This window comes from Hyalella azteca, unplaced genomic scaffold (genome assembly GCF_000764305.2).
Source record: "Hyalella azteca isolate HAZT.00-mixed unplaced genomic scaffold, Hazt_2.0.2 contig9520, whole genome shotgun sequence".
In the NCBI taxonomy this organism is placed as follows: domain Eukaryota; kingdom Metazoa; phylum Arthropoda; class Malacostraca; order Amphipoda; family Hyalellidae; genus Hyalella; species Hyalella azteca.
The window spans coordinates 1-116,273 of record NW_025939589.1 but is presented as its reverse complement, the minus strand read 5'-3'; the positions used below and the strand labels follow the sequence as shown (position 1 = coordinate 116,273).

General features: G+C 38.3%; 1 protein-coding gene across 1 annotated transcript; it reads right to left on the bottom strand.

Annotated features, from left to right (window-relative positions):
- Positions 1–7,223: 7,223 nt before the first annotated feature.
- On the bottom strand, positions 7,224–109,740 carry LOC108667447 (5-hydroxytryptamine receptor 1). The gene is made up of 3 exons (XM_018154471.2): positions 109,431–109,740; positions 15,521–16,854; positions 7,224–7,691 (listed from the first exon to the last, which is right to left on the bottom strand). The coding sequence occupies exons 2-3, from the start codon at positions 16,196–16,198 to the stop codon at positions 7,326–7,328; spliced, it is 1,044 nt and encodes a 347-aa protein (XP_018009960.2). The 5' UTR covers positions 16,199–16,854; positions 109,431–109,740; the 3' UTR covers positions 7,224–7,325.
- Positions 109,741–116,273: the final 6,533 nt, after the last annotated feature.

Genomic DNA, 116,273 nt, shown 5'->3' with positions numbered 1-116,273 from the left:
GTGGTAAGAACTATTACTAAGTGGCTGGAATAAGTGGCAATGAAGTAGCTTTCATATTCTTTCTAGAGGCCGTTTTGAACTTTTATAAAATGAACATTTGATAAATATTGTTTATAAAGATTTCTTTTATTAGATCTGTATGCATAGATTATTATTTTCGTTAATTACAAAGTAGTGGCACTCGCTTGTAAGCTATAAACAAGACGCATCCAATAAAGAAAATAACATGGATGTAAATGCAATGCTTTTTGCGTACGGCCGTTTTGAACTTTTTATGAAAATTACCATCTTATATAAATAAAAATATTAGAAAAATCAAATTAATAGCTTATTATTCGCGTTAAACTGGACAAGAATATGTCTATAGACGCGTGATGGTATCTTCAATGCGACTAATAATAATTACTGGCAATTAAAAAGCCTTGGGCTACAGTGTCATGCAATTTTTTCTGCATATTCTCCCTTTTTCAATAAATTTTACTTATTTGGTTCCCCTGAACAATTAACATTTACAAATACGGCAGCCTGAAAATATATTTCCTCCTATGATTTTCAAGCTACGCAGCAGTGAGAGAGATATTCGATTAGTAAAGACATTATCTTGCTACTCTGGATGCCCTTCAATTTCCTCTGATTTGTTGCTACAAGGTGTGGATTATATCCAGAAATAATATGCGTTTAAATATTACTTTTTAAAGCACACACTTCTGAAGAAGCCGGTGTCACCAATGTTACACATGCAAAATGGATTCCTTATTTCATTTTTTTACTATTCTAAATTAATTTTTCAATGTAATTGATTCATGCATTTTTTTTAACTTTACGCAAGCGTGCAAAATTTCCAATCGATTGGACAGGTAGAAGTGTGTTAAATATCGATTATAAGATTTGTGGCAGACAGACAAACAAACAAGAAGTGAAGTTGAATAGAAGTGTGGTTAAAACTACGGGGGGAGGGGGAAAAATGGAAAAATTTCATATGAGAAAGTAAAATACCAAATCGGAAAAAGAGCTTCTATATAGAGTCGATAGATATTCTTTTTGCAAATTGAATGATTTGTCTCTCGATATTGTAGCACGAAAATTGGAAGAGATCGATTCATATTGGACCGTCTTTTTTCCATTTTCTATGCATTTCACGTTTTATTTCACTTAAAAAAATCATATGGGAGAATAATGTTTTTATTCTAGTGAATTACATATGAGCACGAAGTTTCAGAAAGATCGGTCATTTAATATTGGGATAATTTTGAGGGGAGACCCGCCCCTAAAAAATTCAGTGATCTGCACTGAACATCATGTAATTTTTGAACATTTAACTGCACAATAAACTGAGAAAAGTTTAAGCCTAAAACTTTTCATCTAATTTCTTGATTAAATACCTTCCTACTTGCCGTGTAAATTCGAGCTATATGTTCTTCCTGAAGCACCCGAATATAATTTCAATGACGACAAACAGAAATAAGGCACATAAAACTGATCGCCTCATATACAGTAAGATAAGTCTAAGTTTAAGTCAAACTAGAAATCTTGAGACGACTTTAAAATTGAATTGCAAAGGTTTCTCAATTTGAGCTTAGTGCTCGATTAAAGTGCCACTACTTAAGAATTTTTAAAAATATTTATCTATAATAAGTCAGTCAAGGCACTCCGTTGCTAATGGAATAATTTCAGACGGTCCCTTCGAGGTGGCATTCAATACCTCCATGCACTGAGAACGAATGAAAAATGTTTATTTTCATATGGTAATTGATTGCGGCTGGTTTCTAGGCAATGCAGCAGCCACCTACGAATGATTACAGAAGGTACGATAGTCCACAAAGAGACCATTCAAGTAACTATGAATGTTACACGTTACATTCCCGTGTTACGTTACACACTACATCCAATGACTGTTATTGCAAGCATTTTATTTTCCCCTTTTGTCGTCAAAAATGCTTCCCTTTTTTGCCGTTTTCTATCCGTTTCACGTTTTCTTTTAATATTTTGGAACGAATACATATGAGCAAAATCATTTTCTATCACACTTTTACATATGTGTGTTAAATTTCAAAAAGATCCCTCGTTAAATAATTTTTTTTTACCCAGACGTTCCTATTAAAAAGTTCATCTGCGCAAGGTATCGAATAAAATCTTGGAATGTTTCACATTTCGTTCGCTCTTATTCCATGAATACAGTAAATCAAAAGCTTCCTAATCAACGTGTTATTAGCGTCTGGAAGTATTTTTTGACGCGTAATGACAAGCATTGTTTACCAGATGACTTCATTAGCTAGCGAAAGTTCCTCATCGTCATTTCTTTGTGCGAATATCAATGGTAACTTGTCTAAAATAACTATTTGATGATGAAGCCAAAGCCTGTCACATATTTTTAACGAACAGATATTTACACTCAAATCTGGCTCAGCTCTAAATGGATCTGATCAAGAGATTAAAATTACCAATAAATACAAAGTGTGGTAATGTTGGACAAGGTTCATATGTTGATGTATCTAAAAGTTCACCCATAATCATGCAAATAACTGGAGCTAGAATACTTCAACCATTTCCGGATGTGATTGATTACGTTCATTCGACCGTAATAAGAAATGTGATCGATTGGTCTTTATAGTTGATCATCCATAACAGAATTAGATGTAGCCCCTGAACCCTCACAAGATAATTTTTGTCCATGCAGCATTCCCACGAAAACGTAAAATGTCTCCCGAATGTCACTCTGTCTCCGGACAAATGCGCTACTTGAATATTGTTTTTATCTTTCTGTCTTTAGGCTCAACCGTGATAGGATTTAAAAAATAAAATTAACTAATATTCTGAGGCCACACGGTATACTTAATATTGGTAATAGCTATGAAACATGACACGGTTAAACAGAACTAAATGGAATGCATGTACATGGATTAACAAAAGATCATAATTTAGTCTGGCCTACTTGAATTGAAAGACCCTGGTCAGCAAAACGTTATGGCTAATGTCTAGCAGAATTAAATTTAAGGACGTTCCTAGGGTAAGATGGTAAGACAATGAATGATCAGGCTGCCTAGGTCGCAACGAGCTGCTTCCCAAGGCAGCTTGCTACGTTGACTTCTTCTCTACCCTGGTGAGAATAAGTCAAGTCTCTACGTTGACTTCTACGTCAGAAGTCTCAACGTTGACTTCTTCTCTACCCAGCTGAGGCGGCTGAAACCAAACACGCAGCATTTAAAAAGACAAAAAGCTGGTCCGCTGCCACGCTACGGTTGAACTTTACATGAAGGTTTTAGAGAGATTCAGTCGTGAATGCTTCATTTAAGTTAACAAACGGAAAGTGAGAATGCAATTAATTTTCTAGCCGGGAATAAAGAGAACGCGAAAGTAATCAGGAAGCTATTTGCCGCTTCATTTAGCGCCTCATCTTAGATGTTATATACGCAGTTCTAGGCCATTAAATGTAATAAGAGAAAACAGAAACTTTAAAATACTTAGAAACCTAGCTAAATTGGTTAGTTTGAACTAAATTGTGATATACGTTGAGAGCTTACTTCCAACATTGATCTTGCTCGAGCTTCACTGAAGAATGAATGTCGGTAAAGGTTTCGTGATGTCGTAACGAAAAGTGAAACTTATTTTATAACAGCAACTTTTGGAAGTATAGATCAAACGGAATCATTACGTGCTGTGCAAATAAATTGCAAATCATCCCAAGCATCATAAGGAAAGATGAGACAAAACGTGTGTATACTAATAACTACGGTGTTCTTGTCGCTTTTTGCAGGCCGGGTGATTCACGCAAACTACCCGATTCGAAAGCTCAATAAAAAATAACTAGCAAGATATCACTACAATATAAAATTTTTTGATAAAGGCATTACCCAAAATTTTGTATCACCTTGTTTTAAAAATGAAATCGGGCAAATGACTGCCCCATTGTGAATGCGTTCAGTTCGTTGATTTTTGAAGTTCCGTTCTACTCGCTGATGCATATTGACCGTATTGACCTCATCTCCTTGAGAGGTGAACTTAGTTGGCCGGCCCGATCCCTCGATTTGGCTCCTTGTGATTTTTATAGGGTTATCTTAAATCAGTTGTTTACAATGACTGTGCAAGGACCCCAATTCATTTGAAGACCAACATACGCCAAGCCATCGCCATAATACCAGTCAGTGTGCTCCAGCGAGTTGAAAGGAACTTCAAAAATCGACCAACAGAATGCATTGCCTATGGGGTTCGTCATTTGTCCGATATCATTTTTAAGATTAAATTATAAAAAAATTAAGGTAGTGTCTACTTCGATAAAATTTTTGATTATAATATATCAGTACTAGTTTTTTCTCATTGAGCTTTCAAATTATGAAATTTCCGAGACGCATCCTCACTGGCTCACGTGGCGCGGTTATTCAAATAGGATTGCTCCGATATGCAAATCGTAGGTGTCGGATGCGATAATAAATCTTTTGCTGTCCCTAAATAAAAAAAAGGGTATTGTTCCACGCAAATTTTGTCAAATCCAAAAAACTTTATATGAATGAAGTGATAAAAAAACAAGTTTTACAATTTGTAAAACAATAACAAATTAAACTAGTTTCTCTGATACAAACTGCGACAATGAAAAGCGAAGTGTGTAGTTAAAATATAACTATCGATTTGGTATACTCGTGAAGACTTTGACTGTTTTCCAAATGCTAATTTTTTGTTTAATAAAATTTTAATGTACGTTATCGATGGTGAAGAGAATGCTGTATCTAGATTAATATCACACTTTATTATCAATTATAAATTTCATCTTAAATAATTGCTGTCGCATGCCTTTCAAGAATTCATTACACAAGGAATCTGTCACGATATGAGACGCGAGTTCAACGCTTCTTGCCATATTAAAAAAATACACCACAATAGAACAAAAAAGGTGCGTGATGTGATCATCGTCGAGCTCGTTGGGAAAATTGCTTTATCGTCCATAAATTCACAATTCACTTCTGATTCTGACCAGTATTGTCAAGCTGAGGTCAAAACCGTTGGCTCTGCTATTCTTGCCACGACAGCAGAAAAGTTGAAAGGAGTGCAATGTTGCGGAAGCCTTAGCGTGAGTCAGGGGCGGATGTTGCCAAACATTAGGGATCAATTGATCGATCAGACGGGCGCATCATGAAAGCCGGGATTGAACTTGATGCGAGAGCGGCCGTGGGTCGGACAAGGAGACGGCTGATGGTGATCCGTAATGTTCGTAACGATGGTTCCTCGATACTGAGAGTAGTTCGTCCGAATCAAGGACTTGCGAGTGTTGTGCTAAGTTTGTCCCGAAAAAAAAAACTGTTGTTGACTCACAATTCAATATCGAAATTTAAAACTTCTTCTTCGACGGTGATTAATTCAGAACGATTAAAATTAATTATTCAGATTCAGTAAAGCCATTCTAGAAGAAATACAAGAACCTATGAAATATAGTTAACATTTAATTGCGATCATCTAATCACGGACATTATTATTTATGAGAATGCAACTCGTGTGTTATATCTAGGCTCCTCAAAAACATATGTTTTAGGTAAAAAATTATAATTTCACTTTCGGGTTTAATTAATATAAGACGGTTTATTCTTAAAGAATAAACCGTTATTTTTTAGATCATAGAACGAAAGGTAAGGCACGACAAAATCATAATACCAACGACGACTTTTAAACTTTTTCGTTCACTTCAGCAAGTTTTGAAACGCCAACTTGGGCGACTTTTAACAAGCCCCTCACGCCCTTTTTAAAAATCAAAAGGAGTTCCCGATGAAAGCAAAAGAATAGGGACTCTGGTGCGAGAAAGTAAGCTAATGGCGAGAAGGAATCTACTTCAATTCCTGCTTTACATGGTCCATCACCTCAACGTCACTTTGCGGTGCTTCATTGAACACAAAAAGTTGTCACTAAAATTATAGCGTCGCAGACCTCGTCGAGAAGACTACCGTGAACGTGTCGATTATAGCAATCAAATGCAGCTCTAGGCAACAAAGAGAAAAACATCGTTATTATAGATAGTTCTGTCGTAAATAGTTTTTTTCGTTTTTCCTATGTCCCGAGCATTCATTAAATTTTTCTCCTCGTTGATTTTTTTGTCAAACGGCAGTTTTTGTCAGTTTCTTACGATGTCATCATTCCTTACACTGTATATTGTCAGCGGAAGAGGAAAGCCGTACTCGGTCATTTTCATCATGAAGCATCGCGCTTCAGTCGTGTTATAAGAACGTTTCCGTTCCCGGCCCTTTTTCTGCGCATCGTCACACCCGCCTTCGGGGATCTTCGAAGCAATAACAGAAGCCCCTGAAGTCTCTTTCCATCAGGAGGCTTAGAAATTCCTGCATACTAGACCACAGATTCTTGCTGGCAATAGGCACGTCTCCGCTGCCAGTAAGGACATATTTCATCAGCATTGGTTCTCATCGAGATGGCATTCCTTCGAGTGTACCAGAATAATTTTCCGGTGACAACAGTATGATAAGTTTGTAGTGCCGTGATGCATGGAAATCTTGGCTTTTCAAGAAGATTGATTAACGGCTAAGCTTCATTTATTAATTACATTGAATTAGAAGCCAGTATCATTGTGTAAACGAGTTTTAACTATCGTAAAATATAGTATTAGACGCTCCCGAGTTGCATTAAAATAAGTTTCTACTCGTGATTACAAAAGTACAAAAATTTACGCAGGAATTTACCAGCCAATTTGTTAAAAGGATAATTCAATAAAGATAACTGTCCACGCAGTAAAGGATATAGTTTATAAGTTATCTCTGCGCATAATCATTACAAGTTATCCCGGCGCATCAATAAAATTTGCCAATTTAGTAAGCGTAAACGTTTAAAAAAATATTGTCTAACGATTTTGAGCCCAATAATATCTAACGGTAGCTTCATAACATATTTTATCATTAAAACTTCATTCGAGAAAGCTCCATTTGAGCCCCACGGACCGGTGGAGCATTAGTCATAGAAGGAGTTTTTTGTGCCAGATTCAATTTCAGTTGCCAAGTTATCGTCCAGAATTCGAAGTTTCTGCTCGTAAACCTGAGTCGTAAGACTTCAATGACGGATTGGCACGGAATTCACTCAAAACCTGATGACGAATTAGTAATTTAAGTCCCGATAACCGTTGGTTCAGACCACACCGACGTAAAAAAGAATTGGTTGAACGTGATAATGAAATAATCGAGTTACATTACATATTACATGTTGTAACTAACTAAACTAATAAAATGATACATGAATAAGCCGACGATTTAAACCTTTAATATTGAATTTGTCGAAAACGGAACTCTCACTTTCGAACTATGAGGTCGGGCTACCAACTGCACTAGTTAGAATACAAGCTATTTCATCCAAATGGATAAGTAATGTAGAGGGCTTGCATTTGAAAAGCATTGAGCACATTGGTATGCAATGGTCGCAGGCGCGTTATTTGCTGACCTGTGAGAGGCTGCAGATGCAATGGAATGACTTGAGTCTTCAAGCAGGACTGCTATAGAGTCCACGCAAGTCTCCTTGACGTTGGAGGAAGATGCAGCGCCAGGATATGGACCAGGACCCTGTGTTTGGCTGCATTCTTCGATTTGCTTAAGGTGCGCCCGGGCTCTTCGCTCCTCGGTGACGATCCTTCTGGCGGCTCTGAAGATTTTGTAGTAAACCGTGACCATCACGCTCAGGGGCAGGTAGAATGACGCGAACGTTGCGTATATCTGCCGAGTAGAGAGAGAGAGAGATCGAGGTGTGAATCTAACTGTTCGCTGCAAACAAACGAAATGTGCAAGTAAAATGTTTCTGCAGTATTGCAACAACATCTCCATCACTTACGGGAGATATGGAATCCAAACGGTCATGAATAAATGTCGGAAAGGAAAGACGGAGATACAACGTATGATAAAGATTCGACCAATAGTGTCAGGTTGGGATTAAAGAAAATACGATTATCATTCTCAGGGGCGATGCACAATCTTCATGTTCGGCCACTGTTGTTAAAATTTTGAGTTCAATGTCACTCAATCGTTTTTAGAGCAGAAATACCAGTGTATATCTGGTTTGAGCAATGCAGTAATAACATAGAAATATATTGAAAATTCCCTTCAACAAGCCTATGAGTAAGAGCATTAGATTAATATATGCAAACAATGTTAAAGAATATCATTGTATTCTATCGAATCTCACGAACCGAAAAATCTTCATTTTATGTGAACTTCAGTATTAATAAGAAAAGTAAGAAGAATCCTCAAAATTTAGTAATAATTTCATGCAACATAAAGTCATCTAGAACACAACCTCTCTGGTCAGGGACTAATCTGGGAGATAAATTCCGATAGATCATCGCATTGCAAGAAAAATCCCCCGTGAAAAACTCCTAATCTCAACTCCTGCCAAGTACATCAACAACCGGAAGATGTGAATCACTAATTAGCAGAAAACGATCACTAATTAGCAGTAGCGAAAACCCAAAGACTTTGAGTATCAATTATGGATTTTTAATTCATCATTCGAAGAATTCCTGAGGATGTTTTAGGTGCTCCAGAGCTGCGTAGTATGTCAGAGTGGCTAATGACGCCGCCGCTCCGTCTTTTAATGAGCACAACAGCAATAAATGCACATAAGAAGTCAGTTTTAAACCTTTTGACTATTCAATTTAATTTATTTATGCTTGCAATCATTCACTACTCTCTTAAAAACGACTTTGTGAATATTTCCAGTTATTTAACAGAAATAAGACAAGAAATACCAGCTGCACGATTGATGGCTATCACAGGTAAATCATATCACAGCATATTAAGGCACACTGGTAACATATTGTATATCAATTTTGAATACACATCATATTTGCGAAATATTCAAATCTCCGTCAGCATATAACAAAATTCCGCTCCGCTAGAATTTTTGTCTAGCAAGATCTGGCAGCAAATATCAAACAAAATTACCCAAACCAACGTCGATTACCAAACGTAAGCTAATTATATACAACGGCTGATCACGCCACTTCAGCCAGCCCGAGCAGGGTCGCACTTGTGCCATTTCTACCAATGGCACTTTTGTTAATCATGAAATTTTGCAAACCTGAAGAGTAACATAATTGTGGAAATTAATTCAATTGTGGTCGCGCTAATCCGCAACGGTCTTTTCAGTCATTCAAAGCTTGTTAGTCATTCTGAGAAAGGTATAACATAGTTAAGAATAGTAATGATGCAGGAGTTCCTAAAATCGTGTTACGAATACTGTTAATGAACCCAATCAACGTCAAAAGAACCACAGCAGAGTAGGCGCGTTCATTTAAAAAAAATCTTAATTTGAGAGAACACTTAGCAGAAAGCAGAAAAAACTCCTTATAGAAGACAACGCAGCGTTTGCTTTGCGTATCCATCATTCGTAAGACATGATCACTGGGAGAGTAGATGAGTAGATGTGGCCCATTCATCAGACAATGTAATCGCCATCATAACGCATTCTCAGCGAAGTAGACACGGGCTTGCATGCATCCAACACCAATTTAAATTACGAGCCCAGCTTCAAGGCAGCGAGTTTCACCATAGAAGCAGGATTGCATTCCGGGATCTGAACACTCAACACATCTTCAAGACAAGCATGCATCCTCTCATCCGGTATTTCATCATCATGGTCGCACACTTAGACAGTTTATTTTTCATTAGAAAATGTAGGACTGCTGCAGTTCAAACGAAACAAATCCCATTCATCGACTCAAATTACGAAAAAATGTGATCAATTAGGATGGCAAAAGCATACACATTCACCAAAGCTACAGTGTATAGAGTTGAAAACATCAACTAGATGAAGATGAACACGACAATGAAGGGTAACATAAAAGAATAGATAAGAGATTGCTGTAAGATATTTAATTGCAGAGCAGACCCAATACTACGAGACGAACATCCGCTGACAAACGACTTCCGCCTGACATCACCAATGCACCCGCCTGCACCTCATACACAATTACTGTAATGCCAACCTAAATTCAAACACTAATTGAACATTTATCTTTTTTTATCCATGAGCACAAGAGCAAAGAAGGTATACAGGCATCTTCACAAATTTGCATATAGGACAACACAGACACACGTGTATTAGCTCGAAACACCTGAGCTTTATAAAACGAACACTGATGGCCATGCCAAGGCTTCTATTAGCATTTCATGAACACACACTCAGAATATTCGAGTCCTCTGTACAATGCTACTAGTGTAAACACAGCTAATATTCTATAATCACTTCACTCAATAATACGAATTTTCAAATTAGCAAAACAAGACTATATAATACATAGATAACCTCCTATTCCTGAATAACATCAACGTACACGCACATCGCCTGATTTAAGTTAGACTTAAGAGCATCAGTTTTTTTCATTCGAAACGTGGCTACAGACGACTTTATTTTATAAATTTTTCAATATTAACTATCCTCTCGAAACAAACGCTAAGAGACAGCAACTCCAAGCTCGCAGCACACAACGCTATGAATAAAAATCGTCCTCATCAAAATTAGCACCTGAATAGGATTATTCAATTTTGCTGTTCGGATACTGTAAAATTGCAGATATCAAGAGACTCTGTTTCATGATATTAGGATTAATAATTGCTAGCGTGTTTTTCTCGAGCGATCAACTCTAACAGACGAATGAAAAATTACACATCGTTGCTGGGATATCTGCAGACAAGACATCTATAAGAGTGCGTCGCCAGATCTTCTACGAGAAAAAATACAGCCTCAAACATGTCTGGTTCTGGTGTTTGCAGAGCTGGGCAGCGCTACTTTGAAATGAAGCGGCCGCTACCGCTATATGCCCTAAATGTAGCGGGATCTAGCGCTACCGCTACAATTGCTTAAATGTAGCGCCGCTACGGCTACCGCTACTGAAAATGTATATAACGGCCGCTACATGTAGCGCGCTATACTGCCCACCCCTGGGCGTTTGTTATATACCTGAAGCCGGAGTAGGGTGAAGAAGCAACTCTAAATTACTTTCCAGCTTCGGAAGTTAAATGGAGTGGCTAACGCCGTTTAAATATTTTCAAGTCTGCGTAGGTGGCAGACCTGCGACAGACTCCGTTTAATTAGTCATAAACACTTTACGTTCTGTGCTTCACGTATGCTCACGACACTGGCGTGACGCTTCGACTTAGCAAACGATCATTGGCAACCATGTCTGGTTGCCAATCTGGTCATCCTGCAATGATTTACTAGATTTCCACTTATCTTTCACAAGGTTACTTATTATTATAAAATATCTGTCATCAGCGCTTTTTCCCTACAGATCTGCCTAGATGTATCCCTAAGTCACACTTTCACAAAAACCGGACACATGTGCCACATACAACATTATCAAAATCCTTCTGTGCCAAGATCAAGAGGTACATTTTATTTTTTGAAACAGAATTGTTGTTCCCACGCCTTAGCAATCACAAGATGAAAAAAAGTATAAAAAAAACTCAATTTGCTGCGCCGACCTCGATTATCTTAACCACTCGGCCACCACGAGCTAATGTAATAAATACAGATCGGAGCGAGATTTTAGTCTTATGCACTATCTTGGAAACCCGCCACCCATTCAACTAAATAGCAATCACCACAATATTACTACTACCAAACTATAAATGAGCAGCACACACACTCAATCCGGCCAACACTACTAAGCCCATCGCCACTCGGCTGCACTAATGGAATACTCTCATTTCGCAGCCTCCTGCAAACATCACAACATCACATCCGCCCTTCAGCTGTTGTCTCAGCTGACGTCGCGGACGGACTCGAGGCGCAGCGTGGGCACCCTCTCGAGACTGGCCGCGGAGCCGCAGCAAGTTATTTTCATGGCGCATGCAGTTACTTCCAGTAATTCGAGATTTCATGGCCACATCGCATGTTAAGTTGTAACTTGTAGGATCTAATTAAAACATTTCGCATGCTTATTCATGATTTGTAATGAGATAGGAAGATGAAGAATATTAACCAACGTGTCGAGTCCGATTAGTCAGTATAGTAATAGGTACTTGATAACAGCGTAGCAGCGTGCGCCATTATATTGCTTTGCTATGGGTTTTCTTGTCAAGTTCTGGGTAACAAATGATGGCACCTGCAGATGTATGATTCTGAGATTGTTCAACTGTAATATGTTCTGCGTTCTTCTGTAATTTACACTGCATTATTGTTCTGCTACAATATGGTTTTCAAAGGGTGTAAATATATTCAGTATAAGTACAGGATTTGGTTTGCTTCTTTCAAGAAATTTTATCTTGTTATTAAAGCCTATTACCTATTCCACCGCTCCTGTGCTCAGTTATTCTAGTGATCGAATTCACTCATATTAATATTTGTAGCATTTAGTGTTTTCGCTCCTGTCGTTCATCATTTCATCATTGGTCCGTCGCATTTCCACGAACGTTAAGTTTGTATAAAATAACCTCTGATAAAATTCGTTGACGAATGAAATGTTGGATGTCGAACATCAGAGGGAGGCAGTTGAACAGCTCAGGACATCTCCACCACTACAGTATATGGAAATTCGCAAACAAAATTCCCCTGGTGATACAGGAACTTCTGCTTAGATAATTTCGAACACCTGGAATTAAACAAATAAGTGAAAGGCTTACTCGCGTAAAATATTTTGATCTTATGGATATTTCTGAGACAACAAAAAATGCAGATATATAATCACTTGACGTGAAATTTGTTAAATCAGTAAACTATGTTGGACGAAAACTTATGTGCGAACATCGCAAACTCTGTGAATGTGTTGTGAACAATACTGGAATGCGTATGGAATTAGGTTTATAAAATAAAAAGTTCTATGATGAACATTTTTACGTTCTCTAGTGAACAAGTGAATATGAAGCGGGTATTACTTTAGATTAAGTGCATCCAAAAAAAGAGTATTTTGTTTAATTATATGTTTTTTTGGGGTGTAGATAAAGAATCTGAAATCCGTTTTTGGCGGTCGGCATCGGAAAACCGATTTTTATATATGCCGATTTATATATATTTTCTTAGATAAAATGTAAGTTAAATCTTGGCCCCAATATCCGTGGATTTATAGCGTTTTTAACTTAGCCTCGGTGACCCATTCTTGCAACCACGACGTTGCAACCACGGTTAGGTTAGGTTAGGTTTTTTCGCCGATTTTGCCGATTTTTACCCCGATTTTTTTTGACGAATTAGATCCTCGGGAAAAAAATCCGTTTTCCGATGCCGACCGCCAAAAACGAATTTCAGATTCTTTATCTACACTCCAAAAAACATATAATTAAAAAAAACACCCTTTCTTTTGAATGCACTTAATCTAAAGTATTACCATGAAGCGTTCGTCGAAGGTGTCGAGACGACCTGACTTGATGCCATAACCTTACTGGGATACTTTCCTTACCCCAGTTTGCTCAGATGATTTATATCATCTGTAAACAATTCTACGAATCGAAAATTCGACATTACACTACCTCACTACCTTCACTATTCGTCATTACACTTCCACAGAAGGTGGTGACAGGAACTTAATTTGACAGGAATGAGCCTTACCATCAAATGTAATTTCATTCTTGTCAATCGGTAAACAATTCATTTAATAAATTATCTTTATAAAGTTTCATCATAACCGTGACTTAGCATGTACTATCATCACAGAACTTGAAGCTGAATATCGCAAGATCCAAAATTCCTTGAAGTTAAAAATTAATGTAAATTCAACGGTACAATAAACCGAATCAAAGTAGTGACTCATAGTGCCAGGGAAGAAAATATATGCAGAAAACAATTTATGACAGCATTTGATTTGACGACGGATTAATTTCCATAAGTAAATGTGAAAATTATTATGAATAGGTACGGCTGATTCCGTTTGCATTTTGATTGGTCAATTTGACTATAAATTGTGGCATGTAGTAAAATTATTCCCAGTTAAGCATTCCACGCCTAAAAAATCTAATCCGCAAGAACGACACAGCTACGTTCACCATTTCCTTAGTGTTTACTTGCCTACGGCCTCATCGCGCGCGGCGAAATTATCCCAGCTCGTTATAACAAATACCTCCACCCAACAAATAGGATTGCTTCACAATTATGGCACGGAAGAGTTCTCGTGCCTTCCATGAACGTTCCCCTAAGCCTAAATAGTGGGATCAAAAACGGGACCGCTGGCCGCTTAATAAATCTGAAAATCGCAGCTTATCAGTGTAAATAGTTTTAGAAAGATCACGCCGAGAAAAATGTTTAGCTTGACAAAGGAATATGACAACAATGGCGTTCTTGGAGATGATTTACCTCAACTGGCAATATCGAGAAGATTTCGGAGCACATTGGAGGCGGAAAGTGCATGTTATTATCATCAACGCCGAGAAGGCAAAACCCGGCTGATGGGATTATCCTGAGCGAACGTTGAATATTAATGCGAAACAGAGCTCCCGTAAAATTAAAATGCCTATGGAAGAGAATTGGTCGTCGGGGGTAGACGAGGCAGAGTCGACCGAGTGCTCTTGACTGATTGCGAGTGCTGAGTGAGTGCTGTGGATTCCCAGAGATTAAAACTCTCCTCGGGTCGATCAACCTAAATTAAGCAATTACCTTATTGAGAAGGATCCTTGCGATTTGCATGAGTGCGACCTCGTCCATAAAAATCTATAGTATATTTCCATCTAACTGCGTGCACAAATTTTCAGATAAACATCCTGCATATTAACAGGTTGCGTCCTATGTTCGGTGAATCAATGCAATAAGATCTTTTTCGTACACTGTTTAATTTTAAATAACGTAAAATCCTATAAAGAGGGTAGCGCAAGCAGTAAACGCTCGGTATAATGGTCGCATGCTGCAATTATTGAGTGCAATGACGTTTAAATAGTAAGTTTAATAGGGACGTTGAACACAAAATAGCTAAGTTTGAGGGCAATTGTTGGCAACAAAGTCTGTCTAAAGATAAAATCATCCTTTATTGTCACGTCGGACTATGCCTGTTGATAAACAACCGCATTTTGTTGGTGACAAATAGGATTGAGCATAAAATTTTGCTCAGGAGGAGGAGTCAGTGTAATGTCACCTGAGAACTGTATTTCTTCCGCCAACCTGCAATGATTAGAGCTGTAACGCATGATTTAAATACGTATGAATCTTGTGGCAGAGCACTTTTAACTTCAGTGATCATAATATCTAATACTTTATAAAACATGGTGATCTGATTGAATATCAAATAGAATGCGAAATAAAACCACTTTAAGTGAAGTCTTGTAGCAGAGAAAAATACAGCAGCAACCATCAGAGGGAAGTTAGTATTCGAAACGATAAGAAGTCCAGCATCAAGAGGCCGGGTTATAACTTTCGGAAAAAGCGGGTTATAACACGTGGAAATTTTTCTGAAAATTCGAAAAATGCCCCCTTGTCAACTAAGAGAGTACAGAAACACGACTGACGAATTGATTATCGTGAGCGATGTCAAAATTCTAACCAATTTGTGTTTCCAAAACATTGGAGTTGACTGATGAATAGAAAAAAATCAGAGCCTCGTTTTTATATGTCTAACTACTTTACTCACCTGGTAGTAAAAGTTTTGGCAGACGTCGCAGCGCGTGCCGTCAATGCCGTGCTCGTTGCCGAGGATTAGCACAGGTGGGACGCTCACGAAACCGGCGCCTATCCAGACGATGGCGATGTAAGCGAACATGCGACGCGGTGTCCTCTTCACCCCATACTCCAGAGGCTTCGTGATGGCCAGATATCGGTCGACGCTAATCATGCACAGGTTGAGGATACTTGCCGTGCACGAGAGCACATCAAAAGACACCCAGATGTCACAAATTAGAGGTCCGAACGCCCAACCTCCCCATAGTTCGTTCAAGAGAGCCACTGGCATCACGAGAATAGCGACGCATAGATCAGAGAGTGCAAGCGACACGAGTAGGTAGTTGTACGGGCGACGTAACTTTTTCACCATACACACGGCCACACAAACTAAAATGTTGCCGATAACAGTGCCCGCAATGATGAGCAAAAGAATAAGCACTACTATCACAGAAGGGAAATCGTAAATGACCACAGTGTTGTCGCTGCGCAAACTCTCGTAAGTCTTATTCTCAGAGACAACTTGGTCCACGGAATGTTGATAAGAGATCATAGAAGACGATATAGGATTAGGTAATTCCAAGAGAAAGCGAGAATTAATGTGTAATTCATTGATAAGTTTGCTGGGCGTGTACGAAGCGATGTTCGCCATGCTATTAGGGCTTCAAAAATAATTGGAACTTTCGAGGCAAGCTAATTGCCTCATAAGTTAGGTGCTTTCCCTCCTGCGATAATTCCATTTGCGGGATAGAAATGAAAATGGTACCAATGAAGTAACTTTTTCGAGCAAATAATAGACTCTTCAAAGGTGAAATCGACTTTTAACGCATGGATTATGATAATGAGATAATATTTCATTCATCAAGTCATCGGAAAGTTTATAGCGCTTCAAAAACGAGACCTTCGCCAGCGCAACAAAACTGCTCGATAGTAACTTTTTCGTTCTCCATTCTATAAAATGCATATTTGACCTTTTGGAGTTCCGAAGATTTCTTGAAGCGAGTGAACAATTTTCTGACGTGAATTTAATACATAATTTAGACAACATTCAGCTCTTCTAAGCCCTTACAATTTTAATCGCGTTCTGAGTATCACAACCAGTTTGCCGGTAAACAGCCTTACCGAACTATCAAAAAGATTGAAATTTCACCGGAGTGTTCTTCGTTGCAATTATTTCGAGTGGAAGTCATCGAAAGATTCGTGCGTCGTCGCCGTCATCTGGAGACGAATCTTGCTGACGTTCAAGGAGGCTCACGGTGCTTCCAGTTTCAGTCCCTCATCGTCACGTTGGCATTCTTGCCGCTAGTCCTGCACAACAGAAGGAGATGATCTAAATTATAACTCGTCGAGGTAAGGAACTAATAGTTTGGCTACTTAATATTCAAAACACAAATGGCGTACCCTTGTGCAACAATTTCCTTGTGAAAAAAATAAATAAAGTCATATATAAGTTTAGTACGGAACAGCCTCCGTGTATTTTCAGTTTGATTTTCCGCATTAACGAAGCGAATGCAAATTTTAACGAGAAACTCGCGCCTGTGTGACAGCAAATCGAAAGCTAGCAATGCTTGGCGCGAAAAATCGAGGGGAATTTTTTCATTCCAATTAAAATTGGATTGAGCCAGCTGGCGAGACCACGACATTAAAATTTCGTCTTCACAAAATGTGGCTATAAAATGCAAAAATTTATTTAATATAGCAATATTTATTTGCTTCATTAAAGGATTTCATATAAAATGTTTTGGTGTATGATCGACATAGAATTTTTGGAGAGATGGCCCTCAATAAACCTAAAAGTTCATTATATATGAGGGCTTCTGACACCAGAGTTGATTAAAGTCAAATTTGGATGTTTTCGCTCGCTAAATATTCTTTATTTTATTATTTATTTGGATCTCTCACCAGCCACCACTCGTGCTACAACCGCAGCAACTGCTACCTCCTACATCGCCCGACAATTTTAATGTCCTGCTCATTTGTTTTGCTCAGGCCCATTCAGTGGAGCTCAGTTGTCTGAGTCAGACGCAGAAAATCCAAACCTTACAAACGAGACACGGCGAACGCAGTAACCTTGTCGAATGTTAAAAAATTGTTCATAGAGGTTCGGAGCTCATGATATTTAATTATGAAGCTACGTGCACGGCTATAGTCTAGAGGTTAATGAAAGATTTATGGTTCAGATTAAGATATTTTTAATTTAAAAAACGTCTCGCAAATGGAACTATACCTCTCGCCGCAGCCTGACCGTTGCTTCCACTTGAAATACTGTCACGAAAAATTTAATGTATGAAACAAAAAATAAATGAATATATGTTTGGCGGATTGATTTTTTAAATTTTCTCTCATGATAAAGACATGACGATAAAATCTTGAATCCATAATATTTATCATGGTGATGACAACTTTTTAGTTGAATATAAGCAAAATTTCCCATGCGGAGTACGCCATGTTGAGAATAAATCTTTAGATAAGTGTGACTGAACTCGACTGGAATTTCAATGCTAAATTTCAATTCATTTTTCATTAAAAACTGTAGACTTCATAACATGATCTGAGACAAGATGAGATTCTCTTCTTGGCTCCTTGGTACAAGATCAAAGATGGAGCTGGTCTCATGGACTCCATAAGTCGGAGATGTTCAGGTGCTGCCTCACCAAACAAATGAACATCGCCTGCAGAACTGAGGTGCTCGTGCTGTCGGCTACGTCGGTGAATTATGTCAGCTCTGATTAAATCACGAGCTTTTGAGCCGCAGTTGCAGTTAGGCTTGAGAATTCCTCTGCACCTTGCGAATTGAATTATGCAAAACTGCACGGAACGTGGGTTTGGTACATACAACTGAGGTAAATAAAATGTTAAGCAACGTATCAAGTTGTGTTGATTAGCGCTTTGCAATGTCAAAATATTCAATGTCAACGTGAGAACTCAAGAGAGATGAAAACAATATCTGCAACATATTCGACCCAAAAAATTATTCGCAATCAAAGCATTCATGCTTAAAAAACAACGTAGTCATGTTTATTATACATACATGGTCTAGAGTTCATGTTACATTTGGTACTGAGTTCAGACTGCATTCCAACGATATGACAAGGAAATTACAGTGACCACGATAGCGATCATTGCTCTAGATTACGTTCATTAATCTGCTTAATGTTGATTGATCCTGATGATGTTGGTTAATTCTGATAATTTGAGCGATCCTGATAACGTTGCCCGCCTGTCTGAGATCACGCTATAGGGCTTACGCACGCCATTGAACATGCATGAGATAGTTATGCTCTGAGGATGTCATTATAATTATTATTATTGTAAGCTTACGCAAGATCGTTCACTCCGTGACCTTTGGCAAATGAAGAAAATCAGTCATGAATACATTTGATTTCATCTCCTGCAAAGATTAATTAATAATTCAGGCATTAAAATTTACAAAATGAGAGCTCTTGTTGTATCAAAAATTATGTAAAGGATACATGAAAATTAATTCGGATCCAACTTAACTGCTTGAGGGTCAGTATGAAAGAAGCAATCTACTTTCCTATCAATACATCAATACAACACACCGATTGCAACTACGAGAACAGTAAGCCTAAATTCTGCCCAGCAAATTCAACGATAGAGGAAAAATTGTGCTAAAAAAACCATAGGAAATTCTGATGTCACGCAGCGCAGTGGCAAGCGCAGCTCATCAATTAAATAGTCTCTTCAGTAATGGCTGATCGCTGGAATTACGTCAATAATTTGAGAGCTAAAAGCTATTCAGAATTAATTGAACTTCGTTAGCAGGAGGCTTCTAAGCCAATTTTGATGTTTGCGGAGGCAAGGCGGAAACGTTGCTAATTGCATTTAGTTTATCATTAAATTCAATACTTTTCCTCGCTTAAGCCGGATTTTTAAGTTAAACTTTGAGGTTGTTATACACCTTCGGAAAATATTATTGTTGAAATGTTTTTTATTAATACATCGCGCTACATAATTCTTGCGACGAGGCACGAATGAGTCTATAAATAACATGAAACCTCATCATGAGGTAAAAAATGTCGATAAAAAATTCTTGATATAAAAATTAGAACATAAGGAATAAATAATTCCCCTAACTGTGATGGATTTCGTTGAACGCTCTCTTTGACACGAGAGCAGCGACAGTCTGCTCGTACAGACGCTTCTCTGGCGCGGCATAATGCATTTCAGATCCTAATTGACATTTTAATTGAATCAAAACACGGCGCCCTCTGTACAGACATGACTGCAGCTGCTTCCGTCATGCCATGGCATGAAAACCGACGTCGACGCCGCTTCAAAATTAAGCAGCAAATATACACGATGGAAGTTGATGTATAACAACGCTTCATAAGTTTTATATGAAGATACATTACATACATACATACATTTTGTATAGTGATTCATACGGGACCTTATACTGAATTTTTTTAGTACGAGAAGATCCGATTACTAACAAAAACGCAGAAAAGTCCGAACAAATTTGTATTGTATGATTTTCAGCTGTAATTTAAAGCAACAAAACAAGAGAAGGATATTACAAAATATCTTCGATTTATGCTCGTAGAATTCAATATCAAAATGATTTTCATCAATTTTCGTTTGAGCACGACGTGAATTCATTATTCATTCTATTAATTGATACTGCAGGCTGTGTTGTTGCGAGAGCCTCGTTGAAATGGAATAAAATACTAAGCGTCACAGATTCTTTTTGGTGGATTAAATTACGACACAGGCATTGAAGCTATTATTCTGTGAGTAATATTTTTCAGTTTAGCCTCTGTTGTGAATCCCTATCAATATAAAATATATAAATAACAATAATTTGACATCAAAGGGTTACAAATCCCATACAAACAAATCATTAACAGGAAAAAAAAACAAAGCAAAACCTGACTGATTTGGTTTTTGTTGTTCTTGCGAGAACTATTAATTTACTCAGTTTAAAAAGGTCAGAATAATTTTTTCTAAGATTGTAGTCAACATGACGTATTCCAGCAAGCTTCTGATCTTCACACACAAATCCTGTAGTACTTACCTCATCTGTTTTCATGAAACATAAAAAATTTGTTTCAATGTGCGTGCCGATACCGTACGTCAATTATTAATGAATGAATTTTCGGCTTCATGTGATGTGGCGTTAACAAACTACGTTCAAAACAGTTCAATGCTACTGCACTGATCTTATCGTGTGAGTCTATTTTAAGCTTTTTATAGAAAAGTTATCATTCGCATCGCTTATCAAGATTAAAATTGCAGAAAATAGTTTTGCCTCTCAACTTGTTTTGTCCCGTGAGTTAGTGCGTTTAACTTTAAATTAGTTCGTTGCGGACTAGATCGGAGCATGTCTGTTCCATTTCAGCCTTACAAATTACAGCTTTACACATTGAAGCTTTACACATTCTGTCTNATTAACCTGCTAGCGAAAGGTGCTTCGATCAAACGATTGCATTATGCTTGCAAAGAAGTAATCAAACAAATGCACAAAAAGCCTAGCAAAGGCGGTCTGATTTAGTTACTACAATTTAGTTAGTTACAATTCAACCTCCACTTACCAAACGAACATCCCCATGTCGATACAACTCAACTTAAGGTAGTTGAATCGTTTGACCTAATCAAGACGTAATCCAGAGATTTCTAAAGATTTTATCAGTAATCTTTGAAATTTCTCACTCATCTTTGTGAATGGCTCGCCCACTCATATAATCAGGCGTTGAAGAGCGGGACAAAGATTTGGTCAAAATCCTACACAAGCGTTGCCGGTCCCCCTCTATGCCTGGTAGGAGGTCGTCACTGGACAAAATTGCTCACCAAATTTTTCCCGCCGTTATATTTGCTGGTTTTATTTTCTGCCCAGCATGTACCGCGGTCTGAAGCCCACTGGTGATTACCGGGACTGGGCGAGAAATGCATTGCCAGCTTTTTCAACTGGTATTGTTGTTGGAAAAATCCACGCATTTCGCTGTGGCTGCTGGGTTACATCAGATTATTCCTGGGAAAAACAGCTTCTCTGTATCCTCATATAATACAACAAATATTCTCTTCTACGATAGCGTGAAGGCAACGAATTATGTGACTGGTTACTATAAAATATTCAAGTATTACAGTCTGACCTTTCGGTCCGTTCTATATTAGAACCTAAAGGACGTGAAGGTCTGACCTTCACGCCCAAATAAGATCCAATTATGCGAGTCTTATCAACATGGATAGAACTTCAAGACCCAAACGATCTATGCCGATTCAAAGAGGAAATCTGCGATCAATAAAAGTTCTTGAACAATAAATAATTTTGTCAACGGCAAATAGTTAAAAAATGAACTCTGCGTGAACATAAGAATCGACACAATTCAATCGAAATTGTCAATGCAGGGAAACTGATAACGAAGGAATAATGGAGGGAAAAACTAGTTCTCATTAATGCCCTGTCCTATGGCATGTCCGTCGACTGGGTCATATACTATTGTTGTAGAAGGTCTGGCTGATTACTAATCCGATTCAACAGCTTTTTCAATGTTTTTTTATGTAATGCGTTTTAAATAGGACGTAAATGTGCAGGATAGTTTAAGAAGCGATCGTCACTTATTTGGGTACGGTCGTGCGGACTATAGAGTTATTGTGATATTTGACAGCGGAGAAAATGTAGGCGCATTATATTCTCGTACGTAGGTGATAGGGACATGTTCATTTAAATTAATAGATTAATTTGTGATAGGTAGTCATACCTGTTTCTGAATATTATTTTTTTGGCTTGGGTATGAGATTGTTATTTTGGTTTTTATTTTCTTTCTTAATTTTCAGTAAAGCTCATTTCTTAATTTAACGGCCGAAGACCATGGATACTCATGATAAAATTCAATATACCAGCAGACTTACATTAATGCCATTTCATGTTTTTATAACCAGTTTTATCTAGACCGGAGAAGTCTCTTATTCATGGGACAGTTCATGCGAACCTGGCGATCCCAACGTTCTGTGACGATATAGTGCAAGAGACGAAGAGAAACAACCGTCAGGCAAATCTAGGACCACCGAAGCACTTGGTTGATGGTTCCTCGATACTCTCGGCCTCTTACAATGCAGCTGAAAATTATTTGAAATCAAGCATTAATTTTCGTTCATTATTATCGATGAAAACTGTCGGACAGTAAAGCGCCACCCTCGCCGAAAACTGTGCATGAGCACTGATATAAATATCCCTTCGCACGACATACCCGAGTGAGCTTTACCAGCACTTATTTTGATTTGTCGTTAGCTAAGAAGAGAGTTATGTCACTCGTACGAAACACTTTTTTCCGATATTTTTCTTTCGTATTTGTTTGTGATATTCTATTTGCAAGTAATATGCCTACACTAGACAAAATATATTAAATAACCATGGTTGCAAGCATTATTCCTTTTCATATACTCTGAACAGTATTATGATAATTCTTGATTAAAAAGTTTTCAGTGATGTGGCGCATTCACATTTCGATGCTATTGGTTGAATGTCTAATTTCCACAATACTCCGTTTTTTACCATGAGTGAGAATAAATCAAAATTTTCGAAACCGTAAACAATGCATGAGAACAGAAGTCGCAGTTAAAAATGGAGCTCATTTTCAAACGGTAAAGCGATCGCAATAGCCGGTAAGGCAGCTAAAAGTTTCCTCACATCTCTTCGTGGCGTAGCAATATTTCCTTGCCGGCCAATAATTGGGCCGCATAAAAGCAAGTCTCTCTCACGCTGCTCAGATTGCTGGCTTCCATTAAGTAAATTAGATCCGGTCGAGCCGCGCAAAAACACGGCTTCTGCGTCGAAGATTCTTGAGGTAATGGCATGGAGAATTGGTTCCTAACAATTGACCAGTTCAGAGGGAAATTCTCTTCCCTTAAAATTGTTCTCGCTGAAAATCGGGGAGGCAAGGATTACAGATGCGAATGTATCTGATGATTTTCTTCTAGCCTTCAAATGTTTTTTCCTGCCCGTTCCAACATTCAAGTTTTTTTTCCTGACCGCTGAAACCGTTTTCACATTTTCATCAAACCAACTATTAAAACAATAACAAACGCTGATGCATTTCGATAGCATGGTTAATTTTTTTCTGTATACAATGAAACGAATACTTCATTTTATTTTATTACCATGGGAGTTAGAAGAAAATTTATGCATGTGAGGAACATCTTATCGCGTCGGAAGGCATTACAAAACATTCAATACCGCAGGAGATTCAAGATATCGGCAAGAGACTGGCAAAAAAAATGAACTCTTGGCATAAGTTCACGGTCCCCTTGGAGACAAGTTGGGAAAAATTCCAAGATTACCGAGAAATCACCATCTGAAACGAATGCCCGAAGTTTGGTTGACTTTTGACAGTGGTCGAGATAGCGACGAAGTTTCGGTTTGAGCTGAAAACCCAAGAGCCGATAAAAAACGATGCTCCTAAAGTTCAAGAGTCAGCCAATGAGGCACTTCATGATTGCAAATGGAACTGAGGACATAGCGTAACTCAGGGATAATTGGTGGTCCAAAGCTAACAAGTGAGCAGCTGCACTTTCAGCAATTTCATGAAAAATGAATGTTCAAATTCCCTATATTAATATGATGAATGACACTGGAAACCGAAATAATTCTTCTGTTAATATTTGTGTCAGATAATTATTCACATGTAAGGTACTCAAATCTCTGTTTTAATTTTTTTTTCACTGGATCGATTCTAGCCAGTGAATGAAAAGGCAAGATTCAAAAATTTATTCTAAAATGCTTCCGATGATTTCTGAATAAACTTTGCTATGATTGCACTGATCGAGTCCGTTCCTATCCGCGGTTTAAAATGTTTACTAATTTGATGAATGTTTTTTTTCAACAATTTTATAAGAAATTCTTGCCCACCACAGAGTCAATAATCGATACTAATTACGCCAGCTTGGAACAGCAGGAATCAAAAAAGAAGCCCATGGCTGGGAAATATGTGGCTATTTCGAAAATAAAATCTAATTTCAGACACAGCCTAAAATATCTTCTGTGACGTTACACGTCCCGCATGACACGAGGAAACGACTCGAGTAATTAGGAAGGTAATGCTTAAATGCACTCGTGAGGTGGTAATGCTTTAATGCACTCGTGAGGTGGTAATGCTTTAATGCACTCGTGAGGTGGTAATGCTTTAATGCACTCGTGAGGTGGTAATGCTTTAATGCACTCGTGAGGTGGTAATGCTTTAATGCACTCGTGAAGACTTAACGCTTTAATGCACTCGTGGGGACGACTGAGAGGGACAGCGGCCCAACTCATTACATTTTTTTGCCGCCGTAATCAAAGGGCCCTGACATGCAAGATCGAACAAGTCCTAATGGCTTGCGGTTAAAGGCACACTGAGCTTCGAACTATTGCCTCGAAAGTAACGAATTTCCGAAATTTCGTCAAGTTGCTTTTCCAGATTTTGAACTCAGCATGAATTTACGGGTATAAAAATGCCGTCATCATGCTCAAGTCCGCGATCTGATTTATTTACTTGAATTTGTGAACTTTTCTATTATAAAGTTGATAAGTTGCCTCCACTGATATCTAATTCAATCCCTGATTCTTAGACAAACCAGGAAATTATGAAGTTTGTCGATTCAAAACAATTATTAGCTTTATTTACTTTTGAAAACAGAAGTTGGGTTTGAATCATCAATAATGAATAGAAGAGTTAATTGAACATCAAATATGTAAATAAAAACTTACAATTCTTTAAAATCCATTTTATATAAATCATTCATCGGCAAACTTTTTCAACCGTCAACCCTCATTGGATATTTGCATTTACCATAAATGGAACACCCAATTATAAATACATAGGTGAAAAAATATTTTAGTATTACTGAAGTTTGGAAACCGCAAATAAGGAAAAATGTTGTAAACCAAGCCAAGGTCGCACTCTATGCATAACTATATATATATTTAGAGAAAGAACCGATCTTTCATGATATAAGATAAGAATAAAACAATAGCGCCTTTCTCCACAAATGAGAAAATGCAGTAAAAAGAGACTATTAGATTAAAAGAATATTTTCCTTGATTCCCATTATGATCTCTACAAATTCATCACCCCCTAGTATTTTGTCCTTACCGTTTTAGGGTTGGTATATCGATTACATTATGTCCCTTACATTTAAAAACATCAACGAATTTTTATTCACTTTCCATCATTATTGCCTTACAATTATAACATAAGTGAGAGCCGGCGTCAACGCTCCGTAAATAATTCCTAAGTATCGAGGCTGTTTCGAGAGCAGGGGCCAAGTCATTTAAGACTAGCAATCAGTCATCCCTACAAGTGACTAATTAATTACCAAATTCAGATAATGGTAATTATGTCAATTGCCATCATTTTCGGAATTTTGGGTACAAATTGGCATTTGGTAGCATTTGTTGGAGTATATTAAAACCTTAAGAATGATAATTTGCAATTAAGTCACTAAATTCGTTCGAAACAATTTCATGTGTCCCCTGATACCAGGAGCCACTTAGAACTTGAATTGTTGTCCCTAGGTCGCGATGGCCGTAGATTCAAGATACGAGTTCTAATATCTGCCACGGCACGTAGTGCGGCAATTTTTACCGATCCTCAGCAACGTGAGATGTGAAATGACGACACAGATTTACGCAGAAATCCTCGTGAGTCCAGGCAAGTTGAGCAGTAAACTAGAGGCTTTGGAGTGCGCTTGCAACATCAACAACGATTGCGCGGATGCAACTAGGGAAGCTGCGGCGTTCACACTGAACCTTTAATGGGACGGCACCGCGCCTAAAAGTTTGAGCCTGTAAGCACACACGTTATGGGGGCGGTCATTCGTATGCATTTTCTTGGTGAGTGTTCAGGAGGAAAACTCGATATGATTATGAATTATGCCTGTGAAACAGTACTCATTTTTAATTTTTCAGTGGTTGAGAAATTGCGATTGTTGATGTTCACTATTATAACTACAGTTTGCGGCCAAGACGGAAGTTGCGTTGCGGTCATATAGCGTGGACGTATCGTAAGTTTGGTCGGTGCCCCGCTCCGACCGCGGGGGGATGTGGAACGAACGTGCCTGTGCATACGACGACCTGCAGCTGCGTACTACTGCCCCATGCCAACGAGTGTAGAACGGCGTTCAGTGATGTGAGGAACAGTTTGTGCTGAGCAGCCTGTCCTCGCGTTGCTTTTGTTTTTGAACGAGCTTAATGCGTGCGTGATTAATAGAAAATGATGACTTAAATCTCCTATTGGAAGCTTATGGTGAAAATTTAGAAATGGAAACTACCCTTGTAACACTGTGAAGAAATCTAGCAGTGCACGAGTAATTATTATATTATAATGTGTATAATCTATAATTGTAATGTACACGATAACATTCCTTCACTGTATACAGAGAAAGAACTACCCATGCTTTCGAAATAAATCAGCATTTGTTATTGTTCTAATAGTTGGTTTGATGAAATGTGAAAACACGATTATAATGGGTTTTATGATGGGTGTTAATTTTTTGAGAGTACCAACGTCACGAGCAAAGAAATTCCTTCTCTTAACTACTATCTCTTTTTCCTTAAATCGACTCGCCTCATAAGAGCCCGCGTTTGCCATATATATAAAATCAAATGAAATAGTCTCGTATTAAAATATAAACAACTTGAGCGAATGTCAATAGGTTAAAGGCATACCAACAAGCGGCATATTGGCGAGTAAAATATGCAGTCAAGACATGGCTGGTCTTGACAGCTGTCATGGCCGCCAAATCATCGTTGCTGGGCATCTTGTCACTGCCGTTGGCCCCGTGCTGTGTGGTGTGGTGATCTTTCAATTTCACTATTAATAAAAACTGTTATCAAAGGTATAAAGAAGCCGGGTAGATTTTGTAAATATAAATGAGTTTTCCAGTAGCCTTATAGGTGAAGGCTCAGTATTTGAATACAAATTATATACGCTATTAATCAGTTAATTACTCGACACGATATAGTGATGATAGCTTAAAAATTGAATGCGCTATTGGCCTGAAAAATGATCGACAATGGTTTTGAAAATGAGATGTCGTGAGCCGACCACACGTCGTCATGAGTCACGCTCGTATATGAGCGTCGTCTCGCAAGCCAGCTGAGTTCGAGCTTTCGTTTATAGTCATGCATGGCCCCGTTAAGACAGGGTCATAGGAACAATTATAGCAGCTCATAACTCTCGCCGCGGCGATTAACCTGCCAATTCCGCATTAATCCCCACAATTGGTGTCTGCAGATCGCTTTACCTGACTCATAGCAGCAGAAGCCCTGAGCGCTGCATCCTCCACTGACCTTCAAATTATTGCCTATGATGCGAATATGGCGGCCGTTGTGTGGCTGCTGAGTGAGAATGTTCTGATAAACGTGTTGTGTACCCATGATGTTATAAATCGGGATTTATCGTGAATCTGCCATATTTCAGTCAATTAAGGATAAAATTTAACAATTATTCATGTTCAACAGTACGCAGTTTCATAGCATTGGTGTTGGAAAACAATGAGCTATTATGAATAAACAGGGGAGAATAGCGTCGATTTCTCGCAGAAATTAACCGCAAAGCGAGATTAATTAATGTTAATAAGATTACTTTTTTGCTGAATTAATTAAAAACATCAGTTTTTTTGCCAAACGAAAACCAATAACTTAGTTGAGAATCAGTCCATCAAGTCATAGGACAGCAGCTAGTTTTGTTCATATGTCTTTACTCTCAAAGCATTCAAAGAAAAGAGTATTACCTCTCGATATGATTTATTTATAAACGGATTTATTTTACGATATAATGTTAGAGCAGGTGAGTATAAAAATTTGAATCGTATCGAAATTGAATTCAGAATGCGTAAATTTTATTCCAAGTCCTTTGAAATAACATAACACACTAGGAAAATAACCAGAGGATTAAAAATAAATATTAATTCTGAATCAGATGTAAAGCAGTGAAGGCAGATAAATAAATTCCAAAATCACAAAGTGCAAACGTGCGGTGCAGTCTTTTGTATGCAAAACTCAACGTAGGCTTCAGAGAATTCAAATCAAGTTAGGTGATCACCGATGCACGGAAGAGATTCCGTGTCGAGCAATAACTGGCGGGCTGGAAATGACAGCGAGACACGGACTGTATATGTGATGGGAATTCGGCGACACAAGCATCAGAAATAGAGAGGGAGTTTTTTCTAGCTTGAAATATATCTAACACGATTAAATTAATTCTGAAGATATATGTGAGAATACTCGAATCGAACATGCTTCGGTAAAGATAGAAATTGTATTTAATTTTGAAGGGAATTCATTTCGGCGCTTAGCGTAATTTCCATTGTCGGAAATAAATTTTTGAAGCGTGCGTGATTCGCACGCTGTTATTCCACGCACGCTTTTATTCCACCTCTTCCCTAAATTCACTTTTTAAGTTCAGTGAATTTATTTGGGAGTGACCAGCAATTATATAACATAAATTGGAGTTGGGCCTTAAAAAATTATTATCAAGTGTAAACCAGTAAATTGCTAAATTGCCAATTACGTAAAGTATGCAAAAGGGGCAATGGCAATTACGCTTTTTGGATACTTACGCTCGTCTGAAAACGTTCTTTAACGAACCAATTACGCAACTGACTAGCGGCAACTGAAGCCGGATGAGCGAAACAATCACATACGGTTGTTGTAAGAATCGCGTATGTTGCGCTGACTACTGAATTTTAGTTGCCTTCTGTAACAGGATTGTGCGAAAGCTTCCGACTAAGTCAAGGTGTGATGAGGGGGTTCCACTGATGCGGTGGTCAAGGTGTGATGCGGGGGTTCCACTGATGCGGGGTCAAGGTGTGATGCGGGGGTTACACACAAGGTTCTTCTATGGATTTCACTGTATTTCCTAAGTTAAGATTTATTTTCGCCGGAAGGTGAGATCGAGTGACATTGATAAATTTTCTAGAGAGGTTTTATTTTTTTAGTGAGATAAGATGGGATCACAATCAGTATTGAAATTTTAGGAATGATAATTTGCCTCGATTCGCCAGATATTTAAACTGAAATTTGAACAAAAATTTGATAGCGGGATGAGTTACTTACGAAGTGAAGTATTTTGTCTTACGCGCGTTGGACTGTTTACACGGATTAAGGCACATCTATAAGATGCAATTGTTGATACTACTATAATTCATAAATGCACAAGCTTTTCTCAAACAGAACCACGAGATGTTAACGTATTCTCTCTGTGAATCGCGGCACATCAGTTGTCGGATTTGCAGGAGTGAATATGGCAGCGTAAAATCCTTTCCTGTCTCTCCCTCCAGATGCGCGATTTATCTCGTAAAGTCGACATGCCGCAAAGTGAAGTCGAAGTGTGCAGCCTAGAAGCTGCACTTTGCACACTTGTTACACTTCAAAATACAAGTAAAAATTCAAATAATTCGAAACAAACAGTCAAGCTAAACATTCCACGGGCAGATGTGTATCATCTATACGCTGAATGATACAACACATCTTGACATTAAACGATATCATTCTACGTTTTCACACAATCATCTCCAGAGATATTGAAGACGGACGACCGGCGCTTGTGAGGCTCGCATGAGAGGCTGCGGCGCAGGGCCGCGTGATCAAACTGAAGCGCTCGAGTGCAAGTTGGCGATGCTCGGCAGAGCGACTGCGACTAAATTGAATTAATTTCAAAGTTTCAGTGGATCTTGGCCGAAAAATAGTGTTGAAAAATAATGCAAAAAGGAATGAAGAAAAGTTACTAGGGAAGCACTATAGACAGTGCCGGAGCACATAAAGTTGTGAAGACAAGCAAGCGTTTTATAAATAGTTAACTTAAAAGATGCCCTACTTCTGAAGTCACTTTATCGTTGTTTTCATTCTTGTTGCCTAATTTTTGAGTGCTCAAAATAATTGGAATTTTTATTTGAAATTGATCATGATTGCATGAAGGGCTGTAAGATTTGCTCAGTGTAATCGTGATCTTCAAAACTTCTTCATGCTTTAGAGCCTATTATTAAACAGTAATCAACAAATTTTAGCTACTGTTGTTCACGTTATATTGCAATTTGCAGAACGAGAAAACTTAAATTGTCTTCTGAAGACTTTCTGCGTGGTACTCAATTCACTTCTATTTAGTTTGCACTTTTTATCTCCAAATACCCCCTGTGTTCTGAAGTTATGGCAGACGATGCGAGTCGAAAAGATTGTTATCTTCGTTACGGCAGCGTCGACCAACAAAGGCGGGAAAAACATATTTTGCACATCGAAGCTCTTCGAACTCTTCTCATTTGCATGGGATGCTAAGACAATATGGAGAAACATACTGCCCGAATTGCTTTCCCGAATAAAAAAAAGTCACAAATGAGTTATGATTATATTAAAGAGATCACTAAATGAATTCACATTATTAGAAAATCTTGGCATGAGATGGAAGTATTAATAGAGTTTCAAGAAAAACGCACAATAGGAATAGAAAGATAAGAAAAATTATATAGTTTGAATACGAAGAGAATTCATCAATAATATGAGCAACAATAATATTTCCGATGGAATTTTGCCAGAGTTGCGAAGGTGATATTAAAAAAATTGTCCCACTTAATTGAAAATAACAGCAAAAAGTGCGACTTTGGAATGTTGGGTAAACTCATCAAGTTTGGCATAGAATTCAACTTATAATGAACTAAGCACACTTTTCTTCTACGTACTGATTCCTGAGAAAATGGAAATCCAATCCACTAAAGGTTCTTCGTTCAATTCTTGTACAGGCCTCGTTGCATTACCTTTTATTCCACCTTGTTCATCTCGAGGCGATTAAATTTGAGACAAAGAGATTATTATTTTCACGGTGGCCGTGTCGACAAATAAAGCTGGCACCAAAATATTTTCCAAGGCCTATAAGTCATCGAATTCATCCAATTTGTTATGCCTCTAAGACAAAGGGGAGTCACGTGCTGCATGCATTACGTTCACGATTAGAAAGTCATGAATGCTTTGTATGCAAATTAAGCCTACTGGGAAACTCAACCCCAGTTCAGAAAAGAAGGATTGCCACAGACCTAAGCAGGCTGCTATGGGAGCATCAATTCAATTACTGAGCGAGAAAATTTCACACTCAATGCGAAAGATAAGGGGCTTAATTTGTTATAGTAATATAAGTAAGACATCGCTTGCCGTCGATTTCAAAGCTCATTGGCTTACTCGACTTACTTATAATATTTATTGTTAAACTTTCGTGGGGTGCTTCTGTTTGAAATGATGTTGAATATTTTTAGCTATTAAATTAAATTAAATTAAGTTAAATTATTTTGGATATTAAGCGATATTAAATATTTTCTCAATTTTAAGTTCGCAAAACAATTATAAACCCACTGGCTGTTCAGCTTAGGAGAAGAGCTTTGCTGGACTTTAGGAAAAGGACAGGAGATGAACTGCATCGAAACATCCTGCAATTTGTCATGCAAGCGGAAAAGAAAATGTTTTAATGAAATCAACGTTTTTGGGGGCAGCTTGCTTGGCTGCAGTAAAGGTTACAACCAAAAATGTTACGACGATTATATTGTACACACATTATGTATACGTACAGGACCTCATCTAAAACAAACGCGTTTTAGTTGAATCTTGGTACTCGCACCTGAACATTTCGGTAATTCATTGATAGCGTCAGTTCCTAAGCTAAATTCAATGAACGTTAGGAGTTGGAAGAAATATGAAACTACTTGGGAACGCGTCAACCGCACTTCCTGACTTTGTACAGCTGAGACGCTCGCAAATGAAGAGCGACAATGCCGACGCCTGCAAAATGAGCTCATGGAAGCCATGCCGACTTCCAACGTCACGGAGAAGACAGACATTATCTTCCCCTCATCTACATAATAATGCTACTACTTTATCCTCAAACTCAGTTTTATTAAAAATTATTGAAGCAAAAAAAAATGAAGGAGGCGGATTCAGGCTTGATAGTGAATGTATATCGTTAGCATCTTGGGAAATCCAGCTGAATGAAAAAATAAACTGAATAAATTCAATCAGTAAATGTAACGTGAGAAATAATTACTGGTAAAGCATTCACTGGACCTCAATATTCGATTTGCATTCAACATGATCGACTCGATATAACACCCGCTGGTAGCACCGTGATGCTCGCGAGGGGAACGCAGTCAGACATCCCAGGCAGCGACCGTAGATCAGGTGAATCGGAACCTGACGCCAATAAAGCGTCCAGATTGACTCAGGAATGCTGCAAAGCTGAGCGGATTTTGTCGATGTTGCGTTGATGACTCGAAGTTTATTCCCCTTAGGCACTGCGCTGGTCGATGCCTGCTCTATAAAATTGTGATTGGTGTCTGCAAATTGACATTGGGCTGATGAGGTCAGATAATTACAATCAGAACATCTAGTAGAGAATATTGCAACGGGTTAGCAACATGAAAAATTGTCCGTCATTAAATAGCGGGAATTCAAAGATATTTGCGATCATAAGAAAAACTTATTACATGAAAGACCTCATCTAACAAACCTATCCATTTTTAATGTGAGATTACAGACCGCAATGCACATGCGTCTGAAAGTGTAATGCAGATGCCGATAGTGGAGAGTGCACAAGGCTTAATTGCGGGAAACAATGCCTAATTTTGAATAAAATTTCCATTCCAAATGGTCAATAAAAGCTTTGTTCCCACCACAATAACCGAATGATACTTTGGGCAAAGATCTCTGAAACTCGGAGATTCTTAACAACAAATTTTTAACCTTTGAGTGAAGGGAAGTCCAGCTCTGATTTATACTCTCAGTCGCAGAAATAAACAGATGAATTTCCTGCACGTGATTGTTCTACTAAATATCCAATAAAAATTTACTATTGTCCGCGATGAATGACAACATGGAGAGTGGAGACGTTGTGTGTTGAACGACGACTAATGAGGCGGCAACATTCAAATGGATGGCAGGATGCTTGCAAACGAGTATTTTGTTTTACAAAATTTAGAAATAAAATATCGGCCAAGCGACGATGAATTTCTTTTGGGCACAAACTTCTGCTTTTCCGAAAAAGCTGGAATGCGTCAAGCTTGGGGAAAAAATTACAATTCAAATGAATATTAAGTTTAAATTCAGTTTGTTGTTATTTGATATTATTATTTCGATTAGACCTTCCTCTTTAGAGTAACTAGATAAATTTATTTGTCAGTTTGGTTTGGCTGTAGTGGCTGAAATGGCACGTACTGGTTCTCGATCCGGCAATCACGAGTTAACAAAATGAAGAATAACAACACCTGGACAGATTTAACACGGCCCATATTATAAAAATCCGTCACAGACCTAATTCTAAATACAGAAATTGAGCGGTTTTGTCGTTAATAGCCCGAATAACACTGAGCTAATAATCAGACGCTACCCCTACAGAAAAAAAAAGAACTGCCTAACTTAAGTTTCCCCAAACTGGTACTTCACCGGGGCTTGGGACGGAGGCACCGGACACAGAGGGCTGGTCGACGTCGCCGTCACTTGCTCCGCGTCATAGCCGTAATATCCGCGCTTAATTAGCTGGATGTCTCACGGCCGGTCTGATTGCAGAATTTATGACAACCGTACTTCGGAATAGTGGCGTTGTCTTTATTTACGATGGTGTAACTCCAAGCTTGTTGCTGCGCTACGACTGCTGAAGATGAAGGTGACCGTACTGCTGCTTCTGATGATGGGACGTCTCATCGTTGGTGTTCTCAATGGATGCTGCGGTTCTATTGCAGGCTCTCGACTTTCGGTGGAGTCAATCCCGGGTTCGTACCCCTCCAGGTTGATTAACTCGAGTTACCTAATATTCGGTGACTGTGGTCGCTTCGTAATCTTCGTTCAAGCGTATCTAGGTTTTCGTGGTAATCTTCGGAATCCTGTAGATATCCGTTGATTGGTATGACATTCGTAAACGACCGTAATCCACGCACATGCACGTTGCGGCCGTATTTGCACCAACACTACTGTCGTTGCACTTCAACACGACTGGTGACCACCTACTTGGTCACGACGTCATCTATAGACTGCCTGACTCTAGAGTCTAGACTGACTCCTGAACCTGAAGCACGCCCAACTACTTATATACCCCGCAACCCGCAACGTAACGTCGCTTTGATTTTACCCTGAACAATACAGAGTTTTTCCCCCATGAACAGTAACACCACTTCGCCCTCTATCTTGCTATTCGCATTCTTCCCCAAATCACACTCAAATTAACCTGCGTAATTCCTACTCTAATCAAGGAATTGTCCATGCAAGAGATAAATTTTGTGCCGAATTTGTTTTGCGGCTCAGGAGTTACTTTAGTAGCTCAGGTAAGACGTACGGCCGAGCATGAAGGTTACGAGCTCAGCCGAGGCCTCCGTTTTGCTCCTTCATTGCAATTGACGGCGGCATCAGGGCATCACCCACCCACGCTTGCCCCCATGGCTCTACCGCCGCTGCTGCTGCTGGTTGCATGTCTTCTGTATTGATCTTTGCACAGTATTGCTACAGCCAACCAGCCCGCCACGCCAAGCTCGCACTACGCTCCTCGCTCTATTATCTCAGCCTCCTATGTTCCGAAATTTGGTCTGCCTCACTCAAAAAACCATCCCAGCTAAGCAGGGTGAGCCTCAATAATGTCATGCAGAAGCTTAGCCAGCAAGCGACTGTTTGAGCCGGCGTGGCGGTTAGACGACTATCGGAATTTCAAAGCGCGGGAACTCCAGAAGATTTCTCCATGCCGCTGACTGCCCCAAGTCGCGAGCGCCTAAAGTTAGCCTAATTCAGACGATCTCCTCCGCTGTGAGTCCGACGACTTTGTAACTGTTGGCAATTATCGAGACGCCACGGAGTCACCGGCACGCCGGCCTTCAATACGTCTTATACCTTCGCTGAATGTTGGGCGAGGCTTTGATAAACAGGCCGCGGGCGGCCAAGCATTCAGGACCGAGCTATTATACCTTATTCTAGCGAACTATAAGTGCTCCTGAGACATTCTTGTGGTGGGCTCAATCGGTGAAAACTTTTAGCAGGCATTGAGTGCGAGAAAACTTTGAGCAGGCATCATGCATCCAGTAACAGAACTGTGAAATATTAACTGTTGACAGAACTCAATGGCTCATGAGATGAAAAAAAATACATGGCGATAGAGATCATGGAACTGCATAGCGCTAGAGATGATAGAACTGCTTGGCTCTAGAGATGATAGTACTGAATGGCTCTAGAGATGATAGAACTGCATGGCTCTAGAGATGATAGGACTGCATGGCTCTAGAGATGATAGGACTACATGGCTCTAGAGATGATAGTACTGCATGGCTCTAGAGATGATAGAACTGCATGGCTCTAGAGATGATAATTGACGATCTCCTCCGCTGAGAGTCCAACGACTTTGTAACTGTGGGCAATTATCGAGACATGGCGGAGTCACCGGTGCACCGACCTTCAATACGTCTTATCCCTTCGCTGAATGTTTAGCGAGGCTTTGATAAACAGACCGCGGCCGGCCCGGCATTCAGGATCAAACTATTATAGTTTATTCTCAATCGGTGAAAAATTTTGACAGGCATTGGGTGTGAGAAAACTTTGTGCAGGCATCTTGCATCCAGTAACAGAACTGCGTAATATTAACTGCTGACAGAACTACATGGCGATAGAGATTATGGAACTGGATGGCGCTAGAGATGATAGGACTGCATGGCTCTAGAGATGATAGGACTGCACGGCTCTAGAGATGATAGGACTGCATGGCTCTAGAGATGATAGGACTGCACGGCTCTATAGAGATGATAGAACTGCACGACTCTAGAGATTTCAGGACTGCATGGTTCTAGAGATGATAGGACTACATGGCTCTAGAGATGATAGGACTGCATGGCTCTAGAGATGATAGACTGCATGATTCTAGAGATGATAGGACTACATGACTCTAGAGATGATAGGACTGCACGGCTCTAGAGATGATAGGATTGCACGGCTCTAGAGATGATAGAACTGCATGGCTCCAGAGATGATAGGACTGCATGGTTCTAGAGATGATAGGACTACATGGCTCTAGAGATGATAGGACTGCACGGCTCTAGAGATGATAGACTGCATGGCTCCAGAGATGATAGGCTGCATGGCTCTAGAGATGATAGACTGCACGGCTCTAGAGATGACAGAACTGCACGGCTCTATATAGAATTACTAAACTGCACGTCACTGGAAAAGTCAATCTAAATCCGCAGTTGGGATTATTTGTTCATGCCTGAAGCGTCGAAAGGCACATGACAGAAATAAATATTAATAGATTATTGTCGGTTCGCCATAAGTTGCATTCTGACTTTTCCAGAAGTAAGTATGACGTTAAACAAACGGGAAAGTCTATCGTTAAGAACAACGACGATTGATATTAAAAATCCCTGTTTAGAAGTTCCAAGTATCAATTTAATATGGCGTCCATTAGGCTGCAAATCTAATTCATAATGTACATGGTTGAGCCTGTTATTTGGGGACAGTAATTAATAAGCTTAAAGCAATCTCCTGGGCGTGTGGCTCGTCATGGCTCTAGAGATGATAGGACTGCATGGCTCTAGAGATGATAATACTGAATGACTCTAGAGATGATAGTACTGCATGGCTCTAGAGATGATAGAACTGCATGGCTCTAGAGATGATAGTACTGCATGGCTCTAGAGATGATAATACTAAATGGCTCTAGAAATGATAGAACTCCATGGCTTTAGAGATGATAGAACTGCATGGTTCCAGAGATGATAGGACTGCATGGCTTTCGATATGACAGAACTGCACGGCTCTATATAGATATGACAGAACTGTACGGCTCTATATAGATGTAACAGAACTGCACGGCTCTATATAGATATGACAGAACTGCACGGCTCTATATAGATATGACAGAACTGCACGGCTCTATGACAGAACTGCACGGCACTGGAAAAGTCAATATAAATGCGCAAGTTGGGATTATTTGTTCATGCCTAAAGCGCCGAAAGGCACATGACAGAAAATAAATATTAATAGATGATTATTGTCGGTTCGCCGTCAGTTGCATTCTTACTTTCCCAGAATAACGTATGATGTTTAAAGTTAAACCAATGGGAAAACCAATGGGGTTAAACCAACGACGATTGATAATAAAAATCCCTGTTTAGAAGTTCCCTGTATCATTCTAATATGGTGTCCATAAGGCTGCAAATCTAATTCATAATGTACATGGTTGAGCCTGTTATTTGGGGACAGTAATTAATAAGCTTAAAGCAATCTCCTGGGCGTGTGGCTCGAGAGCTTCCATTACGAGCGCCGCTCGCTAAGTCAACAGAGCGCCAGGCTGGGCGTCGCAGAAGCAATGGCTTCTGTCGTCGTCAACTTTGAAGATAAATCATTGGTCGCCACCAACGATATTCCCGTGGTTTATAAAAGGTTACGCGCGGAGACTGATACGGACAAGTCAGTTTTTGAGACCAGGAAATAATATAAAAAATTTAACTCAGGGATCCCTAGACGGCCCATCAGAATTAATTTATTCCGTATTGAAGTTATCTTCTAAAATTTGTATTTAAGTTTAACTTGGCAAAGAAAAGCACTTTCAGGCAATTACACGCGCATCAAAAATGCAAAGAATGCATAGGGAAATATACTAATAACTGCGTATCGACGCTGCAGTAGGTGTGGTTAGAGAAGAAACCATGAAGATATTCGCAAGAAGTTCAGGAATATGACGAGAAGGTGTGGTAAAGAATAGATGCCATACGCAATCTTGACTACATTAAGTCGTCACGTGCAGTTCGGTGTGAAGCGATACACAAGCTTGCATACCTTAAACTTTGTTAGGGAGTTTCAGCTTCAAATCCAAACCGTTATAATTCCGCGAATACCAACCTCATGATAGGATATTAAGAATAATTTAAGAATTTTGGTTTAATCTATAAGATTTTCAAATAATTAAAGCTAATTCAGTCTTCGAAATGCCGAACAGAAATTATTTTAGGAATGCACTAAAGCTGGGATTTCAAATGCATGCAGTCGAGCCGTGATACCTGCACGCAAGTGACATATTCGACACACGCAGTTGCTCTCTGCAGCATCGACTATTTCTACATGCCCTACAAAATCAGCGAGTGAAATCATGCAGAGATGGATTATTTTCTCAGCACTCATCAAGATGAATTCCATACTGGGATCATTCAGAATGGATTGTCTTGGGTCAATCTACTTTCTTTCGTTAAACAATGCTTAGACAACTAATTTTCATTGCGTTATAACCATGCACGAGTGATTTCTAATCACCCAATATGAGGTGGGCTCGAGTCAAGACCACACAAGTACTAAATCACCTGAAATGTTCTTCGGTGTCCAATAAGTTCGAGCTCTGAACACTGTTCGGTCCATAATTGAGCAAGATGTTTGCGTTCTCTATGATTGAGAAAGTTTCTGTAATGAAGAGCCAATTCTCGGCGGCAGTTTAATTACGTGATCACAAACACATTGCATGCTTCGTCCCGAGAGCCTCTATTTCGACGTGATCACTAACACCTGGCATGCTTCGTCTCACCGCCCTCAATACTGACGTGATCACTAACACCTGACATGCTTCGTCCCACCGTCCTAAATACTGACGTGATCACTAACACCTGACATGCTTCGTCTCGCCGCCCTCAGCACTGCAGTAAGGGGGTTGTTGGTACGGAATTCGGCTCAAAATATTCACGCGGCTTCGCGCTCCGGACAACTCGCCGCATTTTATGACAGCGCGAAATGGGGAGAATCTGAGCATTTATTGGTGATGCTGAAGCGATAAGACTTGGAAAAGTGTAATTAAGACTCGTTCCAATTAGTGAGGCGTGCGGGAATTGAGAGCCAATCAAGCAGTGGAATTTTTAAGATTGCTTTTTACAATATTTTCTTTTATCGTTTTGTACTATTCTTCAGAGTGACACATAGTTACGTATATTTAAAATATATTACTTTTGCTCTTGATGGCGACGGGAAGATGAGATACTTAACATAATATTTACCCGGCATGGTCGACTTCTATGCAAAGCAGGAAACATTAAACAATGAGATTTTGCAAGTCATGGTGGCCTTTGATGCAGTAAAAGACACACAAAACACTGCCATTATTACTGTTCTAGATGGCCTTCGATGCAGTGAATGACACAAAACACTGCCATTATTGCAGTTCAAGATGGCGTTGATGCAGTAATTAAAAGACACATAAAACGCTGCCATTATTGCAGTTCAAGATGGCGTTGATGCCGTAATTAAAAGACACATAAAACACTGCCATTATTGCAGTTCAAGATGGCCTTTGATACAGTGAACGGCACATGAAACACTGCCATTATTGCCGCTCAAGATGGCCTTTGATACAGTGAAAGACACATAAAACACTGCCATTATTGCAGTTCAAGATAGCCTTTAATGCAGTAAAAGGCACATGAAACACTGCCATTATTGCAGTTCAAGATGGCCTTTGATGCAGTGAAAGACACATGAAACACTGCCATTATTGCAGTTCAAAATGGCCTTTAATGCAGTAAAAGACGCATGAAACACTGCCATTATTGCAGTTCAAGATGGCCTTTGATGCAGTGAAAGACACATTAAGCACTACAATTATTGCAAGTCAGCATCATTTTGAGGCATTAAGAGACACATGAAACGATGAGGTTTTTGCAAGTCATGGTAGCCTTCGATGCAATGGTGAAATGAACGCAATGTCAGAGCGTAATTTGGGCTTGAATGAACTGTTCTGTGAAATGAAAGGTGAGTTTATTATTACCATTCGAATAAATTGTGGAGTAAATTTATGTTTTCAATGTTGAGCTATATGTTTTTAGTGTTAATAATTTAAGGTAACATAAAGATGATGGAAGTAACATCATCCCTACAAAGGCTCAGCCGATGTTGGCTGCACTTCTCAGTAAAGAGCCTAAGGTAAGAAGCATGTCGCTCCGGCACGCAATCACCAGCTTGTCTTCTCGCAATCCGCGTGTATCCGGAGTCTAGGCAAGTCTGGAATTGCTAAGCCTTCAGAAGAACCCGGAATTTCGCTGAGCCTCGTCCAAGAAGCCGCAAACGGATCCATTCATGAGCAATCGAACGTCGGTTCCATTTGGATAATATCTATGAAGAGCTCATGGTTACGGAATGGAAAGTTACTCAGACGACGCAACGTAACACTGAGTTGCAGGAGCTCACAAGAGAGAACTGTGTTCGTCATGCCCAGCGGTTTTGAGTGGTTGATAATTTTGTTCGAGAGACTAGTTTTTAATCAGAAAGTAGTTATGAGGATGTAGGAAAGTGAAGCTACCTGCAAAACTTTTTCCGGTCTTTCCGATGCGCCATTTCCCGGCTACACCTCAAGCAAAGTTATTTTCACAATAATAATAATGGACGTGATTCCTAAGATGATTGCTACTTAAAAGAAACAAGAAGTAGGAATAATACAGAATAATGGTTAAAAAATAACAGGATGAAACAGTACAATGCTAGCAGATTGTGGAAGCATTTCATTTCACGTATCTTTATTTTAATGTTTTCTCAAGTACGTATATTTATTGAAGTGTGTATAACATATGAGCGAGCTATTAAAATTATATGAAAATGTAAGTGTTAATAAAATGTAATTATGTGGATGCAGATTTGTGAAGCTAATAGAGAATTTCGCAGCATTCGTTGCACAAGAGGGTAGCGGATAGAGTTTTATCAGCCCTGCAGAAAGAATTAAACGGAAACTTTTTTACCATAAGCGTTTCAGTGCTCAAACTCATAACGAGTTCTTGATCCCTCCTCACCTTAGCCTAATATTGGTCTATTTTATACCTGAACGCATAACATATGAGCTTCTGCGAAGAAAAAGAATTGAGACCGCAATGCGCAGCCCAATATCCGACAAAACCTCGACGTGGGATGCAGTTTATAATTTTTTTAGCGAAGGGAGCCAAACTATAATAAATTGCCTAGATCCAACTGTTGACTGAAGATAACAGTTAATATAGGGTACGCTAGATCAAAATTAGCAATATAATGAAAGGATGCATGATTGATGCAAACTTGTTTCAATGATAAATTTGCCAATCGAGTCCGTGGCCCAGTATATGTTAGCAAGATGTACAATTAACTGCGCAACATACCACATAACTTCGTGGTGGAGTTGACATAATTAATCCATCATGAAGTCCGTATAGCCGCAAGCATATTTAGGGTAAGCGATTGTCTGTCCGTAGATATTCAGCCATGGTGTGTCGTATCTCAGCCATAATCTTATTATCTAACCATAAAGCTAACCCGAATTAAAGCAAAAATTCCATATAACCTGCAAAACGCCTGTGAAATGAAAGTTTGCCTTCCTAATCTACTATAACTAAAAGAAAAGTTTGACTTATTATATCACGGCCTTCACCACCAACGAGTTCTCTAGCGACCGTTAGTAATTACGTGAAACATCTACCAATATTGATGACATCTATATACACTTGTTGACAATTAGTGGCAGTGTGGCAAACAGTAAGCCGTGCCTGCTCTAACCATCCGAAGTGAATTTACTCGGCTCAAGCATGGCAGGCAGAGATCGTGTCATATTTACTGTGCTCCAAGGGCTTGGTAAACAATATACTTGGAACATTGGCCGAGGCCTTTGAGCCAAGTTTGATGTTTGATCACGATATGCTTGGAACATACTAGTGAAAGTAATGGAAAAATTTTAATTGTTAAAAAATAGCCGAATATAATCTTGTTTTTATTTTTTTATGAGATGATAGGCAATGGAGAATAACAAAATTCAAGACGAAGCGCTCCTTTTACTTGCAAAGTAAATTGGAGCCAATGACGAAGTTCAAACTTATTTCGAGAAAGTTCGACCGGAATCGTCGAGTGGAAAAGACCCAACACTTTACAGAAGTTACCGTCAAGACAATCCCTAGCGGCGCGAGCCGGAAGAAATTCCCCAATTCGAGACTTGGAATACGAAAGGAAAAGCAGACATATAAAAATGAAAAATTTTTCATCCGGAAACTTGATAGGCACAGAATTCTTTGGACGCCAGCCGCCGGCAGGCGTGTGACGGAGAGTCAGAAGCTCTCTAGAGCGAACGTTTGGCAAGAAAAATCGCCTCATAAAGGCGTAACTTTGTTATGGCATGTATTAAATATATCCGAGCCTCGTTTTAGGAGATATTGTTGAGGGAGTTTAACGGATAAAAAAAGCATACCTTGGGAGCCATGAGAGGCTCAAGCTTCTTCGAAGAGCGCTGAGAAACTTCACGCTAACGGCCAAGTAATTTTCCAAGGCGAACTTCTATGGGATTTCGATGGGACACCGGAGGCAAATGATATTCCCAGTATACCTTCGCAAGCTCAAAAAATTAAATGGGACTTTACTTCATCGTGGCAGGATGAACTTCTTTGAACCGAATAAGGGAGGATATAAGGCAGAAAGGTTTAGAGTTGTCCAAAAATATTTCCCTTGTTGAAACAGACTAGAAACTAATTTTCTCTTGAATTAGCTGAGGAAATTATTTTCTCTGCCGTTGCAGGCAGCTTCATAGCGAGCTGAGTTCGATGCAATGTTGCCATTTTGTCAGTAATTATATAACAGCTCTTCTCTATTATTCCTGTCCAACAAAGGACAGCGAAGGAAACGAGCGGGAAAATTAGATGCCTGGCAAAAAACTTTGGCAGGCGGCATCTTTTGCCGGAAACTATACAGGAGACGAGGAAAAATCAAAGTCTCGACGAGGGGTCACTTCCCGAAAAGATGAGTTCGTCCACGGAGGCGGAATGAGGGCGTATGTGTACATGGAGCAAGGACCGTCAAAGCCACGACAAAACTTCAACTTTGGACGTTGTCGCGGGAATTTTAATTTCGGAAAGGAGACTCACAAGAAATTTTCTCTTCAGAATTCAATGCAATCCAACGAGAAAGTTCGTGGGAATCAAGAATTTGAGTTTGAAACTGGAGACCGAATTTTACCTCCTGTTGTGACCGAAAACCAGTTTGCAAGTTTTTTTTTTGCGTGGTAAAATCTGCGTAAAAAAACTGAAAAATGTGAGATGAAATTCCAACTTTTGAACCTGTTTGCACTGGAAGAATCAGCCTAAGCCTCCAAGATTACTGGACGCAAATGTAATCATATGTTCGTTGGGGGCCAAAATTTGACTTTGTCGACATGAAAATTCAAAGGCAACTGAGGAACGATTTTTCTTTTAGACGATCTCGAATTGGGCTGTTTAATGAAATGAATTTTACTTCTAGGGCAAAATAAAAAAGTTTTCTGTGAATAAACTTTACGTAGCCTCCATCCCGCAGATTTATTCTTTTTGATTGTTTGAAAGTCCTGATAATTGAAATGTTTAAATTTAATTTAGTTGCGCGTACTAAAATTGTAATCAAATCATCGAATTTTTTGCTCATTAAGCACCGAATTGAATTTTTTCATGTTAAACAGCGGCTGGGCGCTGGAATTAATTGGAGGATTTTAACGAATCGCTCTGTAAAATAAATAATTTGAAAAAATGAAGAAAAACCATAAAATTCCTGTGCATGAACTCGCAATACTCTAACTTCACAAATCCAACTCTGCGCAGTATTTTTTTCTACTACATTTTAGCATGACACTCTAAATATCTTGAAGTATATTTCATTCAGAAACCGTCACGACTTATGGCAAGTTTGATGGCTGCTGAGATGTGCCGCGGCAGGCCATCTTGACGCGCATGCGATGCGATGCTGCAACTAAACTCAGTTCCCCGCGCACGCTACTGGGCAGCTACCTCTCCAAGCTACCATCGATGGCTCCTGTCCACTACCAAATGCCTCAGATCGCTTCATGGGTCATGTTGAACATTTGCTCCATTAATTTCTACTCTCGTAAAACAAACCATCAACGCATAATCCCACGGAAATAAATTGGACCGTGGTCACGTGTTTAAACCTTCACCCACATAATCACCTGTGGTGAATGATTGTCGCCTCTTAGCACCTCATTAACAATCCGCTATCGCAATCGCTCGAGTATTCTCAAGTTAACTATGCGAGTGAACCGTTTTCTGCATTAGGACATACTTAATTAACCTGCATCATATCAGGTTTAAATAATTGCCGAAGTTATAAGTTTCTCAAGAGTTTAATTAAACTCCAAAGACGTTTCCAATAAAACTCACCATATATTTTTATAAGAGATGAAGCGATTTTGTCATTTTCTTCACTTGTATGATGTCGTAGCGAGCTAACTGATTAAAGCAAGCGTGTGCCTCGAGGATGTGTGCGAGGGATGAGAATGATGATGAGGTGAACTTTTGATTTGCATGCCGCGTGCTGGACATCATGAGGGGCTGAATGATTATCACAGCTCGGTCAGTTCGGACGCTCCCTTAATTAAACAGCACTGATCATCATTGCAGCACTGTTCATAATTGCAGCATTGTCCGCAATTACAGCACTGGCCGCAATTACAGCACTGGCCGCAATTACAGCACTGACCACAATTGTAGAACTGACCGCAATTACAGCACTGGCCATAATAGAAAGAATTCTTCAGGTTCAATCCATGAGGCCGGAGTGCTATAAATAATAGACATTATGGTTTTTCATTTTACCTTCTTCATTTGTCATTTTTGTTGAGATTACAAGGTCGGGAAACCATTCTAAAGGTCTGGAAACATGGGTTTTTATCGAATGTGTTCTAAGTTTTCGGTGGCTGCAGTCGTTGGGAATCATTTTTTCCAGGACTTGAAAGAAAGCCACAGACCTTTCCAACGCGCTGGTACCGCCACGCCAAACTTTGTGAGTAAGTCAAATGTTGTTAGGGATATTGAGAATAAGTGGCGAACTGTATAAAAGGTTTTTAGGAGAGCCCGTTCGGCGTCAAAGGCCTGTCCTAAGTTGTATCTTTAATGTAAAAAGTCTGAAAGCTCTTTCGTCCATGAGCGGAGCAAAATTCCGCTATCAGCTGAAAGAAGCATTTGGAGGCACGTGTTGCAGTACAAGCTATAGTTATATTACTTCATACAGATAAAGTAATATCGTCATGTACACCCAGCAGCTAGAGCAAGATTATTGCTTGAAATCCCTCTCCTCTAATTGGTCCAGGAACTTTCTGTGCCTCCTTCACTAATTTTTTAGACTCATAAGGAAAGTGAAGCTCGATTTTTTATTGTAGTGCAAGAGTAGCCCTTATGGTCACTATTCGATGGGAGCGCAGTTATATTGATAAACTCCGATACAACTTCTTATGTAAAGAACGTTCAATATACACGGATAAAGACATTATATTCATAGCTACTCAAACACAGACGATGGCAGTTCGCTGATCAACAACAGTAGTTTACTAATAGTGTTGGAATAATGGTTGTTCAACCAATTTTTTATTTAAATTAGGCTCCATATTCCTTAGGACTCTTTAAAATTTTTCTTTTGCTCCAAAAAGTCGCGAACGAAGTAGTAAGCTATATGAGCACTGTCTGTTCAAACATGTCAGTCTCTAAAGACAGTGTTTGTTGTGTTATCAACACCGCACTTGCTAGCTGCTGAAGCAGCCACCCCGTTATGTTAACACAACGTTAACATCTCCATGCACGCAAATACGTCTCGCTCGCATTAAGCGGACTTCGTTAAATTGTACGTAGGAGTCGGTGTACTTGGGAAAATGAATTCAACAATTATCTTATTGTAAACTTTTTTTTCGGCGAGCAGGTGTATTTTTTTAGCACTAAATTTGCGCCGTGATTATCCTTAATCAAATAATTACTAGTATAATGATCAATGCGTCACATATATCGAGAATTTTTCAGATATATGAAAGTTCGGCTCAAGATTTTGAAGCGTGCTGCTGAACTTCGGAGTGATAAGATTTAATCTGCGTGCATTGATGGGCTGATGCTGTTGGGATGATTTTTTTTCAATAGCAACTGCTTGTTTTATTTATATCTTTTCACTTGATCGAACTGGTGCGACCTCTATTTATTCCTTCCAAACAATTAAAATGTCCCTATAGATGCCTCACAAAGACCAGCAATGCTACAGCTTGCACAACTAATAGCTTATTGCACATTCATAAAAATGTGCCATGTCCAAAAGCTGACCGGTGAAGGCTCGAACAAACCATCATCGTATGCGTCAGCGGGCGATGTGGGCAAAAATAATCTTGCAAGAAAGACTTGTGTGAGTGGCATCTGTGGTGGCGGGCGACATCCATTCAGAGATTGTACGAGGCGCCTCCACAACTCGACTCCTCTGAACCCATTAAGGTTAAACAAAGGGTTCATTAGAGAGTCCAATGAGGAGCAAAATGAAGAGCCACTTACTGCTCTCTATTATTTCATATTCAAAGGTTAATTTCCCTTGAGATTGAAGTTAGCTTGTTATCATCTAGCACGTGATGATTATGATGATGTTTGTGCATCGCTCTGAGCGTCATGCGTTCGCATTCGCCCAGCGGGAAAATAATGATGGTGGAAATTTATATCGCTCGTGAGAAATTTCTTGGCTTTGTTACATGATCTAGCCGATCGCTGGTATGTATTCGATGACGTTTCCTTCGACGATCTTTTTTTAATTTCTCTCCTAACTTTGATGTGTACTACAGAAGGCGTCACTTTGGTGCATTTCCAGTCATCTAGGGACCCAGGCCACCAATCCCATTCATATATCGCGGCTCGCAGTCAATGCTCAGGAAACAATTTAGAAAGTTTGCTCTGATTCAGAACATAACAGGAGTATCGTATTTTAATGAGCAAATTTATTGTTAACGGAAAAGTTTTATGATTGATACTTATAGTAAGGGATGGGCTTTTGTAAAATAATTGTCATTCCCAGAAGAATTATGTATGTGAAATTATCTGGATAAAAATATCGAATAAAATCATAAAATATTTTGCAACTGCACATGAACTTTTGCGAGCTTCAGCAATTTCCAAGATGAACCTGCGTCATCTTCTACTTACAAGTCAACGGTCCTTATTCTGTCGTGACTGCAAAATTTAATTTCAAACATTAGAATTAGAATGTGCAATATTCTTGCACACAATTTGGCAGAATATTGCAAACGCAAATTAAAATATCGGTATTTGCCAGATATTCCGACTGACACCGAACTATAATGCAGGTACATGTACATCGCAAAATCCAAGTGCAACTTAATTATGATGCAGGTGCATTTTTTGTAATGCAGCTGCACCTCATGCTGCAGCTGCCTTTTTTAATGCACATCTGATCTTGTTTTGAACGCCTGCCTGTAGTGTTCGATCATCTGCTTTTTCATTCCTGTTATTCTATTCGGTTGCTGAAGCTTATGTTGCTGAAGCTGCTGTAGCAGAAGCTGCTGTAGCAGAAGCTGCTGTGTCAGAAGCTGCTGTAGCAGAAGCTGCTGTAGCAGAAGCTGCTGTAGCAGAAGCTGCTGCAGCAGAAGCTGCTGTAGCAGAAGCTGCTGCAGCAGAAGCTGCTGTAGCAGAAGCTGCTGTAGCAGAAGCTTCTGTAGCAGAAGCTGCATCAGACAGCTCAGCCGTACATTCCGTCACAGGCTGACGGTCAATATCCGCTCATTGGGATGTTTATAAAGCAGGCAATCAGCTCTCAGGATCCGAGATCGCGAGCTCTGTTTAGGATTTGATGAAAAAACGCAATTGGGATCCGTTAGTCGTTGATGGACGGAAGCTGCTGGAGCGGCGCCTCGTAACAACTTTATCGACGGCAGATCATGGAAGTTTGTTTAGCGAAACAGAACTTCGGCTTCCGAGAGGTTATAGACGGAGTTTTTCATTTATTTTGCTTACGGAAACTGATAGGTAGACCTAAGTTTCTTCTTAATATAAATTACGGACATGAGTTGCTAACTCGATTATTGACCGAGCTCTAAATCTCCAGAATGCTATGACTTCATCTTCAACAAATGACTTCGAATTATATAATTATTCGATAGAAATGCGCAAGTTATTAAGAAAATTATCCTCTCTACAATGAAAGATGTGCTAATTTGCGACATGGATGAAGTTTTCTCGTTCCTAAACATTTACACATATTTGCGGATTTCTGAACGCCGAGTCAAAAGATTGCAATACGTGGTATTTAGAGTTGTATTAATTACTGTACGAATTAGACCATGAATTGACAATTGACGTGAGCATTTAAGCATCGACATAAGTATGAAATGATTTTTTACCCATACGATAATTTATTACCTATTAGAAAATATTAATTGGATAATATTCAAATGTTGAAGTTAGTGGAATGATAACAAAATAATAAACAAAGCTAGTACATTTATCAGGTATGGACAAAATGCTAGGCATCTTGTGAATGTAAATATTAGGTGGAAGTATAGTTTGAGAATTCATTAATTTTAAATTTTTAACGGTACAATTAAGCTAACAATAAACTTGCATTTTATTCTACAAAGTTTTTATGTGTAGCTTGTAAACAAGATAAATAAATAGTATGAGTCCTGACAACGTTCAAACAATTCATACAGCTACCTTTCAGCAGTGAATAAGCCCGAACGGTTTTCAACGTTTCAGTGGTCGGCACTGCGCATTTCATTCCGCTGCTCGAAGCGCACAATAAAAATAGCAAACTAAAAGCCAAATAACATCATCTAATTCCTGGCTAAAATGCCTTTTCAATTTCGTTTAAGCCAGAGCTACTCGTTCTATTGAAGCAGCTGAAGAAATTTTTAAATATAAAGACTCACTGCCATCAGGCTAACGGCCAGAAATGCGCACATTGCACTAATCGCCTCACCTCAACAAAGTTTAAATCTAAGTCAAAGTCGTGAGCTGACTTTTTATATGAATTTCTCATAAATTTCTAAGTCCATCAATCTTATAATCAATCGCTACTTGATCAGAGTGCTCCTGCTGATAAATGCATGAAAGTATGGCTCATTAAAAAGTCACAAAAATCACTCCCGTATTAAGGAAAAAAAATTCAGTCAGTATCGCGTACGGTGGCATTCATTATCTAAATTAATGCAATGAGATCATCGTTATAGTAAAATGAACGTAAAACGTATGGAAAATTTCATTTTTGTATGCTAAATAATTATGGTTGGTTTCCAGACCCGAGCTGAATTAACGCACGTAGTATGATCACAGACATGTCAAGGTAGTTTTACATAAAGACCTTTCAAGTAACTGTATGAAAGTTATTCGTTATAATCCCATGTTACGTTACCCACTACACGCCACAACTCAGTACCCGCCAAGGTTGCATTGCTCTCTTGTTCTGTTACTGTGAAAAAATCATTCGTGCAATGATCTTCAGCATCTTCCTGTTGCATGGACCTCGTCATCATCGAGCCTCCAGGTTTTTTTCTGGCCAGCAGATATTTTTTTACAAGCACCAGCAACAGCACCATACAGAGATCGTTTATCCTTCTTATTCATAGAATTAACCCTCGCGATTGTTGAGAATTTTTACGAAGAAGAATTCTACTATGATCCCTTACGTGAAATGAATAGAATTTATGTTCAAATGAATAAATGATAAGCATTTCGTTCGTGCAACTGATGATTCGCATTTCATGCAGCCCATGAGAGAATTTTATTAAATTAGTGCATTACTGAGACCTAAAAAATCTCGACTCAAGCTGAGAGTTCTACTCACATGATTTTTGATCTTGATAATCTGATAATCACTTTGCAGTTGAGTGAATAAATTCTGATCAAACTTGCCGATAGCTGTCGGCCTTTGGTCTGCTCCTGGCCAGCACAAAGCAGTACATGATAATAGAAATTTATTGAGAACGTGCCTGCAGCTGTGGCCGTACAGTCAGCGTATTTAATTACGCCCCGTAAAAATGCACTACTTTTTGCAATGGACATTTACAGATAATCTGGCTAAAGACGCAAAAACTGTACTTCCACCAGACGAAAAATCAGTAGTAAGTTTTTTGACACGCTTGGATGAAGCCGTTCTGCCTATAGTGTAATTGATGTCGCAAATAAGAGTGAGATATTGGAAGTTAACTTAACATCAGAGTTAATCAACTTATAATGCCATGAAAATTTAACTGAATGTCATGTCGATCCAATATGCAATCTAAAAAAATTCATTCTGTGTGTAACGGTCACATTTAAATACCTCCCTCTAATGCCTAATTAGAGGGAGGTAATTAAAACCACAATCATAACCTTCATTAACAAAGGGAATTTTTAAATAATAGCGTTCGACAGTATTGAAATTTCATGAAAAATTGAAAAATTTCGCTAAATTACACAGTTTTGTTTTTCATGCACGTACATCATAAATAGTTTATCATTTGAAAAATGTCTTTAACCTCAATGATATAGAGGCCATCCCAATTATGCTATCGACCATCTCAATTACGCGTTCAGCGACATCTAAAAATCTTAATTGCGGTACTGAATTGTCATTCGCGTTGTCATTCATTCATTGACTTACTAATTTGTCATTCATTGACTTGCTAATTTGTCATTCATTGACTTACTAATTTTATTGCGCTAGACTGTCCCAATTTTTGAAGCACTGAAATTGAATGGAATTGGGATTCTAATTTAATCAATTAGCAATCCTGTGCAGTAAAGTTTTTCCGAAATAATATTTGACTGTGGAGTAGTTTATTTGTTCAGCGCTTATTTGAGTTTGCGAAAATTCAAAGCAAGTCCAGGTTCTGTAAGACTAGCGAAGTCGAAGTCAAATTTGTTTATTGGTGAGATTGAATTGTAAGAAATGAACTAAATCACACAAATTCTGTTGTACACCCAGGGTAATTCCTTCCAAATTCGAAGTGTGCTTTTATGATCTAAAATTAATGCAACTCCTTGGGAAGTTTTAGAACGAAAACTGTAAGTATTTTGTGAAGTACTCGACTCGACGGAAATAACGGAGCAAACTTTTGAGAATGCCAAAGATGATTCAGAATAGTTCCTATGAAAACTTCTGAGAAATTTAGGCCCCGGGTGTAGTTTTAAGAATGAGAGTCAACAAATGAAGGCAATATAACTTGCCAAGTATATACAGGCAGGAAAATGGAATAGATTTATTTGATTTTCAAACTTGAAGTCTCTAAGGAAACATTATTTTTCCCAAATTTCTTCAAATTTACAATGAAACCTTTGAATAACTTGACTTTCTACACAGAAAGCAAATAAAAAGAATTGGGAGTCACGTATATATATACACATATATTGTATCGAAGTGTAAAATTTTCCCATCCTATCATCGAATTTTAATCGAATGGCTTTTATTTTATCACATATTTTGTAATGTTCACGCATAAAATGCTTGTGTCGACTTAAAATGATACTACTGGCACTGTTTGTATAATTAAAACATTTACGTACACCTGAAACTTGATAGAATATTTTTGCAGACACTCTATCCAAAGCTTACTTTTTTAATAAAATGGAGCACAAAGAGGAAAAATGTACTATTTTTATGTACTATTTTTTGCCCTGCGACTCCTGAAACCTCAGCAAAGAACTGCCCTAATTCATTTTCACTTTGTTTCAGTAAGATTTTTTCATCTCATTATCCTACAATACCTAATCACTCACAAGTTTTACAAGAATAGCGTTGTGGAGCCAGGAGGCCACGAGGTGCAGCTAGCGTACACTGCATGCGGTCACTACACAGCCTACGTATAGGCCAGCTCAAGCAGCTTTAAACTCAAAAATCTCCCCTGCATTGTAACATGGCCAAACTTCATCGCATGAAGTAGTAAATAACATCAAAATATACGCGCAATATTAAAAAATATCGCAGTTATTGTGCTTTTTTAAAGACAGTAGTTCATAAACCTCATAGATTTTAAAATACGAGTAGCCTCTCGAAAAAAAATTTCGTGCAAATTCTAACTGTTTCAGATCTGTGATGAAATAACTGAGCAAAAGGAAGTAGAAGTAAATGAACTGCTTCTGATGACTGGTGATAATTTCATTCCAAATAGGTACATCAGAGTCCTCCAAATCTATTCACATTTTTCTTATCTCTCTTCTCGAGAAAACGTGTCAGCGAAAGATGTTTCACTCGCAATGTGACGGTGAACTCCTTTTTGGTTTACGCTTCAAGAAAGTAATTGAATTTATTCTCTTCGTTGCGGAAAGTCGCGCGTTGTCTGGAACAATTTGGGTCGACACTGCAATGTTTAGGGCCCGGTGAGCACGTCGGCAACACCAAGTGAGGTTCTGACAAGTCAATGCGTGCCGGGCAAACGATGGCCGGGCAAATACGCGCCATATGCGCTCGAGTTGCCAGCGCCAGAAACAAGCAAGCAAATAAGCAGTTTGAGTTTAACAAGAACTGCGAGGTAGAGAGGGATACAAGTGTATCCTTGGAGGCCGAGAGGGATACAAACGTATCCTTCGTTAGATGTCGAAGCATTTCTCTGAATCACGAGGATGCTCCGTGGAAAAGACTGGCCTGCAGATATTTCAGGTCATCGTTCTAATGACAGGATGGCATTCTAACTATTGATTATCGATTAGTCGTATTGATAAATATTAATTAAACCTCGTAAGTTGATTTATAACACCAATACGACGTTCGAATACGAATATGTCGTGCTGGTTTAAATATATGCATGTAAGCTCGCAGTGGTTTTGTTCAAAGTATTCAAATATCGTAAGATATCACTCAAATTAGAGTGTAGAAATGTTAGAATTTGTATGTATAATTCAATATCTGCTTACAAAGTTGCAGAAGCAATCTCTATCAACTATTGCTTTACCCTAGCCAAAGCCACTAGCTAAATGTTTCATAATCAAATTAACTAAAATAATACGTGATTGATCCTAATTCAATAATGCTTGAATTTTTTATGGGGCTTTTAACCGGAATGATAAAATGAATGAATGCATGGAGATGGTGATGCTAAAAAGTGTTCCCTAGGCAACCGCACGCCTCAATGAAGTTCTGCAAAAATGGATTCCCTGCAATGTTTTGAATCGGCTGCCATTGGACTGGATTCTGATTTTAACGAACGCTGAGATCGAAAATTCTGTTTTAGACAAATTGGATTTGTCATTCATGATGACAGATATTTGCAACAGCTGTCAACGCTATTGGAGCGTCGGGATAACGGTTTTGCACTGCGTACACGGGGGTAAATATTCGTACAAATGTTCACTCGACGCACACCAGCATTTCCATGGAGGAGAAACGGTGCATGCAGACACTAATATAGGCGTGCATCGAACGGAGGTGGTGAGCAGTCGTGATGTCAGCAGCGAAGAAAAGTTTCTCTCGAGTGAATTTCTCACGATAGAATTTCTCAATAGAGAATTTCTCACGAGTGCCATTTTAGCGAATTTTCTAATCGATACTGAATTGGAGGATTGTAAAATTAAGATTAATTGTGTAAACTTAGAAAATTTTAATGTATATTTCAGATATCCATGCTGGAAATTTATTTTAGAAACAAAAATTTCCCTGAAAAGTTTACATTTCGTAACCGAATTTCCTTGTAGGTAAGTTTATTTTCCTACTAAACTGACATTTATTAGGAATTAATCTCATCTTGTATTGTCAGGACTCAAGCATCTGAACACAACAAGTTTCCTTTATCCATGATAATTAGAAAATATGGCTAAACAAGAAACTGCACAAAATAATAATATTTTGCTCTTCAAAAAAGATCAAATGAAATGCTCCTACAGCAAACTAAGAACGACAGCTGTTGTGCGACATCTTATTTAGTATTCGCGAATGTTAAAATTATTCCCCCATCAGCTCACGAAGCTCACTTTTACCCTTCGTATTAAAGTCGCCAATTGCATTAATAACCTGTCCGTTGAATTAGCTAGACTGCCGGTGTTTTATAGCGTGCAGAGCTCGACTCTGCATCAGGTCATCAATAATTCTAGAAGGTCGGGCTTGAAGCATGTTTTCTTCAGAAGGTTAAACGTTAAAAGGAACAATTATTAGGATTTGTAATTAATTGGTTAAAAATTTTATTCAAAATTTCTTAGTTCAGTGTGATTAATTGTAATGTTTTTGTGAAAAGCAACTGAAAACTACAATTTTGTAGTAAACTTCATAGGACATTGAACAATTAACTGTTTTAATATTTTCATAAGAAAATTGCCCAGACCCTTAATGAAAATCTCGCGTTATCTAATTTTTCTCGATTATCACATACTCAACATATTTAGATACAGATTTAACACTAACTCTTGAATATCATTTTAAGAATATGATAAGTGTTGACGAGTTTCTTGATGCATTTTCATAACTTTCGATTTTAAGAGCTTATTGATGGCGCCGAAACGAGCGCAAGAATTCAGATATTGTACGTTCAGAGCTTCAGAAAAAAATAGAACGGCCCCAAGCGACGCTCCAGCACTTCCAGCAAAAATAACAACGTGCTCCAAATTTTATTGAGGAAGAAAACACGGCAACACAAGAGGGTGCGAATAATGGAAGAAAATTCCAGTGAATATGACTTTTTCCTTCCAACCATCGACTCCTGACTGCATCTACCTGATTTCTCTTAGCTGCTTCTAAATAAATCAATTGAGGTCATAAATTTTGATATATGGAGCTCGGGAGTTGAACATTTTCCGCCTTTACGTTAGCACTGGACAAATACTACGCATAATTCAACATACAGATAGGAAATGAGTTAAGTGATAATGTTTCTACCAAAATATGCCTTAAAAATATTTTTCCAATTTTAATCTCGCACGTTTTCAGTCAAGGGTTGCTTCATAAATGGTCCTTCGGATCAATCTTTCCCAACTACGAAAATATCGAAAGTTCTTTCTTACATTTTTTTCTTTTTTACTTTCTTAACGGAACGATAGCGTTCCAAATAATCTCTAGACCGAAATTAAAAAAAAATTCCGTCAGTCGTTCAACTCGGAACATTTTTCCGACAATTTTCAATCTCGCCGCGTGCCTACAGGACCAAGAAGATGAGGAATCATCATTCATAGCCTGCGAGGCCCGAACCTAACATCGACTCACTCTGGTAGCGCCAGCACGCCCAGCAGAAGCTTCGTCGTTGCGGCCGCTGGCAAGCAGTCGATCGGCGGACCGGCGGAGGGCAATCGACGTGATGCGGTGAGATTGCCCTCCAGATGTCCCCAATTTTGAGGCTCCTCTGACATTTCCAGAGGTCAGTATAGCTTCCGCCCATTCGCATAAATCCAGAACAGATGCTCCGAAAAATGTCAGTTACTCCATACCTGTCGCACTCATGATACTTGGAGCTCTTCGATCCAAGTCGCAAGAACTTCTCGAAGATTTCGATGTGGATGTTGAATTGGTGAGGTGAAAAATGTATTATTGTTATTCCAGCGCCCAAAATATCATTGATGAGCGGCCAAAACCGTCTCACTAACAAGATTGACCATTTAAATTTTCTAGTCGGTTATTTTTTTATACTCGCAAATAAAAGCGTTAGAATCGACCTTTTATAAATGTGCCAAAAAATATTTATGCGGAAGAATCTACTCATTATGGTTCATTCATTATGGAATTCATTATTCATTATCACATACTTTACAAATTAAAATAGATGTTGTGTAATAAAAATGTCTGACGTTTTAATATTTAGAGAGTTCCTTCAATTAATTTTATAATTGGGCATCTTTTTAACTTACAGACATGGTGCAAAGAAAACGTCATGCAAGAAATCTNTAAGCTTTTATAATTCATAAAAAGGGCACTTTTTCGTGACAAACGTCTTTTGAATCTTTCTTCGTCCCTCATGTTCCTCGCCATCCCTTTAATACCAGAGACGCTCGCTTTAATTTACCGCCGTTCGCTTGGAAATTTGAAAAACATGGTACAGTTTTCAATTGTGTAAAATATTTTAACGAGTCGCCGGACGATTTGAAAGGAAAAACTAAATCCAAATTCTTCTGAAAAACAAATTCCGTAATTTTATTCTTACCCAGTATGAATTTGATATTGGTTTTTATATCGGTTTTGTTGCTGTGACATGTTTTAGTAGTATCGTGTTTAATCCGTGTAATGTTAATTTTCCCTTTATTAAGTGTATTTTTTAGTGACATACCGGTACTGTCTGAAGTTGCTAGCTAGTATAATAGTATGAATTTCTACATTACGTTTCTTTCACTTCGACTGACTCTTGAAAAGAGTCCAATGATATGCAACTACCATCCTGGGAAAATGCACTCCATATTTAAGTATCCGTAGATCCCATTATCATTTAATAAAATCATGTACTGACTTTCTCGCCTGTCTCATTGTCGCCCGCAAAGCTGTTTAGCTCATATGGGCATTCTCTAGAAATTTTTTTTTTTCGTAATTTCTTTTATCTTTTTGTTGATTTGTTATGTACGTGTTGTGTACTCTAATGTGAAGAAAAAATATGGAATAAAGAAAGTGTTTTCTTCCATATGTAATTGGGGCAATTGGTGGCATAAACTTGCTTCTAGGCTATTTTTGGTGTATTATATTGAAGGTTTGTTGCATAAAGCAAATAATTGAAGTAGGAGCCAGGCTGCGAGTCCGAAAGACTGGGCACGAAGCAATGATCAGCAGGATGAAAAGGCGAGATCTCTGGCAATTCTCTTGTACTCTTCTACGTGATTATTAAAATTAGTCTCTCATATTATATATGATAAACATTTTTAGGCGTTACACAAAATTTTCGATCATACTGAAAACATCCAGTAGATGGATGTAGTCGGGACGAGGGAATATTTAATCAAATCAACCATGTTGAAGTTATATTTTAAAAATGTCATCGTAATAAAACTTCTGAAGGGGGCTCATTTTATTTGTGCGTTTCTTCTTCTTTTCATTATAATAGATTATGTTAGTTCATACAAAAAAAAGAAAACACTTTCAGAACTATAATTTCGATTTCAAATGCAAAATACTTGGATTTGGTTGCTAATTGGTTAAATCAGAACGCACTTCGGGCTGCTTTATCTAAATGTTTCAATTGCGACCAGCACGAACATAATTATTTTAATATAAATTGACATTGGAGCAAATTTTATGAAACAAATTAATAACTTGAATAATTTTACGTGCGCTACGAACTCATAGCTTTCCGCCAGTGAATGGCGCGTTGCTCCGATTCCATTATGCGGAACGCCGCACCCTCAGAGAGCAGTCATTAATTAAATAGAAAACCTGAAAATATAAACCAAGATTTAACCTCTGGTTTTCTCGTTCAGTCCTTTTTATTAATATCTCGAGCATCTGCTGAGCGCGTTAATAATCCCAGGAAATTGAACTCGTCGGAATATCCTGCACTGATATTCTACCACACCCAAACCCGCCAGATGCAGGAACGGCGGCCACTACAACGACAAATTGCCTGCCCGATCATGATTGATTGCGTTCGTCTTTTGTGGCTTTTGCAACAGCAGCCTCAATTTTCCGAGTCAACGAAAGCTTCGAGTGAAATATCAAAAAAGTAATTTCTGTGTTTCTATGTAATCGATATAATCTTAGTTCAACTCTCTCGGCTTGTAATGCTGTTTGCTGAATTAAATTGTCTGGGAGCCCTGCTTGAATTGTTCGTATTTAGAAATGTGGTTGAAATGCAAAGTTCTGGCCATTCTCTTCTCTTGCACGGTAGCATTCAATACGAAACTTGCAAATTTAATTAATATTTCGAAACAAACAAGCACTCGAGAAGAGCCGCTTCGAATTCCTTTTTGACAAGAACAGCCAAGCTTCGAAATTCCACCAAAATCCATTCAAATGTCAACACAATCATGGACACAACTTGAGATTTCAGAGCAAACAACTAACATGGGAATGCATTCTGAAACAAATTGCAGTGGGGATTTGCTTGCTTTCGATATCCCTGCAACGGTCCATCCAGTGCTAGCAAAAAGAATTCACTGACATTGATATTTTTAAGGAAAAATATCAGACAGGCACGTCGACGAAGCGTTCAATGCTAGTATATTTGAATAGCTAAGTACACAATCATGCATTAGTGGCGATATTATTGCTGTTCCAGGTACATGTATTAGCTACAATTTATTCTATGAACACGAATAACTTGGGCTTGTGTACAAGCCAATCGAAAGTTAACGGAAGAAAGTCGCGAATAAGCTGCTCCAATCGGCGCTGAATCATTAAAATTGAAAAGTTCGATTAAATTGAACGATTTTACATATCATATAGCAATGCAAAAATATTCGCTTTTTATCCGCTGCTCCGATTGAATAGCAGATAAGCTTGGGAATAAATAAAATATTGGCGCTAGCAGGACAGCCAATCCAGGACGAGATGTTCACAAAAGCTTGTCGCACAAAAGCTTGTAGAGGACGGTCGCTGGTCTCGGCTTCCGGGCAGCAGCGCAAGACACGAATTTTCCACAATAACTTCGCTTTGCAATAGAACGCTCGTTGGCTGTTGCAGCAATTTGAGGCGATCAATACTTAACATCTACATATAACGGACTTGAAAAGAGTCCAATGATTATGCAACTACCATCCTGGGAAAATGCACTCCATATTTAAGTATCCGTAGCCGTATTACTCAGCATCTAAAGTAACGTACATTCCATCAGCTGAAATAAACGTGTTTATTATTTGTTAGAATTGGCAGTCATCTAGTGGGAAATAACCTCGAGCAAAAGTGATGGTCTAGCAAATTATTGATAAAATATCTAAATTAATAAAATATCTAAAATATCTAATTGCGAGAACTTGCGTCGTATCTAAATTTATCATCTCGATTCAGCCAAATTAAGCAGATACGGAACCATAAAAAACCATATCGTGGCATGTGATTAGCTTGAGCGTGACGGAATATCCTGGATTGAAATCTAGAAATAATTCGTGGTCACAGTTCAAATAAGAGTTTACAAAATTGGTAATGTTTCAATGGGCCAGTTAAAAGTATGGTAACACAATACAGCTTGGAAGGTGTTATCCGACGCTTTTGATGAATATTTCATTCAGGCAGAATCTTACGTAGTATCGACCCATCGGTCTACTGATGAATGCCATTTGAAGCAATAAAGATTGAAAAAACAATGAGGACATTGGAATTATTCTTATATCCTAATTTTTAGCTGCAAAAATACGAACATGTAAATCAACCAATTTTCTAGACAATTTTCCACAGCGAAATCAATCAAATCATATATAAGTTAACATTTGTTCAACATAACCATCTTTTAATCTAAATCCTCGTTTGAGATCGGACTGTGCGGGTCAAAAATTACTTCTAATGTGGGTCAAAGCAACTCTATTGATTGAGTTCCAAAAATATCCTCTTTAGCTCAACTTTGTCGGTGCCAAAGAAATCCTTCGAAAATCTTTAAGGTCCCTTGCTCTCTTCATCGCGGCACCAGTTGTCCCGGTCAGGCCGTCCGTTTGGTGCGGTCTCTATCAAAGATCAACTTAACTTCAATGAAAAGAGATTTCAAGTCTCTAATGCTATCATTTTCGAATCAAAGCTTCGGCCTAGAATCGGTCAGTAAAAAATTCTAGACTGCATAGAAGAGGGTCAAATCTCCTTTCTAACGGGAGTTCCCTTGCATGCAAATTTTCTGAATAAAATCGGGACGAATTCTACTATTAGGAGATGAGCTATCCAATCGCAAGAATTTGGTTGCTGTATATGACATCAAATGATTAGCAAGTTGTTATTGGCAATGTAGGGAAGGCTTGTGGTTTGACACGAAATACGCCGACGGACGAATTAATTGACGGAGGAGTTTTAAGAAAGATTATTTTCTTTCTTTATGAAGGAAGAAATAGACTAAAAAATATATTTTTTCGTAATAATGTTAAGAATATTGCTGGAGCCTAAATGAGCAAAATTATTCGAAATTGAAAGATAAATATTGTGTATCTTATATGTTTCATAGAGTTGGAGTTTTAAAAATCCACGGATCCTCTCTACCAAAAGTAAACAGGGAATACTCTGCCGCATCGTACTGAGGACGATTGAAGAACACTGTTAAATTAGTGAATAGTTGAGATGTGCTTGCCAGTCACCTGGTCACACATAACAGATAACGAGATCGAAAACTTGGTCAAATTAATGGCGATGTCCAGGAATTTCCATCATTCCTTAACGAGTTACTACCCCATGTTGACGCAGGAATTTTTGCGTCGGGCGCGTCGTGATGAACCCTGCAGCTAGGATCATGAGCTTCCATCAAAGACGAGAATCTTGTGTCAACAGCACGTAACAAGAGAAGTATTGAATCTCTTGTGTCAACAGCACGTAACAAGAGAAGTATTGAATGCCATGCAAACCGACGAATATCCAATGGATACGTTTCAGTCAGAAATGATGGTGGATGATCAAATACATTTTCCAAGGAAGTTTAGATAATCGGTGACTTGAAATTTTAGGTATTTTACTATGATAGTCATACCAATGCCGACAAATGAGTTTTGACAATTATATAAAAATATCATTAACGTCTGGCTGCCAAGCCTTTCGCTAATTTATAGCGTCTAGTCTTCCAATTTTAGAGACATCGTGGCAAATTTTGCGATTGATATCATTTCATTACTGAACACAGATGTCGCTCACATAGTGCGCGCATAAGGGGTTCTTCGATATCCGTTCGCGCTATTGGTTTTCAATTGAATTAAGCTCTGACAATTGGCTGGGCAAATTTTACCGGATACATTAATCGTCGTCAGTGTTATGATATCTACAGGCCTGTAACTGGAGTTGCCTTCAGTTAGCTATGGGTTAAAACACCGAGAAATTTTTCGTGTTAATTAGTTCATGAGTTAACTTTACTTCGTGCTCTTAGGACCGCTATATCTTGTTGAAACTTTGATTCATGTTCAAGCTCTTATGTAATATGCAACACATTTATCAGGAAGCCTTTCCGAATAGCACGATAAATTTTACAATCTATTTTACCTCTGATTATTTCTGTCCCTCCCATTCACCGTGTATTGAGGTAGCCAGAACCATTATGCAAGTCCCCTCCTGACATGACATGGGGCCGGCGCAGCTGAGTGGTGGGAGTTTTCTTTAGCACAATACGAAGTGCATCGTTGCTGCCAAATTTGGCAGCATGAAAACAAAGCAACGAGGTTGTTTTGTTTTCATCGATCCATAAAACTGCGTCCCATAATGCTGGAGAATTCTCTTCAACTCACCAGTATATTTCAATTTATCGGCGATATGCTGGGATTGCAAACAAGGGCTTGGGATATACATGTACGGTCGTCGAATTGAGACCGCGCGATGAGAGGCTGTATTGATTGTATGCTCACCAACCACTATGCGACATTTCTTCCCGTCGCCACCGACAGTGCAAAAGTTTTGCAGGAAATTATATTTTCTAGGGACGAACAGAATGATGGAATTGAGCATAATGACATTGTTTAATTTACGAGCGATTTCTTTAAACCGACCTCAGAATAATTTTCCGAGAACTAGCTTCTGGTAACTATAAATATTTTGTTATTTTATAGCTAAACTTCATTGAATGTTTAAATCACACGTGAAATTTTGATCACTTCAGACAACACAGACAGACAATTTCACACCATATATTACATTATTTTTTTACGAGATTAATGCGCATTTTTCGCGCGGAGTGGTCCAATCGTTGTTTAAGCCCATCAACACTACGCCCAGCATTTTCTGAGAGCGCGGTTTCCAAACATTCGCGAAAAAATTTAGATTAATGGAAACAATATCCAGCGCTGAACAGTGTTTATCCACGAGTCTTGTTAGTAGCCGTTCCGCTTGTGCTAATGGGAACCTGGAATGGGAACGCTCAAGTGATTCAGTGTTCGTTGCACGTGCAGTGTGAAAGATATGGCATATCGAGAGAAGATTCAAGAGGCCGTTTTTTGAGCAGATATAAAATACAGTACTCTTTTTATCTAACCATATAATTGAGATATTTAGTGCATTGCAAATGAATGAATATTCCCGCATACTTCAGAGACATCGGGTAACATTGTTTGTAACACAGATTGGTAATTTACAAATTTTTTAGAGTTCTTTAATTTTACAGTAGCTATATCTATTTCCTCGAATAGTTATAGGATATTTGTTTTCTATGGAATGCAACCTTATCTCACTAGATGAGAGGATGAGAGCCTGTCCTAACCGGACGAGTTCTGTGAGAGTACAGATTACATCATGGCATCAGCCATTTTTACTTAAAAAAAATATGGCCAGAACAAGCTTTATGCGTTTCATCCGTATTGGCTTTTCTCGATTTCTGATGTCGCTATCGACGCAGCACAAATATAAAGTTTCGATAACGCGGATGCCATGTAGGAAGCATCGTTAAATGTTCAAATAAAATTCAGATTCATTCTCTCCTCCAGGGTGATTGAGAGTCCCGTCGGCGTGTTTGCATGTGCTTTTCAACCCTTAAAAATGTTCGCAAAAAATGCGTCGCCGTTATAAATGGGCATCAGGAATAACTCATTTTACAGTAAGACTTCAAAATTTTTTATTTCATCTATGCAATATGTGTTAAAAACTTTGTAACAAAGCTACACCACAGAATATATAATAGTATTGTTATGAAGTCAATTTATTTAATTTTTCTAACACTTGAGCGCGTCACTTAATGTTGGGAAGTCTTCATCGCGCTATCAAAAACAAAGCCGGACGATTTCGTTATCGCCCAAATGGAATTTTGGTCTTCATCTTCCAACAAAGTTATCCGCAAAAGTTAAGCGGCGACGCGCGCAGTGAATATTCGCAAAATCTTCTGTTCCGGACTCAATTTAGTTCGAGATTGCTTGTGATAAATTTTCCTCCAGACGGCATCTTGGAGGTTGTCCTCAAACTTCTGAGACATAGAGGTTGTGCTGGTCTAATAAATCAGTTATTACTACAAAATATTTATGAAGAACTTTTGAAATTTGCTATTTTCGTTTGAAGCAGCCGTCGAACTGTTGCCTCTTAAATCTAATCAAATATTTAAAAGAAATGGTATTACCAAGCTTTCACGAGATGTCTCTGATGAACTGTAACTAGCCTCGAACCAAATTCTATACAATATTTCGATATCCTGCGTACATTAATAACAACTTTAATAAATTGGATAAGCACACAGCTATTGATTTATCACTAGAAACGTCCTCATGTTTATCTGGAATTATTACGGTAATATCACCAGACCAAATGCCAGTTAATAATCAATTTCATGAATGCAAACAAGTATGATCGAGTTTAATTAATCTTGCCCACAAGGCGGCGACAGTAAATTATGAGGCTGTGCGCCGCTGATTGCCAGGCCAATAATTGCTCCATATAACAGCCTACAGGCAGACCAAACTTTATAGTGCCGAGCTGGGCACGATATGTTCAATATTTGGCATCATGTCGGGATTTGATACTTAATCGTGAGCTTAGATACTTTCTTTGAGTTAAATAACTTGCGATGAGAGTCAGAACGTATAATTTTGGACGTCTAATCCGATAAATATTAATGCGTTAATTAATTTTAGTAGAAACAACGGGCAGTGAATAATCACGTCTTAACACAAGACCGATTCCATTCATACAACTTGGATAAACTTAGTTTTACTGAAAACAAAAATGATGAAAAACCTCCCTTGGAGACCAGATTCGCTACAGAAAAAAAATTAGGTTTAGATCATTGTACTAAATTTTAGAACTTCATTATTTCTTCCACTTTAAAGCAAAACAATTTTTAAGTTATGTTGCTATTGTGTAATAACCATCATTATAATATCGATTCACAATAACAATGAGTATAGCTTTCAATTAAAATCGGTCAATACAACAACTGTCAGCATATTGCAAGCTAGACGAGCCGGGCACACACCATATACTGCCACGCGTGTACCAGGCATCTGCCAGTTACAGTCCAATATTCTTCGATGCATTTCAAAAGAAGCATTCACACTAGTCATGCAAGGCACCTGCCATACCAGGCACGGTCTAGCCACGATCAAGGCAAAATACATATGGACCAAATATGACTTCAGCTATGCGAACTTTGTTTTTTTTGCCTAGTATAGCAGATTGCAAGCTCCACATACTAGACTTTAGCAAGTATCCCAGATAAAAAATTTCTATACCTGATACCATTTCAGTATACCGGATTTGTTACATCTGGTATGGCATTCATCGAAACATAAAGAACCTGTTAAATCTGATAGGGAAATATACCACTTGGCAGAGCTGCCTGGTAACTGGCATGGCACGTGATACCAAAGGAACTGAAGTTGGGACGGCCGAGGGCCTGGACTGAACATGTGAATGTACCTGGCGTGGTATAGACCGTGACAGACATGCGTCCGGCAGTTTGGTGTGAACCATTCATAAGGCATTCCTATAGAAGCATTGACCCCAGCCGTGCCAGGCACCTGCCCAGCCCATGGTATGAACGTCTATGGAAGTGCATCAAAGAAAATTGTACCGGACCGTGACTGGCACCCTAACAAAATTTAGAGTCGCCCCAGCTTCTGGTAATCCAAATCAGAAGCTACCGCGACTGTAAATTTTCACTGGGATGCATGTGCCTGACACCGTCAGTGACACGTGCCCGGCAGTATGGTGTGACATGCTTAGGTTTTTGTTCTGTACGTTTCAGTTGGGAGCCTTTGCTGGCATTGTAGTTCCGGATGATGATGATAGACCACAGATTTCTTTGCTACGAAATTTCTGTCTGTATTTTTTTCGTTCGAAATGAATGGTTTTTCTTATTTTGAACAAAATTGCTTCAATGGTAAAACAGAGGTCATTTTTAATTACGCTAATTCTAGAACTTGCAAAATTGTCTTATTTGGATTTTTTTGTCATATCTGTAAATTTTTATTCATCGAGTTTTTTTCTCGAGGAGGCATCCTCCATAGTTTATAAATTACTAGCTTGCTAGGTAAATAATCCATGCGAAGCTTTAACATTCACATAATCTTTTCACATGAACACTGACGGATTATCAATATGATATAGACGACATACTGAATCGAGTTATAATTTTTCGAGTATTACAAGTACGCGCTAAAAAGTCCACTTTTTCTAATCGAGCGGGCAAAGAAATTTCCCACCTCTTTGATCTCCAAATGGCGGCACAACGTTTGAACCTCTCCGCCAAAAATGACCTCAATGCAACCTTACGTTCATTTATCGGAAAATCGAATTTTTCATACAAAATCTTAGTTTTATAATGCTGAACTGTGGCGTCAAAAAAATAAATAGTAAAGAGGAAATGCTCAATAATTAATAAGCTCTCTCGTCATGTTTTGAAACAAGAAATATAAATTTTCAATAGAACAGGTTAAATTCTCATTCATCTAAGAACCTTCTCTAAATTAGACCCGTTCCGCAATTTAAAAGAAACAGTATTAAATGGAACAACTCAAATTTCTTATTCTACATAGTTCGATTTCCTTACTAAAAAATAAAATTTTACATCCCAGTATTCATTGATACCCCAAAAGCGATATGTGTTGTTCATAAACGCTGTCATGCTTTAATACAGAACTTACTTTCAACAGGAAACACGCTACCTAAAATTTATAGTAAATTGGCTCGCTTATGTATATATTCCTATTCTAATCCATCTCATTGGTAAGAAATTTTGACGTGATTCACAATTTCTCCACTAATGTGAATGGAAGCAATAACGTTGGACTAGAAACGCCCAGCGTCCCAATCGTGTGCTCTCTGGTAGAAGATGAGTCCCAAATCTCGCTAATGACTCCCCTAACTTTCGGTGGACGTTGTGGACCCAAAAGTTACAGTCGGAAACCTGGTGGCTTCAAAAGTTCATGCATATGCAGAGAAATTTGGGCATGACAAATAGAGGAGCCAAATTTATTGGCTCTTCTTGCCGTAGTTCGACTGCAGCGACGGTCGCTGCAATTTATTTCGTCCGTATAAGAGAGTATAAAAAGCTGAGATCAGCAGTCGCGAATGGAGAGACAATAACAATAATGGAAAGACACAAAGTACAAGAATTTAATATATAAAACAAGCCAGTAATAAACGATTTTTGCCTGTCTTTGAAAAAATATAAGGTGTGTTTATGCGTTAACTTTGAGCGCGACTCTCTCGCCCATGGAGCTAACATGGAGCTACCAAAAGCATGCGCCAACAAGGAATCCGCCCGGAGAATCCGGAGTCACGTTAATGAATTTTTAGCAAGCAAGCTTGACTGTCGGTATTCGCGTGCTGTGCAGGACTTAAAGCTGCGCTGCCACCCATTTTTTGACAAAGTTCCAAGCCCTCATCAAAAGGTTTTTTAAAAGACCTTGATGGTTGAGCTGCCCTCCAACATTCCACGGCCACTAACTCAATGCTGCTTTTCTTCGGTAACGAGCGCCGCCTCAGGGGAGCTGACACGTGTCTGAAACAGAGATCCAGCCCACAGGCGACCTAATTTTAAAAGAGAGTATTTTTCTCAAGTAATTATCCAACCACCTGATTTGTTGCGTCCAGTCGTCAACGGCTATAGCTAAATGTGCTGAGGCACGGAGTGCCGAGACATTCGTCTATTATTTTGACCTCTTTGTGATCTATCTTTGTATGTTTTCGGCCACTATTTGCACTAACTGCCACTATTTACAATTCTATTGGCCTGGTATCCAGGCGCACTGCAGGCCAGGTAAGAACCCGTTGCCCATTTACACAGGACGAAAAGCACGATAATTTATTGCAATTATTTCGAAAATAGTAGTGACCGCCACTATATACATTGGTTTGAACACCAGCAACTTTACCATCACCCAAGTCTGCCTCGTTGAAGAGGCTGCTGACATGAACCATGCCATAGGCTTTAATCTTTTTTCTATCTTCCTTGGCGTTAATGATCGAAATTATGTCAGGGCGTTGCTTCTATTTTGGGCGTATAAGAATTAAGGAAGGTCTTGTTCAACTATTTATGGAAACAACTTCGTTGAATAACTTAGTGCCTTTGTGGCAAAATTTTTTCGATTCTATTAAATACTGTAGCATTGTTGCTGACGAAGCAATTTCACAGCTACAATATCGCCCTTATATGTATCTAACGATTCTGGCTAGATCAGTTTCCTGGATCTTTTACGTTTAAGGAGGAGCATACATCCACATAATAATTGTACACTAGTCACAAACTGATATACGAGCGACAATGAACTACAACTGAGAAGGGCTTGATTTTTTGACGTAACGATGCGGTCACAGATCAGACCTGAGCACAACTTGAGGAAACAGCAGCCTTCAAAGGAAATTCAAAGGGAGTAAGTTGAGTGATAGAATTCTTCTCAAATTGTCCTTAATTTTCGTTCATCACGGTGATGATGTTAAATTATTGGAAGTTTGACTCGTGTCTCATAGTTAGGTATTGAGATGACACCGCATCATGAGTGTGGGCCCGTCAAGGGGAACCGTGAGCGTAGCCATGCACGTGAATTTTTTGAAGGTATTTATCTCTTTTTGCCTGTCGATTTCTCAATTTTATTCCCTTATTTCACACCTACAGAGGTTAAAGGTTCTCGGGCGTGGCACATTGGTGCGCCTCGCCTCCTCCCTCCCGCTCAGAAAAATCACGTGGCTCTCAGGCGTAGGTATACTTCCACGATGGATCATTTCTTCAACGTGTTCAGTATAGTCATATTGAGCAAGGAATAGCCGAAAACTATTTTACTCCACATTTCGTTGAAGTAGCAGGTATCGCAGCAAGTAGTCAACGCCAGTACCTACTTATATAGGAGCTGCGCTTCAACTCTAGGTCCGGAACTCTATAAGGAAGGGCCGTTCCAAACAGAGAAGCCATCAACAAACCTGACCTACCCAGAGAAAGTGGCATTATTTTGGAAAAAATGTCAACATCCATGGAATGTTGTTGAAGAATGAAATATTTTCAAATTAGCCTGTCTGTATGGACGCTTAGCGTAGCCATTTATATTAAACTTTTATTTACCGAGCCCGACAGAAATTTTGAAATATTTCCCAACTTCTTAAAATATTCACATTATTATCCGAGGATATGTTCACTAATGCATGCTACCTATAGTAGCACCTAATATCTAACTAATACATGCTACCTCGTGTGGGGAGTTTTGTTAATATAACTGCAAAATCTTCACTCAATCGAGACACACTAATTATAAGCGTGCCCTTGGATACGAATAACATGAACTACGATAAACGAACTATCGAAGCTTTCACGGAAATTAAAAATGCATAGATTTAGGATTCGAGTGAACGGGTTTATGATGGCATTTGAAAAGTACCTTCCCGTAACGACGCAGTTTACGTAACCTGTCCCAAAATACTCTCCAAACCTTAAAAAGCGCAAGCACTCATTACCGTCTGAGCAAGGGAGGTAATTAGGTGACTTCTGCATCTTTCTTGTCGATTTAAAATGTTCTCTAGCTGCGCTGCTGCGTATGCGTGTCGATGAAGAGATAATTTTTCCTGTTGTGAACTATTTGAACTTTTACAGCGCTACTTTTCTCGTGTGCAGAATTAATAAAACACTCGTGCATCCAATGATTCTTTCTTTTCTCTATTCCCGCATAAATACAATTCACGGTAAAAAAAAAAGGCACGTACACACCACGCAATAATTATTGTTAATTCCACAGGGTGATGAATTTCTGTTCAACATACATGAAAATGAACGTTTAAATAATTGCATAGGGCATATATGAGCATAATGAAATCTTTGAAAATACCAGCTAAGAATCTCACCACAACATATTCGTGCTCCTAGCTAACCCTCGACTTTATAGACGGCAAATTATGAATAAACTGGAAGCTCAGCAAGACCTCGTGAAATTAAGTTTCTAATCAAAGAACGTTGTTATTTCACAACACTCCATCTCTGTTTAGGTGCTCGTAGACGGAGAAAGTTTTGAACGGTATTCTAAGCGGCTAATATTACACGCTTTAACTGTCCTTTTTTCATCTGCATCCGCCAGTGAGTCCTTTGAAGCCGTGGAGTCAAGTCTGCACTTGATGGAAAATGACAGTGATAGTGAGTTTGAGTAGGCTTTTGATCAAGCATTTGGTGGAATTTTTTACTCCAGCTGAGGAGTAAAAAAAACTTGTCAATCAACATAGGGTGTAGACAAAAACTGGATTGGACAGAGGGCTTAGTAGCATCATCGACTTGGTTTCCTGAATTTATGGAGTATCTATATAACAAATTTAATCATTGTTAGAAACCTGGCCGAGGCTACGAACGACACGGTCGTTAAGAAGTCGGCGAGAGAACACAGGTCGAGACTCGTTGCCGAAATCGTCGACGATCGAAGAACCCAACCGAACTACTGCGACGAGCATTCCTACACAATAACACGTTGATCTAACTGACGTGATCAACTACCACGTATTAATAGAGATTGATATCAGGTTGTGCACAAGTCTATGTAAAATTTATGCACAATACAACTATACAGTTACGGAAACCAAAATTCCATTGCGACGTTAGGAAACAATTGAAATTATCGAAGAGTTTGCCCAGCCGTGCACAGTTTGGAGAATTTCGGCGACAATCCTGGGCCGTTTTAACTACTCCTTTAGACCTCAATCGAGCAATACAGTCGATTTTATCTGGTATCATCAGCAAAGTGTACTCAAATGAGTTACGTGGCTCTGTACTACCGGAGGCATGAATATCATCTAAAATCGATCTACACATACGGCACTGCCTAGAAGTACTGAACTAGATGAATGCGAGGAGAGGGCCCTGCACAAAACAAAAACTTACCGACGACTTTTCGAACAATAACATCGAGCAGTAATTTTTCGTGAACGAGGAGCTTTGAAAACATAAATTAACTACCAGCGCACGTTAATTGTTCAACTACGGAAATTGCCAAAAATGACGGAGACCAAAGCGATATTTATAATAAAATTCGTCTCTGTAATGAAAAAACTTATAATTTTCTCACGGGCTAATATTAAATGGCCGAACATTTTGAAGACTGTTAGAATCATCCTTCTTTTTGTGTGAAAATCATTCTCAAATTTTTGAAGTAATCGATTATTTGATTACGAAACACAATTTTTTCATGCGCTTAACGGCTCGCCAACTATGCCTATAGCCGTCCATAACAGCACGTGCTACCCTCATGAATCCGGCCAGCATAAAATGGGTTCCTGTAATTGTGACGGGTCTACCATGAAATTCGTTCAATCTGTAAACAGGAATTCCCTCTTCATAGCTACGGCTATCCTGACACCGGCCGGCCTTTGGGAAAACACATCTACGAAAAGCAGTTCTGAGAAGAGGGGCATGAAACAATGAATATTACTCCATATCGGGAGGATATTTTTTTGCAGGATCTGATCTGACTTAAATTTAATTCTCGATATATATATATATATATAATAATAATATTTTATTATAAGATTTGAAATTTGTTAGCGACTGTTGGCTGAATTCGTCATCTCAAAAGCGGACAAAAGCTTAACATTCAGGATCGGTGTGTACAAAAATTATTAAACAGAATCGATACATAGAATTCCTAAATTCGATGCATCTATTCCACTCTGAAAAAGTTCTAATTGACAAAAATGGCAGTCACAGATGCCAGCAACATTTGCCATCAGGGACACAAATGTTGTTTGCATTTGCAATAAAGTTTCGCTGAAAATACCAACACCAAATTAAGAATCTCGCACATTTTCAAAGGTCCTGACGCGTGCGTGTCTGTCACTCATGCGCTGTGATTTAATCTTAAAATTTTGACAAGTCATCACGAATGTTCCATCATGTGATTAACTCGTGCAGCTTTCACAAGCTCCAGAATATTTTTAAACACTTTCAAAGATTATTGTGTGGCTTCCGGCGTTCCAGTAATTAAGTAATGCATTAACGCATGGAATATGATTCTGTAATTGTTAAAAATATTTGAATGCCATACGTTTATTCACGATCGGAAGACATTTTGACCTCTTCACTTCTGCAGTATATGCCATGCAGTGTCAGTTCTTCTTATAAAAAACATATTTGAACAAATTACGTAATTATAATTATACAATTACAACCTTACTATAAGGGAATTGACATCATCAGCTGTTAATTTACTCCGGTGACGACTACAACACTTCCCATTTACTCATCCCAGTTTTCGGTATTATTTAGTTAATTTTTAATGTTATAAATATTCCTATAACGTTCTATATAGCGATATAAACCTGGATTGTATTCCATCAACCACTTTTCAACCAACTTCAAAGAGTTCGGATTCACTTTCAAAATGATTTGAATTATTCTACATGTAAAAATTTTTGAACATGGCGAAATCATATGGATTAACATAGGAAATAATTATTATCATTCATTTTCATTCATTGCACACAACTTGTTTGTAATAATAAATACAATTTACATATTATTACGCCTGACGTTTGCTACTTAGTCTTACATTAACGAACCACTCCTGCAAGCTATGATTTGTTTTAATGGAAATGAGCAACCGGCTCTCGTTAAAAACGAATCTTTCAATTGCCTGAAAAAAATAAACTGTCATACAAACGTTAAAATATCTTTCGTATGATTCTGATTACGTTTTTAAACGAGTTTCTTATCGTTGGGGGTCGCTAGTAAGCACATTTATGTGAATGTATATAAATATTTCGAACCAGCAGACATCTTCGAGGTCGATTAATTAAAGGTCTCGCATAAAAATTGCTCAAAAAGTGACTTTAATGCAAATAAAATTGGAAATTTCTAACACAAGCAAAATGTATCAAATGAATGAATTCAAATTGTAGGAAATGAATGTGTGCAAACTAAATGCCAACCGAGAATTTTTTTTTCATACAAAAATTTTGCAAAAACTTTGCATTGTTTCTGTACAGTATGAAACCATTGAACTTCATGAAAATATTATAAACCATTAAAATGATGAAAATTCGAACCTTAATAATAAATAATTATTATTCAAGTTAATTGTGACAAAACTTGCGAGTTGAAATTAAGAAGTATTTAAATCGTTCAAATTTGGCGTTAAATCAAGAACGGTTTGAATAAATACTCTAAATAAATAATAATAAAGAATCATTAGAAACATAAACAGGACAATTAGATGCATAATACAACCTTTTTTTGGATGGAACCATAGAGCCATTGTTATCAAGCGTTTACGATAAGGAGAGAGGAAAACTTGAGCAACCGTTATTGCTCGACATTAATGGCACTTGCTCCGCATGGCAATAATTGCCCCCATGCAATTTTTGCTTTGCGAAATGATACTAATTAAATAATGAACAGTGTCGATAATAGACTTCAGAACCAATTCAAACAAAACTCGTTTTATTCCTTTATTTTTTCTAATTACATTCTTGATCGCCTTAGTCCATCAAGTGTTTACTAACTGGTACATTTACATGAAACCATTCTATTTATTTGACTGCAAGCGTAGTAATTTCATGATAAATTCAGTACCTTGATAATCATTAAAATCTTGTGATAAATCGATCAATGTGTTACAAACTCCTTGGTCACAATAGCAGGAAACCACATTCCGTATAATAAATATATGGTACTTCAATAAATGAAGTATGAAGTATTTATGGGTTCAGAATTTATTATTTATTTAAAATGAAACTATAAATGAATTATTTATGGGTTCAGTATCCCCTAAATATATGGGATATTGAAAGTATACTCAGTACTCGGAACGTTGTGCGGTCAGGATATATCCTGATTAAAGGTTAACTTATCAACTTCAGATCGTAACTTCTACGGCAGCCGGGCTATAGATACATGGTCCGGGACTCCAGGTGCTGTGCAGTGTAAATATCCTCGCCGTTTATTGAAGGGCACGCGAAGGCTCACAAAAGCCAGCGGGCTAAGGCGGACTAATGTGTTTTTGTTGCTTAGGGCTCAGAAAAGTTGAATTGGATCACTCCCTTAATATTAAGATGAAAATCTAGGCAAGTAATAAGTTTTATTTACCGGAAATTGTTGCGATGTCCCGATTTTGATAATTATTTTTTTTCAATTGCAAAATTAAAATTCATTCAGTTCAAAAGCAGGATTTTTTCATTAGTTAGATAATGATTGAACATTTTGAATACGTAAAACTCTTTCGTTTCACCAAAAACCGACAAAACTCACTGGCGCAGCATATTGCGAGTGCAACTTATAATATTCATAGAGGAAAAAATTACTTTTTCTTGATTACATGTATCAGACCCGAGTCCTTACAGCAACCGTACAATTTCAAATTACTTTAAAATTGCCAAGCTTTTGTTGCGTACCATTTGTTATTGTTGCGTTACTTTTGTCCGGCGGGTTTTAGCTGCCCAACAGCATTCAGAAGGTACAGTCCATTACACTCAGCCTAGTTAGCTTAATGGAGTTCGTGTCCATAGACAGCCTAGTACTTTTAAGCACAACTACGGCAAGAAGACTGCGTCGGCGTGTGCAGCTATTGATCCTAAGTGTGTTGCGGTGCAGGTGCCTTGATAATGGAGAACCTGCTATGCGCAGTTTGGTAGTGAGCAGGTGTGCACTGCATCAGACCTGCGCTACACTTCAATTAGCGTTTGCTAGCTACCTGCTCACACTCGTGTAGCGGGACGGTACACTTGCTCTAGTGTCAGCTCACGATTTGTTCGCATCGATGTGAACGTTTGCCGCTGTTCTACTAGTGCCAGCTCACAATTTGTTATCGTACGATTGCTGAGTCCATTGATAACATGTTCATACTTCACCGCATCCTTACAATACACTATATTAGTTCTCGCTCAATGTTCACGCCGATGCTAACATACCATGCACAATGCACATCCATCAGTGACCGCTCAGGGTTTTTTCATACATGCGAAACAGGTTTACTTCATCAGACTCACTCTTGGTTGGTTTGAGTCAGTGTTTCCCGAACAATAGTCACGAAACACAACAATTGTGACATGTAAATGGAGGAATTTTGCAAATTTTATATTTCGACTACCCAGGTACCACAACAAACGACGCACAACACATCTTTGGTCAAATCGTAAGTCTTATAGTACCCCGGTGTTATTCTCCGAACGAGAGGTGTGATTCTTGTGTTCGTAAACACACTACATTCAATTTTGATCAGGTTTCATTAAAACAATTCAAGGAATTATAGAGCGATCATTGGCGGCTGGCTGTATTATACAGGTGATATATCTGTAGTGCAGGTATAAGAAACCATACGTCCGGTTCACTTCACCGGTGCGCAGCCATGAGCAATGTTCTTGAGAGTATTATCTTCTGGAAACATTCTGTAGGAATAACATTATAATGTTGTTTAAATTGCACAGCACGTCGGCTTAACTGCAACAGATGTGTCCGTTCTCAAACCAGTGCACACAATTACGCGTTAGGTTGTCACTCAATTCACTGCGACGAGTTGAAAATAAGTTGCGGCCGAACCGAAATCGAGGATGAGACTAAGCAAGTGAAGCGCGACGAAGTGGAGAAATGTTCCAATTTTCCAGTCATCTTCAACTGTTTTCAACCACTGTCAATTAATGATAATGGTGGCACCCTGGTGACATGGAAAATATGCGGTCAGGTAAACACGGAGCAGGGACTTGATCAGATGTCGGTTGCGCCTGCTCCACAGAGAAGACTTCAGAATTAATAGCCACACTACATTCATTTTCATTAGATTACGTTTGCATGTGAGAGAATTTGTGAAATCACTTCTATTGCCGTTACTGTTTTCTCTCCTAAGCATACCATGTCACTTACGAACAACAATCAAGTATGTCTAACTATTATATGCCTGCAATAAGATTCGCAATCTGAACGTTTTTAACTTCACTGCCAGGCTGAATACTCCACCAAATTCCAGTTAATGTGTGGTTCATGCGTAGTCAATTTGCAATGCGAAAGGAAGTCTTTTTTCTTGGCAAAAGAAAGACTGTTTTTAAAATATTCACTTTGCAATGGCTGTTAAAGAAATCATATTCAAATTCAAATTTTAGCACCTGCTGATTGTAGCCTCACCGAAGTGGACCAATATTATCGAATATGACATCAGACTCCACCTGATGATGACTTCAGACTCCACCATTTCTGAACGGGATTCTGGATTTGAGTAAACTGAAAGTCTACACTCGTGGTCATCTTTCTGAGCTTTGTCCATCTTCGTTATCTTTGCTGTGTTTCGTTATTGCATGTTTCTCAGCTGTAACATCTCATACCAAAAAGCGGTCTCCAGTTCAACATTGATCATGATATAAGGGTGAGAGTTTCGAACCACCAACCATGCATGACGGGGAAAATTTTTTCTTCTTTTTGTTCCGCAGATTGCGATGAAAAAAAAACGCTTATTATTTCCATAGTACACTTTAAGTTTGTTATTAAGGCGATGCAAACTCATTTTCATTCCAAATTTGCTGTTTTGATATCATGGGTTTTGATTCGTCTCAACATATCCTGGTAGTCTGTATTTGTGAAAAGAAAATTTAAAATTCAGTTTATCAATAATAGTGTTAGCGAAACATGGGACAGGTGAGGGCGGAAAACGACCAACAAATTTCTTTGTTAATTACTGCTCCTGCGTCCCTGCCGAGCATTTCCTAATTTTTTCCTGAAATATTATTTAATATATGATTATATTAAGGAATTTGATGACAATTTGTTGTGCTGGTTGTTTCCTTATCTTCTGTTACTCTTCTGGGGCGGAAAGGATTCAATCCTACTGCAATTTTCTGCCCTACAATTAAGTCTCTCGACGCTTCTCTTTCATATAGTGATGTTTCTCGACGCTTATGCAATGCATCCATTCCTTGGGACATCTGTGCCGACTTTGTCTGTACAAATAAGTCTGTACAAATAAAACCACTTGTTTAATCATCCAACTTGAGATAACATTCGTCGTTCAAAATGCCACATTCCAACCATATTCCGCTCCCCAGTTTCCGCTGACGTCTCTCTTTTCATTGGCTTTTCCTTTAACAGGTTGCTACGATGTCAACAAAATTTAGAGTCAGTTGTGTTTTTCTCCATCTTATGAACTGTCAACATGCGAGTATAACTATAGAGCTTCCACAGATAAATTCAAATAGTATGTACTCGTATGAGTCCATCATAAGTCTCCTGTCTTACGTCATATTAGGTATATAAGACGACATTTTTTAACCATTCCCTCTGATGTTCCACTTTAATAATAAAATAGTGTTTCCTAGACTGCTCTTGCTTCATATCGAATCATGCACTGCTTGTTCGCTGTCTACACACCACTGTTGACCGCAGTAACATTGTCTTCCTGAATTACTTATGATTTCTTTACGGACAATCTCTTGTTTCTTCTCATTGGTCCAGCTGTTTCTGCAGGGACTGCGGACGCAGCTTCGCCCCTTGCTAAATGTGAAGCTTTGGAGCTAAATGAGTGAAAATATTCTGCTCACCTGTAAACGCTTTCATGTATTTATTAATCTAAAAACTCGCTGAAATCACAAACATTTTTTACACAATTTATATAAGTGGACTCTATTGAACGCTTTTTAAAAGAAGTATTCAGGCATTTCCATAATTGGCCGGGCACTACTAACTAAATTCCGATGTACCGTTTTCAGTTATGTGAAGGGTGCAAGGATAAAAATACTAAATGTTTATGCTATTTGCGAGCGCCATCAGATAAAAAAATCACATTAAGATATAACATATTTAAAACCAAGTAAAATAAACATGCAAGCATGAAACTACAAAAGCTTGTGTCCAGAATTACACGTGACGTGACGATGATGGTTAGTTCCTGCATGATAAAGCACAGCCTAAAATTTACCCTTTGTAATGCCGCGCTATGCGTTCGGCCCTGCGAGGGCCTCATTTTCTCATTACAATAAGTGGACTGAAATAAAGAACTTATCGGTAGAATTAGCCATTTACGCAGAGTTTCAGGCGTGGTTTTCCAGTAAAAGGGACATTGCGAGTAAAGCAAACTTACTTGTGGTTAATTTTTCCTCACATTTAAACTGCATAACGTAGAACATCCGATCAATACATTTAACCAAATCCTGCGGGAGTCATGAAACCCTTTGGTCCACAAAAATGTGGACCAAAGGCTTCGATCATGCTTCACCAGTCGTTCTAAATTCACCGTATCGCTAAAATCAATCATTTCAAAACATCGCACACGAAGTAAATTGGCCTCCACCATGGCTTGCATAAACAACCATTTTCCTGATGTTGCACCTTCCATTTTTGGAATCGATCTTTAGGGATGAAGCAATTCCGCTCAAGAAATGAATGCAGAAATAGTCCCCACAGTGATAGCTTTTATATGCGTCAAAATGGGCGGTGGGGCCATATCAAAACATTGATACGAGTAGAAAATGCTATCTGCATCCAGTGAAGTCTGCTCTAGATGCGATTCGAGTTGCAGTTGGATATTCTGGGATCTTATCATTGAATCTTCAATATGTGAATCGGAGCTTCAGCTGACTGTTACATCATGCACTTGTTTAGTGCGGCATTACTAATGCATTTACTCCAATTGAAGGTTCATTTACGAACAAAAAGTTTAAAATATTTTCATCGCTACATGGTGCTTATATACACTGTATATGAGCGCGGAGACTATACTGGCACTAGCGCTCGTCGAAGTGACTGCACCTGTGGCGTCAAAAGGCCTATTTATGAGGGTTTCAAACCGTCTAAAATCCTAAAAGCCCCCTAAAAATATTGGGTTTTTTACTACAATTATTTTATTCATTTATAAATAAGAAATGGGATTTTTTTCCACTATTGAATAAGTAATCATACAATCAGTTCTTGTTAACTTGAATATGATCATAAATCACATGGAGCTGAGCTCCTCCCCTGCTCTCAAAACTTGCGGGTTTAGCTCCACGAACCTTAAAGGTTGGTGACGTTCCCGGACCGTACATAAAATTCTGAGTGTGGTTCGGCATTTTATAGGGCACATCAGCACTTATTGCTTCTTAACGACCTGAACTGCCCTAGAGATCTCGTTTTCACTTCGATCAGAGAGATCTTGAAACGAAGCAAAAGAAAATTTTTGCCACGAGCAACAAATGACTTGAGTTTGATGATAACTGAAAAATGACACCTATATACGGATTTGTTTTGAGATTGACTTATATTGCCAACAACCGAAATTTCCAAAGCAGCTCCACTTTCAAATTATGACGCTTCGGCCTCATGCAGCTGCGAGTATAACTTTACTTTTTAATATTAAATTCAAGTGATTTTAAGTATGATTTAGATCGAAGGTTGGACATGAATGGAATGAGGGATGGAAAGTGCAAAATACTGGTTTCAATTCCACTTCACTTTATTTCTTAGTCAAAAACGCTTCCGTGGTAGTATTTTTGAACTCAGAAACTTTCGGCCTGTACATAAGACACGTCGAGAATAGAAGTTGTAATTTCCAGAGTTCACTCCATTTATCAAACAAATAATTTTCAATGCATAAACTTCACAACCTAATTCGATGCAAGAAGAATTTCTTGAATGACATTCAGAGATTTCTTTTAGGCGCACAGTATAACCAAATGTTTCATCACGGTGGTAAATATTGACGTTGCGTTTTGTCACGGGGCCTGGCCACCGGCTGATAAAAATGATGTCATGCACGCATCTGTGATGGAGTGCCTTCACAGCCGTTATTGTTGCTTAACTAAATTACGCCGTGCTTAAGATGGGTTACCTTCACAAGACCGTCATTACAAATTAGCTCGTTTGGACAGTAAATTTTTCTCCTTCTGTATATGCACGAAAACAGGCCAGCAGTGTTACCCCCTTTACAACGTTCTTCGAGTGATCAATTCACATGATTGTAACAAAAATAAAATAAAATTATGCTTGCACAGCGAATTTATATCATGGTTTTTTGATACTTTATGAATCTCCAATCCATGTGTCAGTATCTATCGGTGCTACTGAAGTACTTACGCGCTGAAAGACCATCTCAGAGGGCGGCGAGGCCGAGGGCGCTGAGTCTAATCCTCTTACCGCCCGTGGCTGGAGGAGAGCGAGCCGCATCGCGCGCCGGGACCAGGCAGCTCGCGTGTTTGAATGCGAGTCTCGAGACGATATTCCCTCGATGCCTTCATTGAAATACAGTCTGATCTTCCCATAATCTATTGGTCTATGCAAATTGACTGAAGATTTGTCTATATATTGGATTATTTTGCTGCTTCTGGAAGCAACTAAAAAATAATGAAGCGGTTTGAGTTGAGAAGATTTTTAATTAAATTTTATAAAACTGGTCCGTAAAGAAATCAGTTTGGCAACTACGTGACATGTGGGTATGAAGTATCACACTGAGTAGTTTGGTGCATTTGTTAATCTCATCGCACGGGCAGTAACCTATGTGCATTACTCTCATCATTTTCCTCCGAACTTTGATACGCTAACCATAATAAAATCACCCTGGCTGCCTCGGTTCTACAAAAATGACCGGTTTCCAAATTTTCATCATTTGGCATTTTTCATTATTCTTGTCTGAAGATTTCGTCCCTAATTCAGGATTCCATTCAATTAATTTATTAATTTAATTATTAATATTCCATTCAATTAATTCGATACATACATTAAATAGGGAAGTTGTTGAAGGCTAACTTGAAACTTCACTTCGAAAACTCCAAGACGAGCTACTCTCATTGTTTTGAGTGAAATGAAATTGTTTTGAGTGAAGTACTCAAAGTGTTTTGAGTTTACCCTACCTTGGTTGTTAGCAGCGAGCTGATCTGCACGCCAGCATGACGTGAACTTTGCAGGGTGGCTGTACTCTGTGAACTAAATTATGAACCCAAAACATCGCATATTTTGGCTCTTCACCAGAAATTATATTCTAGTGGTACAGATGAGGAATAATTAGGTGCGAACTTGAAGAAGAAGTGATCTCTAAACATGCAAGCAGTTAGCCTACTGGAGGATAATTTTTAAACTTAGAGTAGAAGGGTCATTTTATTTAAATTCCTACATTGAGAATCATAGCTTGAATTTGATGGCCAATCTAGTCTTCTCCCTCTTCATGTAGACGTAACATATATACAAGTCAATCTTAATTTGGATCTCAATATTTACTTCTGAATGAACGAGTTTATGCCAGAACTTAGTCATTTTCTTCTGGTGGGGAAGAGGCAAATATTTTTTCTGGTATATTAATTTAACAGATGATCAGAAGAAGAATTTGGCACAGAACTGAAGGAAGAAAGTGAATGAGAGGAAAAAAAGAAATATTGATTAAAATAAAAACTTTGATGATATTGAGCAATTTCAGGAACATTTATATGATGATTCGAAATACAGGACCAATCGATCTTGACGGAAGCCATTCAGGAATGGCGTGATTTTTACCGTCATCATCAACGTGATAAACTCTCATCAGGAGAGCAGATTATACGCTTGACTATTCAAGTGGCAACATCAATTTTCTGCCTTTTCGGTTCTCTAAAAATTCCTGAAAACTTTGCTAAAGTAGGGGAGTCGAGAAATTATTATCTGACTAGGATAAACCTGGTAGGACCCGAACTGAAGCGAAAGCGCGTGTGAGATCTCAAGCAGATATTAACAAGTTTAATAGAATTTCTCAAGATCAGGGAACGATTGGAACAAGAATTGGAGTTCAAATGAAACATTTAAACTAGTTTTTATCAAGAAATTAACAAAAGTCTTAGCTTCGCTTCCACGGTCGCTAAAATATATTACCCACACATACAGGGTTATCTCTACATACACCGAACCACACAGCCATGCGGAACTCACGCAGTTTTTTTATAATTACAGAAATGCATCTCTGGTCTCTTAATCCAGCCTTTCGCTCAACTTTAAAGCCGAACGAAATATTTATCATGCCACACAATACCCGATTCCGATTAATAATTAATAAGAATATATCTACTTTTAAGTTTTTCATTAGCGTAATAAAACTCATCTCTAGAGCAATCTAATACACCCCACAATTAAAATAGCTACGGCCTCTCTAATGTGTTAGAAAATCTCTGAAAACTTTGCCAAAGTTAGAGTCAAGAAATTAATATCTGAGCCGCGTTACAAAAGAACTGCTCTTCAGACGCAGACAAATTGCCTGTAAAACTATTGCCGGAGTTGAAGTAGTTACTCAGCGGCTTAATTTAATTAAGACTATAAATTTGAACAGGATCAAGCTAAGAGAACAGGGAAGAGGAGTTTAGGAGAATAGTCTGAAAACTAAAGCCCTTTGAATGCAGCATCTGTTGCTTTAGTCAGCTTAGCAGAACCGCCTTCTTAATTGGACTGGAAATTAATGCGTCAACGTCCTCGGGCAAGCTTAAAAATTGCCTTGTTGCAAAATGCCTTCCATGTTTGGTAAGGCACGCAAAAATGGAATCTATAATTTGGGTGACTCACATACTACGCACAGGGATAAGTTCATGGTCCTGATCAACTGACTCTATAGAATGAGAAGTTTTCTGAGAAAAAATTAAATTACTATTTATGCCTGCAGAATTTGGAAACGAACGTATAATCTTGAAATACCGAGACGATTGCAATTGAGGAAAGGAGGAACAAACTTTCAGAGTTTTTTTTATGTGTGAGATAAACTGCGAGTATAAATTTATCAATAATTTTGTTGATAAAATGAAAATTTTGAATGACAGCTAGTTACTTAGGAAATCTAATCATGTCTACAAAAAACTTTATAAGTGATGATCAACACTGAAAGGAAGACAAGAAGGCTTTTTTAACGAAAAGATAAGACGGTCATTGGAAAGTAAGATAAGATGGTCTTTTGAAAGGAACAAAGGCGACATGAAAGAGCGGCAGCAATTGGCGCTCCTCAAAGAACGACCGCCCCGCCAAACGAGCGTCTCGCCATTGGCGTTAATAAGGCAGCGGTTCTTGGGGGCGAGTTCCCCCAGTATTTGTACAGCAATAAAGTCATGGCTAAAATAGTGAAATAATAATTCTGATGGTTGGAGGCTTTTAAAATTTTTCGTTTTATTCACACTACAACGTATTAATGGTTCACAATTCTTTAATTTCTGTTGCGGCAAGAATAATTATATTACTTTCAGATAGCAGAATAAGCTTATTTAAACACGAGTGGTTAATGACCAGAGAAATCATTGATTTAAATTTTCGATCCTGAAAATTTAAATCAATGATTTCTCTGGTCATTAACCACTCGTGTTTGAATAATTATATGAAGACATGTACTGTCCGCCCTGAAAATTGACGCATCTCTCAGTCAAGTAGAATTTTCAACAAAGGTTTTTTGACCAAGAACGCTAATTGCATGTCGTGCAGACTCAGTAAACGTCAAATTCATACACAGAAATGGTCTAATTGCCTCTACATTGCGGGAAGGAAAGACATAATTGCGTGATCGACCGTCGCTGCTCGTCTAATTGCTCCAGGCTAAGGTATAAAGTACGAACAGACGTTTAATGAGAAAATTTATTGCAGATAAAAAGACTTCAAAAACTAATGCCAGAATGGGGAGAAGCTGAATGAAAAACTTCGAATGGAGCGAATTGTGCAGGCTCTCTGCTTTCAATATAGTATGGGATCTTCATACCTTAATAAGTGCCGTGTTCACTTCATTTAATGACCCCGCTTTATAATAAAACTGTCAACAGCGTAATAAAAACTGACATGAGACCAATTTCAAATGAATCAAAACATAATTTGCTGTGGATGATTGCGCCAACAGATGTTTAATTAAGCGTAAAAACATGTCGCTTATGGTACTGAGGCATATGTACCAGTAGCGCACTTTATACCTACTGATTGCCAAGAACACTGCAGCAAGATTTGCTTTATGACGGTAATGACTTCATTCTCATAACGTTTCTGACATAAAATGTTGAAGTCAAGTGTGATAAACATGTTATTTGTATCTTGAAAACAACAGCAAAAGCAGCACAAAAAGTGAAGAATTATTTCACAAAGTCTAGAGAAATTCGAGTCCACAATCGACTGTTGCAGCAATTGTGGCCTGAGAAATATTTTCTTTGCACTCTTTGGAGTGGAAACATCGCGCAAAATTTCTTGCCAGAAAAATATAAATTCGGGACAATTTCTAGTTTGGAGTTCCATTTGAGATTTTAAACCGTTTTACTGAGAGCAGAAATTGAAAGACATAATCCAGACAAATACCGAACGAAAATGTAAAGAATTTTTATTCAGTATTGTATAACAAATTTTGACTTAGCTTCATTTAGTGCAGTAACTATCTAACAATATAGTTCTCGGTTATATTCGAGCATTTTTCTTCTAATTTTTATTAAACTTCAAATTTTATATTAGACTTTTTATTTCGATATTTTGAGGATAAGACGGACTTTTTTACGCGCAGTCAGACGACGGAAAGCTGCGTCAATAAAGAGCTCCTGCAAACGTTACATTACTGCAAGGCAACCCATGAAATTTATATGCGACGAATATTACTTCTTAATGAACACTGCAAACTCAAAATGCAGCCCTGAATGCATCGGCTGCTATGATAGCGGTATAGCCTCATCGGTTTTCGATCAAATCGTGCCAATATAAATGGGGACTGATTTTTACCAGTTTGAGCGACCGAATAAAGTTTAGGCGAAGCTTTATTGGACAGCCCTAAGAAAACTTGATATGGAAGCAAATTTGGCTCAAAGCCAGCAAATATGAAATTCGCTTTTTAAAACTTAGCCAATGTATTATTTTTTATAAGTATCCAGCATAGAAATGCAACTGAAGCTTATTTATGAAGATATAAATAAATAAAACTAATGCAGATCTCAAATAATAAGTTCTCCGCTACTGGATTACTGGATGGATTACTAGCAAGTGAATTCAATCAACGTTATAGCATAAATCTTTTCCAACAGAAGTATTTTGACTAGAAGTTTAAAAGCGAAGAAAACACCACAAAAATTCAGCATGTCTCTATTGAAAACGTTTCGGAGACCAGCTCCATCGTCAGTTCGATAAATCTGGAACACAAATAAAGTAAAAAAATTAATAAAGTTTGGAGTAAAAAAACACAGAAGTTAGAAACCTAAATTTACAGACAGAGGGCCGAATAATAAAGTAAGTACTTATCTATTCACAATTTCAAATGGATAAGAACTATAGGCAGCATTCAAACTAGGCTTCTCCTTAAAAATATACAATGATTCCACAATACGCAGATCGGAAGCACCACAACTATTAGCTAAAACCTTAAAGTCAGTGTCGGACACTGGAACGATGCACTGTTCGGCGTGAGTGCGCACAGCCGAATGAGGAGGGCGCGATAGTAACTGCCCAGTCCTATAACTCCTCCCTCTGTGCTCAGCGACCCTAGTGTAAAAGTTGCGTGCCGTCATCCCAACGTACGCAGATGCACATCGTGCACAACTAAATTTATAAACTAGGGACGATCGCATGTGAGAAGTGAGGATATCTTTGTACTTAAAAAACGAACCTATTTTGAAATTATTCACAAGTAAGATGCGAAGATTAATGTCCGGAAAGTATTTCATAAACAAATCTTTTACTTATCTTGACGTAACTTCTGACGCATGGCCGAAGTATGGAAGGGAACAGTAAACAACGTTTCTACTATCAGGCTCTGGAACAACTTCACTGTATCGCTTAGACATGAATTTCTTGAGCTGGGTAAACACCAAGCCAGAAGGAAATCCATTAAGCGAGAAGATATTACGCAAAAATTCAAATTCAGAATGCATGGCATGGAAAGTCGAGCAAATACGAAAGCCGCGGTGTAATATTGCCGCTTAATGGATTCCCTTTTGGCTTGGTGTTTACTGTTTACCCAGATTAAGAAATTCATGTCTAAGCGAAACAGTGAAGTTGTTCCAGAGCCTGATAGTAGAAACGTTGTTTAATGTTCCCTTCCATACTTCGGCCATGCGTCAGAAGTTATGTCAAGAGAAGTAAAAAATTTGTTTATGAAATACTTTCCGGACATTAATCTTCGTATCTTTCTTGTGAATAATTTCAAAATAGGTTCGTTTTTTATGTACAAAGATATCCTCCCTTCTCACATGCGATCGTCCCTAGTTTATAAATTTAGTTTTGCTCGATGTGCATCTGCGTACGTTGGGATGACGGCACGTAATTTTTACACTAGGGTCGCTGAGCATAGAGGGAGGAGAGGGCAGTTACTATCGCGCCCTCCTCATTCGGCTGTGCGCACTCACGCCGAACAGTGCAACGTTCCAGTGTCGGACACTGACTTCAAGGTTTTAGCTTATAGTTCTGGTGCTTACGATCTGCGTATTTTGGAATCATTGTATATTTTTAAAGAGAAGCCTAGTTTGAATGCTGCCTCTAGTTCTTATCCATTAGAAATTGTGAATAGATAGGTACTTACTTTATTATTCGGCCCTTTGTCTGTAAATTTAGGTTTATAACTTCTGTGTTTTTTTTACTCCAAACTTTATTAATTTTCTGACTTATTTGTGTTCTAGATTTATCGAACTGGCGATGGAGCTGGTCTCCGAAACGTTTTCAATAGAGATATGCTGAATTTTTATGGTGTTTTCTTCGCTTTTAAATTTCTAGTGAATCTGCGATTAAAGCAAACTAGTGACATTATTACCTGAAGTATTTTGAATTATAGAACGAGCCTTTTAAATCACTGAATAAAAAAAACTTCCTCCCGTTCAACTTCCGCACTGAAGTAGAAGAAATGTTGATATTAATATTTTTAGCTAAAAAATAATTTACCATTAATATTTAGTCACAATTTTTCATACTAAAACCGTATTGGAATGCATCATGATAACACCGCCAAAAATTTAATTCAGCATCTCGACATCTCCTTAGCTACGCCTGTTTGAACAGCTGGATGGTAATATACTCAATTATAAATTTTTAAATGTTCGATAGAATTTGTAAAGACACTTCCTTACTCCTGAAGAAATGTTAAGTAGTTTGACTGATAGATCCTGCTCGCTGCTTACAGGTCGTCGACTCGAGGCTCATGTCATATGATGGCGTCAAGCGACGCTGCAACTCATCTAAAAAATTAGAGCGCGAATTTATAGTCTGTAGTGATATACACTCGGTGCCTTGGTGCCATACCCCCGGGAAATTCACTAAGTAACTCCTGACTCGCTAACTCGATATTTAGGCATTTGAAGACGAATGCAATTCGATGCGTCGTCGCTCACGACGCGAGGCTGAGTTGCTTGTATACGCAGAGGGTGCGATATGCCATAAAAACTTTTACGCCTGGCGACGTAAAATTTTCCCACAAAAAATTATTGCAACGAATGTATCTATATTATGAAAGATGCTCATAGAAACGAAACAACATGACTTTTCCTCAGGTGCATGATTGACAAGCTTACTTCGAGGGAGATTGAAAAAAGGGATTCCTTAGTTGATCCTTGTGAAAAGATTATAGTGACGTAAAATATTTGGTCTCGATGGAATAGCGCCAGCTGTAGAGGGCTCGTTAAATGTATGAACAAGTATTCAGGGTAATATTAAATTAAGATGATTTGAAAACAAAACAAGCTCCAAGACACCGAGTTTTTTATTGACTTATCTGGTGAAAATTATATTATAAGTTAATGTGTTATAGGTATTACTTGAAAAAATGCGATCTTTAAGAATGAAGACTGTTGAAAATCACCAGACGAGTTCCTGAAGGCAACTTTGCACATTAACGTAACTGCGTCTAACCCAAAAGAAGATACGTGGTGGCCAATCCAGTTTAAAATTCGTGCCCAGCAGGCAGAAATATTGTTTAAAAGCATACGACAATCAAAAGCATTAAGCAGCTTCGGATATTTCAATGATAAGAGATCATCTTTAATGTAATCATTGAAAAAATGCAGCATTATTGTCAGTCTGGTAAAGACATGAACACGAGTAACATCCAAAAGTTACGGAAGAATTTCCCATGAATAATTTCATGAGTCAGTCGTCAGAGCAAACTGATTTTATTCGCTAGCAGGCGTATAGCGTCAACGCGTCAACATAAAGCAAGATGGTGGAACACTAATGTTAGTGCACGCTCACGAACTCCTGCTGTGAGCGCGTTTGTCAAAATATAAGTAACGTAGATTTCGTTATATAAACCTTAATAAACTGTAAAGATCTAGAGTCAACAGATCTAGAGTCAAAACATCACCTTCAGAATTTACGAAACCAAAATAATAAATGAGGAGAGAGTTACGCAACAGCATGTAAATAATTCAGTAAAATGGCACGGTCATGGAGACAACTGTCGGAGTAGCATAGAAAGTTCCGCATGAACATGCAACCAATATATGGACGAGCAATACAATTCCTTATTCCATTGAAGTTGTTGATTGCTGTAATTTTTTTAGTAACTTCTAACATTGCTCGAAAATTCCAGCAAAAGAACTTACGCTAACAGCATTTCAAACTACTGGTGTCTCAAACTACTGGTGTCTCAAACTACTGGTGTCTCAAACTACTGGTGTCTCAAACTACTCCAAAAACTTTTCCGGCGCTTCGTCGAATGGGTAAAGCTTAAAGATGCGGCAGAGGGCGCCGAAAGTTCAAGAAGTTCACTCATGCTCTCACCTGAAAATTGAGCCTAAAACTTAACCCCTTCTCGTGCCTGAATCGTTGTGTTTACTAGTAAGCAGGAAGAGTTCATGAATGCTATTCTATTCTCAATAATATACTGAATAGAGTGCAGCAATGATAGAGAAGGAAATGCTGCAAGCAGAAAATGTTTATGCAGACCATGTTAACTGCAAAGCGACAGTAAAATTAGCCGATGAAGCAGTTATACCAATAAGCAACATGAAAGTCGAAGTTATGAGAGTAAAATAAAAAATATATGAAAAAAATATTCGCGAATAAGTATTTTGAAAGGCGAGCGATTAATATTTATCGGTATTAATTTACACAACAATCACGTTTACGAAATTAACAGTGAAAGTTTTAGTCACGCACGCAGATCATTATTTGAATATAATAAAAAATTAGTTTAAATTACATTTACTCAATTAGCTCCCATTTGAATCAATGATAAACTGGAGAAGCTTGGAAAAGGTCCATGCCTGCGTAGCGAATCAAGTGCTGGACACTCAAATCAAATTTCTTTACTAGATTTACCTGCGTCAAATAGCAACAATTTACGAGCATCAACAGTTTACCCTCTAAAGCAAATCTCAATTTTAGTTCATCAGTAGTTAAGTTAGCATTGAAAACCACTCAGATCCGTGCACTCAATTTTCTTGGATTCATTCGTTTGGACTACAACGTCTACGCGACGTGTACTCACTGAGCAGGCAATTCAGGCCATTATTGCTCACTAGGGTGGAGCATTTATAAGTTATGGAAGTATGGATTGGACGTACCTACAATAATCTATTTGTTGGATTAAATTGTGTTGCCAGGCTTTGAATAATCGGTTGTTCTGAGTTATTGGTGTGTGACAGCAAATAAATGTGTCATCATAGTTGTGAATTTTCTTTTTTAGTCCCTTAAGTCATTTTGTCATGTATTTTTATTGCTCCTTTCTGGGACGGACTTCAGGATCACCTGCGCGAGGTATCCTCTCAGAGCAGGGACTTGGAGCAGCCGGAATTGACTGCTGGATAGGATTTGGGGGACCTGAAAATTGCCAGGAGGGCTTTTCTTTTGGATCATACGATATTGAGATGGCAGAAGAGCAGAAATATCTTGTAATTGTAGCATTTCTTTCGGGGTTTACAGCAATACTCGCACCCTCCTAGAGTTTCTTTAGAAAGGTGCGTTTGAGACCCACATCAGAAGGGACGAAACCCGGCCGTAGCGTTGCGCATGTTTAGGAAAAAGTTGACAATTACTCTAAATAGGCCATTAAATTTTAAACAAATTTCATGTTCAGGCACCCACGTACAAAAAAACATAAAATGGTTCATAAAGAATGGAAGCCTAATTTCATCAGGTTTTTTCATGAAATATGAAATGTGCATTGGTTAATGTTCGGCTTATTTCAGAATCGTTCGTTTTTAATTAGAATAAAGAAGGATTACACATTAAGGAAGTGTATTTATAATCTCTATCAAGATCGGTACATCAAATCACATATCATTTTCAAAGGAAAAGCAGAAAAATTTTAGTGAATGCATACTCGCTAATAACATTCTGAGTAAATACCGAGAACATAATAGTTTTTCTTCTCCAAGTAGCCATTAGGTAGAATTGAAATGTATGAAACCATAAAAAATTTGGTTTTATAGAAACACATGAACATGAAATCCACAAAGTATGGGCATGCCTCGAAAAAAAAATTGTGCGAGGAAGGCAGCCAATATCCGCGGCCTCGCTCCCCATTAGAAATGCCCTGGAGTTTTCTCGGTGGGCGACAGCGGCGAGATCCACAGAAAAGGCCAAACTTATGTACGGTTTCAGCTGCTCATATTGCCAAAGTTGACGCAGGGCAAGGGTCAAGTTTTTCCAATGGAATTATAATTTGTTGAATAATGTAGTCGTTGCAGCAAGAGAAAAAATGTCCGATTCTGTATTTGGCTCAAATGGATCGCGCTTTACAATCGTCACAATATAAAAAGAAGTAGGCAATAAATCAAGAGCAAATCATTTAATCAAGGTTTGGAAATCTTGAATTCGATTTAAAATACCTTGTACTATCTCCTCCACCTATTGAATATCAATAAAATTAAAAAAATAAATAGAATAGAATAAATTATATAACAAATACAATAATAAACGTTACCGAGTGTAGCAGATTCCTTGATTCATGATGATGTTGCTACCTTCTACAAAAAAAAATATTTTAAAGCGTCCGCCATCGGGCCGGCTAAACTACAAACAAGGGCTACAATTTCTTACGACGAACGATGAATAATTTTTCATCTTGATGTTAGCCTAGGAATGTCAGAAACAGTAAACAGAAAAGAACTGACCGCGCAATGCTTATCCGGCCAGCAGGGAACATTTGCCGTAAACGTACGTCCTACAATATTGCGCGTGATTCTGCTTGAATCGGCTATGCTGCACAGCTCGGCAAGCAGCCAAGCACATCTCGTGCGATGCCAAAAAACACACAAAAGATGGCTTTTATTTTGTAGTGAGGAATTTCATATGAATGTTGCACGGGCTTTTGGTGCTTCCATTCTGCACCAACCACAAGGTGAAATGAAAAAAAAATCAGCAAACACGAAGCTGCAACAGAATATTAAGTCTTACACTCTTACTTTAGGTGCCACGCTGTCTCCTGCTTATGCAATATGAGTCTGATCCTCAGCAGTGTCATGTTTGTCAGTATTTGCCATCATATTTGTACAAATATTATACCACATACAATCGCATGGTGAAAATTGCGGTTACAAAGAGGGACGGAGGTTATCAGGTAGCGGTTAGATAAAATCACAGCTTCATGGAAAATATCCTGTTAAGTTTGCCCCCTTGCATGCATTGTAACTACAGGAACCCCCGTTCCTATACAGTTGACGAGATCGCATGAGTGTTCATTCCACGTTGTCCGTGGTACATAACATCGAGAGCCACGTGTGCGCTTTTATCTCAGTCATTATTTACTTGTGGTCGTTACTAATGTTTGAAGATTCTTAGCTTTAAGAGTTCATGGGGCTTGGGTTTAGAGGGAGAGAGGCCATAAATAAAATCACATTGAATCCTCCACTGAGATACGAAGTCAATTCGTCATAAGAATTGACTTGGTAACACATATCGAAACCGAATATGATCGGATGATAACTTCTGTGTTTCTGTCATCAGTTAATATGAACTATTGGTTAGAAGACTGAAAAATGAAATTACTTTAGACGCCACTGAATAATTGAAGACACATCACTCACAATCAACAATTTCAACATCAGAAATGGCAATCAAAGCCACATCAAGCCACTTCCCCACACATCACACAACTAAAGACTGTTTGTGCTCCTGTAAAAATGAGGAAGCCCTGTTGATACAATTCCCAAGCAGCAGTCAAGTAAAATCTAAATTTTCATTCATTTCGTTTCATCTCACGGAACCGAATACATTTCGCTCGGAAAGTTTCGGAACTTGCGTTCCGCTATTTCGTTAAGGCTGTGGAAACTTCATACCTCGGTATTTCTTACCTCGAGCACTGCGTGCCCTTGTTGGGTGACTATCTAGAATTCTAGATGAAAGAAGATAGTGAGGAAATGAATTGATTCATCGACTCACAAGAAGGATATTAATATCATTTGACCTTACATCCGTGTTGAGAAATGCTCAGTGGAAGATGAATGAAATGCCTCTACACCGTCGATCGCAAACAAAAAGAAAATTGCTTTACTAAAGACCTGCGCCCAAGTTTAAGTGCTCCATCGATTTGACGTCAGGCGATAAGGCTGGGGCTGAATATCGGACGTTTTGTTTTTAAATATGGAGCGCGACCGGCAAACTCGCTAGCCTGAGCGATAGAAAATAAGAGAACAACGTAAAGTGGAATTTCACTTTGAATTTAAGGCGTGTGAAAAACTGGCCCAGCCGCTCTGTTGCATATAGGAAGTTGCGCCAGATTTCCTTAAAAAATTCGGTATCGCTAAAAGTTCACACTTTTTACCGTCTAATACGAAATCCCCGGAATTAAAACTGGATGTCGCTTGCTAGAAGTCGCTCGTTTGAAGCTCAACCAAATATTTTCTTATATCTTAACAAATCGTTTTATTTAAAAAAACTCGAACTCGAAATAGGCTTCATCTGCTACATGACATCATAGGCTTCATCTGCTATACATTTTCCATTCTATTGCAAATGTAGCCGTGGAAAATGAATGAGAAGTATATGAAAATGTATGTATCTTCAGTATTATACATTGTCAATCAATGAAATATAATAGTTCAAAAGAGTCATTTATATTTACCAGGATAATTGGACACATTTTTTCATTAGGATAACATATTTTTTTGAGTTAAACATAAATTATATTCCAAGTTTTGCTTTTAATTGATCCTCATCATTTAAACCCTGGGCTCGTTTTTAAATTTTGTACTAAGAAAACTATACTGCAAACTAATAACCTAATATAATTACCTAACATATTGTACACGATATTAGATTATAGATTAATACGTAGAAATACATCATCTCTGCCTCCTCTTCATTGTATTCTGCAAGATATTAAAATTATTTTAAATTCCCACTCAGTTTGTTTTTTACCGCGAAAAATACATTATGGGGTTTCCACTATCTCGAGAAGTATAAACGAAGAACGTGCTCATCAATATTGCATAGAAATATTATATATGCGTATTAAAATAAGAATGTGTATATATAATCGCGGAAGCAAAATTATTGGGACGTATTTGCTTATTAATATTATTTCGCCTGAGTTTGATTGCATCATATAAATTGTGAAGAAAAATAAGTGCAGAAACTGGAAATATTTTTCCACGTATGATTTATAAAAGGAAACGAGAATTTGCCTAAGTGGTCTACCATATACGCCTTAGTCGAATTTTAGTATTTGACCCATTTGGACTGAAGAGGAGATGGCGTAAAAACAGGCGTATAATACAAGAGTATAGAGGGTATTCTGGATTGGTTTCGGCGGCTTCAACTATTCAGTTTGTTTGGAAAACTTTAAAGTTTGTGCATCACTATCTTCAAAATCGTAATAACTTATTCATCTTCCATCTAACGAAGGAATATCCCAATTACACCATTTTTCAAGCATGACTATTGCAATCAAATTATAACCTAAATTAATTCCCACTATCCTAACTTGCTGCTCATGAAGAATAAATATCATCGATTCCATGTGTTCAGTTCAGAAGAATAAATATCATCGATTCCATGTGTTTAACATCTGTGTTCAGTCGAAAAAATATTCCACGATTATAAAAAAAAAATATTTCACTAAATATGAGGCTATATGACATATAACACAAGCCTTTACATTAAGAATGTTCTATTACAAATATAACTAGAGGACACAAGGCTCACTGTAGCAAGGGACAGAATTAAGATAGGCTGGCGTGAAAGACACCACTAAGTGAGCGTCTTTGATGCAGCTGCGACGCCTCAAAATAGAGGGAACGCGCAACAAAGCCATGGCTGCCCACGCCGCGGAATTGAAGCGCTCTAACACTAGCACCGCTTTTCTAATCTCGGTCTGCCATTTGCAGTCGAGTTCCTCTTCTCTATTTAACGCCTAAGTCACTTCTATGTACATCAGTGAGGTGAGTGACTTTACACAGCGGAAGGAAATATGCCAGAGAGAGCGGAGCATTGTTCTTGTTCTAGCTGGTCACAGGTCTCAATTGCGATACCCGGCCCGAACCCGAAGCGTACTCATCCAATTATTGAAGTATTGAATTAATCACATTCCTTCATTTTCAAATCGCCTCTCAAACCAAAAATTCAAAACAAGGATTCAATAATGGCCAATGCGCTACGATGGATGATTGGAAGATACACAGCATTCAACGATGTTTATTATATATAAAAGGTAGGTGCGGTCAAGTTGTAAAGAACTAAACTTGACTTGAGACCAACCTCACCTTATTTATGGAAATCTGTGCTGAATATAACATTATTAAGATTGTTGTAAGCTTTACGTATTCATGAACGTTCCGTCAATAATTTTTCGTAACTAATATTGAGTTCGTTTCTTATTATTCATCTAGTTTAGCTTCTGTTGAATGATATTTGTGAGGGATTTTCGACAGTTTTGTTGTTCATCTTCCTCGCAAATTAAATAAAAAATTAGTAAATTAATCTTTATTCCAGGAGACAATCTTTTGAATTCTTTCTATCAAACTTCAAACTGAGAATAGTTCCAACGGCGAGCGTCCTGCATGAGGAAGTAAACTTATCCAGTTCGTGGAATCTCAGTTTCTTCGTCGTTCTGAAATGATGCTGAAGTAGCCTCGAAAATGCTTAGCTCCTTGCATAATTAGGGCCGCCATCACCAAGCTAATAATGCGAGCAAACTTTCAAAAACCTATTCGACCGATGAAATTTAAGACACTATTGAACCCCAAACTTAGCGAGCTCAGTAGCGCATCTTAAAAACTAAAGGAGCTTAGTTTGCCGTTGAACTTGAGACGGGAAGACAGCGAGGATGGCTCATTGTTGATGAAGGATGGGATGTGTGCGTCAGGGTTGATAGTACGCTACAACCACCGAGACCCGTTAGCGCATTATGCACAACATGCATATCAACTTGTAAGTTAACGATCATTGCACGCCAATTGACATTTGTTACCTACGTGGATGGATTTATTCTTAAAATTGTTACTGCGTCCGATTTTTAGAATAGGCAAGTTGCTCTGTGTGATTTTTTATCTTATGAACGAAATTACCCCAGACATCTGAGCGGGCTGGAGAAGCTGAATTATTTCTTACCATGGATTTCCTCCTTTCATTGACGCAAATTCTAACATGTATCACCACGATATCGCGTGCAGTCTTGACTGAAGACTACTTGAAGTTCGTAAATAGAAGTTCCACGCGTGATTGACGTCTGTGATTGATGATAGGTATTGAAAGTGTCAATACAACTTGAAAGTACCCCTAGATAATGCAGGTATAAAAAATATTGAAGGTGGTGATAGATATTGAATGTGCCCGTCGATATTGCAAATGCCAATACCTTTTGAAGGTACTCATGGGTATCAAAAGTGTCGATAGGAAAGTTCCAGTAGATATTGCAAGTGCCCATAGGCCATGCAAGTGGTTGGCTACTCGCCTTGAAGTATTTCTGAAGATATGGGCCAAATCCAAAACAGTAATGTAAAATTAAATATTAAAATGGCTACAAAGAAATCAAATTGTAAAATAATTCTGTATAATATATCGGTCTTAGCTTTAGCTTTCATCGATTATAATTTCCTTTAATTCAAAATTAAAGATTTATATAATTTTCCTTGAGAAAATTTACAAATTATTTGAAAACCAATTTGTTCATCGCCATTATTATTACATTATTATTAAGTCATCCTTTGCATCATTATTTCTCTATTAATACCGACGTTTCACTTCAAGGAACGCACTGGAACGTTGCATAAAGTTTAACAGAAGCCTGCATTTTCGCGAGTCCTCGATGATTGACATTTTTGAACGTAGGTTTCCTCATCTTTCTCCAATGCCGACGTCAGCGGTCACTGTAGCCAGGCTTATCGAACAAACAACGTTGCTGTCGAAGGAGCTGACATCCTCAGGAAACTGCTTCAGGAGGACGCTGCGAGTATACACTTTATTGAGCACACAAACAACTTGTCAGGAGACCAGACTTTGACAGGGGAGAGGGAGTCCACTCTGGACGTGCTTGTGTGAGGAGTAAGTTAGGGGGTTTGACTTGCAACAAGTTAGAGATCAACCTGCGCGCTGGGCAGTATATCAAATAGTTAACATAGTGGCTCCCCAGTCAATTCAACGACGAACAATGCAACCAGGCGTGCATTTTGGTGATTATAAATGAAGGCATATTCATTTTTAACGTACTATTTTATTTTCCAGTGTTTAATCATCAGGAAGTCAATCATCGATAGATAATTCAACGTGAACAGTGGAAATAAATGTTTTTTACTTGTAGGAGATATTATTAGCATAATTCAAATTTCTCTAACACTGCCAAACATAGATACTTCTGGCTTCTTGCATAAATTCCTGTGCTCTATTTAAGGTCGAGACTTGGAGCATCGCCCGCCTCACTGTTGTCTGCCTCAGTAATGCGAGGCTGGCACGACAAGCCGTTATGGTGAACGCGTTCGCCCGTCCGCGCCTCCGCCTCTCATGTCCTCAGATGCGGCCATCCGTCATGTTTTTTTACGCAGCCAAGATAACCAAGAAATGCCCGGCCGATGAAAAATTCAAGATGCGAATAATACTCTTTATGTTAGCATCTTATTGAGTAGCATTTAGGTTTTTTAATTCTGCTTTAGTGTTATCTTAATCAGAAACACCGCGTCATTTCTTTTTAAATTGTATCCAAGAATCATGAGACGATTAATATTATTCATGCTCCTCGCTAAAAGGGTCTAACAAAAAATTAATTTTATTGCAAATAAAGAAAATATGAACTGTACTTCATCCATGCAGAATTTCACAACTCTAGCTTCTTCATCATTTAGAAAAATTTTCTCTGTTGCAACACTTTATTGTTCAAAAATGCTAAATGGCACAGTGACAAGTGAGACCAAATGATCGTCTTAGCGTGTGAGTTTTATGTGCAATCTTCGATTCAACGAAAAAATGCTAGGTTTGAGGCTTCGTGCTCTCACTTCTTCCTGATTTCCATTAGAGTAAATTTTCGGTTCGAGTTAAGAAGCTTTTCAAGAGCATATCTTTAAATTCCAGGTTTATTTCGGGAAAGGTTGTATATGAAATATTCAGTTCCACACAAAATGTTTTAATATTTTTCAGCACCTGAAGATTACTGTCGGAAGTAGTGAATATTTTAAATGCATGAAGTGTCACGAACTAGTGTGTTAATAAATAATTTTCTGGGGCTATAGGTCATTATATAAGCAAAAGCATTTGATTAATTACGAGAAAAAAGAATGAACTCCATTCCAAGATTGATAAATGATACAAATTATTGACATAGCAATGATTGATCAAGATCTACGCATTGTAAAACTGTGTTTTTTGATGAAATAGTAGCGATTCACAAGTAAAATATGTATGCCTGCACACTGCGTATATTAATTTCTAAATTTGCGTTCAGGCTCCCGGGCTGAGTTACTTCAATCAGGGACAAGTAATCATTATAGTCTTTAGCTAGCGGGTGAATAATCAAAATCTATTCTATTTCATATTATAAATAAGTTATTAACGTTTACTCGAGGGCTGCAGTTAACGACTTATAGGAATTTTTTGTTCGTGCGATCCCAGATGAAAATGCATAACTTGACTTTCAAAAATGGACTTAAGCTCATATTGCGTCAAATGATCATAAATAAATTAACCAATTTTTTAATGGTGATACATTTAAAGGCAGGTATAGCCGGTTTTGTTTAAGCACATAAGATATATTCTTTCAACATTTGCTCATGTTCAGAAATAATCATGAAATTTACTTTAAATTTTCAATCCAATACGATTAATCATGTACATTATTTTGAGCTAAGAAAGTTTGAGATAAAAACTCCAATATTTAGTTTAAAAATTTTAATCAATGCATTCATGACCGTCAGGAGTTGCAGTCTCATGGCGTGTCTCAAATTTTCATATTGAACATCAGTATAATGTTACGTAATATTAGACTAGACATAGTGAAAATAACTTGTTGATCAATTTAAGCATTGATTCACAATGAATTATTTTACTTCTTTGAATGTGTACTGAAGGTAAAATTAAATGCAGTTTAAAACAGGATTCAGTTTTCACCAGCTTTCTACATTGCCGAATTATTCGTTTTAATAGAATTTGTAAGTAAGAATGCAACAGAATCTATTCACATTCCGGTAAATGTTATTCAATCAAAGTGTGAAGGGCTTCACGGTTGGCTCTGCTTGAAAAATTTCAATTTTGGCTCGCTCGCGTATTGTTCACTCCGTTGAAATGAAAATTTTATGGATAATAATTTCATTCAAACTCTTTTTTATTGCTCTCATACAAAGACATATGTAAAAAAATGAAAATTTGAAACATGATTCGAAGTAAACTGGCCTTTGATTAACATGGAGACTTTGTGTGAAATTAAATATGGATGTTTGGTGAATTTGAAAAGATTGCTCCATTCAATTCACAGAGGTGTAAAGAATGCAAATTAATTTAATTAAGTTAAAACTTCAGAAAGAGTCTAAAACTCTATGCCCGTATCACAGCAATGCACCAAAAGCTTCAGTCTCCTCTTAACAACTTGTAACGCAATCTTAATCACGGCAACTTACGCCTCATTCAATTGGCCCTAGCATGTCGCTGCTTCTAGCGCTTTGGCCTCTAGCACTTCTTTGTCGAGCTCTAGGTCTCGCGGGACAACATCAAAGGACAACGATATCGTCGTCCGCTGTCCCGGGACATCAGATGGGACGTCACGCGAGGTAGTCCCGCTTTTCTTGGTCCTCTGAATGCCCTAGGATTAGCCTGGTTAATCTAACGAAAATCCCGGGTGTCGCCGAGTAGGAATTGGCTGCAGCAAGCAACTCTTCTCAGGCAACATGCCACATTTGTTCCCTCGCCTTCCTTGCCGTACTCGAAAAAAATGGTTCCGTATAATTGCACGATTTGTACCACATGACAAACAAAAAATTGACGGCAGAAAAAAATAAGGTTTTTCCATTTTTTTCTACAAATAGTCATAGTGATTGTAAATTCAAGATTTTGATTTAAAATTAAGTTTATACACTCATTCAAGTTCTTTCAAGGCACCAAATGCAGAACGACATGAATACTTTAAAGGTTCTTTCTTCAATGAGATTTTCAAGTCCAGCGGTCTTACCAGAGTGAACTATGTCGATTTTTGCACGTTTTGAAGATCTTACTCAATAAATTTACTGGAATTTATACCAGACAAAAAATAATTCACAATAATTCCTCGAAAAAAAGACTCAAGAGAACAGCAGCGTTCGCTGCGCTTCATGTTTCTGAGATGCGACTCAGTGCGTCATGCTTCCTTGCAAATAAACTTGGATCTCAGAGGAGGACTTCGCGGAATGAATACTCTGAGCTTCTTGGATGAGCTCCCACACTTCGGGCTTCGGGTTACTCGAGGGACCTTGTAAAAAAACTGCCAACAAAAACTTCTCGGGCGCTCATGTTCCAGTCGGGGCAAAGACAGAGTTTATGGATGCCATTATGCAAGAAACCGAAATTAGTTCCTGATTTCAGAATGATGATGATTGCGAAGAATATTTGATGATGCAAATTGGGCAATGTTCGTTATAGGATATCTTGCCCAGTCTCATTTTTAGAAATAAGACACACCATCGCTATCGAATCGTTCCAGTGGTAACGACGAATTCCTGCTAACAAGAATAATCTTTGTTAAATTGATTTCAATAAACATACAACGACAACAGCACTGAAGCTGAAAATTACTAAATATTTCTGCGAGTCTCAATTAGGTCCTTCAGTGAGATGAAGCAGAATTCACGTGCATTAAGATATTAATCTATGAGAAGGCATCTCCGAGTACACAAATTATAATAGTTGCATTGCAACTATTCAAAATTAAGAATATATCCTATTCTATAAAGTTACATCGTTACATAGTTTTTATTTGATCGCAAGTGTGCTTTAAAACACCACTGAAGTTATGAGCGACTTATCCATGTTTGGTTAACGTTGCCTAAACAGATTTCCCTCAGTCATAAATCCTTACTGGTTCACCCTCCTCATTCCAGGAACATATGAAGGAACGTCACGACTGTGATGACGCCGACGGTCAGTTCGTGCGTGTACAGCTTGTTCGTCATGACTTACGGTGTGTGAAGGATACGCTGGAGGATACGTGTCGCGCTCTCCTGATTTGGGGAGTAGGAAGTCACGGCATGCCAACACGCAGGGCCGCATGCCGGGGCACAACACGAACTATGCAGCTGCTCTTGAATTATAAACGCGTCGCATTAATTTTAGCAGAAGAATGCGTCGTTAAGCGACGCTAAAAAGCCTATGCAGTCGTACTTGCTGCTTGCTTAATAATCGTAAATGAGATTCATCGCGGGAAAATTGTTTGAGGAAGCAGAGACAGCAAACTTCATCCCAACTATGAGTGTGTCACATAAATTTCTGCTGCCAAGCTATGCCTGTGATTTATATCGAAAAATTGCATTTTCTCTTATCAGCTTTCAGTGCAACAATTTAACACACTATACCGGCTGCATGAAATCCTTAAAAATTAAACATGAATTTAAATAAACTTTGTAAAAAATAAAGTCAAATGAACTCTAAAGCACCAGCGAATATACACGGGATTAAAATTTGGCTTGCATTGCATTTGTCAATGACTGAAAAACAACGAGTTTCAGCCAAAATGCTTCATTTTTATGTACTCGAAAGTTGAGATTTGTGAGTTATGCTGAATTTCATCGAACAAGAAGTTTTTGTACATACAAAACTGCAAACAGAGAACAAATTTTATTCATTGTTGGCCACTAAAGAAATAATAATATAACCTATATATGGATGATTGAGAAGTGAAAGTTACTGAAATATTGGAATTGATGGAAATGGTGCCGGGTAGGGACAGATGTAGGGGTGGAAGCAGGCTGGACCGCGAACACCATTCACTGGTCTTAATTAAATCCGGCGCTACTCTGAAAGCTTTGCCGCAGATCTAAAACAAAAGCGCCATATTGTGCCAAACGACGTTAAAAAATGTGCTGGATTTTTCTGGATGTAGAGAAGAAATTGCATTATTAAACATAAAATTCATGTAAAGTTGTCCAATGCGTTGCACTTCAATTGTCAATACATTTGCGGATTTAGTTCAAATTTTTCATTTCTGAAATGTCTATCACGCGGCAGAAAAATGATGCGGCTACATCTATAGTTCACACAATAGCGGTTAACTCGGATTTGTGTCATGTAAGGATTTGTGGAATTGGAGAATATTGGCAATAACTTCTTCCTTGTTCTCGCTCAAACAAAATTTCAAAAATAAAGTCTTGTTAAATTTCAGCGATAAAAAACCGTTCTAGCTAATATTATTCAATTGCACAAGCCCATGAAGACGCTTAGCAATGAGCGGAACCATGCATGTAGCGCCTGTGACGAAAGCGTCTCACTGGAATAACTGAATAATAACTTTACCTCGAAATTGGCAAATACAAATCGAAATTCTAAGTGCACATCTCATTTGATCAAGTTGAAGAGGGAAATTGACCAGCAGAAAGATTTTCTATCACAAAGTTAGTAAGTTAAGTGAATAGAAAGCTCGAATCATGGGAATTCTACTTCCGAGGCGAGAATTTTATGGGTAGTTGAGAGTTTCATTAGAGTAATCTTTTTAAGTACGTGATCAGTTACGCACTTATACATTGAGAAATTGTTTTATCACTTCTAGGTCATCGAATCTATTCTGCTACATGGAGTCTCGTAACTAAATATCTGGTGCTTATGTTGTAATCGAGACAATTTCATTTATTTAAATATACTGTTTTATAGACACGGTAGTATTTGTCTGTTAACAATTGTGTTCATGCAAGCTCAAATTGATTTTTTTTTCATTTCTATTGCATGATCGAAAGCTCGATCCTATATTCTTGTCAAATAATTAAGCTTTTCTCGAGCGTCAAAGATATCAGCAAATCTAATTCGTGAAGTGATAAAACTGTGTGAGAATATCATTCAACAATATCAGCGTATCTCATTCACGAATATTGATGAAAGTGTGTGAGAATATCATTCAACAATATCAGCGTATCTCATTCACGAATATTGATGAAAGTGTGTGAGAATATCATTCAATATCCTAGACGCCATGGGCCTATTTCTTCAGCGCCGACACTTCTATTCTATTCTAACAATATCAGCGTGTCTCATTCATCGAGCGATAAAACTGCGTAATGAAAAGCAATCTGATCCTTTGGACGAGTTCTGCGTGCAAGCCATACAGGCCGTACAGGCAGAACAGCAGGCCGTACAGGCTAGTATATCAGAACTGGCAAGTCGCCGTCATTTCCTGATGGTGCCGAGTTTTCTCATATGAGAAAGACTATCGCTTTTCTTCAGAAAGACAGCAAGACGCAGTCATCATTAGCAATGCTTGCATCAATGTGCTGCTCAGGATCGCAGGGAATCATGTATCACCTAAGCTATTATTGCTCGGACAGCACTGGTACAATATCAATTAATGTCGAGACCCATATACTACAGGGGACGCCACAAACATCACGTAAATTCACATTCCCTTATAATCGAAAACATTTGTGATGAAAAAATATGATGAATTGACTTTACTTTTCTTTTAAATTTCTGCTTCCTACAAAAGAACTTTGCTCCAAGCAAATAGTCAATAGATTAACATCTATAGATTTAAGACATTCAAAATTTATTTGAAGTGTCTCAATTATTAGTAAAAATATCGACACCATTCATGAGACCACACCATTCATGAGACCGAAATTCCAATCATTTTACAGATCATCGAGCAAGGTAAGATATCGTGCGCACCGACGAGCAGTACGTAATACTTTCCTATAGCATTGCTCAAGACTGAAAACATTTTCTATCGGAATAAGAAAAATCAATCAGCCCTGCATGCTGATGACTCATATTAAGACCTGATAACTGACTCAGAAGGCATAATGTTTATTGTGCAATTCAAATTCAGTAATATATGTATGTTAAAAGACTAGGTAAATGTAAAAATTACTTTTTATCGCTTGAGTGTGTCATGAAATTGTTTAGCTTTACCAGCTTCACCATTACTCCGTCGTGTGAACAAGTAGCTGCAGCATGATGCTCTGTATCTAGAATCTCTTTGAACTGAAGTAAAGAGGCGACCGTCACGTCTTCGTTCGCATCCAGTACCTATGCATAGTTCTTGAGTCATCGGGTATAATACCTTGCATAGCCCGTGCTATTTTACAACACTTTTATTTAATTTCACTTCTTGTTGTTTGTTTGTTTGTCTGCTGCAAATCTTGTAATCGAAATTTAACACACTTATACTTATCCTATCAGTCTGAAATTTTGCACACTCGTGTAAAGTTGGAGTTAATGCATGAAACAAATGTCAAAATAAATTATTTTAAAAATTAAAAAAAAATGCTTTTCAATATTAAAAAAAATTGAAAAAATAATTTTGTCAGCTATAAATCTTATAACTGATATTTGACATACTTTTACCTGTCTAATTGATCTGAAATTTTGCACACTTGTGTGAATTCAGAGCAATGCATGAATCAATTAACAGAATAAATAATTTTGAAAAAAATGTATATAATAAAAAAAATTTATATTTAAATGAGAAATTCTTTGTACATCTGTAAGATTGGAGACATTGGATTCTTTGGAAGTGTTGTCTTTAAAAAGTAATTTTTAAACGAATATTTTATAATTATAAATGCGACTTTTCTTATTAGAAATAATATTTTAAAAATAAAATTTATCGGTAACCTGCAGACCCTTTTGCTCAACATAGAGTGAGTGGGGAATAGACTATAATATTTATTGGTCACTCCTAATACTTGCTTGTACGCTAAATGTCACAAGAAAGTATTTTTACGAATTGATGAGTAACGTCTACTATACTTTTTATCATGATATGTTATTGCTAAAAAAATAAAATTAAGCAGTCATAGCGTATGTTTAAATTAAAAATATTCCTTGTTTATGCTTCAAACTTTCAACAACTGATCTTCAACCTCGTGCAGTAAGATGCTTGAAAAATGAATGAGCCTCTCAATAATTCATGTTAGGGCGATCGCTCGGACGTGGAAGAACCACTCATACATAGGCAAGCGTTGAGCCGCAGCTTCAAATGTATGCCATAGTAGAGGTCAACGATCGATTGACCTAAGTTTATTAGTTGTTGGCAAAAATTTTACTACGTTTTGACTGAGACACATTGTAGCGAGTCTTGTAATTAAGCCAGAGAAGTAATATATTGTTGAGAGAGCATTCTAAACAAATGAAGCCTCATGACCGCTGGAGAGAGAGAGCACTTATGGGTATAATACAAATAGAAATCCACTAATAACCACTGTCTGGTAGAAATTATTTCAGATAATCGTAGACCATGGTCTAATAGAGCTAAGAATGGTGACAAAATTGCAAAAAACTCTTATGGGCATTTAAAACGATGAAGATATGTGTCGTTATTCCATGCGAATAAGATCACGCAAATAAATTTTCAAACAACATGCACAATTTAGCCTCACTTTTTGACATCAAAAAAGCACCACGACTTGCAAACGCAATTATGAGACACACAATTGTCTAATTCAATAATAATACCAGCTTGCCCCTTCACGATCAAATCCATCATCACCTTGAAAGACTTTCACTTCTTCTTTTCCACACGATTCTATTGCTTTTAGTGGTGTTACAGTAGAACGTCGAGTTTCGCTCCTGCAATCCGCAAGCGAGTGTCTCTAAACGTGCCCGAAGTGATGGCCGCTGTCCGTGTGGCGGGCGTTATATCATCGCTGAGTGACAGAGAGACAGGATGTGCGGCCAGCAAGCATGACTTGGTCTTGTTGAGCAGCAAGTGTTCAGCCACATCATGACTAATGTCAGGTAACTGTAAGCCGAACTATAATCCAAAAGTATATTCTATAATCGTTTACGCTGTTCCTCTATATCCCCGGATCCCGCTACAACAGAACCATCCCTCAGGTCATACTTAATTACGATTCAATATCGCATCGTCCACTACCAAATCTTATCATCGTACACTAACTTGTGCCGAATACTAGACTATAAGCTTTCCCACACTTAATATTTAAGCCACAGCACAGCAGCCTTATGACGACACCGGTGCAGACTGTACATTGTACACGCACGTAACCTCACGCCGTATTGCTACGCTGCAACATAGCAGCCTTATAACACAACCTGTACAGACTGTACAGTGTACACGCACGCCAACACAGCAGCCATATATCATAACACATCCTGTGCCGACTGAGCACGCAGCCCTACACTACAGTTTCGACTACAGTATAACCGCTTGACAATCAGCATTTTGTCTCAATGCGATGCTTGTTTTCGATACGATGGGGCTCCGCTCCCGGGATTTCATAGCCGCATTCTGTTGATGAACTTAAATTATCCCTATCTCGTTACCTTTTCACTCATTTTACGCTCTACTGATGTTGCTTACTTGCATGGTTGAATAATTGGAGTGACTCATTTATACAAAAAAGTTTGTTCTATCAATTCATTGTTTAACGGCAAATAATTCATTAATGTCTAAAATTTCGCTGTTGATAAGCAAAAACAACGTCGTTTTTTAATTGGGTTCAGAGAATCAAGTTTGGCGGGAAAATGCTATTGTGCTAGAATGATCTAATTGACAGAGCAAGGCCAATTTAATAACTTTTAAGACTTATGGTGTTGCTCATAAAATTCGACTCCACAGATTTGCTATGCGTATACACGCTATTTTTTTGGTTATTCTGCACTCAAACAAATCAATTGGTTATTTGGTCTAAATAATGACTCACTTTCTACTCATACAACTGATACTTGCCGAACCAAACTGAGTCTTGAGGACCCACAAGAGAGCAGGAAGTGCATCGTTATTCGGACGAAGTTCCTCATTCCTCTGTGAGTGTAGACGGCTGCATAATAAGCGTATAATAGAACTTGAACATTGCAAATGAAAAGGAAAAACCGATAAGCAGCCTTAAATATAATGTCAATAAGATTGCTCAGTGGAACTATTAACAAACTTCGCGCATTTAATGATGTCTGATAACAAGCTACTGTGCGCTTAAATTCTTGCAGACATGTTATATGACGCGCTCTTTATTTTATTCATATACAATTAAAATTTCGTCAATTGCAGCTACAATTTTTATCAGAGCAAGCAACTCCAATTACAATAAGGATTTGAATTAATACGCCTTGTTAATTCATGAAGCATAATTTATAAATGGTGAAGGAATGAATATTAACGTTTTCAAACATTTAATTCTATCCTCATCAGCTTGGACAGCTATACAATAATATGCGTTTGAAAATCACATTTTAAATACAACACTTCTTAAGAGGCCAGTGACTCCGATGTTACACATGTACAATGAATATCTTATTTTATTTCAAATATTTAAAAAATATGTATTTTCAAAATTTTTGTTAATATGTAAAAAAATTCAAAATTATTTATTCTGTCAATATTGATTTTCGTGCATTTTCTCCGACCTTCCCCGAGTGTGCAAAATTTCAGATCGATTGGACAGGTAGAAGTGTGTTAAATATCGATTATAAGATTTGCAGCAGGCAAACAAATAACAAGGAGTGAAGTTGAAGAGAAGTGCTGTAAAAAATGAACGTAGAGTTGGTCGTATTTGAACAAATCGCCCATATTGATTGCCTAAATAGTTTTTTCATAAACGTTGTAATATGACTTTGATTGCCAGAATAATGTTATTTATATACGTTATATAATGTCTTCAAGCTCGAATAGCTTCGATTGCCGGAATAATATTATTTATGGACGTTATAAAGCGAATTTGATTGGCAGAAGTAACGTTATTCATGTCAGGTTATAATTTGACCGTTATATAACGTAATAACGTTATAATAAATGGTGTTCTTCGTAGGCGTTATAAAATGTATTTAGATTGGAATAGCTTTTATTGCTGGAGTAATTTTATTAATGGACGTTACATATTGACTTTTCACGAATCTAAATGTCGTTAGAAACTGTACTTATGATGCTGCCCGACGAGATGAATATTCTTTAAATCGACAGTTTGAGCAGTTTAAGAGCGACTAAATTATATCATTCAATATTTGAAAGTTAAATTAACCTGGCAGCCCTTATTCTTCTTCAAAATATGTCAGAAAATAACCTTATTCCACATTTCTCTTTAATCCTCGTTTCAGCTGACACATGTTGGGGCCCGGTCAGAGTTATACCAGAACAAATTACCACATAAAGATGAGAACACCTGCAAATTCTAAATCTATATCATTAAACAACACTCAACAGGTGCGCTCTAGAGCAGTTTTATATATTCGTTTATGTTCATGTTACACATCGATACGCGGGTAACACAACATACGCATTATGCAAAGAGGAACTTCACTGACTGATCAATGCCAACTTGGTCAACTTCAGCACCAAATTGGCCTAAACGAGAGTAACTTCACCTGCCAACCAATTGAGGAACATGCAAACCGAACTACCGAATTACCTCCGCTGCGCCAGCATTTGGCTTCATTGAACTTGAGTTATATTATTATGCTCCAAAATAACGTCGCTGAATGTACATTCAATACACATACACAACGTTGAACTACGTGTTTACTTGTGTCATAGTCGCAGTCTTGCTTCTAACGTGCAAGTAAGTACATTATACTACTGAGAACTTGTAGAGGCTTCCCATGTAATGGGAAGAACCGGGAACCTGCGAACTTCTTCCGCATCACTCAGCATTGTCCGGATTATAGAATTTTCTTATAGTAGTCAATGGCTCGTGTATTATCGCAAATCCTGCTTTCGCTTCTGCAAGGACAGGCTTAGCTGACAGCTTAGCAAGTATCAGCGGATGTCGATACGAGATCTCCTGCTCGTCCAGCTAAAAATTGGGCTGGTTGTTTGCATGAGTTTCGAGCGTATCAAAATTCAATTTGTATGCACGGAAATGTTTTATTATTTACATTGCAATGTTTCCCAATACAAGTTTCAGACCACTTGAATGCTAGAACCGCAAATCGACTACTAATTTACAGTATTAGCGGGAGAAACGCTCACAAAATTTATGATATCTATTATGAAAAAGTTTCGACTACCAGATTCAGTATGGGTTCAAAAATTATCAATTTGTTCAGACACCTTTACTTACAAAGCAGATCTGAATCCAGTATTCGAATATTCACAAGATGAGACTGAATAATGAAACCCTCAAATCCATCGAACAAAGCAATCAGTCTGCAATTTAATGAATACGAGCTAAAGGTGACATTTAACCTAGGTTTATGTTAATAAATTTATAGGGATCCTAAAAAAAGAGCTTATATCTTTACTCTGTTAAAATTCCAAATTGACCAAAAATTTTTGAATCGAATAAAAAGCCATGTATATTAACAATATCTTTAATGAAAAAGTTTACGATACCAGCTCTATTATCGGTTGAAAAGCTTCAAGAACACAAGTATAGTCAATAGATCGATCAACTTAAATCAATAGATCGATCAACTGAAGAAATTAACACCTAACTACCGAGTAGACGGGTGGAAGAAGGCAGAACATACCGATTTACAATCTCAAGCGTTCATTCTTCGCACGTTCATTCTGTAGAAAAGCTTTAATATCCAACTTGTTAATTTGGTCACTCAATAATTTATATCTGCATACTTTACGTTTTTGAAGTCAGCTGGGATCTAGTTAATTTCCGAAATATTTTTACTGAAGATATACTGATTTTGGATTCCCTTTCTGTTTTCCTCCTTTTAATATTCTGGAGGATCTGAAGTTCCCCTATCAGAGACACCGAAAGAGGGAGCTTAAATTTCATACCACCTTAAGTTCATCTTTTTGTGAATTATGATTTTAAATAAAATAAAAAATTCTTGCTGCTTGAGTTGCGTTCGCCCGTACCCGTGTTTCTGAACATACTATATAATTTGCAAATGGCTTTCAAACTTTTTTGATTGAATAAGGCGATAGTAATCACACACTATCATGCCATCCTCCATCATCAGCAACCACACACTATCATGCCATCACCCATCATCAGCAGCCACACACTATCATGCCATCACCCATCATCAGCAGCCACACACTATCAAACCATCACTCATCATCAGCAGCCACGTTATAGCCACTCGTTTAGCGTCTTTAGCAGCCACTTGTTACCGTTATTCTCACTCACGGGTGTTTAGTGAAGTATTCCACAATAAATTGGTGAACCAGTTTTATGAAGCAAGCTCATTAACATTATCGATAATATAAATCTAATGATGGAAAAGACTTTTTGAAGCGTGAGTTTAGGCTGGAATATCAAGCTTAAAGATCGTTCAGCATTTACAACTCATGTTTTTATATAAGGATTTGACTTATGTATAAAATCATTTGCAAACGGTAATGCAACCGAAGTATTTCATGGATAAAAGAAATATATTGTGCATCCTATCGTGTTGTGTAATCCACGGGTTGTGTTGATTTATGATCATGTATTCCTAGAAGTTGACCTCTGGAACACTTGCCATTGCTCTTCTCTTCTGTTTACACGGGACGCTCTCTCAAATAAGGCAAGTCACACACAAGCTTCATCTCGAACAACTTGAGATGTCAGTTGATCAACTTCAAGGTTTGAGATTTAAAATAATCCCTATGAAAAATTATCATAGTTAGCCATAAGGTGATCCTAATTTTATTCTCAATTATTCTGTGTCGTGTTATATCAGGAGAGGTTTAATAGATAAGCAATCATCAAGTCGTATTTCTGTTTAAATCCTTATTCAAAATGGATCATGTTTTGAAATTTTATAGACATGAATTAAAAGAGCTCATAGAACGGCAAAAATAAAGTTCAAACTGTAATTTCTGAACATGGAAAGACTTTTGACCGCGGCAACAATTTATTGAACCCTGAATCGCTGAAAAGTACTCTAATTTACCTCACCGTGACTTACTTTGGCAGTTCAGACGTGTCCAGAAGCAGAACAGATTTGTCCGTAGAAATTTTTACTCCATGAAATAACTTGAGTTCACTACAAGTATTTCAAGAGATAGGGCTCATAAAACTGTGGGTAATGATCTATCAACTCCATCACAATAAATGTCACTTGCAAAGTAGTAATACCTACTTCCATGAAATAATACGCACGTGTAATAAAACACTTAGGAAATTCTCAGCTAAAATTATTGTTCGCTGTTCCTGCTTTTTTAAAATTTGAATCTTAAATGACGAATAGCGCGATGCGACGCTGGACAAAAGAACCCCCGAACACCTACCACCTCACAAGTGCAGTGCGCGAGGGCAACTGAAGCTCTTGATGATCGTCAAGGCAGCAGCAGACTCTGTTCTGTAATTGGTCGGTCAGAGGGAGGGGGCATCCGGGTGCTTTTGAGAAGTGATAAAGGTGGCGTCGTCAATTAGCTTCCTGAAACGCTTGACGACGCGTTCTGTCAATATGTACGGATCAACCTTGTTAGGCTCCTTTAGATAGCACGATAGAGGACACGACAATATTAGGGCAACGAGGTAGGAGCATATGGATCTGACATGATTGAACTAACCCTCATTAGAGGGCTCATTTCTATTATAGAAATTTATATTTCTACTTTGTTTAAATCATAAAATCATGGATGCAAATTTTCACAGGCGAATCCGAATCCGGAAGGGTTTTGTACGCTAAGGTCAAAGGACGTGAGCAGCGCTCGGCAGGGCGGCGCTGGAGATCGCGGTGCCGCGGCCGCTGTTGTGCCGCCGTCGAAATGCAGGATTGAGTGAAGGTCGTCGCTATATTGAACGGCGGTCTCTGCTGCGCCCGGACGATCTTCCGCGCCGTGTCGTCCTTATCACTTACACAAAAAACGGATATCGCACTACATCGGTTCGCTGAACGAAGACGCTGTAGCAAGGACTGTCTGTGGCCGATTACAAAAACGACAGCGCTGCCGGCGACGTCATAACTAATGTCCTTCGAGAGAACAACGGACAGAACAAAAAACCTGTCGCTATTTGACATTACATTACATAACTGCAGTGGCCAGCTCAGAGGAAATAGTGGGTATATTATAAAGCAATATCCCAGACACTTTGCACCGTTCGGATTTCATTCGTAAGTTTTTTATAATAAAATTGCTACAAATAATCCGTTGCTCAGTTGTGTGGCGTAACTCGAGGGAAGGTGTATTATTCATGGCAGAACATTTCAGAGAGCTATATATACGCCTTGTGTTACTGTTTATTTCCGAAACGTAGAAATAGATTAATAACTGCATTTTGAATGCAACCTTTTGTATCAGACTTGAATAGGAAAAGAGATTTCTGAATGCATGACATCATTTGACGAAACTTTAGCATGACCACCATTTGACTTTATAAGTGGAATTTTGGAATTTTGAATTTTAATAAGTATAATCTTGGCCCAACGTTATTAACAACATTAATAGTTGTAAAAGTGGATCGATTGTAGCACAAGTGCTCACCAGTGACCGTCTGTATATGTGTCCTGCAGAGATTCAGCTTCGCTATCAACCTGAATCAAATTCCTAATCCATCTCTCTGCAGGAAGCCGTTCCATTAACCAAAGCCTCGATGTGCCGAGGGACGTTTGGGGAATTGTTCCGGCGCAGGTGAGAAATGCTGGGCCAAACATGCGTTCGTTATGCCAGCTCGGCCAGCACTAATACCCTTACGCGGTGATCTGTTGAATGGCAATGTACACCAGTCAGGCTACTAACGCACTCAGTTGGGCTCCAGACTTAGTGATTGATTCAACTTGGTAATTAATGCCACGAACTTATTCAATATACGGCACCAGACTTGTCATTGATGCTACGAACACACTCAATATGGCACCACTCATGTCATTGATGCTACGAACACAATCAATAGGGCATCACACTTGTCACTGATGCTACGAACACACTTAACAAGGCACCACACTTGTCATTGATGCTACGAACACACTCAGTAGGGCACCACACTTGTCACTGATGCTACGAACACACTTAACAAGGCACCACATTTGTCATTGATGCTACGAACACACTTAATAGGGCATTACACTTGTCATTGATGCTACGAACACACTCAATATAGCACCACACTTGTCATTGATGCAACGAACACACTTAATAGTAATAGGGCACCACACTTGTCATTGATGCTACGAACACACTCAATAGGGCACCAGACTTGTCATTGATGCTACGAACACACTCAATATAGCACCACACTTGTCATTAATGCTACGAACACACTTAATAGGGCACCACACTGTTCATTGATGCTACGAACACACTCAACAAGGCACCACACATGTCATCCATGCTACGAACACACTCAATATAGCACCACACTTGTCATTGATGCAACGAACACACTTAATAATAGGGCACCACACTTGTCATCCATGCTACGAACACTCAACAAGGCACCACAATTGTCGTTGATGCTCAATGCGAGGCTCGTGTCTGTTTCGTCACTGTTACTTTTAAAAGAATCCGACTCTCAATTTAATGCAATAGTGTGCAACAGCATGAGATTTGCTGAAAGGGATGAAATTTGTGCAAATGATAACTTCATGAGTAGGATGACATCGAAGTTTAGCTTATGGCTGGATTAGTTTACAATTCAGTTCTCATTGTATCAATAAATGACTATCGTGCTGAAAAATAAAATTAGGAAACAACGCTCGTTTGCTTAGTGATCCCTGCCCCATTGTTCGAGATAAATTATGCCTCCGGGCGTAACAATTCTTTATTATAAGGAACATGGCCCTTAGTTTAAGAGCTTTTGCTTCGAAGACGGCATTTTTGTCATGGAATAAGCTTTAAAAGAAAATCATACGAAGCACTCAAAAGCATTCCGTCGCAAAAACATTTTCATGTCGATTTATAAATCGAATGATCATATTTCTTCAACAAATACTCTATCAAGTTCATATGAGAGCATTTCATGACTAAGAAGTGAAACACTCGCTCGGATTATAGATCCTAGATGTCTTATGTCTCGCACAGCCGCCAGTTCGCAGTGCATGTTGCACCCACAGAGCTCTCCAGATGCCAATTTGGACAAGGTAACAAATCGCAATTCAGCCACAGAGAATTGGATTTTTGTCCGACTCAAATCGTGGAATTATTGTCATGGATATAATGATATTCTACTATCAAAATATTTTGGCAGTAGTGTCAGCTTCCGTAACGTTAAGTTAAACGTCACCACCTATAACTATTTGGTGTTTGGTGTCAGCCAATACACCTTGCAAGAATTCCAGTCATACAAGACGCTTGAAGCTTACAAGAAATCTGTGGATGGATGGGTGCAGGAGATATACCAAACCAGCCAACTGCAACAACACAGTCATTGCTGCCGAGGTGAGAATAATGGATCAGATAATGGAGAATAATGGAACAGATTTTGCCCCTGGAAAATATACGAGTACAATATTGTATATCATAAATATTCACGGCTGGTAAACTGATATACGATATATAAACTGATACGATATACCGGTACACGGCATTCACGGCTGGTAAACTGAAGAAACGTATTCCTATCCAGTTTTCTGTTTAAATCGTCGTGAAAACGACAGGTGCATCTAACAACGGTGCAGTAGCATCCCATCTTCCAGCAAAAACTTCAAAAGGAGACAAGCACAGCCGATAGAAAACGTTGGCGAAAACTAGACCATGCAACAAGTATGGTGGCCGATCCCACACTGCATTTCGCGATTTGGTGCCGTGACGTTATCCTGTCGAAGCCGATACCTTCCTGCATGAATAGCTCACCGTGTCATATCTTAAATAATTTCTAGTTTAGATTTACCTCTATTTCCTTTCCCTTATTATAGCGTTTGGAAAATTAAACAAACCGAAATTACTCTGACATTTTATTTACTTAAAACTAGTCCCGGTTGTCACTGAGACAATATTCGGACAGTAGCTGCGCCGCTGATGTGGTGGGAGATTGCTTCAAATTCTTTATCCTAATTTTTTTCGTATATAGTTATTTTACGTAAATTTTTATTTGCAGCTCACCTATTATTCACTTCATACATATCCTTCTTCGTCTCGGGCATCAATATAGGACCGTCGACGTGAACGTGCGCGCGTGACTTTATTGAACAGAAAATTAGCGACGACACATAGAATTATGAAAAGTATTAATCACCTGGACACAATGCACAGGCTCCACTACTAAATAATCTGCTTTTCCTCATTTATCACTCGCAGAGCAATTTATATAGCTGTTGCACTAGGCTATGGGGTGAAGCTTGCAACATTCCAAACATGATGTTTTAATTATGTTTGCCGATTGTTTATCGCAATTTTTAATGAACCCATCCTATTCAAAAGCAATTAGATAGGCTGAAAATAATGATAACTGGTATGATATTATATATATATCAGCTAGATACGGTACGAATAGGTACAACTAATATATGTAAGTATAAGCACGGGAGAGCTTGGACTGTTCTCCGTATCACTTCCAATAATTAAGCAAGGCGCTCTCGCACATCATACTGAGCTTGCCATGGTGTTGGCAGGAATGCTGAACGATCAGGAAAGTGCTTCAAGCATGCCGCTTTTTAGAAGGATCTTGCTTGGGACCATACAGCGTCGCCAGATAAGTCGCGCGCCGATGAATTGAAAAAATGGGGCAGCCTCTAACAGGTTACAATGTATCGTTTGGGAAGCGCCTATCCACTTTACGTTTTTATTGTTTGTACCTTTATGTATAAACGGTGTGAGAAATGCCTTAAATAGGCTTTATATCTGAGTTCGAGACGACCCAACTAACTATATTATTAAAGTTTGACAAAGTCCATTTAAACTCGCTCGGACACTAAAACAAATTTGGTGTCGTTTCTTTTCATTAGCTTCCAATGGTGAATGTTTTTCCATTATCTTATTTATTCTTGTCACAAGCTGGCCCCAAAACAGTGACTTTGCAGATGGACGCCGGCCACAGCTATTGGTCGAAGCAAGAGGACAAGAGGGCCTCTCATCAGGAAAGGATTTATGATGGGACAACAGTTTCGCCTATAGAAAGCTTAGGCTATCTATGCATGCTAGAGCAGGCGGGTGCTGGAAGCTGTGATTTGCATCAGATCTGAAAATCAAAAATCATTCATTTGTTAGGTAGTTGTCCTAGTTATTATTTTTTGGAAATATTCAAGAAAGGTGTGGTTCTAAACATGAATATAAAATGGATTTTTATGAGAAGAGTGAATGTGATATACCGGTAATTTTTTATGTAACGATATCAAATTTGTTTAGATCACCAGTAATCCAGAGTTCATTTATGTTTATCAAAATAAAACGTATGAAAATTGTGGAAAGATGTCAAAAATTTCTGGACAGTTTATATGTAATTTAATTTTATTTATCCGTTTCACATGTTTATAAATTTAATTTTCTATGATATGTCCTCTCATGCGGGTTGCCATGGTCCATGGTAGCAAGGTTCGTGGCGGGGTTGCCTGATGGGCCTTTTTTAGCCAAATTTCGCAAATGTGGCCTTTCTTAATTGCAGTGGCTTGACAAAATTTATTTGGCTGCTTTGTCCATGTGAGGCCTTTCTCACAAAAAAATGAAAGTTAATTTTATTTGTCCTTCAATCATAATTCCGTTTTGCCCAAGAGTAAACACATTGGTTTAGGTGGCAACACTGACGAGTGGTGCCTATTCCGGTCAACACTATGATTGAACAATTAGACTATATTCAGTTGCATATTCGTGTTAACAACCATAGGCGACGGGATACATATTTTGCGATACTTTTCTGTAAGAGTAGTACCGTTTGTGGGGCTAATACTATCTTAGACTAGGAAGGTATTCAATTACTCGGGTTCGATTTCTATAACATACTCCGTTCCAATTTATGTTAAGGTAATATATCACTTATCAGGGCATTCAATTCTGTCGATAAATTTATAGCATTGACTTTTAATTTTCACCTAAATTTATTAAATAAATGTTATACCGTCAGTGCCATTAATTTCGCCTTATGCTGAGCCAAAACTTTCTAGCGCGATCGAAAAGCTTTATATCTGTTTGGTGGCAATCGAATCCTACAAATTGTAGTGCTGACATGTGAGATTATACGGTTTTTATTTACGATCGGCGAGTAAGTGCCATTCGCTGCAAGCTGGCGGCTTACAATGTGGCATTGACGGTAATTAAATCGTAAACTTAGTGAACTTAATGTAATTTTTATTGTCTGAAAGCCTTATGAGCAATAGAATAGAATAGAAGTTTCGACACTGAAGAAATAGGCCCATTGCCTGTTGCCGATTCCTGTACCTTTCGTGAATTGATTCACAAGGGATCTGGCCTTCTGGAACCCAATCTTTCTATAACTGACGATTGATTGAGATAGCTGCTTGACATAATGCCTAGTACGTAAGGTGCTAGGCATTTTAAGACTGGACATATGCATTTGCATAGCTTCGTCTAGTTTGTTCTTGAAGGCGTTCATACTCGGAGCGCCAGCGATGCTATCCGGAAGGCTATTCCACATGTCGGCGACTTTAAGCGAGAAGAAATGTTGTCGCATGGATGTGTTACAACGCAGTTTTATCGTTTATAGCCGTGGCCTCTGGTGTTGGTTCTTGTTTCAAATTCTAGTAATCCTTCTGATACCTTGTATAGTATACATGTATACTTGTATACTTCAATGAGGTCACCACGCAGACTCCGATAACTGAGGCTGCCCCCGATCTCTGCCGCGTCTTCGTCGTGGGGGTACCCTGGCCTACGCGTCGGCCGGTTACCCGGCATTCACGTGGGCCAGGCCAAAC

Bases quoted from the DNA above. Each gene is read 5' to 3' on its own strand.
- LOC108667447 (XM_018154471.2), bottom strand. From the start codon at position 16,198: ATGGCGAACATCGCTTCGTACACGCCCAGCAAACTTATCAATGAATTA. The intron at 7,692-15,520 runs GTGAGTAAAGTA...TCTACTCGGCAG, and splicing joins GCCAAAACTTTTACTACCAG to ATATACGCAACGTTCGCGTC.